Source organism: Dicentrarchus labrax, unplaced genomic scaffold, assembly GCF_905237075.1.
Source record: "Dicentrarchus labrax unplaced genomic scaffold, dlabrax2021, whole genome shotgun sequence".
Classification (NCBI taxonomy): domain Eukaryota; kingdom Metazoa; phylum Chordata; class Actinopteri; family Moronidae; genus Dicentrarchus; species Dicentrarchus labrax.
The window spans coordinates 23,777,967-23,922,145 of record NW_026136720.1 but is presented as its reverse complement, the minus strand read 5'-3'; the positions used below and the strand labels follow the sequence as shown (position 1 = coordinate 23,922,145).

The 144,179-nt window shown below is 40.6% G+C and overlaps 1 protein-coding gene and 1 long non-coding RNA gene across 3 annotated transcripts; both read right to left on the bottom strand.

Annotated features, from left to right (window-relative positions):
• Positions 1-23,838: 23,838 nt before the first annotated feature.
• On the bottom strand, positions 23,839-41,049 carry LOC127353899 (uncharacterized). Of its 2 annotated transcripts, XR_007881386.1 has the most exons (6): positions 40,990-41,049; positions 39,388-39,764; positions 30,314-31,334; positions 30,114-30,278; positions 25,734-26,937; positions 23,839-24,061 (listed from the first exon to the last, which is right to left on the bottom strand). It is a non-coding gene; the product is annotated as an uncharacterized LOC127353899 (long non-coding RNA). The 2 variants fall into 2 exon arrangements; XR_007881385.1 differs by lacking the exon at positions 40,990-41,049 and having other exon boundaries at positions 23,840-24,061; positions 30,350-31,334; positions 39,388-39,436.
• A 13,606-nt stretch (positions 41,050-54,655) lies between these two features.
• Positions 54,656-101,310, bottom strand: LOC127353361 (chemokine-like protein TAFA-5). The gene is made up of 4 exons (XM_051382534.1): positions 101,072-101,310; positions 81,026-81,175; positions 70,581-70,708; positions 54,656-56,850 (listed from the first exon to the last, which is right to left on the bottom strand). The coding sequence occupies exons 1-4, from the start codon at positions 101,160-101,162 to the stop codon at positions 56,842-56,844; spliced, it is 378 nt and encodes a 125-aa protein (XP_051238494.1). The 5' UTR covers positions 101,163-101,310; the 3' UTR covers positions 54,656-56,841.
• Between the last annotated feature and the right edge of the window lie 42,869 nt (positions 101,311-144,179).

Below are 144,179 nucleotides of genomic sequence, written 5' to 3'. Positions count from 1 at the left end.
AGATCTGTCCAATCAGGTAAGTTTGAAGCATTTTTCTTATTTTATAAGAAAAAGCTCCATTGCATTCATTGCAAGGCTTTAAAACAACCAATCAGAGTTGAGAAAGATAGTTGATTGTTGACTCTCATTCCCAGGTCGCCGTAGTTTGTGAACATAGTAGAGCATATAGCAGCTAAAAAGCCAGATATACTGTATATAGTTGGTAGCAAACAAAAACAGAGCTGAAAGAGAGTGAATGGTACATTTTAAAGTACCAGTGTGTAGGATTTAGTGGCATCTAGTGGTGATTTGACGACCTAGGAATAACAACTGGCTGTGTGTGTGTGTGTGTGTGTGTGTGTGTGTGTGTGTGTGTGTGTGTGTGTGTGTGTTTGTGTAGGAGAAACTACAGTGGCTGCAAAACGCATGAAAAAAGACATAGCCGTTTAACATGGTGGAAACCATGAAAAAAAGAAAAAAAGCATCAAAATTCTTTCAGATTTCCGCCGAATAAATGAGGATGGCAGAAAATCGATAATTTTTTTGTGGCACGCATTTCGATATTGTGGTCTCCTAACAACAACAAAAAAGCACACCATAGATTTAGCATTGTACTCCTATAACTTTCCCGGACTCGTGAAACATCTTGTCAAAACCAGACGACTATGTTTGCCACAATGATAGTATCGTATATGAAGATTTGGTTGGTACAAGGGTATATAAATAAGTAAAGTGCTCTCAGTCCTTAAATACAATTCAAATATCACATAAAATTGCAGCAGGAACAAATGAATGTCTGTTGGTCCTACATCTTGGCAGAGTGAATCCAACTTAAAGCAACTTAAACTCTTTAAACAGTGGGTGGCTGGGATCTGCCAACTGTTTTGCGCATGTCTCTCACAACCTCCACCTACCATCACGGCTAGGACTTTTCCTTTCCTTTATATCCCCAAAAAGTTTCAGTACCTCACTCGTATCAGCTCATGACTAAAATCATGGATATTACAACTATTATAAAAAAAAATCTGTTCATTAGCAAGATCAAGGTCAGGCTTGCCACTAAGGGATATAGGGCACTTCTTGGGCTTCATCCCCATCATAGACCTCACACCTGACATGCTAACACAACTAACTCTCTCAGTTCATCCAGATTATCAAGTTCCGCAAGACACTGAAAGAACTCCTCCGATCAGACCAATTATTAATCTTTCCAGCTTGTACTTCTTGAGGACCGATTTTTAGGACAGAACTAAATACACAACATTATGGTCAGATGCACCGATTGGAGCTCTATGGAGGGATTTATAAGCTCCCTTAACAGATCCATAGCAAAGGTCCAGACATTTTGTCAGTTTTGTCAGACACGTCACATACTGGTACAATTAGAAGACTTCCCTGGTTTACAATGATCACACAAATCACACACACAACAAAGTTAGGTGCATCAGGTGTTTACCATAGCCTTGGTTGCTATGTCAACATTAGCCTTTGGGTGAACTGTGGGGATTACCTTGGCGGATAAAATGATCGTAGGGATACAGATAAAAGTGCAATGTCGGAGGGTACTCTGAAACCTTCAATCCTTAGATCGGACTGTGAGTCTGGTTAAGCCAGGTCTCCATTAAGGCGAGATGACGTATTTTTATATTCCATCAGGAACTTGACCTTTGCCCGAAATTCGTCAACTTTGTTGTGGAGTGACTGAACATTTGCCAGGATTAGGAAGGGGTATACCGGCCCTGTCGCTCGAGCCCACAGAAGGCTCAGGCCTGATGATCTGTGCAGAAGACACCACTGAGAGATCCACAGTACCTCACTCGAGTTACGCAGAAGCAAGAGGAACTCAGGGCCATACTGAGGCTCCTGGTACGCCCAACAAATGGCATAAGAGGGTCAAAAGGAGGAAAAAGTCCATCACACTGCAGTAAGTCATTGTTGCTTCTACCACACGCAGATCTAGTAAAAAAAAAAAAAGTTAGTAGTGACAATAAAACCAGTCAAACAAGTTAAAAACCTACTGCAGCTGCATGTCGCCATTACCAGTGCCATCTGATCTATCTTGTGTTATGCTAGAAGCAGCAAATGTAGCCTCGGGCTGCTAGCCGCAGGGATAGACATGAAGCAGGCTATAAGATCTGGTAAGCTCATCTCTTGAATTCAACACCCCAGGTTTTTTATACCCCATGATTGAACACAATAAGATTGTACGCTAAATGTCAACCAACAAAATGACGCCATGCATTTATTCTAATTTGTCTCAGTTTATTGGTTCTATTACTTTATTTAAATTTATATTCTCATTTTTGTCTTTGTTTCACTTTTTCATTTTTTTTACTTTCTGTTAGCTTACATGCTCAGTAGGAGGTTTGACTTTTCTATTATATAACTATATTAAACTATTATGAATGTTGTGGCATATGTTAGTCGTTCGGCCATCTGTGTTAAATAACAGAACTGCATTCAGTCATTTGCTAAAATAAGAGACGCTGTGTTATCTTTAGCATGTTGTTCCAGTTTTTTGTCCCTTGCAACAATCGTCACATCCGCGTGCCACCACCGCAACAATTAAAAGTTTACTGAGATAAACTGAAAACTTTTATTCTTGATTGGAACACACAATTAGCTCTGAATTTTCATGACGAATCCAAAGCAGTGTATTTTTAGCATCTTTTGTACTCAGTGTGTAAACAGCCAGTCCATTGGCTCCTTGCTGGACCAGCGATTTGCTTCATGTCCAGCCATTGTCGGGCTAATTGGACCTCTAGAGAAATAATTAGGTGATTCGATGAAAGCAACGAGGTTTTTTGGCTTCACCAACAAACGTCACTTTTCTCCCTTTTGTAGATCATGCCGCTTTGTTGCAGCTGCAGGGCACATTGTCTGAACAGGGAAAGTCTGTCAAAACTTTATCTACTCTTTGGTAACACCAAAATGCTCAAATCTCTAACTTTTGTTGATATAGAGAAAGGTTGAACAGGCTGTTATGCTGTTGCATTCACTACAAACAGTTTTAGGAGTGTGTTTCTGACCTCAACTTCATCCTTAAAAACAAGATGAGGTCCAGTTGCCTCACTAAGCTTTGGCTCATAAACCAAAAGTTTCATTTCAAGTCTTACATGCTTTTATGCTTAATTTTAGAGAAACTAGAACTGCAGTCATTCCTCTAGCTTTTATGACAATATGTGCTTCATACTTTCCAACAGCAAACTAGACAAAAAAGAAAACAGTTTTTAAACCTAGTGCCCAATATGACAGGTTTGAGTCCTTGATCCGGGTCTGATGTGTGGCCCTTTGCTGCGTGTCATCCCCTCTCCCTTCCCCCCATTTCCTGTCAATCTTCGGCTGTCCTATCTAATAAAAGCCCCAAAAATATATTAAAAAAATAAAATAAAATCTTTTCTGCAAAGACCTGACCCTACTCTGCCTTTGATTGGCTAACACTACCCCTATCCTAACCAACCAAACCAACGAAGGCATCCACCACTTGCCAATGAGAGGCAAAGTAGGACAGGTCTTCATGAAATTGCTTGGGACTTCGAGAAGAGGTTTTTTTTGTTGCGGCTCAGGGTATAAGATGTATTTGGGGGTTCTCCGTTCTTTCTTTTGTCAATGTTGTTTTGTCTTTTTGTGTGGTTGGCAGTTTCTCTCACTTGTGGGAGGGGGCAGATTTGACTTCCAGTTCGAAAAGTTTACTTCCAATCCAAGTGAAGTCAGACTAGATAGCCGTAAAAGGCCTGATCTAATCTTTTTTTGCCATGCAGACAGTCTACACGGTCACAACAAATTGAAGGTAGGTGGATGTATACACCCTCTGATGACGAAATCTCTGTCACATGGACCTTAGCAGACCCTTGCGTACTCAGAAACTTGTACAATATAATAACTGTTTTAGAGGAGGTTTGCTAAGACAGCTTTGATGTGAATAGACACATTGCACTAGTCCCACCTTTCAGGGAGTCTAAGGTAGATTCATATATTTCAATCCATTGGCAGAGATTCTACAAACTACAATACACCCAGTTGCAACAGAAACAAGTGTGGCTAGTTGGGGGAGTTGAATTCTGGTTCATCAAGATGGTACTGCCACCGTCTTGGCTCCTCATATGGTCAAGTGGTTTTAGGAAGGAGCCAATAACCTGAAAGGACAGGTAGCCAGTGGACCAATCACCTCCGTGGGCATATGTTCCCACTTACACACCTGTTACACATCATGCCATAACGTTTTCACTTGACTATTGCAATACCATCTTTTGTACATCTTCTAAAGTTCTAAACTTCGATACATACTGGGCGGCAGCAGCTCAGTGTGTAGGGACCTGCCTTGGGAACCGGAGGGTTGCCGGTTCAAGTCCTGCAGACCACAAAATATGGAGTGGACTGGTAGCTGGAGAGGTGCCAGTTTGACCTCCTGTGCACTGCCGAGGTGCCCTTGAGCAAGGCAACCTAACCCCAAGCCTGCTCATGGGGTACTGTTAACGTTGCAGCCCCATCACTCCACCATCTCTCTCTCCCTGTTTGCATGTCCACAAGTGCATGAAGTGTGTGTGTATAAAAAAAACAAATTAAAAAAAAAAGAGTGAAAAGAACAATTTCCCCGATGGGATTAATAAAGTATATCTTCTTCTTCTACATCCAGAACTCTGCTGCTCTCCTGCTCACCCATACTTGCTCTCGTGACCACATCACCACTGTCCTACAAAACCTCCGCTGGCTCCCTGTTCACAATAACAGATCCAATTTAATTCCATTTCCACAACCAGGCCCCCCTCCTACCATTGCAGCTCCATCGCCAACCTCCCGTCTCCACCATTGAGGACCAAGCATCGTACCTAGGGCGACAGAGCCTTCTCCATCGCTGCCCCCTCCCTCTGGAACTCTCCCCAAACAAATCCAAGACTGTACTGATCCATCCAACTTCAAATCACTGATCAAAGCCCACCTTTTCAGAACTGCTTTTAATGATTTTAACAATTATTGTTGACTATTGTAGATATAGGTAAAATTTCTCGGTGTGTTGTTTTTAGCTTTTTCTTTTCCTTTTTAACTCATGTGAAGTGTCTTTGAGTTTCTTGAAAAGCATAACATCCTTTCCAAAACCAAACACGTATTTTTGTCTGGATCCCAAATGGAGTTATCCAGGTAATGATTAGATTGGTTTTATGTCACATAAAATGTGTTCATATGTTAATAATACACATTAAAATAACAAATCCTTAAATCTTTCCGGTGAATGATAAAAGTTTGTTATGGTTCTTTATTAATCAGACCTACAGATCCTCTATTTTAACAAGATGGTGAATCTGTAAAGAAATAAAATCTGAAACTTGAGTTATTTCTTTTATTAGCCTGTCGATATGAAACTGCATTGATGTTGCCATGTGGTTTCAGATCAGGCTTATCACTAACATATTTCCAATAAAGGGGTGCGTTGGTCCAGTAAGCGATATCTGTGAATCCTTGCTCCTTGACAATTTTTGAGTCAAGTGAGAATCAAGGAGCGATCCAATACTTAAGCAAAATCATTACTGTGGCCTGTATATTGGCAAGAATCTGGCGATATGTATCATGATACAGGGATTACGATTCAGTATATTGTGATATTGAAAGTGTCAAGTGGCTCTTGTGAGGTTTGACATGCAGTTACCCCCACTTGAAAAGGCAGTGTGCGTCAGAAGATTGTTACTGGAATTTACTCAATGACTCAGGCAGAGAGGGGCGCGGCCTGCAGCTCAACTCAACAGTAAGGTAGGTGCAATATTGTGATTTAAATAAAAGAAATAAATATTTTAGGAGAACTGTCATAGTATAAAGAACACACCACCATATGCATACAATCTAAGTTAAGAAAAGTTTACTTTTTTATGCAACCAGAACAGTGTGATCTGCATTTATATTTATCACAGTTCCCTTTCACGTCCAACATCACAGCCTTCAGTTTGTGTTTACAACACTGCTATCTTGCAGTTGGGGGTTTAACCACAAAAATAGATAGTGTTTTTCAGAATCAATACAATATCACAAAATATCATGGTACAATATTTTCTTACACCCCTACTGTGGGCAGCAACCTTTTAAACTCGGCATGCTAAAATTAGAGCAGACACCGTTCCTTACACTTTTGATCTTGTGTTTCTGGTTTTAGAAAGGTGATTGAAAAACCTTGGACTATTTGAATCTGTCTCAGCAGTTGTATAACTTGTTTGCAGACTTGTGTGTCTGTGAAAGCAGAGTGCTGTAGAGACATCTGCCTGTGGTGTTAATACAGTATATCTGTGTGTGTGTGTGTGTGTGTGTGTGTGTGTGTGTGTGTGTGTGTGTGTGTGTGTGTGTGTCGGCCCCTGCTGATGATCTACTAATGACAAATGGATGGAACGAGCCGGAGGAGCCCTCGATGGGGAGCCAGCCGTGTGAAGTCAAGTGCAAAATTGATATTTGAGGACAGCTGATGCATTGTGGGAGCCAGGTCTGCTCAGTGTCATTGGCTCAGTGTCACCGGGATGCTACACTGACTCTGCTTCTATCACAGCTTCATCCAAGAGGTTTCTTTCCCCTCCTAACCGTGTGAGGAAGGTTTCTTTAGAAAATACTCTCACAGCCGCAGGGAGGATGTTCGCTGCACGGCAGAGAGTTTAGACATCTGTAAAATCACTCTGAATTACTGAAGCGACTACAATTAATGTTAGCATATAGATGACCTGGAAATTACTGGTGTTGTAGAAGTTACAGCTTCTTTTTAACCTTAAGTAAAGAAAGCAGCAGGATTTCAGTTAAAATATATTTTCAGCCCCACGTGAAGAATAGAGACACATTTTAAACTGTTCTTGTTCTTATCCTGTTCTAAAGATCATTGTCAGGAAATTTGACTTTTTGAAGCTGCCTCTTTCCATCAGATGGAAATATCTGCTGCATCATCTTAGACATGCAGTGACATTAAAAAGAGATCAGTCTAACTCAAGGTTCACTTTGGGCCATTTGAGATTCCCAAATTCCTTAACAATTATTTTTAAAGTTATACTTTATGTCACTGTTACTGTTGGTATGTTAGAATAACTTGGGCGCTTGGTTAGCTCAGTTGGTAGAGCTGGTGACCCATGTGCCGAGGCTGAGTCCTTGCTGCTGCGGCCCAGGGCTCGAATCCGACCTGCGACCCTTTGCTGCGTCTCATCCCCTCTCTCTCCCTGCCCCCCCTCCTGTCTGTCTTCAGCTGTCCCATCTAATAAAGGCAATAAAACCCCCCAAAAAATACTTTAAATTACCTATGTCTTAATGTTGACTTCAGTTCAATTTAACTATATTGCTGTTATACCTGTGTACAACAAAACATATTCTTGTTATTCCAAGATGCAGTGCAACCATGCTAAAAATAATTAAGAAATAAATAACTGTATGTAAAATTCTGGACATACTTTGACTTAGACAATATAGGGGATATTTAAGTCCGCTGTAATTACTAAACTATGGACTAACTAGGAAACTACGGGAACAGGATAAATAAGTTGTGCCACTTAAAGCAATCCTATGAATCCTGTGAAACTGTACCCACAGGTAAGGATAATGGTAAACTCTATGATAACAACAGCACGAGGACAGGAGAGAGCCAGCAGACTGACTTACACAACATTTTCTACATTATCACACATTTTCTAACATTAAGCTAACATTAGTTGACCATAAACCACTGGTGCTAGACCAAGTCAGGCTGCTGTAGCACCAAAATCCGAGTGTATTGTCTGTACATGGGACAGTTTTGCTTCATGAAACCAAAAAATATCCAATATAAATGTCTCCCTTTGTGGACTCCAAATTTGGTTAACTATACAGAAACCTTATTATATACATCTCAATCACAATGACTCTCAATCTTTTGTGACTGTGTCATCCATGTATTTACGTCCACAGAGGAAATGTGCTTTCATATGTCAGTACATATGTATACAAAAAGAAAATATGAACTAAGTTAAAGTGAACTGTTCCTCCTCTGAAATGATTGATGAGACTAAATTAAACCTGGTTTTGGTGTTTTTCCAGCTAGAATGGGTTCCGCGTCTGGATCCTTCGTGTTACTGCGACACTGAACGATGAAACTCTCCGCTGATTTATTTCACACAAAACGCTTATTTATCGCAGGAACTCACATCCTCCTGCTCCTGTGTGGATTTAAAACAGAAACCTGCAGCACCGGGCGCTTTTCCTCTCGGGACCAAACAGCCCGCTGCCTCCCTCTGCGGCCTTGATGGATGGTGTAGGAAAGGAACGAGACACGTTTCCCAGGAGGCCGAGTGTCTCACTGCAGGTTAAACAGCACTCAATACAGAGCTGCTTCACAGACGTTTTCTGACAGTTCAGAGCAAAGTCTAAACCAGAAACAGTTTGTACAATGTCAATAACACGGCAGCAAATGTAAAAATAATAACGACTAGTGAAATAAAATAAAATAATAATAATTTTAATATTATAATACAGTATTTTACTGTATAAAGTTATCACCGTGACGATCATTTTATCCTCTGTCAGGTGAACAGTAAGAATACAAAGAGGCCCAGAGAGGAGAAGACCTATTCCTAGGAACCTGCTATATAAGCTATAGTTTATAGAATATTATAGATCCAAGATGAAACTGGCAGAATCCAGGATTTAGCAATATGCAGCACCGTTAAGCTACATAGATTAGGCCATAGATTCTAAATTGCACAAACCTCAGTCAGATAAAGGATCAATGAGTCAGGCAGAATGTATATACTGAACTAAACAACGCCTCCACCACTGCACTCTCTCTCCTAATAGGGTGAGGGTATTCAGTTAAACATAATGTCTAACTGGTGTTATGATTCAGTGTCATATCAAATAAATAGAGTACAATTCAATAATATTTTAGTAATATGTATTGTAAAATAAAGTAAGTAAAATAATGGTTGCATTTAAAAATGAAATACATGACAGCTTTTAAATAATGTGCATCTTAAAAGAAAGTACTTCATTGTGAAAAAGTTGAATAAACTTTAGATTTAATCTAAAAAAGTCTGAATACAGAATCTGAGGCTATGTCACAACTAACGGAAAGTTTATACAGATTTGTAATTTATCCAAACATAATATCTATTTACTAATTATGTCAAATAATGTATACATGTCTCTAATCATTCCACATATGCTATCCATTTGCTGAGCGATTCCAGAGAGCAAAAATAGAATACTAAACTTTCCAAATGTCATATCCACTAAGGGATATAATTTGTACAGATATATGCTTATCCCTCCTAATTATTTTGAGTGTAAAATCCACATTCATTGCATACACTGTAGCCTTGCAACAGCTCAGGGTTTGCTAAATCCTAAGGGCGTATCCCAATCACACTCTGGTTTGTGGACCAGTCAGAAAAAGACTTTACCTTTCACCTTGCCTTTCCCTTCCAAGTCACAATACCAGGAAGTGCAGCTACCGATTGAGTTTAAACATTTTGACCTCAGAGACAATTAGCTATCTCTAAAAATAAGGCATTTTAATTGCTAAATGTACCAAATTCACAACCTCAACTGAAATGTCCTAATAGCGAATCTGAGGCTCTGTCATGACAACGAAAAGTCTATACACACTTCTAATCTGTCGACACACACACACAGCTTTACAATGCAAGGCAGCTGTGGCTCAAAGGTAAAGCGGGTTGTCCACTAATCGGAAGGTTGTTGGTTCGGCTCCTCCAACTGCTTGTCAAAGTATCCTTAAGCAAGATACTGAACCCCAAATTGCTCCCAATGCTGTGCATCGGTGTGTGAATGTGAATGAATCAGTTAGTTTCTGTTCGATGGACTTCAAGATCACTGAGTGAAAGGGCAAATGTAATGTAAAAGGCGCTTTGAGTGGTCGGAAGAATAGAAAGGCGCTATACAAGTACAGGTCCATTTACCATTTACAGAGCCAGCATTTAGCCAATTCATACATTGGTGTTGCTGGTGTGGCGGAGGCTTAAGGTGCCACCTGCATATTAGTAGCAATAAAAATGTTTTTCTACTTTTTGATTCCCTATGCAGTAATGACAAGCAAGACAAATGTCTGCCCATTATGCCAGGCGACCTATGTTGTGGTGCGGCAGCACTGCATCTGATGATGAACAAGCAAGAGCTAGTCATGAACTATGTCAGTGGCATGTAAGTCCTCTTCATAGAATATGACAAGACATGGTCCATAAAAGTGCATTTCCCATTCAATAGTTAGTCTTTTTAATTTTTGAGGTTTCTTTGTTTGTTTGTTTTCACTTGTCACTCTGGGCCCCTGAACTGTCCTGTGTGCAAATGTCGCAATCGTATTCGACTTGACAAGCATGTATGTCCACAAGGAAAGAAGAGTCGTTACCCTTTTTACATTTTCAAAAATGACAACAGAAGTAGATGGGTAATATGTGTGTTTAGTGCTGTGCTTTAACAGTCTTGCTCTGGTAATATTTATTTTATTTCAGAAGGAGCATCACAAGGGAATAATAAAACGTGCCAAGCAACGGGCAGTATTGAATGCCCTCAAGACCCTTAGGAGGTCCAACCCGCAGCCTCCAATGGTCAGTAGACTTGACCTTGACCAGCTCAGCTCCAGCAGTGAGGACGAGGAGGACGAGGAGGAAGAGCAGCAGCAGCATGAGCAGCAACAGCATGAGCAGCAGCGGGAGGGAGAGATTCAGAAACCAGTCTCATTCTGGGCAATGTGGGCAGTTTGGTCACCTGAAACAAAAAGTCAGCCGCCTGCAGACGCTACTTCAGGCTCCTGATATAAGCCAGATTCATCAATCACCTTCTGTGGAAGAAACCACGGTCTCTTGTAAAAAGTACGAGAAGGCAGCGCCGTCGTATAGGGGGGAAAGGTGATGACAATTTTAAGGGCCCACAGCCCATTAGGGCCCACACACAGCCCCCAGTAGCCTCTATGACTAAATTATTATGCATAGACTTAACTAATGTATATTTATACTAATGAATCCGAGCTAAAACAAAGCCACAAAGTCACGCAATATTTGAATTTTAATAATTTCAATAACCCCCTTGGCCCCTTCTTAAAAAATGGTTTGGGCCACGGTTCGTTCTACGTCATGGGAATTAAGTGAGCGCGTGTGAACTCCAGCAGGGAGTGAGGGAGATCAAATAAGTTGATGGCCCCAAAACAAATCCGGACACCAGAAAAGACTTGAGAGGGAGGCCAGGAGTAGGAGCAGCAGAGCAGGGGCCCAGGACATCAAACATTTTTTCTCTAAGAATGGTGAGAGTAAAACTACCAAGGGCGGCTTTCATTCATTTATTGTCTATAACCACTGACCTTAGACGGGGCGGAGGGGCTGGAGCCTACGTTAGCTGTCATCGGGTGAGAGGCAGGCTACACTCTGGACAAGTCGCCAGTTCATTGTAGAGCAACGATTCCTAGTGTAGCTAACTGAACGTTACTAATTTGGAGGCTATCTACAACGGACTGTGTGTTTCACACATATTATCACTGCCGGACAGTGCTCCAGTAAGCAACCACTCACTTACAAGGCTGCATTGAATTGTATTATGACGCATTCAAGTTCTACTCAGTAATAATGAGCATTAGGCGAAGGTCAATCATGATGTGTTCAAATGTGGTCTTGTAAAATGTTGTTATTGGTGGGACGTTTGAATATCCTAAATACAAAAAAAGTTAAATGTTCAAAGATTTTTTTTGTTGTTGTTTTCACAGCAATATAAAATAAAAGATACCATAATAGCTGACAATAACAAACTAAAAAGACAATTTAGAATTTTGGACAGTTTAGACTAACTTTGGGATGGTTTATTTATAATATTTTTTTTGCCTGACAAGGCTGACATTACTCAAAAGAGCTTGCCCTCTACATACAATGGCAAAGTGAAGCTGTCTGCCTAGAGCTATGGTACTGAGAAGCCAATTTAGATTTTGTGTATTCCAAGACTAGGTTAGTTCTTCATCAGTTTTTCCATGAAACATAACATTTAATGTTTACAAAAAGCAATATATAATGGAACAATAAACCTTTATGCTCTGCTGCTCCAGAATCAGCAGTGGCCACTTCGTCTGATTTGACCCAGCAGCAGACCCTCACCCCAAGCAGTCCAATGATGCCTTTGATGGTGAGTGAATGATGTAGACACTGGTTGACTGTTTTGGTTTATTAGTGAACTGCTGTACCACTGGCAATTACTAACATACTGTTTAACATTACTGACATTAATCAACCCCTTGGCTATTTCAATTATATAATCAATAGCAAAATATGGGCTCAAGTTTTTATAACTCAATTTAAGTCACTGTTGCTGTTGACAGAGCCAGGCCCACGTCCCCAAAGCAAGGCTATTTCAGATAGTAAAGGGAATTGTGAAGCAGATCGAAGCAGTCATTGTTGCAGTCATGAAACTGAACAAAGAAATGGGGTAGAGGGGCCCACGCCGATATTCTTTCAGGGGCCCAGAATTCCTAGCAACTGCCCTGCAAGAAGGCCAAGACCTCATTCAAAGGACCAACCCCACAGCTGGGTATGTATTATACCACTGACTAATTCTAAATGGTAGTATGTAATCTAGCCTATTTAGCTAACCTAGCTTCCAAAGGACTATAGCCATGTCCATATATTACATTTAAATCACTAGTGCTTCCAATTATTCCTTAAAGTGCAGATATTCCAAGGATTCTCTGTGTACCAATACTGACCATGAAGTCGTGCATCCAAATCTCTGCTCACAGTGGGAATTGTTGGGTCTTTGTGCATATTTTTTACGTGTGTATGCTTTGCCTCTGCTGTCCGGTGCCTTGTTCCAGGTACCATCCTCCCCTCTGACTGGTCAGGCACATCTGCAGTGGTTTACTAACTTTCGTTATGATTTGGTGCTATATATATACAATCGAATAAAACTGCATTGAGTTGAAAATGTGTGTTCTTCCTTAGTACTGACTTCTTACCTCTGCCAGTATGTGTACTAGTTCAGCTTCAGCAATATTCATTGTCACCAATATGTAATTTACAATGCCAGCAATTGTAACTGTTTCTATGACATCTCATTCTTTGTTTGTTTATTTTTTGTCTTTTAAAGGTGAAAGAACACAAAACCAAAGAGTGCTTTGGTCATGCCCTGATTCCATTCAAGGAGAATGAGTACAAGTGGATTCGCCGTTTCATGTTCAACCGGACCAATAACTCCAAACTGGTGTTTTCCAACAATAAAGGTGGCCCCTACAATGACATACTCCTTGCTTTCCAGGACTGATGGGAGTCATTTGGCCTTCCAGGGAGGCTGACCTTCTCCCTGATACGTAGCAGCGTAAGCATATGTGTAAGGCATTTTCATTTTCATCACATAGAAGTCAATGGAAAGTGTGCAGAAGCTTACTTGTGAAAAACAATTCATGTTTTTGTAATCTTGTCATGTTTCTATAGGTTGGGCGAAGCTTGGAGGAAAGCAGAAAAGCAAATGTTCGTAGGCTGATGTGCCACTCCACAGCCACAGTGGAGAAATTATATGAGGCTGACTTGGCCTTCCATGATGTTTTCCTGACACGGGAAGACACAGCCGCCGCACTCACAAGGACCCAAGACAACAGGTGCAACCTCGACATTGTCAAGCGGGGAAGCAAGACCGATGACATCAACAGAGACAATGTTGTTCATGAGTTCGGAGGATGATGAGGAAGCAGACAGCAGGGCCAAGATGCTGTGTAATAATACAGCTGGAACAAGCAAGGGCACAACACAGGGCAAAGGAAAGAAGACAACAAAAAGGCCCAGACAAGACAGTGAGAGCGACTACATGAACAGTAATGAAAGGAAAAGCACAAAGGAAAGGGAGGAAGGAGACAAGCAGTGTGTGCATGCCACAACAGAGGTGACAGGAAAGAGCAAGAAAAGCAAACAAGAAGAAATGAGACAGTCAGGAAGTCGAGAACACCAAATTGTGAAGAAAAGGAGGTCCAGACAAATACACAGTGACGACAAGGACTGTAATGGGAGCACAAAACTGGTGAAACAAGTCAAAGACACAGAGAGACCAGAACAGGAAGTGATAGAGCTCATGACATCCTCTGAGGAGGAAGAGGGTGCGATAGTGACAACTGTATTAGCAGTTGGACTGACGGTGAAACCCAACAAGGCCAAAAGACGTCTGTTCCTGTCCTCGACCCCAGTGGCCAAAAAACGCCCGAAGTTGTCCTCATCCCGAGTAAAGTCTCCTAAGAAGAGCAAGTTTTTGAACAAAAGTTCTAGTGCCAAAGATAATTCCCTCCAAAGGAATAGAAATTAATCTTCTCTTAAGGAGACGATCACCCCCAGAAAGCTTAGCTTACGAAAGTGCCAGGTAATGCAAGAGGTGAATACCAAGGCTTTGAATGATCTAAGGCGACAGAGACAACAAAGACTTCGTAAAGGCCAGGCTCTCTGGGAACACAAAGACAAAACCAAGACACGCATGACAGAAGAGGACATGACAGGAATATAAGAACAGGATAAACATGAGACTGCAGGAAAGGCAAGAGACCATGAGGCACATCCAACTGTCAGTGGAGCAATGGCAGGAGAAAGAGAAGGAGATCGAGAAGATGGTACAGCAGCAGCAGTGGTACAGGTGGGATATGGAGAAGGAGATCCAGAAGATGGTGAAGCGGCAAAGGTGCGATACAGAGAACAAGATCCAGAAGATGGCATGGCACAGGCAGGATACAGAGAAGGAGATCCAAAAGATGACGTGGCACAGGCGGAATACAGAGAAGGCGATCCAGAAAACGTTGTAGCAACACAGGCAAGAAACAGAAGGAGATACAGAAGACGGTGCAGCGACACAGGTGGAAGAAAGAGAAGGAGATCCAGAAGATGTCTGTGTGAATATGGATTGCTGACGTATTTGAACTGTGACCTAAGTATTACCTCACAGAAGAGGATTTCCAGTGTCAAGTTCTCAAGAGACTGTTTAAAGGACAATTGTTTGATTAATTTAATGTCAAGACGACATTTATTTTGTAGGGGAGAGTGTGACAAGTTGGGAACTGATACTCTCTAGACTGTTGTGGGGTAAAGGAAAAAGCAAGGTGTAGTAAATTCATGGTCAGTAATGGTGTTTGGAAAGTCAAATGTTGAATGTACAAATAACCTTTTAAAAGAGTGTGTGTGTACACTCGCAGGTCCCCGCTTCGTTACAAAGACCAGCTAACCGCCATTTGTGTTCCTGTATCTTTCTGTAGCGTGTAAATTGTTCTATTTTTGTTATCTCATTCGAGTAAAGCTTGCGCAAGAGACACACATCTCATGTGTTATTGTGATTATTTCTCCCCTATTTAGAGGGACAACACCACCACCGCCACCGCCGCCCTACTGTCCTGAAAGTCTACCTCCACCACACATCATGGTCGTAAGGAATGGGGTCAGTGTTACACAAAAGAGCATTCATAAAGGTTCTGATGCTGGCCCAATTGGTATCTGCTACAGCCTTGCTCTTGGTTATGTGATGGTATCCCTGACAGGCCTACTCATGTATCTTACCATCTGTGGCACAGGGTGTATGTAAAAGTTAACTTAAATAAGGTTTTGTGCCTTTCAACTTCAATCGTGTTTTTTTTTCATGTGTTGTTGGAGAAGAAGACTTTGCTGTACTGCCTCCTTTCCTCTTTCTTTCCCTTTAATATTCAATTCCCCCACTTTTTCTTGTTCAGTGAGAGACTGAGCTAAGCTTGTCCTGCCAGGATTTTATCATCAGTTTTCACATTCAACTGGAGGGGTTATGAATAATAAGTACAATTTGAAAATAAAGTTGGTTGAGACTATAAAGATGTGTGTAGTCTAGTTCCTCTGTTGTACAGGCGCTGTTGACGCTCCTGGGCCCTGAGCAAATTCTCCCATGACAACTGTCCCAATGTGTGGAGTTTTGCTCTCAGGTCCAGGACGTACTGAACCTCATTTTGTACTTGGGCTCGGACCTTCCTCCCAGCTTTCTTTAACAAGGTCCAGAACACACCCCCCGCACACTGCCCCAATCTATTAAACCCAGGCCAATCCGTGCCCAAAATCAGGGATGATCAGGCAGGAACTAACCGCAGCATTAACAGTACGCTTTTTACCCTTATATCAAATTTCTACCGGCACAACCGGGTATCTGTGAATATCCCCATGCACATACTTAATATCCACCCCCGATGCCTCTACCAAAGCCCCGGGTCGAACCAGGTTGTGATGAATTATAGACTGCATACAGCCTGAATTCACCATTACCTCATGTATACCCCCCTTGACAGCAGGGGAAGCAGGCACACGGCCCACTCCGCCGCCGGCCTGCCACACGCCTTCGCCGTTGCCTCCGTCGCAGTTACATCTCGAGGAATGTTTAGGGGTCAGCCGTCTGGTGGCTGTGCATTGCCGTAATCTCCCCCAGCATTTCCCCCAGTAATGAGACCAGCTGTGGAGGCTGCTCCATAGGCGGCTGCGGAGGCGGTTGTGGTTCTGTCATTGCCGTGTGCTGCCCCACGTTAGGCGCCAGTGTAGCAGGTCTTGCTACAACCGTGAGTCTTGGCAGCACACAAACTCTCGAACCAGGTGGTTGGTACACCTAGCTTTTATTCAAGTCTCGCTGTTACCAACACAAACGACACTCAATTGGCTCCGCTACTCTGCAGCTCTCGCTCTCAGTAGCATCTCCTCCCCAGGTTCAGCACACTAATGGAAGATAAAGGGTTAGAGGGATTAGGCAACAATGAGCAGCTAACACCTCTCTCTCCTGCAGCTGAGCGCAAACCACACCCACCTCCACAATGTGAAATGGGGATAAGGGAACAGTCAAGTTACTGTTTCATTTTATTATTATTTTTTTTTAAAAGAAGCCATGATGAACACAGGTTATGGCTAAATACTTGCAGAGCTAATGACCATTATTTCCTATCAGCCTCTGTTGTACAATGTATGTAACACTAATCAGCAAATGTTAACGTGCTAACACGCTAAACTAAGATGCCAACCACGAAAAAAACACGTTACCTGCTACACAGCAGCATGTTAGCATTCTCACTGTGAGCATGTTAGCATAATGACGTTAGCATTAAGTTCATCCTCACAGAGCCGCTGACATGACTGTAGACTCTTGGTCTTGTTTATTTTTATTCATCAGTTTTCTCATTTCCTTTGTTTATGAAAAACCCATTTCATAATTATAATAAAACAATCATACTTACTAATAGTATTCCACTATGTAGAATAACTGTAATGAACATGAATACCTCATAGGGCAGAACTTGGGTGATCGGCAGCTGAAAATGTAAAAATAAATCTACCACACTGCCGTTTGGTTTGATGTCATCATTTCTTGATTTTGATTGGACGACCAACACAGACAATTTATTTATTGATGTGACGTGGAGTGACATCAGTTCACATTACCACATGGTCCAATAAAAGAAACATATTTTCCCTTTTACAGCCGACCGCTTGCTGCTCGCCGCCCGTGGATGGCAGCAAAACAAACATCACTAAGCTCTCACTGACCTTCTGTAAAGATGAGCGTGAATCATTTATCTTTACTTCAGGTCAATCTGCACTTTTTCATCATGATGATCCTGAAGGAAAGCTGGGGGAAGAAAACATCTGTTAGAAGAAGGAGACAACAAAAGAAAGAAGAGAAGAGAGCCTTTCCAGTGCTGAAGTCTACTTCAGACTCTTGTGTGTGACAGCCATTGTCTGACATGAAAATAAAAAATGCACTCATCCATCATATATTTATAGCATTTATAAAGAATATATGTTTTCTGGAAATAGAGGAAATACAGTTACGACAATCTGAAATTGTCTTGTTTTTTCAATATTTATTTAATATTCATTTAGACTGTATCTGCAGGTACAGACAGTCCAAAGAATATTATTCCAGTGTGCATTCATGAGGATCTATTGGCAGGAATGGAATATTATATTCATTGGTATGTTTTCATTAGTGTATAACTAAAAATTAAAATTGCAGCGTGTTGGTTACATTAGTTGTTTTTTATCTACAGAGGCCCCCATGTTGAACCGCCATGTTTCTCCAGTAGCCCAGAATGGACATACAAAGGCTCGCTCTAGATTGGGCCTTTTCCATAGTTTTTTCAGTTGTCAAATCAGTTTAATCCTCTTCAGCAGAAAGGATAGAACAGGTGATTCAAATCTCACAGTTTATCAGCATGAACATAGAAACAGTAGAGTGATGTATGTGACCCATATAAGATTTTTTTATGACAGTCTGAACATCGCAAATCTGATTTTTTTCAAATCTGATCCAGGCCACTTTCACCATTTCGTGGTGCTAAATCGGATACATATCTGATGTTTTTCAAAGCGGTCATGTTGCATTTCATCTGACTTTTACGTCGCTAAAAGTGAGACAGACGTCACAAATTAGCGCAAGAGGAGGCGGGACGCGGCAATATCATAATCTTTAATAATCTATTAATCATAAATAAAACAATGTAATCTGTGTGTCAAGATTTACAGCCAGTGTTTAGTTCTCAGTGTTCCTTGCTTTGGTTTCTTGGACTGTTTTATGGATTTTCTGCATGCTCTCTTTCAGATTTGATTGCTTGTTTGCACTTCTTACCTGGTTTTGTTCAATTACTTTTTAAAAATGTATTAAATCATCTGAACTGTGCCAGCTCATTTGGGTTCAGTTCTCTGGGTTCTTACTGTAATGAGATTAAGACTTGATGACGGACAGGTGCATTGATAACTACATGGCTGGCAGGTGTGCAGCAAGAGCTGAGCACAGCCCACAAACAAGACAGAGAGAAAGAACGGGCAGACAGATAAGACCAAGAAACACCAAGCACCCCACATCCATACTAATAATGAAAATCACAAAAACACACTCCCATCATACACGTGTCACCGGCAGGAGTCATGGAGGAGTTTTAGGAAATGTGCTTACTCTCCTGTCTGTCTATTAAATATACCATAAAGCCCAGTTCAGACCAAAGAAGACAAGTTGAAACAAGCAACTGCTTTCAACACCAGTTCGCACCAATGCAACTAAAGGAGAGGGTATCATCTCTGTAACACAGACTGTATACTTCATTCTAACTGGATATTTATGTAGCTGGATATCATTTGTAGCATCCTAAAATATAAAATGAGGATAGTGACATTGAGTTACTTGCTACAGTTGTACTTTATTTTTGAAAGACTGAAAAAATTAAATCAGAAGGTTGAGAATTTTTTTTGAGCGTGTCAAACAAATTGATGAGGTGATTCCCTCCAAAAAATCTACCATTTTGACCAGCGTAACTGATTTACCAAGCTGACTGGCAACAAGCCGAGGCTGTTGAAAAAAGTGCCTTACATTTTAAAACCAGTCACTAAAGATTTAACAAGCTAAGCTGCACACAGTGCCATCAGCTGGCTTGAGTTGAGTTGAGACAACCAGTTTGTCCCTGTAATGTTCTTAAACGGTTTTGTCTTGTCTTGAATCTTTGGTCTGAACTGGGCTCAAGGTTACAGCTTGTTAGCTTAGTTTAGCACAAAGACAAAGACCAAGAATGAAACCGCTATCCTGAATCTGTGGTAATCTATCTAAGGTGACTAAATCCACCTTCCAGCTCCTTTAAAGCTCACTAATGAACATATTATTAGTAATTTGTACAAAAACCGAAGTGTAGGGGTGGGAGTGGGTCTATTATTTCTTGGCTTTGACTAGACACTTCTTGCTCAGAGCCAAGCAAAAGTCCACATAACCCCAAAATGGCAAATTCACTTTATTCTTCAGGATTAAACAAGCAAGATATAACATGTTAATCCGAGAGTTTTAGAGGTGAGACTAGGTGTAATTTGTTACTTTCTGACAACCCAGTTGTTTCTAGATATTTCCAGTCTTTATGTTGAGCTAAGCGAAGCAGCTTCTGACTGTAGCCATTTAGTTACCATATAAACATGACAGTGGTATTGATTTTCTCATCTATCTTTGGAGACTTTGAGATCATCTCTAGATTCTAAAATAAAGTTCTGAGAGTTTGAACGAGGTTTGGACAAACCAGAAGATAACAGAGTTTAAGAATGCTGAAGATTCTTTATATTAGTCTTATTTTCAACATTAGTCTCATTTTCCTGATTTATTACAGGAGCAGTAAAAGCAATTACATCCTGTTCAGCTCTCAGTGTGCAAACAGTCACATCTGGGAGGAGGAAACCATTCCAGTTGTTTAATGGTGTAGTGTGGAATTAAATGTATGTATTTGAGCGGTGTTTATCACCACAGGGCACCACACTCGTCCTGAAACTGGCCGCAGAAATAGCTTTTTAAAAATCCAGTGATGTCAAAGAGAGTTTAATTAAGAACGCGAGACATTTTTAATTTCACTGCTGACTTCTGCAGATGATAAATGTCTCTGGGATTTAATTTAGCGTGTGGAGGAAAAACTGAGGTTGGGGGAGCTCAGGGGAGACGACTGAAGCTTCATCTGCGGCCTGCTGGGAGTCCTTCGAACCTATCCCCACTCTGTCCACAGGTGTCATGGTGGAGATCCGGGACCACCGCCATAGTCCTCACCTGCCTCAGTCCTCATCTAACCTTCAACAAACCGCTCTGACCCCGACATTAATCATCTGCAGGCAGCGTTCCCCCGACATGTCTCAGAGGGACCGACCTGTCGTACCTGTCTTACCGCTCTTACCTGTCGTACCTGTCCTCCCTCCTGTCCTCCTCCCGGGATCTCGCCTCTTTTGCCCGTTAACGCTGACCCCTTTTCGTCCTTCAGGACTTCTTGATGTCTCTCTGTCCTCGTGACCTTGCTTGTCCTGTCTCTTTAAGGTTGTCACATGACCAGATTGCATCGACCTCACGCATTTTAACCTTTCCTTTAAACAGACCTGGTGTTTCTTTCTGTAGGCTGAAATGTAACGGTAGTGAACAGTTTATCATGCAGTTTGGTGTCTGTAAGCAGGTTGTCATCTAAAACCCTCAGCCTGCTTAGGGTTAATGTTGCATCAACAGTCTCTGTAAGGAATGACGAAGAAAAATGTATCTCAAATGTAAAACTGTCAGAGGACTACACTTTTAAATGACAGTAAGTCATTACTGAATGAGAATGCTTTTGATATAATAATTTGACATTATCAGCTGTTTGCACTTGTAAATATGTCATGATTATAGCAGATGAACTGGGTAAACCATAAATATCAGGGTGAAAGGAATGCAGTTAGAACAGTGCATTACGAGGCGGTATACAAACGGTGAAGAGCAGAAAGGTTGAGCACACATTTTATCATCCTAAATACTTAATACTAAGTGCCTTGAAGAGGAATATAGTTTCCTATGTTCTGCCAGAAGATTACTAGCAGTACTATGCTGAAATGTATATAGGATGTTCGATAAACTCCAATAATGCCCCATGTATGACATTTACTTTACTAGTCTGGTTTCAGCATTGCTGTTTTGGGGATTTATTCCTGGATCTCAGTTGTCGTACATAAACAGATGGAGAGCAAACTTACAGAAATCTGTGATGCTGATGGAGAGAGGGGGTTCCTCAGTGTTCTAAAACACCATCAACATCGGTAATTCCTATTTCTGTGACCAGCAGCATCAGGGACTAGTGACAGAGGTAAAGGATGATAAAGGTTTAAAAACGTGTCAAGTAAACAGAATGACATCTTATGAGATTAGAGCATTTGTTTCGCAAGTAAAAGTTTATTTTGAAAAGACTAAACATAGTGAAGTAAACCAAAGTGTATCTCTTTAAGACGACAGCCCCTTCAATCTGCTTCTCCACGCCACTCCTTTTGACCTTTAATTCATATGGAGACACCAAAAATGTAGCACTGACAGACTGTAGTATCGATCGTGAAGACAGACAGCCAGAGACCGTTATACGATGAATGGATCACTGACCCTGTTTACTAAGCTGCTGTCTGTCTGGTTTCTGATGTCCTGGATCAGGATCACAAACTGGATCAGGGGCCTGCAAGTGCTGGATCCTAAAGTCTGAGGTGCTACTGTCTGCAGGTCAAAAATCACTTTTTTCTCGGCTCACACTGACCATTTAACAGACAAAATAATAATTTAGTCCTCAAAATATACCTGAAGGCCTCAGATCGACTCCTTGGTTTGTAGAAATTTCATTCAACTACTGTGTGTACTGCAGCGGTCCAGGGTTCGAAACCGACCTGTGGCCCTTTGCTGCGTGTCATCCTCTCTCTCTCCCCCCTTTCCTGTCACTCTTCAGCTGTCACTAACCGTCAAAGGCATTAAAAGCCCCAAAAAGGCAAAAGAAATGTATGCCCAAACATTCATAAAAACTTTAAATAAAAATCTGAGCCTGTTAGTGACAACTTTGACTTTGACGGTGTGCAATTGCCCATAAGGATTACGTCATAGCCCGTTTTGCAGCTGCAGGCCGCAGCGCTCTCACTCTCTAAGTTGTCCCCATTTGTCAAAAACTTACACAAGAACTTGGAAAAATAAGGTCAAGGATTTCCTTTAAGTTAAGCTTGAACATAAACTTAAGGTTACTTCTTGGGTGTCACATATTCATCATAGTTTGTACATCATGAGAAAAACAAACAAACAAACAAGCCAAGTCAGGTGAAGATAACATGCTGGAGGTTGCACACTGAAGTGTGGCTGAGCAGTCTAAATGTGCATGAGTAATGTGCAAATGTACTGTGAAACAAATATATAGCTACTTTATAAAGGGATTGATTTGGAGCAGTAAGGCTATTGTACAGTACAGTATATACTGGTACATCATTAGTACAAAAAAATGACCCTTATATTTGGGATTACATTAAAGAACTAGAAAATTCCTAAAGCAATTTTGATTGTGCCTTGCTCTGGCCCATATGTTAATACCATGTCTAGCCATGTCTTGCTCTCTAGCACGCTAGCGCTAGCATATTAATACCATGTAATTCTCTTTAGCTAGAGCTAGCACACATAAACACATTAACCAAAGGTAGCGCTTAGCTACGTGCTAAGCGCTAGCTAAGCGCTAATCGCTAGCTACGTGCTAATCGCTAATCGCTAGCTAAGTGCTAGCTTTGGTTAATGTGTTTAATTGTATAATGCTCCTGAAGGAGTGCTAATGTAAATGAAGGAACAGCTCATAGTAGGGTAAAATATTTAAGGTGTATTAAACTTATTTTGTGTTAATATTAAAATCATTCAGCCTTAAATTGTTTGCTTGTTAGCCGCCTGCTAATTATCTTTAGCTAGCCAGCTAGCGCTAGATTATTAATGCCATGTAATCCTCCCTATAGCATATTGATAACCTGTCATCCTCCTTAGCTAGCGCTAGCATATTAATATCATGTCATTCTCTTTAGTTAGCTAGCTAGAGCTAGCACACATAAACACATAAACCAAAGCTAGCGCTTAGCTACGTGCTAATCGCTAGCTAACCGCTAATCGCTAGCTAAGCGCTAATCGCTAGCTACATGCTAATCGCTAGCTAAGCGCTAATCGCTAGCTAAGTGCTAGCTGTGGTTAATGTGTTTAATTGTATTATGCTCCTGAAGGAGTGCTAATGTAAATTAAGGACCAGCTCATAGTAGGGTAAAATATTTAAGGTGTATTGTTCTTATTTTGTGTTAATATTAAAATCATTCAGCTTTAAATTGTTTGTTTGTTAGCCACCTGCTAATTATCTTTAGCTAGACAGCTAGCGCTAGCTTATTAATGTCTTGTCATTCTCTGTAGCTAGCTGTGTGTGTGTGTGTGTGTGAGCAGGCTTTGGTTGTCATGGCAATCAGGGGAGCCCACAGCAGCTGCGCACGCTCTCTCTCTGTCTCTAACTCCTCAGAGAGACAGAAAACATTTAAAATGAATCCCCTAAAAAGCATGGCCAGGAACGACCGAAATGAAAACCGAAAACACCGTGGGCGTTGTCATCTTGTTGACTATAGCACTGCCGAGTTTCAGTGGTTAAAGTTAAAAAATGTGACCTGGGGAGATTGAGAGAGAAGAGGTTCAACGAGCGTTTTTCAAGAATCCTCCTCTCCATTTTAACATGGGAGTAGATGGGGCCATGAGAGGGAGTTGCTGGCGCATCAGTGCGTCTCCCGCCAAAACTATTTGTCTGACAGCTTCAGCAGTAGTATCACTGCGACCCCAACGAATTTACCTACGTTTCTATCTATAAATTATTTCTGTTCAGTGAAATTTGTGGCCATGACAGCAGTTTACAAATTTATATTTCAACAAATTTTTCTCTCTCCCCACACTCTAGCGATGATGTCACGCACTCTGGCAGTTTTTTTCGGTTGGAGGTTCTCGCAATACACACCCATTCATTTTTTTGACCGGTTTTTGGCGATTTATCGGCAAACCGTTTGGCGAAATTCTTAGAAAAGTCATAGCACTCGATTCCCGGCCGAGCCGCACGTTTTGATACCTTTTTTGTGTATGTGCGACAAAAGCTGCGGGAGAAGAAGCGCGCCGAAAAACGTACGGAAGAATAATAAGAAAACTAGAAAATTCCTAAAGCAATTTTGATTGTGCCTTGCTCTGGCCCATATGTTAATACCATGTCTACGTGCTAACCGCTAATCGCTAGCTGTGCGCTAATCGCTAGCTAAGTGCTAACCGCTAGTTGCTAGCCAAGTGCTAGCTGTGGTTAATGTGTTTAATTGTATTATGCTCCTGAAGGAGTGCTAATGTAAATGAAGTAACAGCTCACAGTAGAGTAAAATATTTAAGGTGTATTGAACTTATTTTGTGTTAATATTAAAATCATTCAGCTTTAAATTATTTGTTTGTTAGCCACCTGCTAATTATCTTTAGCTAGCCAGCTAGCGCTAGATTATTAATGCCATGTAATCCTCCCTATAGCATATTGATAACCTGTCATCCTCCTTAGCTAGCGCTAGCATATTAATATCATGTCATTCTCTTTAGCTAGCTAGCTAAAGCTAGCACATATAAACACATAAACCAAAGGTAGTGCTTAGCTACATGCTAATCGCTAGCTATCCGCTAATCGCTGGCTACATGCTAATCGCTAGCTAAGCGCTAATCGCTAGCTGTGCGCTAATCGCTAGCTAAGTGCTAACAGCTAATCGCTAGCTAATACCATGTCTACGTGCTAACCGCTATTTAACCGCTAATCGCTAGCTAACCGCTAATCGCTAGCTAAGTGCTAGCTTTGGTTATTGTGTTTAATTGTATTATGCTCCTGAAGGAGTGCTAATGTAAATTAAGGAACAGCTCATAGTAGGGTAAAATATTTAAGGTGTATTGTTCTTATTTTGTGTTAATATTAAAATCATTCAGCTTTAAATTGTTTGCTTGTTAGCCACCTGCTAATTATCTTTAGCTAGCCAGCTAGCCAGCTAGCTTATTAATGCCTTGTCATTGTCTGTAGCTAGCTGTGTGTGTGTGTGTGTGTGTGTGTGTGAGTGAGCAGGCTTTGGTTGTCATGGCAATCAGGGGAGCCCACAGCAGCTGCGCACGCTCTCTCTGTCTCTAACTCCTCAGAGAGACAGAAAACAATTAAAACGAATCCCCTCAAAAGCATGGTCAGGAACGACCGAAATGAAAACCGAAAAGACCGTGAGCGTCGTCATCTTGTTGACTATAGCGCTGCCGAGTTTCAGTGGTTAAAGTTAAAAAATGTGACCTGGACAGATTGAGAGAGAAGAGGTTCAACGAGCGTTTTTCAAGATTTGTCCTCTAAAATTAACATGGGAGTAGATGGGGCCGTGAGAGGGTGTTGCTGGCGCATCAGTGCGTCTCCCGCCAAAACTATTTGTCTGACAGCTTCAGCAGTAGTATCACTGCGACCCCAACGGATTTACCTACGTTTCTATCTATAAATTATTTCTGTACAGTGAAATTTGTGGCCATGACAGCAGTTTACAAATTTATTTTTCGACAACTTTTTCTCTCTCCCCACACTCTAGCGATGATGTCACGCACTCTGGCGGTTTTTTTCAGTTGGAGGTTCTCGCAATACACACCCATTCATTTTTTGGACCGGTTTTTGGCGATTTAACGGCGAACCGTTTGGCGAAACGCTTAGAAAAGTCATAGCACTCGATTCCCGGCCGAGCCGCACGTTTTGATACCTTTCTTGTGTACGTGCGACAAAAGCTCCGGGAGGAGTAGCGCGCCGAAAAACGTACGGAAGAATAAAATATAATAAGTATGAGGGATAGTAGTATTGTGCTTGCTTATGCAAGGCACAATAACTAGAAAATTCCTAAAGCAATTTTGATTGTGCCTTGCTCTGGCCCATATGTTAATACCATGTCTACGTGCTAACCGCTATTTAACCGCTAATCGCTAGCTAACCGCTAATCGCTAGCTAAGTGCTAGCTTTGGTTATTGTGTTTAATTGTATTATGCTCCTGAAGGAGTGCTAATGTAAATTAAGGAACAGCTCATAGTAGGGTAAAATATTTAAGGTGTATTGTTCTTATTTTGTGTTAATATTAAAATCATTCAGCTTTAAATTGTTTGCTTGTTAGCCACCTGCTAATTATCTTTAGCTAGCCAGCTAGCGCTAGATTATTAATGCCATGTAATCCTCCCTATAGCATATTGATAACCTGTCATCCTCCTTAGCTAGCGCTAGCATATTAATATCATGTCATTCTCTTTAGCTAGCTAGCTAAAGCTAGCACACATAAACCAAAGCTAGCGCTTAGCTACGTGCTAATCGCTAGCTAACCGCTAATCGCTAGCTACGTGCTAATCGCTAGCTAACCGCTAATCGCTATCTACATGCTAATCGCTAGCTAAGCGCTAATCGCTAGCTAAGTGCTAGCTTTGGTTAATGTGTTTAATTGTATTATGCTCCTGAAGGAGTGCTAATGTAAATTAAGGAACAGCTCATAGTAGGGTAAAATATTTAAGGTGTATTGAACTTATTTTGTGTTAATATTAAAATCATTCAGCTTTAAATTGTTTGCTTGTTAGCCACCTGCTAATTATCTTTAGCTAGCCAGCTAGCGCTAGATTATTAATGCCATGTAATCCTCCCTATAGCATATTGATAACCTGTCATCCTCCTTAGCTAGCGCTAGCATATTAATATCATGTCATTCTCTTTAGCTAGCTAGCTAAAGCTAGCACACATAAACACATAAACCAAAGCTAGCGCTTAGCTACGTGCTAATCGCTAGCTAACCGCTAATCGCTAGCTAAGCGCTAATCGCTAGCTAAGTGCTAGCTTTGGTTAATGTGTTTAATTGTATTATGCTCCTGAAGGAGTGCTAATGTAAATTAAGGAACAGCTCATAGTAGGGTAAAATATTTAAGGTGTATTGAACTTATTTTTTGTTAATATTAAAATCATTCAGCTTTAAATTGTTTGTTTGTTAGCCACCTGCTAATTATCTTTAGCTAGCCAGCTAGCGCTAGCTTATTAATGCCTTGTCATTCTCTGTAGCTAGCTGTGTGTGTGTGTGTGTGTGTGTGTGTGTGTGTGTGTGAGCAGGCTTTGGTTGTCATGGCAATCAGGGGAGCCCACAGCAGCTGCGCACGCACTCTCTCTGTCTCTAACTCTTGAGAGAGACAGAAAACAATTAAAACGAATCCCCTCAAAAGCATGGCCAGGAACGACCGAAATGAAAACCGAAAAGACCGTGGGCGTCGTCATCTTGTTGACTATAGCGTTGCCGAGTTTCAGTGGCTAAAGTTAAAAAATGTGACCTGGGGAGATTGAGAGAGAAGAGGTTCAACGAGCGTTTTTCAGGATTCCTCCTCTAAAATTAACATGGGAGTAGATGGGGCCGTGAGAGGGCGTTGCTGGCGCATCAGTGCGTTTCCCGCCAAAACTATTTGTCTGACAGCTTCAGCAGTAGTATCACTGCGACCCCAACGAATTTACCTACGTTTCTATCTATAAATTATTTCTGTAGAGTGAAATTTGTGGCCATGACAGCAGTTTACAAATTTATTTTTCGACAAATTTTTCTCTCTCCCCACACTCTAGCGATGATGTCACGCACTCTGGCGGTTTTTTTCAGTTGGAGGTTCTCGCAATACACACCCATTCATTTTTTGGACCGGTTTTTGGCGATTTACCGGCAAACCGTTTGCCGAAATTCTTAGAAAAGTCATAGCACACCATTCCCGGCCGAGCCGCACGTTTTGATACCTTTTTTGTGTATGTGCGACAAAAGCTGCGGGAGAAGAAGCGCGCCGAAAAAACGTACGGAAGAATAATAATAATAAGTATGGGGAAGAGTAGTATTGTGCTTGCTTATGCAAGGCACAATAACTAGAAAATTCCTAAAGCAATTTTGATTGTGCCTTGCTCTGGCCCATATGTTAATACCATGTCTACGTGCTAACCGCTAATCGCTAGCTAGCTGCGCTAATCGCTAGCTAAGTGCTAATTTAGCTAAGTGCTAGCTTTGGTTAATGTGTTTAATTGTATTATGCTCCTGAAGGAGTGCTAATGTAAATTAAGGAACAGCTCATAGTAGGGTAAAATATTTAAGGTGTATTGAACTTATTTTGTGTTAATATTAAAATCATTCAGCTTTAAATTGTTTGCTTGTTAGCCACCTGCTAATTATCTTTAGCTAGCCAGCTAGCGCTAGATTATTAATGCCATGTAATCCTCCCTATAGCATATTGATAACCTGTCATCCTCCTTAGCTAGCGCTAGCATATTAATATCATGTCATTCTCTTTAGCTAGCTAGCTAGAGCTAGCACACATAAACACATAAACCAAAGCTAGCGCTTAGCTACGTGCTAATCGCTATAGCTACATGCTAATCGCTAGCTACATGCTAATCGCTAGCTATAAGCGCTAATCGCTAGCTAAGTGCTAGCTTTGGTTAATGTGTTTAATTGTATTATGCTCCTGAAGGAGTGCTAATATAAATTAAGGAACAGCTCATAGTAGGGTAAAATATTTAAGGTGTATTGTTCTTATTTTGTGTTAATATTAAAATCATTCAGCTTTAAATTGTTTGTTTGTTAGCCACCTGCTAATTATCTTTAGCTAGCCAGCTAGCTAGCTTATTAATGTCTTGTCATTCTCTGTAGCTAGCTGTGTGTGTGTGTGTGTGTGTGTGTGTGTGTGTGTGTGTGAGCAGGCTTTGGTTGTCATGGCAATCAGGGGAGCCCACAGCAGCTGCGCACGCTCTCTCTCTGTCTCTAACTCCTCAGAGAGACAGAAAACAATTAAAATGAATCCCCTCGAACCCATGGCCAGGAACGACCGAAATGAAAACCGAAAACACCGTGGGCGTCGTCATCTTGTTGACTATAGCGCTGCCGAGTTTCAGTGGTTAAAGTTAAAAAATGTGACCTGGGGAGATTGAGAGAGAAGAGGTTCAACGAGCGTGTTTCAAGATTTGTCCTCTAAAATTAACATGGGAGTAGATGGGGCCGTGAGAGGGCGTTGCTGGCGCATCAGTGCGTTTCCCGCCAAAACTATTTGTCTGACAGCTTCAGCAGTAGTATCACTGCGACCCCAACGAATTTACCTACGTTTCTATCTATAAATTATTTCTGTAGAGTGAAATTTGTGGCCATGACAGCAGTTTACAAATTTATTTTTCGACAAATTTTTCTCTCTCCCCACACTCTAGCGATGATGTCACGCACTCTGGCAGTTTTTTTCAGTTGGAGGTTCTCGCAATACACACCCATTCATTTTTTGGACCGGTTTTTGGCGATTTACCGGCGAACCGTTTGGCGAAATTCTTAGAAAAGTCATAGCACTCGATTCCCGGCCGAGCCGCACGTTTTGATACCTTTCTTGTGTACGTGCGACAAAAGCTCCGGGAGGAGTAAGCGCGCCGAAAAAACGTACGGAAGAATAATATTAACTAGAAAATTCCTAAAGCAATTTTGATTGTGCCTTGCTCTGGCCCATATGTTAATACCATGTCTATGTGCTAACCGCTAGCTAACCGCTAATCGCTAGCTTGCGCTAATCGCTAGCTAAGTGCTAACCGCTAATTGCTAGCTAAGTGCTAGCTTTGGTTAATGTGTTTAATTGTATTATGCTCCTGAAGGAGTGCTAATGTAAATTAAGGAACAGCTCATAGTAGGGTAAAATATTTAAGGTGTATTGTTCTTATTTTGTGTTAATATTAAAATCATTCAGCTTTAAATTGTTTGCTTGTTAGCCACCTGCTAATTATCTTTAGCTAGCCAGCTAGCGCTAGATTATTAATGCCATGTAATCCTCCACTATAGCATATTGATAACCTGTCATCCTCCTTAGCTAGCGCTAGCATATTAATATCATGTCATTCTCTTTAGCTAGCTAGCTAGAGCTAGCACACATAAACACATAAACCAAAGCTAGCGCTTAGCTACGTGCTAATCGCTAGCTAACCGCTAATCGCTAGCTACGTGCTAATCGCTAGCTAACTGCTAATCGCTAGCTAACCGCTAATCGCTAGTACGTGCTAATCGCTAGCTAACTGCTAATCGCTAGCTACATGCTAATCGCTAGCTACATGCTAATCGCTAGCTAAGCGCTAATCGCTAGCTAAGTGCTAGCTTTGGTTAATGTGTTTAATTGTATTATGCTCCTGAAGGAGTGCTAATGTAAATTAAGGAACAGCTCATAGTAGGGTAAAATATTTAAGGTGTATTGAACTTATTTTGTGTTAATATTAAAATCATTCAGCTTTAAATTGTTTGTTTGTTAGCCACCTGCTAATTATCTTTAGCTAGCCAGCTAGCGCTAGCTTATTAATGTCTTGTCATTCTCTGTAGCTAGCTGTGTGTGTGTGTGTGTGTGTGTGTGTGTGTGTGGACAGGCTTTGGTTGTCATGGCAATCAGGGGAGCCCACAGCAGCTGCGCGCGCTCTCTCTGTCTCTAACTCCTCAGAGAGACAGAAAACATTTAAAATGAATCCCCTCAAAAGCATGGCCAGGAACGACCGAAATGAAAACCGAAAAGACCGTGAGCGTCGTCATCTTGTTGACTATAGCACTGCCGAGTTTCAGTGGTTAAAGTTAAAAAATGTGACCTGGGGAGATTGAGAGAGAAGAGGTTCAACGAGCGTGTTTCAAGATTCCTCCTCTAAAATTAACATGGGAGTAGATGGGGCCGTGAGAGGGAGTTGCTGGCGCATCAGTGCGTCTCCCGCCAAAACTATTTGTCTGACAGCTTCAGCAGTGGTATCACTGCGACCCCAACGAATTTACCTACGTTTCTATCTATAAATTATTTCGGTAGAGTGAAATTTGTGGCCATGACAGCAGTTTACAAATTTATTTTTCGACAAATTTTTCTCTCTCCCCACACTCTAGCGATGATGTCACGCACTCTGGCAGTTTTTTTCAGTTGGAGGTTCTCGCAATACACACCCATTCATTTTTTGGACCGGTTTTTGGCGATTTATCGGCAAACCGTTTGGCGAAATTCTTAGAAAAGTCATAGCACTCGATTCCCGGCCGAGCCGCACGTTTTGATACCTTTTTTGTGTATGTGCGACAAAAGCTGCGGGAGGAGTAGCGCGCCGAAAAAACGTACGGAAGAATAATAAGTTTAACTAGAAAATTCCTAAAGCAATTTTGATTGTGCCTTGCTCTGGCCCATATGTTAATACCATGTCATCTTTAGCTAGAGCTAGAAAAAACATTAACCAAAGAGCATTGATATGTGCCTTGCTCTAGGCCCATATGTTAATACCATGCTAGCGTGCGCTAATCGCTAGCTAACCGCTAATCGCTAGCTATGCGCTAATCGCTAGCTAAGTGCTAACCGCTAATCGCTAGCTAAGTGCTAGCTTTGGTTAATGTGTTTAATTGTATTATGCTCCTGAAGGAGTGCTAATGTAAATTAAGGAACAGCTCATAGTAGGGTAAAATATTTAAGGTGTATTGTTCTTATTTTGTGTTAATATTAAAATCATTCAGCTTTAAATTGTTTGCTTGTTAGCCACCTGCTAATTATCTTTAGCTAGCCAGCTAGCGCTAGATTATTAATGCCATGTAATCCTCCCTATAGCATATTGATAACCTGTCATCCTCCTTAGCTAGCGCTAGCATATTAATATCATGTCATTCTCTTTAGCTAGCTAGCTAGAGCTAGCACACATAAACACATAAACCAAAGCTAGCGCTTAGCTACGTGCTAATCGCTAGCTAACGCAATCAGCTACGTGCTAATCGCTAGCTAACGCTAATCGCTAGCTACATGCTAATCGCTAGCTACATGCTAATCGCTAGCTAAGCGCTAATCGCTAGCTAAGTGCTAGCTTTGGTTAATGTGTTTAATTGTATTATGCTCCTGAAGGAGTGCTAATGTAAATTAAGGAACAGCTCATAGTAGGGTAAAATATTTAAGGTGTATTGTTCTTATTTTGTGTTAATATTAAAATCATTCAGCTTTAAATTGTTTGCTTGTTAGCCACCTGCTAATTATCTTTAGCTAGCCAGCTAGCGCTAGCTTATTAATGTCTTGTCATTCTCTGTAGCTAGCTGTGTGTGTGTGTGTGTGTGTGTGTGTGTGAGCAGGCTTTGGTTGTCATGGCAATCAGGGGAGCCCACAGCAGCTGCGCACGCTCTCTCTCTGTCTCTAACTCCTCAGAGAGACAGAAAACATTTAAAATGAATCCCCTCAAAAGCATGGCCAGGAACGACCGAAATGAAAACCGAAAAGACCGTGAGCGTCGTCATCTTGTTGACTATAGCACTGCCGAGTTTCAGTGGCTAAAGTTAAAAAATGTGACCTGGGGAGATTGAGAGAGAAGAGGTTCAACGAGCGTGTTTCAAGATTCCTCCTCTAAAATTAACATGGGAGTAGATGGGGCCGTGAGAGGGCGTTGCTGGCGCATCAGTGCGTCTCCCGCCAAAACTATTTGTCTGACAGCTTCAGCAGTAGTATCACTGCGACCCCAACGGATTTACCTACGTTTCTATCTATAAATTATTTCTGTAGAGTGAAATTTGTGGCCATGACAGCAGTTTACAAATTTATTTTTCGACAAATTTTTCTCTCTCCCCACACTCTAGCGATGATGTCACGCACTCTGGCAGTTTTTTTCAGTTGGAGGTTCTCGCAATACACACCCATTCATTTTTTGGACCGGTTTTTGGCGATTTATCGGCAAACCGTTTGGCGAAATTCTTAGAAAAGTCATAGCACTAGATGTCCTCGGCCGAGCCGCACGTTTTGATACCTTTTTTGTGTATGTGCGACAAAAGCTCCGGGAGAAGAAGCGCGCCGAAAAACGTACGGAAGAATAATAATAATTATAACTAGAAAATTCCTAAAGCAATTTTGATTGTGCCTTGCTCTGGCCCATATGTTAATACCATGTCTACGTGCTAACCGCTAATCGCTAGCTATGCGCTAATCGCTAGCTAAGTGCTAACCGCTAATCGCTAGCTAAGTGCTAACAGCTAATCGCTAGCTAAGTGCTAGCTTTGGTTAATGTGTTTAATTGTATTATGCTCCTGAAGGAGTGCTAATGTAAATTAAGGAACAGCTCATAGTAGGGTAAAATATTTAAGGTGTATTGTTCTTATTTTGTGTTAATATTAAAATCATTCAGCTTTAAATTGTTTGCTTGTTAGCCACCTGCTAATTATCTTTAGCTAGCCAGCTAGCGCTAGCTTATTAATGTCTTGTCATTCTCTGTAGCTAGCTGTGTGTGTGTGTGTGTGTGTGTGTGTGTGTGAGCAGGCTTTGGTTGTCATGGCAATCAGGGGAGCCCACAGCAGCTGCGCACGCTCTCTCTCTGTCTCTAACTCCTCAGAGAGACAGAAAACATTTAAAATGAATCCCCTCAAAAGCATGGCCAGGAACGACCGAAATGAAAACCGAAAAGACCGTGAGCGTCGTCATCTTGTTGACTATAGCACTGCCGAGTTTCAGTGGTTAAAGTTAAAAAATGTGACCTGGGGAGATTGAGAGAGAAGAGGTTCAACGAGCGTTTTTCAAGATTCCTCCTCTCCATTTTAACATGGGAGTAGATGGGGCCGTGAGAGGGTGTTGCTGGCGCATCAGTGCGTTTCCCGCCAAAACTATTTGTCTGACAGCTTCAGCAGTGGTATCACTGCGACCCCAACGGATTTACCTACGTTTCTATCTATAAATTATTTCTGTAGAGTGAAATTTGTGGCCATGACAGCAGTTTACAAATTTATTTTTCGACAAATTTTTCTCTCTCCCCACACTCTAGCGATGATGTCACGCACTCTGGCAGTTTTTTTCAGTTGGAGGTTCTCGCAATACACACCCATTCATTTTTTGGACCGGTTTTTGGCGATTTATCGGCAAACCGTTTGGCGAAATTCTTAGAAAAGTCATAGCACTAATGTCCTCATCGAGCCGCACGTTTTGATACCTTTTTTGTGTATGTGCGACAAAAGCTCTGGGAGAAGAAGCGCGCCGAAAAACGTACGGAAGAATAATAATAAGTTTAATAATAATAAGCACGAGGAAGAGTAGTATTGTGCTTGCTTATGCAAGGCACAATAACTAGAAAATTCCTAAAGCAATTTTGATTGTGCCTTGCTCTGGCCCATATGTTAATACCATGTCTAGCCATGTCTTGCTCTCTAGCACGCTAGCGCTAGCATATTAATACCATGTAATTCTCTTTAGCTAGAGCTAGCACACATAAACACATTAACCAAAGGTAGCGCTTAGCTACGTGCTAAGCGCTATTTAACCGCTAATCGCTAGCTGTGCGCTAATCGCTAGCTCAGTGCTAACCGCTAATCGCTAGCTAAGTGCTAGCTTTGGTTAATGTGTTTAATTGTATTATGCTCCTGAAGGAGTGCTAATGTAAATTAAGGAACAGCTCATAGTAGGGTAAAATATTTAAGGTGTATTGTTCTTATTTTGTGTTAATATTAAAATCATTCAGCTTTAAATTGTTTGCTTGTTAGCCACCTTCTAATTATCTTTAGCTAGCCAGCTAGCGCTAGATTATTAATGCCATGTAATCCTCCCTATAGCATATTGATAACCTGTCATCCTCCTTAGCTAGCGCTAGCATATTAATATCATGTCATTCTCTTTAGCTAGCTAGCTAGAGCTAGCACACATAAACACATTAACCAAAGGTAGCACTTAGCTATGTGCTAATCGCTAGCTAAGCGCTAATTGCTAGCTACGTGCGAATCGCTTGCTAACCGCTAATCGCTAGCTAAGCGCTAATCGCTAGCTAAGCAATGTACTGGCTAATCGCTAGCTGGCGCTAATCGCTAGCTTAGCGCTAATCGCTAGCTAAGCGCTAATCGCTAGCTAAGTGCTAGCTCTTGGTTAATGTGTTTAATTGTATTATGCTCCTGAAGGAGTGCTAATGTAAATTAAGGAACAGCTCATAGTAGGGTAAAATATTTAAGGTGTATTGTTCTTATTTTGTGTTAATATTAAAATCATTCAGCTTTAAATTGTTTGTTTGTTAGCCACCTGCTAATTATCTTTAGCTAGCCAGCTAGCGCTAGCTTATTAATGTCTTGTCATTCTCTGTAGCTAGCTGTGTGTGTGTGTGTGTGTGTGTGTGTGTGTGTGTGAGCAGGCTTTGGTTGTCATGGCAATCAGGGGAGCCCACAGCAGCTGCGCACGCTCTCTCTCTGTCTCTAACTCCTCAGAGAGACAGAAAACATTTAAAATGAATCCCCTCAAAAGCATGGCCAGGAACGACCGAAATGAAAACCGAAAAGACCGTGAGCGTCGTCATCTTGTTGACTATAGCGCTGCCGAGTTTCAGTGGCTAAAGTTAAAAAATGTGACCTGGGGAGATTGAGAGAGAAGAGGTTCAACGAGCGTTTTTCAAGAATCCTCCTCTCCATTTTAACATGGGAGTAGATGGGGCCGTGAGAGGGCGTTGCTGGCGCATCAGTGCGTCTCCCGCCAAAACTATTTGTCTGACAGCTTCAGCAGTAGTATCACTGCGACCCCAACGAATTTACCTACGTTTCTATCTATAAATTATTTCGGTAGAGTGAAATTTGTGGCCATGACAGCAGTTTACAAATTTATTTTTCGACAAATTTTTCTCTCTCCCCACACTCTAGCGATGATGTCACGCACTCTGGCAGTTTTTTTCAGTTGGAGGTTCTCGCAATACACACCCATTCATTTTTTGGACCGGTTTTTGGCGATTTATCGGCAAACCGTTTGGCGAAATTCTTAGAAAAGTCATAGCACTAATGTCCTCAACGAGCCGCACGTTCTGATACCTTTTTTGTGTACGTGCGATCAAAGCTCTGGGAGAAGAAGCGCGCCGAAAAAGCGTACGGAAGAATAAAATATTATAATAAGCACGGGGAATAATAGTATTGTGCTTGCTTATGCAAGGCACAATAATAAAGGCAAATAATAAGCAGGGATATATTGTGCTTGCTTATGCAAGGCACAATAACTAGAAAATTCCTAAAGCAATTTTGATTGTGCCTTGCTCTGGCCCATATGTTAATACCATGTCTACGTGCTAACCGCTAGCTCTGCGCTAATCGCTAGCTAAGTGCTAAGCGCTAATCGCTAGCTAAGTGCTAGCTTTGGTTAATGTGTTTAATTGTATTATGCTCCTGAAGGAGTGCTAATGTAAATTAAGGAACAGCTCATAGTAGGGTAAAATATTTAAGGTGTATTGTTCTTATTTTGTGTTAATATTAAAATCATTCAGCTTTAAATTGTTTGTTTGTTAGCCACCTGCTAATTATCTTTAGCTAGCCAGCTAGCGCTAGATTATTAATGCCATGTAATCCTCCCTATAGCATATTGATAACCTGTCATCCTCCTTAGCTAGCGCTAGCATATTAATATCATGTCATTCTCTTTAGCTAGCTAGCTAAAGCTAGCACACATAAACACATAAACCAAAGCTAGCGCTTAGCTACGTGCTAATCGCTAGCTAACCGCTAATCGCTAGCTAACTGCGCTAATCGCTAGCTACATGCTAATCGCTAATCGCTAGCTAAGTGCTAGCTTTGGTTAATGTGTTTAATTGTATTATGCTCCTGAAGGAGTGCTAATGTAAATTAAGGAACAGCTCATAGTAGGGTAAAATATTTAAGGTGTATTGAACTTATTTTGTGTTAATATTAAAATCATTCAGCTTTAAATTGTTTGCTTGTTAGCCACCTGCTAATTATCTTTAGCTAGCCAGCTAGCGCTAGCTTATTAATGTCTTGTCATTCTCTGTAGCTAGCTGTGTGTGTGTGTGTGTGTGTGTGTGTGTGTGTGTGAGAGCAGGCTTTGGTTGTCATGGCAATCAGGGGAGCCCACAGCAGCTGCGCACGCTCTCTCTCTGTCTCTAACTCCTCAGAGAGACAGAAAACAATTAAAATGAATCCCCTCAAAAGCATGGCCAGGAACGACCGAAATGAAAACCGAAAAGACCGTGAGCGTCGTCATCTTGTTGACTATAGCACTGCCGAGTTTCAGTGGCTAAAGTTAAAAAATGTGACCTGGGGAGATTGAGAGAGAAGAGGTTCAACGAGCGTCTTTCAAGATTTGTCCTCTAAAATTAACATGGGAGTAGATGGGGCCGTGAGAGGGCGTTGCTGGCGCATCAGTGCGTCTCCCGCCAAAACTATTTGTCTGACAGCTTCAGCAGTAGTATCACTGCGACCCCAACGGATTTACCTACGTTTCTATCTATAAATTATTTCTGTAGAGTGAAATTTGTGGCCATGACAGCAGTTTACAAATTTATTTTTCGACAAATTTTTCTCTCTCCCCACACTCTAGCGATGATGTCACGCACTCTGGCAGTTTTTTTCAGTTGGAGGTTCTCGCAATACACACCCATTCATTTTTTGGACCGGTTTTTGGCGATTTACCGGCAAACCGTTTGGCGAAATTCTTAGAAAAGTCATAGCACTAATGTCCTCATCGAGCCGCACGTTTTGATACCTTTTTTGTGTATGTGCGACAAAAGCTGCGGGAGAAGAAGCGCGCCGAAAAAGCGTACGGAAGAATAATAATAAGTTTAACTAGAAAATTCCTAAAGCAATTTTGATTGTGCCTTGCTCTGGCCCATATGTTAATACCATGTCTACGTGCTAACCGCTAATCGCTAGCTGTGCGCTAATCTCTAGCTAACCGCTCATCGCTAGCTCTGCGCTAATCGCTAGCTAAGTGCTAACCGCTAATCGCTAGCTAAGTGCTAGCTTTGGTTAATGTGTTTAATTGTATTATGCTCCTGAAGGAGTGCTAATGTAAATTAAGGAACAGCTCATAGTAGGGTAAAATATTTAAGGTGTATTGAACTTATTTTGTGTTAATATTAAAATCATTCAGCTTTAAATTGTTTGCTTGTTAGCCACCTTCTAATTATCTTTAGCTAGCCAGCTAGCGCTAGATTATTAATGCCATGTAATCCTCCCTATAGCATATTGATAACCTGTCATCCTCCTTAGCTAGCGCTAGCATATTAATATCATGTCATTCTCTTTAGCTAGCTAGCTAGAGCTAGCACACATAAACACATAAACCAAAGGTAGCGCTTAGCTACGTGCTAATCGCTAGCTAACGCTAATCGCTAGCTACATGCTAATCGCTAGCTACATGCTAATCGCTAGCTACATGCTAATCGCTAGCTAAGCGCTAATCGCTAGCTAAGTGCTAGCTTTGGTTAATGTGTTTAATTGTATTATGCTCCTGAAGGAGTGCTAATGTAAATTAAGGAACAGCTCATAGTAGGGTAAAATATTTAAGGTGTATTGAACTTATTTTGTGTTAATATTAAAATCATTCAGCTTTAAATTGTTTGCTTGTTAGCCACCTGCTAATTATCTTTAGCTAGCCAGCTAGCGCTAGCTTATTAATGTCTTGTCATTCTCTGTAGCTAGCTGTGTGTGTGTGTGTGTGTGTGTGTGTGTGTGTGTGTGAGAGCAGGCTTTGGTTGTCATGGCAATCAGGGGAGCCCACAGCAGCTGCGCACGCTCTCTCTCTGTCTCTAACTCCTCAGAGAGACAGAAAACATTTAAAATGAATCCCCTCAAAAGCATGGCCAGGAACGACCGAAATGAAAACCGAAAAGACCGTGAGCGTCGTCATCTTGTTGACTATAGCACTGCCGAGTTTCAGTGGTTAAAGTTAAAAAATGTGACCTGGGGAGATTGAGAGAGAAGAGGTTCAACGAGCGTTTTTCAAGATTCCTCCTCTAAAATTTAACATGGGAGTAGATGGGGCCGTGAGAGGGGTTGCTGGCGCATCAGTGCGTCTCCCGCCAAAACTATTTGTCTGACAGCTTCAGCAGTAGTATCACTGCGACCCCAACGAATTTACCTACGTTTCTATCTATAAATTATTTCGGTAGAGTGAAATTTGTGGCCATGACAGCAGTTTACAAATTTATTTTTCGACAAATTTTTCTCTCTCCCCACACTCTAGCGATGATGTCACGCACTCTGGCAGTTTTTTTCAGTTGGAGGTTCTCGCAATACACACCCATTCATTTTTTGGACCGGTTTTTGGCGATTTATCGGCAAACCGTTTGGCGAAATTCTTAGAAAAGTCATAGCACTAGATGTCCTCCCGGCGAGCCGCACGTTTTGATACCTTTTTTGTGTATGTGCGACAAAAGCTGCGGGAGAAGAAGCGCGCCGAAAAAGAGTACGGAAGAATAATAATAAGTTTAACTAGAAAATTCCTAAAGCAATTTTGATTGTGCCTTGCTCTGGCCCATATGTTAATACCATGTCTACGTGCTAACCGCTAATCGCTAGCTGTGCGCTAATCGCTAGCTAAGTGCTAATCGCTAATTGCTAGCTAAGTGCTAGCTTTGGTTAATGTGTTTAATTGTATTTTGCTCCTGAAGGAGTGCTAATGTAAATTAAGGAACAGCTCATAGTAGGGTAAAATATTTAAGGTGTATTGAACTTATTTTGTGTTAATATTAAAATCATTCAGCTTTAAATTGTTTGCTTGTTAGCCACCTGCTAATTATCTTTAGCTAGCCAGCTAGCGCTAGCTTATTAATGTCTTGTCATTCTCTGTAGCTAGCTGTGTGTGTGTGTGTGTGTGTGTGTGTGTGAGCAGGCTTTGGTTGTCATGGCAATCAGGGGAGCCCACAGCAGCTGCGCACGCTCTCTCTCTGTCTCTAACTCCTCAGAGAGACAGAAAACAATTAAAACGAATCCCCTCAAAAGCATGGCCAGGAACGACCGAAATGAAAACCGAAAAGACCGTGAGCGTCGTCATCTTGTTGACTATAGCACTGCCGAGTTTCAGTGGTTAAAGTTAAAAAATGTGACCTGGGGAGATTGAGAGAGAAGAGGTTCAACGAGCGTGTTTCAAGAATCCTCCTCTCCATTTTAACATGGGAGTAGATGGGGCCGTGAGAGGGCGTTGCTGGCGCATCAGTGCGTCTCCCGCCAAAACTATTTGTCTGACAGCTTCAGCAGTAGTATCACTGCGACCCCAACAGATTTACCTACGTTTCTATCTATAAATTATTTCTGTAGAGTGAAATTTGTGGCCGTGACAGCAGTTTACAAATTTATTTTTCGACAAATTTTTCTCTCTCCCCACACTCTAGCGATGATGTCACGCACTCTGGCAGTTTTTTTCAGTTGGAGGTTCTCGCAATACACACCCATTCATTTTTTGGACCGGTTTTTGGCGATTTATCGGCAAACCGTTTGGCGAAATTCTTAGAAAAGTCATAGCACTAGATGTCCTCATCGAGCCGCACGTTTTGATACCTTTTTTGTGTATGTGCGACAAAAGCTCCGGGAGAAGAAGCGCGCCGAAAAAGCGTACGGAAGAATAAAATATTATAATAAGCACGGGGAATAATAGTATTGTGCTTGCTTATGCAAGGCACAATAACTAGAAAATTCCTAAAGCAATTTTGATTGTGCCTTGCTCTGGCCCATATGTTAATACCATGTCTACGTGCTAACCGCTAATCGCTAGCTGTCGCTAATCCTACTAACCGCTCATCGCTAGCTCTGCGCTAATCGCTAGCTAAGTGCTAACCGCTAATCGCTAGCTAAGTGCTAGCTTTGGTTAATGTGTTTAATTGTATTATGCTCCTGAAGAAGTGCTAATGTAAATTAAGGAACAGCTCATAGTAGGGTAAAATATTTAAGGTGTATTGTTCTTATTTTGTGTTAATATTAAAATCATTCAGCTTTAAATTGTTTGTTTGTTAGCCACCTTCTAATTATCTTTAGCTAGCCAGCTAGCGCTAGATTATTAATGCCATGTAATCCTCCCTATTGCATATTGATAACCTGTCATCCTCCTTAGGTAGCGCTAGCATATTAATATCATGTCATTCTCTTTAGCTAGCTAGCTAGAGGTAGCACACATAAACACATAAACCAAAGGTAGCGCTTAGCTACGTGCTAATCGCTAGCTAACCGCTAATCGCTAGCTACATGCTAATCGCTAGCTACATGCTAATCGCTAGCTAAGCGCTAATCGCTAGCTAAGTGCTAGCTTTGGTTAATGTGTTTAATTGTATTATGCTCCTGAAGGAGTGCTAATGTAAATAAAGGAACAGCTCATAGTAGGGTAAAATATTTAAGGTGTATTGAACTTATTTTGTGTTAATATTAAAATCATTCAGCTTTAAATTGTTTGCTTGTTAGCCACCTGCTAATTATCTTTAGCTAGCCAGCTAGCGCTAGCTTATTATTGTCTTGTCATTCTCTGTAGCTAACTGTGTGTGTGTGTGTGTGTGTGTGTGTGAGCAGGCTTTGGTTGTCATGGCAATCAGGGGAGCCCACAGCAGCTGCGCACGCTCTCTCTCTGTCTCTAACTCCTCAGAGAGACAGAAAACATTTAAAATGAATCCCCTAAAAAGCATGGCCAGGAACGACCGAAATGAAAACCGAAAAGACCGTGAGCGTCGTCATCTTGTTGACTATAGCGCTGCCAAGTTTCAGTGGTTAAAGTTAAAAAATGTGACCTGGGGAGATTGAGAGAGAAGAGGTTCAACGAACGTGTTTCATGATTGCTCCTCTAAAATTAACATGGGAGTAGATGGGGCCATGAGAGGGCGTTGCTGGCGCATCAGTGCGTTTCCCGCCAAAACTATTTGTCTGACAGCTTCAGCAGTGGTATCACTGCGACCCCAACGGATTTACCTACGTTTCTATCTATAAATTATTTCTGTAGAGTGAAATTTGTGGCCATGACAGCAGTTTACAAATTTATTTTTCGACAAATTTTTCTCTCTCCCCACACTCTAGCGATGATGTCACGCACTCTAGCGGTTGAACATTCTCGCAATACACACCCATTCATTTTTTGGACCGGTTTTTGGCGATTTACCGGCAAACCGTTTGGCGAAATTCTTAGAAAAGTCATAGCACTAATGTCCTCATCGAGCCGCACGTTTTGATACCTTTTTTGTGTATGTGCGACAAAAGCTCCGGGAGAAGAAGCGCGCCGAAAAACGTACGGAAGAATAATAATAAGTTTAATAATTATAATAAGCCCGAGGAAGAGTAGTATTGTGCTTGCTTATGCAAGGCACAATAATAAGCACGAGGAAGAGTAGTATTGTGCTTGCTTATGCAAGGCACAATAATAAGCCCGAGGAAGAGTAGTATTGTGCTTGCTTATGCAAGGCACAATAATTACAGTGTACACTGTGGGCCGCAGTCTAAAGCAGCGTGTGTTTTTACACATATTCTGAATAACACACACTGACGACTCACTTCCCGTCTGATAATACAAACCAAGCATTTGTGACCTTCCATGCTGCATGTCGGATGATGGAGGGACGGTGTAGCAGAGGCGTAGTAACAAGATTACAGGAGGCAAGAAGCACAGGTATTTTGTTGTGAACCGGCTGGTTGTTCCAGAGACCAAAACTGATTGATTCAAAACCGAGTGGAGACTTCTGAATGTCACATTCGTCTCTGCTTCACTGGACCTCAGAGAGACTGAGAGGGAGAAGACATTTATATTTACAATGTTACAATGTACGATTCATATAAACACAACTTTTAGTCAGCTTCATACAGAACCTCTTCAAATGATGACGTAAAAACTGTTGGTCCTTTGTTTTATTTAAGGATGCACATTAATCAGCACTGGAGACCATTATGTAAATGTGACAGATTTAGTCATTTCTGTCTGTAGTCCCTGGCAGGTTGATGGCATATAAGAAAGCATTAAAAGAAAACGTATAAAATCTCATAAGCACAGACAAATAGTAACTCAATGTTTTATAGAGTTTGAGGAGTCACTATGAGACACCTTTAACCAGCAGGAAAATCTAATTTGATTCCTTTAGTTGCTGTACATTACTGCTGCAAATTTGGCTAATGAAAATATTATCAATATCCAAATCACTTTTTAATTTTGAAGATAAACTATGTGACAAAATGGCATTATGATGAAGTGCAGAGCCCCACCAAAAAAATGTGTTTAACCATATCATGCAGCCCTAGTGTGTATTGTATTATTTCTCTGGTTGTTTATATTTTACTCTGTTGTGCGTACAAATAGCTGCAACAAACAAACTGCCCCTAGTGAGATTAATAAAGTTATTAATAGAACATTATTTCATTTGTTAACTGCATTTATTGATGAACACCGGATGACCTAAAATACACCCAACATAAAACAATAAATAAATATAAAGTTGCATTTAGGCTCTGCTATAAAAAGAAAGAAAGGACTTAACAGAACATAAAGTAAGGCCCAACTCTTCCTCAAAAAGGTCCAAAAATCTCTCTGTTTGTGATTGATAGTCCTGAAACAGCTCATCCTCTTCGTCCAACAGCTGCGTCAGTCTGCTTCTCCTCTTTTTCGGGGTGGGGGGTTGCATCCTACAGATATCGAGGGGGTTGGGTCACTGTTTTTAGAGGCCACAGCATCCACTGGTCCCCCCCCCCACTGTTGTCCAGTAAGACTGGAGGCAAAAATAGAAGGCCTCCCCCTAATGGCCTCATGCATCGGAGTAAACCTGGGCCAGGTGGCTGTTGTGGCCTCCCCTCCTGAGAACAGAAAGGTGAAAGGTGTATATGCATCACTGGAAAGACAATTTATCAAAAGAGAGATTAAACCAAATCTATAACAAAAACAGAAACAACCTACATACCTTTATATTTCCTCTTCTGATTGTCCCACTTCTTTCCCGCCTGTGTGGCACTGATGTCCTGCAGCCTCACCTCAGTCAGTATTACTCTCAGGGATGTAAAAGTATGTTGTTGTTATGGGCTGTTTGCTCTTAATTACATCTTTATTATATACCTATGTTTTTCAACTGCTATCAAAGCTACTTGTAATTATTATTAAGTTTTTAGATAATAACTTTTCATTCAAATATTAGGCCAAATAATAGCTATGCATTGATGCATTAATCACACTCCCACTTCTGTTCAGCAGTGTGTCGTCACCCTGTAAACAGCTGGTCATATTCTGCCCTCAGAATAGGTCCCAGTAAGACATGAAATTCCTGACAGTTCTGACAGTTCCAATTGACATAAATATAAGATGTTAATCATTTCCATAAAACGAGGCACAATGGAGGACATGTGTGCTGTAAAAAAACACTTCACCATTAAGCCTTATAGACGTAAGCATTTATTTGCAGTGTTCCCCCTCTGGCATTCATTTTGCTCTTCTTTAGTAGAACAGACAGTTCTAAAAGAACATAACGATCATGGACCTCTTACATTTATGAAGGGCTGCTTCAAACTGAAGCCACATGCAGAGGGGTGGTATTTACACTGTGTTCCAAATTATTATGCAAATATGATTTCAATGAAAAAAATTTATATATTTTTCAATGAAAGTTTTCAATTGTACTGCTTCCCATGTATGTTTAGATCACTGACATCAATCTCAGACAGGTTTGTCTTTATTAGTTTGCCAGGTGAGCCTAATTAATGGGAAACTACTTAAGGATGTTGTTCCACATTATTAAGCAAGTCACAGGTTTCATGCAATATGGGGAAAAAATATCTTTCTGCAGATGAAAAAAGATCAATAGGTATGAAAGCACCATCATCTCCTGACCTCAACCCTATTGAGAAACTGAGGAGCATCCTCAAAAGGAAGCTCTATGAGGGTGGGTGGCAGTTTACCTCAAAACAGCAGCTCCGTGAGGCAATTCTGGCATTCTCAAAGGAAATACAGGACATGGACTTAAGAGTTCAATGGATGAGAGAGTTGTTAATGTGATATCAAAGAAGGGCTCCTATGTTAATATGTAACTCGATCTTTAAAGATGTTTTTGATTTAAATAGCTTTGATTTGAGAAACAAAATCCCCTCTAATGCAAAAAATACAACAGATTTCGGTTTTCAATCCTTTAGAAACTATTGAGTGTTTTGAAACAGTGTTTTGCATAATAATTTGGAACACTGCATTTTGAGTTATTTTGCAAAAAATACCATTGTCATCATTGGTAATTGTGTTTAATAAAATCCAGATTACGATATAATTGTTGAGGAATAAAAAATCCTAATGACTGCCTATTATATTGACTATTTAGGAACGAAAAAGAACAAAAACAGTATAATGCATAATAATTTGGAACACAGTGTATATGCCACGCCACTTAAAAGACTTCCAGGTATGATACATCTGTGCTTCCTCGCTCTGAGCTCCTCCATAAGCCTCCTCACTTCTCGTCTCCTTGAGGTGCATTTGAGTAATTGAAAGATCCTCCATGATGACGAATGGGGAACGATTTAATTTCATAAGTTAGCATAATGAAAAGCACACAGTATTTGCGACTACTGCCCACCTCTCTGATGTTATTTCTGTTAAGACTGCAAGAGTGTGGAGGGTTATCAGATTACACTGGGAAAATGAGGACAAGATCTAAAGTCATCATTCTTAAAGAATCCTGATAGTTTACAGTAAAGTGAGAAGCAGTAAAGATAATAAAGCAGTATGATTCTACACCTCCTGATTTATGTCCACTGCGACTGCCAATACAACAAGCTGTGTGTCCTTTTGTGTAGACAGGTGGAAAGTAATGATATGGAGGATGGAGTTCACATCCTGTCAGACCTGCAATGAATTTTGTTTTATTAACCCTGACCACGATCTTCCCCCTAACCTTAACCATACTGTACTTACCTCAGTTCTCCTCCTGGGATTAATGCTCTTACCTATCTTACAGATATATATCAATTTCAGCTTAAAATCAGGTCAGGGTTGAGAATCAAAACTACTGTCATGAATATGTTTGATGACAGTGATGACAATAACTAATAATAAATATGAGAATATACTTTCAGTATCCAGTCCAATACAGTATGAAGCTACTGTGTGTGTGTGTGTGTGTGTGTGTGTGTATGTGTGTGTGAGAGAGAGAGAGAGAGAGAGAGAGAGAGAGAGAGAGAGAGAGAAAGAAAGAAAGTGAGTGAGTGAGTGAGTGTGTATGTGTGTTGGGGGTTTTCAGTTTGAATAATTGAAGCTCAGGAGCTTCATGTTTGCAGGATGTGTGATGCATGTAATTTCTCATATTTTTATACTGTGTGTACATACACAAACACACACACAAAGTACTGGGTCCTGTATGTAGTATGTAACATAATTCAGGTTGATGGAAAAAGGCTTTACTGTGCTGTGAGAAGCTTGCATGTATTTGATAAAGTGTGTTTGTGTGTGTGTGTCCCATCATGCTAATGTTACATGTAGGATGAGAGTTTTTGGGGAAACTGATGCATTTTTCATGTCTCCAGCATCCATTACAGCTCTCAGCTCTGAGGCCGATACAGTGGCCCATTACTATCATGACTGTGACTGTGAGTGCACGGTGATATGATGAAAACAACACACTTATCTGTTATATCATCCAGCTAAGACTTCCTGTCAACGAAAACTATATCTGACAGCATTTTAATTCATATTCTGACATTATAATGAAGAAGCTGTGTGTGTTCAGTGTGTGTTTTTCTGGTTGCAGTGTGTTTTACCTCCCAGTTGAGCTGTAGAGATTTGCATAAAAATATCACTAGGTCGATTTGGTCCCATACCAAAGTGGAATAATTTTCCACAAGTGCACTGAACAAATCAACAGTTGTATGCACCATTATTTGTTCAGTTAAAAAAAAAAAAGAAAATAGAAATAATAATTTTTGTAGCCACAGAAGAACAATTAAAGGTCCAGTGTGTGGTATTTAGTGGCAATTAGTGAACACTGTTAGCGTCTCAATTTGACAACCTGGGAATGAAAATGGGAAACTAGAGTGTTGAAAAACACAACAATTCCTATATTCAGGTGATTATACACTAATGAAAACATGCCTATGAATATTATATTCCATTTCTGACAACAGATCATAAATATTACACAATGGACCTTTAAAAATCTGTGCTCAGCTTTATTCACTAACATTAAAAACAACAAACCAGGCCAGAAATCTTGGTGCAATCAAACTTTTTACGTGGCATTCGGTGTATTTTGGTAGGTCACGTGATTATTCATCCCGTAGAACTGACACTTAGGTACCCACCATTTGCAATCTGGCCACGTCGTACGGAGGAGCACTATTTTACGAGTCGTTCTCTGCCAAAGCTGCCATGTACATCCAGAGGTTCAATCAGAGACTCGACTGCTCAGTAGTTGACCTGGCTCTCATCAGTAAGTATTTCACGGGCCACCAAATTCTTTTCTGCTCAATTTGTGGCTCCTTATTTCACTCTCCTAATCTGTGCCCGAAATATGTGGCTATAGGCTAAATACCCAAGCTTTTTCCAAGCCCCCGACCTAGAGAGACTAAGGTGACACCACTTATGACTCATTTGTGTTTTTAATGAAAACATGCGCAAGAGTGTAAATGCATTCATGCTTGCAGCTAATGTGGCAGGCATCCAAAATCATTGTGTCCGAGACGAATCCGCCTCAAGATACAGGAAAAGAAAAAATAAAGCAGTCAACGTCCCTGAGCTGGGAAAGGCCCTGAGAAAGCATCCTAATCACTGTATAGTCAATTATTTAATTACAGGACTGGTTTGACTTGGTTGCCAAAAGTGTAATTTGTTTGCCATAATTTACAATCTGCTGTGAAGGAGCCTGACGTTGTGGAATAGGAGAAATTTGAGAGATGTTTGTGGATTGTCCAACTGGTTTTCTATACTAAGTTAAAATGTTTTTGAGTTCTGTGACCGTGTGAAGGACCGTCAAATTTTCCCAGGTCCATACGAAGTTTTTTCTTTTGAGTTATTGTCCGTGTGTTAAATGTCTACAATAAACTATCAGTGGACCAGATTGAAGGACGGGCATCGGATGTGCCGGGGCGGCATGGAGACAGGTGAGCCGACATACCTTACTTTTTGCCCAAACACTCTTCTGTATTTCCAACCAAGCCTTGGAAGCCCTAGAGATGATTAAAAACTGCTGAATCCAAAAGGTTGTGTTTGCTGTGACAACAGCTACCCATAAATATTATGTGAAAAAGCATCTAATCAGTAATTTATCTGTTCCTCACAATGACGAAGCCCAAAGCATTAATCGTCTTATCCCTTTGACAATGCCATTAAGTTCATTAAGAATTCAAGTGTGGGGGGCTGCCTAACCAAGACAGATATCACATTTAAAGTTATGCCTTTACACGCTTCACAATGGCATTTATTTGGTGTTGAATGGAGAGGAAAACTGTATTTCTTACTTAGGCTCACCTTTCAATCTTTTAAACCTTCACATGACCTCACTATAGCCAAGGTAACAATTAACTCTCAACTTTTCTCTATATCATTTCAATCAAAGACTGATAGGGACTGGAAAGAAATGTCAATCGTAATTTCTGAGTAATTCTGCTTTTTGCCCTCTGTCTTCCATGACTCACTATCTGAGAAGCCAATAACAAGCCAGAAAACTATCCACTCTTTGCCACAGAGGAGGGAAAACCCATGCCTTGAGCTTTGCATGCCTCTCACCTTCCCCTCCTCTGCGAGTCCTGTAGGCTACCTCCAGAGCCTTACACGGCTCATCCTCTCTGCATAGGAGCAGCATTACTGCAAGCTATTGGACAAGCCATCATTGATATGCAAAAAAACAAGGAGTGCCCTGTAATTTGCTGCCTCAAGTACAATAAATGTTATAGCATAACTGCTTGGAGTTCTCTTTGTTAATCTATTTGGCTTTCCTATGTTTTGGGTATCTTTGCTGCAGCTCTCTTTGACTTTCCACATAGGCACGTGGAAGGGCAGGGAGGTCCCAGAACAGAGCCACATCACCAAATATAACATACTGCATTTGGAAATATTTGACAACAGTTGTCTTGACTGAAATTATTCATAGCGTTAGTTCAGACAGGCCACCAAGTCAAGCTCAGGTCATAATCCAAGCTACATCAGCTGATCGTAAACAACCCAGATCAGCTGATGGCTCAACTGATTCCCCTCTAAGCGCCAATTGGCAAATCATACAGGGCACCATATTTGCTCCTTCCTCTGCAAGTTGCTTTGCTTTTTGCTGTATTGGATTTGATCAATGTCATTTATTTTGTCATTGATGCCTGTGCTGTTCTGGGGGGGGGTCTTTGCTACTGGTCTCCTTGCCTTAGGCTTTCTACATAAATTATAAAACCAGCCCATCACTGTAAGAATATACTGTATCTAGATTCAAAGGACTCTGATGAAGTTTTTCTAAATCCTGCTGAGACGTAACTATACAGATGTTACAGGTCAAACAGCTGATCAGACAGCTGCAGCTGATGGAAAAAGTGTGACAATTTAAAGTTTGACCTGATGATGGCACTAGATGAAAAGTCAAATTGCATTCATAAATGTTTACCAAACTTTTTGACAGTACATCCAATAGCTGTTAAGGTATTTTGCTTAAAAATCTCAAATATGAACGACATGGTGGAGCTATACAAAAAGTCAGGGGATCACCAAAATCGCTGGGCTTAATCCTCTGGGAAATATTAGTGTCTATATAAGATTTAACAGCAATCAATCCAATATTGAGATCTTCAGTTTAGATCAAAGTGGTGGAAGAACATTGTTGCTAGCATGACTAAAATGTCAGACATCAGATTTTCAGAATAAGAGTCTTCATTTTGTTTTTCTCTCACTAAAGCTGAGTGGCTCAGTGGCTGTTCCAGATTCCCACACTGGTCTTTACTCCAGAAAACACTTCTGGAATATCAAATGTGAGGACACACACGGAAAACCAAGCCTCTCTCAACACAGGTCACATTTTAATGGCATCATGTCAGTGAGGCTGGCAGGTCTTAATAGAGCTCTGCTAAGGTTTGCCAAGTCTGGTTTTAAAATTCACAGACTGGTACACAGGCTTAGATAGTTTACACTGCGAGGCTCCAATGTGTTTGTGGTGAGAAAAAGCAGCTGTGTCAATGATCTTGTACTTTAAATCAAAGTGTAAACTGACATAGGCCGATATTTACTACAGCAAATACTTTTTTGTTATTACAACTTGGATTTTATTGTTGTAGTTTTGTCCATTATTTCTATCAAAGAGACACTGGGGGAACAGACACAGATGATTTGATAACTGCAAGGGACAAACACAAGGGTGAGGGTAAGACAACGAGAGACAGATTAACCTAATCAGGGCGGGGCAGACAATTAAAACTGGCGGGAAACACACAACATGAAAAATAAAGTAACTAAAACAGTTTTGGTAGAAATAGAAATTAGTTTAATTTTGACATGCCAATTTGTACTGTTCAATTCATAATGGTATGGCTGATCGGTGTATATGCTTACTGTACTAGCTGCTACCCCTAGCTACTTAGTGGTCCTGTTAGGTGTATATACCCGAACTGGGAGCTTAAAGGACAGCGTAGGAGCGGGGGACCCAGCGGCTCACAGCCTCAATGTAGGACAGCTGATTTACAGCGGCTCCAACTGGAACAATAACTCTGGGGATAAAGACAGCGAGTTCAGGGATCGGAGAGGAATGAAAGGTAGAAAGAGGAGCGAGTTTGTGGCGAGTTAATATTTAAGTGACTGTTAACACTATACATTACACGTTGTGTGAACATTTTTTCCATTGGTGAACAAAATTATAATTGATCAGTGCTAGCATTTTCCTAGTTGGCAAGTGTGGTAGTGGTGAGCTTGTGGTGTGACAATGCTTTAATAGAAACAGGAACATGACGAAGTCACTGAAAAGTCTTACAGGTAAAGAAACATAAGCAGTCAGACAAAGTGCAACTCAGTCATTTTTCATTATTAATTCATCTGCAGCATTTTCTCTGTTAAACACACACAAACACACACACACACACACACACTGGGGGTCCCAGTAGCACAGGTGTAATAAAAGGTGTTTCTGTATTCAGGTTGTTAGTGATGTTAAATGGAGCCTGACGGCTGGCTGACATCAGCTCAACTCCCTGCAGCCATGAGGACAAAGGTGGGCGGGGGGGTATTCCTGTTCAAATTCTGCATTACATCAATGGAGACACTGTGATTAACACAGTATATTGACTCATGTATCTGAGAATAAATTATATATAATCTAATATTTTTCTGGCAACTAATTTCATTATTGATTAATCTGTTAATTAAATTGAAACTCAAATGAGGTCTACAAAATATCTCAGTTCCCCAGACTCCATGGTGATTTCTTACAAGTGTTTTGGACAACCAAAATACCCCAAGTTTACAACGTTATGGAACAGAGAAAGCAGCAGATCTTCACATTGGAGACTCGCTCAACCAGAGAACCGTCTGAAGTTTTGCTTGACTAAACATTAATTAATTATCAAATTTGTGGCTGATAATTAATTTTCTGTGGCTTGACTAACTGATTAACCAACTAATTGTTCTTAATTGTCTCTCGCTGGTTTCTGACAGAAAAAGTATGACTCAATCAAAATGTCGACCCTCCTTATGACCTTTATCCGTACGAACTGCAATGTGCTCATCGTTATCATCATCGAGTCTGTGAGGGCGCTGAGTTGTGTAAAATGCTGTGTGAGAATTAAAACTTCACTATTTTCCATCTTCTTGACCATTGTCATGGCCCAGGTTCTGCTGGTAATGGTTTGTTGCTGGGTGTAACTGGGGGCACGCAACAAGATCATAAAATGTCAATGGAGAGACGCGTTCAGACACACATTTTCCGGGCCTAGAGAAAAACATTTGCGCCTATCTCAGGCGAATGAATCAGCTTCATAAATGCTCAGAGATGAAGGGTAAAATGAGCTGGAGGGAAGAAACAGAAAGAACCCGAGTTTTGAGTTCAGTCAGAGGTTGAGCTGAACACAAACACACATAGACATCCGATGGGACTGTTGCAGGGTTTTCATTCTCACAGTCCCAACAAAATGAGTATGTACCTGCCTTCTGACAACTTGTGACTGTTTCACCACATAACCATTCTTAACATATACCTTATAGACGGATTATGATCCTGATTATTATTACTTTCTTTTGTAATTTCACATCCATACTGCTATAAACTGTGGGTTGTCTTCCGAATGAAGTCTGGTGAAGTCTGCAGAAAGGCTGATGAAGGAGCGTGCCTGTTCAGTTCACAGGTCTGCAGGTGCAGGGTAGTCTGGACATTTGGGTTCACGGGATTCCTACGAAAGACGTGACAAAATGAATTTATAAAGTGTCATTCAGCTGCTGCTCTAAATGAACTTTAAAGGCACAGTGATGACTTCCTGGCGGCTCTCACTGATCCTGATTTTGATAAACCGTTAAAGTAGAGGATGAACAGATTTCTGGTGATTTCCTGTGCTGTGAGTAAAAGTGGGCTAATAGTGCTGAGAGGAAGAAGTAGGCCAGAATATAAAGTTAATAAATAAAAGAGGATAATGTAAGAGCAGTGAAGCCTCAGAGAGCTCAGCCTACATTCTGCTCAGTATTTTTAGTTCATCTGATGCCTGAAAACTGACACATTCACTCGGCGAATTCAGCAGGAAAATGTCTGAAGGCCTCTGTATGACAGGGAGACGACTGAGTCTGTAACAGCTGTCTGAGGTCCTAAGGAATCAGCTGTGGATAGATATCACCTGTTTACAGACAGGGACACAATTGTGTTTATCTGTACATCCACAGAACCACCTCTACACTGCAACCCCCCCGGAATTGCTATCTGCTTGTCGGATTTATCTGGAGGTCAGGGCTTAATTACATTGTTTAGATATCAAATAATGATCTCATTATCTGAGGATATCGAGGCACTTCACAGGTTTAGGTTACTTTATTTGCACCCGTAGGTAGATTTGGTTCTTATGACATTATCTCAGAACGTTATCTCAAGGTTAAATCTTAATTATTTTTTTTGCAACCACATTAGTTTAGCTTTTAATAGCTTTATTGTTTTTCATTAGTCACAGTTTATTTTGAGCTTTTTTCAGAGTTCTTCTTACTAAAGAAGTTTAGATATTCCAAACACATTTGTTCATGTTGTTAAAAAAAATCTCCTCTCAAAAAATTTAACAATTTAAGCTAACTTAAAAAAGGACTTTTCATTTTAAAGACTAAAGACAGTTTGGTCAGTTTCATTTTGTTTCTGTTTGAGTGAAGTGTTTTTAGATTGCTAAACAAGGTCTTAGTTTGATATAACAGAGAAACTTTAATTTAGAAGTTGTATTTTCTGTTTAATGCAGAAAATAGGTGTTTTTCCTTTTGTTTCTTTACATTTGGTGAGTTTATTTTCTTTATTAAAGTAAGTGAGCTTGCCACACTCAGTAAACTAAACTTCACTCATCACTTACATTTAAACTGACAACTCCTGCACCGTTTATATCTTTGCACTTAAATCACACATCAACTTCATTCGGCATCAGTGGAATTTAAACTGACACTTTTGGCTCCTTGTTTTACTCAAACTTTAATTGACATTTCAACTATTTGCAGCACTTCAACTTCAACTGACATCTCAAATTCCAACCCGGTCTTACACTCAAGTCGTCACATACTGCCGCTGCCGTCAGTGGCGCTGTAGGTATTTCTGTAGCGTGTAGGGAACCTGAAATAATACCTTGATTAATGCTGCCTTCAATGGACTTGAGTATTTTTGCACTTCCGGTTTCCTTGCCTCAAAGTCAATGGGTGTCTTGAATGGGTTTTTGCTAAGATGGCTGAAATAAGATACGTGGTTCACACAAACTTAAAGAGAAATACCTGCAGTAAATACCTCACCCATGAATTTTAAAGCTTTTAAGTGTTTTGAAAAAGGCGGTTGCCAACAAATGGCTAAATGAGACTACAGAGGTTGCCGTTGACATTAAACATCAGCACGAACATGGAGACTTAGCTCCTCACTAGTCCGCCTTGACAGCCTTGTTGTTTTTGTACTCACACTCTTGCAAACTATTCTAGCTCAAACTTTCCACCTTGTAGATTTTAATTACAACTTTAGGGGTTTATTTATAGCCTAACACTAGCTTTTAACTTCTGGCAATCACATTTACGTTTCAGAGTTCATAAAAGTGTCGTTTTTTAAGATTATCTTGCTGAACAAAACGTGTATCATGAACCTTGTTTCGCCACAGAGCTTATTTTCTGCAATAATCAAAAACAATGGAAAAATCCCATCGACTTTCTGACAAAGGAACCAGGGCGATGCTAACTTCTGGGTTGGCCTATAAAAATAAGTCATACCTGCAGCAGTCAACAATGTGGGATGGTAAACTGGTTGAGGCTGTGGGAACACTGTTTCTAGGTGAATGACAAAAAATGTATGTTGCCTTGTTCCTTTTTCATAAATAGTAAATGACACTGTGAAATTGTGAACTCAGAGCAATCAAATATTCAGTTTAACAAAGTCTTGATTACCACATTATTGTGTTCCTCTCATGAATACAGTTAACACAACCCCCACTGAAGACAGCTTTAGGCTTCTTACCCCCTCTTGTGTTCCACACAATACTCTTTAATGTTTCATTAGAAGAAAACTTTGGAGATGAAAGACAGATGAACTTGTGTTTTCTGTTTAATGAAAAATATGGTTAATAATGGTAGAGCATCAAAACAGAGGCGGTGAGTTAATCTCCTCCGCTTGATGGAGACCGAGATGAATAAGGCAATGACCTACAGACAGATTTTGGGATTTGTTGCACCCACAATAACTGAAGGAAAACTCAATTCCACTTTCTCATAAAACAGGTATAAGTTGTATCTAATCTTAACTGATGTTAATTAATTATTTACTAATACTTTACAGTTTTAAAAAAATCCTTATTCTTGTCTGGTGTATCCTCCTTTCACCTGACATCCATAAAGCATTAATAGTTTATTTGTTAACAATTGATAAAGCATTAGTTACAACTTATAAATGCTTTGAGGGACATTTATCAGAAAGTGGCATTAAAGCTCTTCCTCCATTTCTGCTGAGGAACAGACCTCTGTCAAAAACTGTAAGCGTGGCTTTGAACAGCAACGAAGTTCTGTAGCTGGCTGTCAATCCAGTTTATGAGAAGCAAAATGAGTGTTAAATAAAGTTTTCTACAAAGATACAACATATAAAATTGTTAAATATAGAACTTTAGGCTTTTGAAAATACATTTAATGCTTCTTTCCCCCCAAACAGACATGACAGCTCGGCCTCTAGTGTGAAACGGTTCACTTGTTGTTTCATTAAAACCTACCACGCCATGACCGCTTGTTGTCCAAACATGGCACTGAATAATGTAAAATCTGATTTAATGTCTGGTGGAGAAGATCCAGAAATCATTTAGCATTCTGCAGTTTTTATGATAGAAAGTGGAAACTTTGCACACTGATTCCAAACATCATGGAGAGTATTTTAAAGTTGCATGTAGTGTGAATGTGGTCTGTTCACTGGGAGGCGCCGTATTGCAACAGCATGCTGATAATTATATCAACTCATCAGAGGTGGCATAAATCATTGAATTACCAACGACACAAAGAGTATAAATCCATACAGCAAGTACATAGTTTACCTTGTATTGGACCTGATAATGATGATAATGAAAAGTTAAGTGATCACCAAAGTTATCGCAGATCATCCCGATGAGAACATTAATGTCAACCTCATGGTAGCACTAGATGGAAAGTGAGTCCATCAGATTCATTCTCAGGGCACCATGAATATCTGTACCAAACTTCATCCGTACCAAAGTGGTGGACCGACTGACAGGCCAGCATTACTGAAGCCATGCTGCTAGCACAAATAAACATATCTGTTATTTATATTTATAAATTCAGTCATCAGGATGATGTCTCATATTGTGGCTGTTTAATTCAGTGGTTCACTCATCTGTTGTTCTGCTTTCAGCTAACCAGTATAACAGTATAATTAAAACTGACTGTTAGTATGAAAGCATCCTTAGTGAACTATGCAAAACCAAACAATTTTCGTGTTTAAAATAACATCAAAATGGAGCCAAAGAGGTTTAAAATAAAATAGTGTTATAATAAATTTTATTCTCTGATGCCAATTTGGTGTCTGTGTTGAATGTGTAACTGTGTGAACATTTGATTTATGTAGGTTTTCTATAAAAGTACAATCTGGTTACTATGTTGGATGTTCTTCCTGCCCTGGTTGACTGACAGTCTCCTCTAATCTTCAGGTGTCTGCTAAAAGTGCACAAAGTTTTTTGTAATCATAGAAATGTTTTCTCACTTTCTCCACCTAACTGGTGTTCAGCACATCTCTCCTCATATAGATACATGTTTTATCAATAACTCATTTACAATTTTACTTTGCTCCATTAAGTCACTTACTTTATAATAATATGAAAATGAACACATCATTTCTTTACATGGATATGGTGGTATGTGTGTGGGGAGGGGGGCTTCTGAAAGTCTCCGTCCCTCTAAAAACGTGTCATTGTTGGCTCTGTTCATCTTTGGTCTGTAAAAACGAAACAGAGTTTTGTGCCAAAAGAAATCGATCCAGCAGCTTGTCATAATCCGCTTTTTCAAATCTCCGGGAAAATAAACAGAGTCACTTTCTTCCCAGAAAACAACTGCACTGGTCACCCAAGCATGAAACAGGAAGTGCCAACGCCTCGCGGCTGTGATGGCGGCTTATGGTTGGTCATCTGTAGCTGCGGCGAATGCTCCGCGTGGCGATGATGGGCGATGGAAAATGGAAACCAGTCTTTCTCTAGGGAGCATCAGTCATTGCCGCCGCTGTCAGGAGACCTGGAGGACAGAAAGAAGCAGCATTAGGAGAATATGTCACAACCAATCACAGCATCAGCTCATCTGAGCAGAGTGGAAATGAGCAAACATTCAGCTGCATGAGCCCACTGTGCTTCATGTGAAAGTAAATAAGATATATATATATATTTGTATGTATACCTACATCTATTGTACTAAAAATACAAAAGCATCAGCATCACAATAGACTTGAGGTCCCAAAAGCAGAAGTACTCAAATGTATATTATAATTACTGATGCATTCCTGTGTAAGCATCATTTTATTGTTGCAGACTGTAAAGGCTGGGCTGATTGAAATGACTTTTTTTATACTGCTGGGTAACGTGTTTATTCCCCTCAGGGATCTTTTCTTATTTGTTGATGTGAATTGACTTGTTGATTATATTTTATAGTAGTAATTTCAATCTAACTATTAAATAAAGTTACATATCAAATAAATGCAGTGTAGAGAAGAAAATGGAAATACAATGCATGAGAAATAAATTCATTGTTATTCTCGCCACACACAGTTATCAGTATATACAGGAAGAAAATATGTACAATGACAACAACTGCAGGTTAGTGCACATCAGTCTCTCAGAGTCTCTGCTTACTATACAGGTTAAAATATAAACATCAGACATACAGCTATGCTGCAAACAACAGCAAGACTATCGAATGGAAGGAATACATAAAAAGTGGCTACTATAAATGAAATATATAAAAAATTATAATTATAAAAAGTAAAGTTATTGATTAGTTCAGGCTGGTTGATTTAAAACCCTCTCCAGCTGTTGAGTTTGAGTCTCCTCAGCGTTATGTTTTCCTTCCAGCTGCTGCCCGCGAGCATCTCGACTGGAGGGACTCTGCTGGGCTTCATTAGAGAAAACGAGCCTCACACAGACCACAGAATTAAAAACTACCCAGTCCTTTATCCAATTAAAGCTCCTGAGCTGGAACTGAAATTGAACACAGTCTCTGACAGAATGGGAATTTGAAGAACAACGCATGCATGTTAGGGTCACAGAGGGAGGAAATATCCACTCTACCGACACCATTAAGGTATAACTGACTGGAAAGCTTTCCTCACTCACTTTTACCTTTCCTGGATAAAAAAATAAAGCTCAAGACAAACAATTTAAGATATCGAACCTGCAGTCAGAAGTATTGACAGTCAAAGATTACATATGTACATTTCATATCAGACCTTCCCCTGTAAACATAATTATCCTCTTTTACTTTTATGTTGTTGTTCCAATTCCATAATCAATATTTATATGACAATGTGAACACAATGTGACAATGTTAAAGGTGACGCTCATAGTGATGAACTTACAGAGACTCATCACCTAATTTCTGCAACCCCCCTCAGCTTTACGAAGCTTCAGCTCAGTGTTTAGCTGTCCTGCCCACAATCAATTTCTGTTTTGGTTCACTCTCACCATTCTCAAAGCGTTGGTTTCGGCCGCAGCAGGCAGCTGTTTTCAGAGGTAAAGATATAAACACCCACTGTACACGACTTGCTCCGCAGCAAACAGCAGACAGAAGGTGGGAGCAGTGAAGATTTATTCAATTAATGGAGCTGTAACTGATTAAGCAAGGTTAACTTTACATTTTAGCTGCACTGTCACCAGCAAGTATATAAAGATTGTTTTTTGGGGGGGCTTTTATTGCCTTTAGTTGATAGTGACAGCTGAAGAAAATGAGAGAGTTAGAGAGGGGATGACATGCAGCAAGGACTTGTATGGTGGACACCAGCTCTACCAGGTGAGCTATCTGGAGACCCCTACAAGTTTCTTAATTCTGAATTGATGTGATGTTTTAAGGTGTTTTTGTTTTTTGTTTGTTTTTTTAAAGGCAGAACTACTCTACACTTTCATTTGACAGTAGCTCCACCTAACATAGAGAATCAGCATCTCATAGAGTGCGGACATGTTCTCCTGAAGGCCCCGAGACTCTGATTAAAAACATGAAGCTCCGGGGACGAGCAGGGACACTTCATTTCTGTCCCCTCTGTGGATGCAGTGCTCTCAATTGCTTCCAGGTGAAAACTCGCCATAAGAAGAAGCAGCAGCAGTTGCAGCACCTCTGAGCTGCTCACCCCTGAATTATTCATGTCCATCCTGTTTGACTGCAGCTGGAATCCTAAAAGAGCCGGAGGAGTCAGACAAGGACAAGTTGGATTACACTGAGAACCATACATCACTCTGAAACAGCATCAACATTCAGACCATCCCTAAACGCTCTGCTCGCAGCTGATTAAACATGGAGGTGAAGGTGTGTTTGGAACATTTAAAATGTGTTGCTTTAACTCCTGCAGTCTCAGCACACGTGAAGCGCCTTTGTAGGAAAAGGAGGCAACACTCCAAGCTTCAACAGCTGCTGTGATACTGAGCTCAGGTCATCCTCAGACCAAAGTGAACACTAATATAATCACACAACATAAAAACTGCAGCCCAGTTTCAGTTTCGATCTTGTTTTGGAGGATGCAACAGGTAGACCAGAGCCTTTTTGCCTCTCTTTTCCCTAATGCATTCAGGTGAGACAGGCTGCAATTAATTTTTTTACATGCAGAAAATATAATAAATCAGCACAACTTAATCTGTGCTGCTGCCTCTAATGTAACAGCCATGAATCAGCTTAGAAATCATAAAATAGGCAGTCCCTATAACTTCAAATGTTGCCTCATTATCATCATGTTGAGACGCTTCCCTCAGCATCAAAAGTAATCCAGTGATTGTTTCCATGGTTACAGAGCAGACAGGGACTGCTAGCAGCTAATGCAGCATGACTCTTCATGGTGCACATCCAACAAAAAGAAATATAAGCTCAAATGAAAACAAGACAAACATAAAACCTCTTGTTAACATCAGCAAATGCAGGATGATAGGCCTAATGCTAAAAAACTGAATTATATCCATCCCATAAGGAAAAGTAAAACAACAGGAGTGACAAAATACATCAACAGTGGCTGATTTCTGCCAAACACTACCAATAGATTTTTCTGACAAAGGTGAGACTAAAAATGTTGCACTAAATTCCCTAGAACACTAATGTTCTCCTCTACGCATTCATTTACAGATATTTACCACATAGTGAAACATAGATGTATCCTTTTGTCATGAGTAGCCTAGTTTAAGAAAGAACAATATAAGACGTGTAGCGATGCTGCTAAAAAACTTTTAGATTTTTGATTTTTCCTCTGTGCCATAGAGCTCTGTTGATGTTGTTGGACTACAACAAAACATTAGTATAGTGGTGTACAGAAGCCCTGAAAGGCAAGTGAAATTTTTCCATTGTGTTTCTCTTTTCTAAGTTTTTAATATTTTATTTATCTGTGAAAACAGATGATCTGTTGTTGGGACATTTGTGATTTTAACCAAAAAGAGACAATGTCAGTGCCAACACGAATGAGGAGCTTCAACCTGAATTATTTCTACAGCTTAGTGAATTTTGATTTTTGCCATCTGGGAACCTGACTTTCAGGAACCATACTGCTGAAAGACTCAGAACATCCTTGGTTTGAAGTGAATGTTTACAGGGAGTTTGCAGTCAAACTGACCCCTGTGAGTTGCCATCTTTCTTGTTCTAAAAAAACCCAACAATTTACAGGATATTCAGTCTCTGAATTTGCATCATGCCATGTTCACATTCACCTTCTCTCCAAGGAGAATTGGATTTCTGTCTGATTGAGCACACTGTGATTTGTTCCTCTGTCTTTTCCTCCCGGTGTGAATGAAAATAAATTCAAAGTACCTCTGCAGGTTTCAACCAGACGGGAGGCTTCAACACACAAACACACACAAACATACAGAAACATATAGACAGGTAAAGTCACACACTTTTTTCAAGGACGGTCATGTTGTGAAAAGAAAAAAAGAAACTGCAGTTGAGCCGAGGCAGCGAGACACAATTGAGTTCCGCTTTCTGCTGCGACTCCTGATTACACCTTTGCAATAGTAAATTACACCCTCGCTCCACAGACTGTAATGATCATGTACCAATGTTAGAAATAAAACGCATTCAGCTGCTCTAAGCCGAATAGCTAAAAGAACCCCCCCACCTGTGGCTCCATCATTATCAACTCAAACTCTCAAAACTTTATTTTAAATTCTTGTGAAGACACAAAATGTCCACTGATACCAAATCTGTCAGACTGAGAGATCCAGTAGTTACAGAGCAAGTAAGTCCACTATTTTTGGTCTCTACCAACTCCTGAGGGAAATAACTGGCTCTTTAGCTGCTAAATGCTGCACTTTCTTCAAAAGCTAGTCTCAGGTGTACAGTGGGTTTTTAGAGTTTTCTGAAAAACAGATGTCTTCTGGTGCTGACTATTATGCTATAAGAGCAGTGAGAGTGAACCAAAACAGTATAGTCGTAGATGGACAGATAAACAATGAGCTGAATCTCACTATAAAGCTCAATAAAGCTGAGCGGGGCTGCAGATTCAGGCAGATTGTGTTGCCTTTGGACAGAGCTAGCTGTTTGACAATGTAAACGCCAATAATCTGCAGCCAGAGGCAGAAGGTGAAATGTATTGTGATGCATTTAGGATAAAACAGAGCTGGAAAAGTTAGAAAGGAGGCCAGGTTACACAGGATTAATGGGTCCCACCATCTCCCCCATCTTCGCACCAAACAACAAAACACCAAGCACATTTCAAGGTAAGGGGAAATACTAGCAGTATAAAGATGAACCAATCTGAAAAACAATGCAAGGGTCCAAGATACACAGCCACAAAAACCTGTAAAAAATACACCAGTCACAATTACTAAACTCTGAATATAAAAGTAAGGCATTAAAAAGGATCGTTTTGGTTTTGGTGCCTAAACAGAGATCAGAACTAGTAAAAAAAACTAAAGCGGGATGGTGCAACATACACAACATGAAAACTTCCTTCATTCCTCCATATTGTTGTTTTCATAAAAAATATGAAAAGTCTCCTAACAAGAACAAAAGAAATACAATTACAATCAGAAGGTGCCTGATTTCACTCATTTACAGTCAACCACTGAAACATTAACAAAAATAGTGCCATAAAAGCAACAGAAACAAAATAACCATAATATTAACAAGAACAACTGTTATAGTAAATAAAAAGAAAAAGGTAAACATCTATAATCGTTACAAAGGATGATACTGACTATACTGTGAAACATCTGACGATACATAAACATATAATTCACATCAGGTCAGGTGAGCAGCATTAGCTTCAGCAGCATAGATGCGACTGATCAGAGCTTTAAAGACAATCAAACACTTTAAGATAAGATAAGATGTTCCTTTATTGATCCCCTGTAGGAGAAATTCAGTCACCCGCTGTCAACTTCACAAAAGCATCTGTGAACACGGAGTTTAGACCTACACTCTGATTGGCTCCCGCTAAAGCCTGACGGCCCAATGGGATCAATTACAGGAAGAAGATCAGAACTCAGCACCTGTCACACATCGCTCTCACCTTTCCCCCAATGGGAGAGAGCTTCTAATCCACAGCCAGGTGTTTAGACCAATAACCAGATTCACTGTAAACACAGCTGAGATGGAGCAAGCAAACAACCCAGTCCTTTGGTTCTGGGTCTGTTCTTCTGCACTGGCTCCCCACCTGGGACCCCCGGTAGAGGCCAAAGCTCCATGGAGGGTCACAAGGTCTTCTTGATTTTAAGGGGTCTAAGAAAATTTAAATAAACAAAGTAAGCCTATATGTCAGCATTTTATTAATTTCTGACGAAGCATCAATAATCTGAAAGTTTGGTGACCACTACAGCGCAGGTTAACAGGGTGTTTTGTCGTGTTTTGCAGGTGAACAATCAGTAGATGTAGATGTTACAAAAAGAATATTACTGTCATCAGATGGTTAACACAAACTCAATTAATAGCAAACAAACAAATTAAAAGCACGAGGATGACACAAAGACCAGTATCTCTGAGGAGAGAAGAACACGTTCTGGAGTGAGAATCCTCTAAAGAAGAAAATATTATTACAAAGGAACAGAGACAACCGAAATTAACTTCATTGTGTTGTTAGTTACACATTAGTTTAAATCACATTACTGCTCTACAACAGCAAATACAGCCTTTAGTTATCAGAGGTTTGTGTGTGTGGGTGTGTGTTCTGCTGTTTCTGTGATAAACACTGCAGCTGGGAGTAAACTGGAAAGCAGGCGGCCTTGTTTCCAACGTAATTGCTTTATGATGAATTGCGGCTGGTGATGAGAAACAATGAGCACCGTTACTATTTATTTCACTTCCAAGGAAAAAACAAGCCAGAAGTCGTCTCATTAATATTACAAAGCTGCGACTTCTTAAAAATTAAAGAGAGCTATAAACCCATTTTTAATATTGTATTCTTTAGAGCCTATAGATGTTTAAAACACCAGCTGATATTACAGTCCAGCTCTGAAACACACAGGTGAGCTTTCAGGTGAAAAGGCTTCTCTTAAACTACACCAATATGAAACTGTTTTATTTGTGTCTGCCTCTAATGTGAGAGCTGCTCCACCTGGAATCGATACACCTAGGTTACAGAACTAGACCTGTGAGGTACACCTGACAAAACTCAGGTGTTCGTATGGGCCTTTTCTTACATTCATCTTCTAAATTCTCCATTTGACTTAATTATTCATTTACATTTGCTGCTTTGTGTGAAGCATTTTCTTGCCTGGGTTTTGAAAACTACATAAATAACAATAAAATAATGATTATTGTAATTGAACCACTGGTCTCATACTGCGATATACTAAAAACTAGAATGCAGAAATGTTCCAGCAACTGCTGGTTTGTTTGAAATAACCCCTGACAGGTTACACTGAATTAGATGTAAAAAACTTCTGGCTCTACACGCTGCTTTTTCCAGCAGCCTTTCTGATACTCAACCTCCCTCTTGCTTTCTCCGACTTCATGCTTCTCCTGTCTCCGCCCGTAACCACTGACGGATTGAGAGTGGCTGAATTAGAGTTAAGTTTCTTCCCATTAAGAGCACGAGGCACAGCAGCTTCATTGACTGATTAAATCTCTGACAGAGTCCAGGTTCATACAGGGAAATTGTTCAGAGTAAAGCAGCAGTCCTCCTCCTGATAAATCCTCTGTTACAAAGTTTACAGCACATAGAAACTCTCCAGAGGTAACAGTTTTTAAGTCTTGCTGCTTAATGATATTTGCTGCAGTGACATTACTGTGCCTGTGGAGAGGTTTAAAATGACTGAAAGCATCCTCATTAAAGTAAATTAAGAAAACACTCCATCAATACAACACAGAATAAATAAATAAAGGCTTGCACTGCTCGACGGAAGAAGGCACAGGAATAATTTCTACTGGCAGATTATTATTGTTCATTATTATTTGTTCATTACGTGCATCTGTATTTATTGATATTGTGATTGTACATTCATTATTGAATAACCCAAAATATGACTGTGGTGTCTTTTTAGCATTGACATTTATTAGGTTCTGTTGGTCTCGGAGGCTATGTCCCATTCTGATTCTGCCCTCCACCAGTATTCTGTGTCGCGTCCCTTCAGCTGGGTTCCTCCCGCCTGAAAACCTCCTCCTCCTGGAAGTCCAGTACTCCTGTGCTAGTGGTGTAAACACAAACACTCCCATGGTGCTCTGAGGTCCCAGTCCAGGCAGAGCCAGCGCACATACATGCAGCTAATAGGAGTGTTAGCTGCATGGCTAATGGCAGCTACAGTTAGCGGTTACTCTGGTGATACACTGCCTCCTATTTGTTTGGAATATGAATTGGACAGGTATCCAATTTCGACATATTGCACCTTTGAAAAACCTCTCAGTACATCCGACTGTGTGAAGGAGCATTGTGAGTCTTTGTTACTCATCCAGACTCATTATGTATCACCAATTAAATCCTCTACACTTTCTGTACGTCCCCGTAAGCCTGTAGACCTCCTCAGGGCTAATTGAACGTCATTTGTTCCTCTGATCCTGCTTTCTGAGTTTTAATGAACGCTGATTTCTCTCCTCATGTAAACACAGTAGAGTTTTGTGTCGGTCCACCCACTCAGCGCTGTCTCTCTAATTTAATTTGCCTCACAGCGAGGCAATCAGATCTGCTGTCCTTCATTAGCAGAGGAGCTTGTTTGTGTGAAGCTCCTTTCAAAAACGGGATTTTCTCGTCTATGTATTCAGCGCTAAGCAGACGCAACAATGCACCAACATCTTTCAACAAAATGAAGACAAGCGATAAGGGAGTGTTGCTTTGTGAGATACCAGGGATCATTAGCTGGAGGATGTGCTCAGAGGATCAAACATCTTCTCCCACCATCCTTCCAGTTAGAGTCTGGATAATGGTCCAGACTATAAACCTCCTCCTCCTAAAAGCATCACCCATTCATAATATCATGCTGTCAGACTCAGTTTTAGGATTATTTAGACCTTAACGATTCATAGTATGCTCATTAAAATAAAGATGATTTATTTTTTAAATGATTTATTTATGGATGCCTGCATAGAGGGATTTTTCTTTTGTGTCTTATCTACAGAATTATTAAAATGTGAAACATTAGATTGATCCAAAGTCCAAGAAGTCATATAACCTGAACTGACAACCTTTAATTGCTCCCCTTACCGTTACTTAACATCTGGATATTACTATGTAAAAAGCCACATTAAATCAACTATGATTCAATAAAACATGAAAACTTGCAAGGTGGTGAATCCTTTTTAGACTGCAATGAAGAAATGCTCATAACACCATGGATAAAAACCTAAAAATATATTTAACAAGTTTTAAAAAAGGAGGTAGAATAACCGGTAAAAACAAAAGCAAAATTAAATTATCTTATATTTTTTAAGTCAAAGATGTATCTGATTTCAGATGTCCTACAGTGTTACAGGAGTGTCCTCAGGAGAGGTGATGCTCCAATGATCTGACTCTGAATTTCATGACGGCCGGCAGCTGCTTGCTCTGCTGTCCATCTTTAAAACAAGTTCCCAACAGAGGAGAAACCCTCAGACAGGGCAGAGAGGAGGGAGGTTTGTAAATGTGAAAGTCAGCGGCTGTTTGACTGACCTCATTATTCAGAGAGCGGACAACTGGTCTCAAACCAACCAACCAACCAGTACACAGGGAAGACAAAGAGAGTGGGGGTTTGGTGTGTTGATGCAGGATGCTGCCTCTCAGCTCTGACATGCAGACAGAACGTTAAGTCGCCTTTCTTCAGCAATCTGATTTCTTAAACATCATTTAAACTGAGATGAATTAATAGAGATCTTTTGGGGTATAAGTTAATTTGGTCTGGTATTGATGGCCAATTTTATAATGCCATCAAAGCCCCAGTTTCCTACATGCAGTGAGATATATTTTGTTTTATGCTGATGATGTTGTGTTCGTTGCAGAGAAAGAGATTACTTTACACAAGATGTTGAATATTGAGTTTGAGTTGAGTTTATGGTGCAATAAATGGAGACTTCACAATGATCTCTATCAACTATCTAATCAGCTATGGGTTGTTACTCTTTTAGTTAATCCAATCAGATTTAGCCACAATCTCCTCCAGCCAATCATTTTGCTGCCATCAAACTTTAAATCTGTTCTCCTCTCTTTCAGTTGTCATTTCAGTGCAAAATTGTTGCAGCCCTCCTCCACCCAATTAATCTCCAGTTCATCATATGTGTAGCCCAGGTTGAGTTTATCAGCAATCCACTCATATCCAGATCTTAGCATTCTCTTCATTCCTTCATCATCACCACCACCAGTGTCTAGACTCCATCACGGGGGTTTCCTATACTAATCACGGCTTCACCAACCCTTTCAAATACAATGGCATCACAATGGGGTCTAATCACCAAAGACTTTTCACATTTTTCATCTTCATTGTGCACATATCAATTAAATATATTTGTTCTTTCAAAAATGAAGTCTCTCCTGATTGTAATTTCAGTCTGATCAATGCCCTTAAACTACACCACTTCTCACAAACATCTTGGTTTTGTCTTTAATGAAAACATGAGCTTTTCAGAAGGATGAAAAGCACTGTCAGAGTCAGCTGGGAGAGTGTTGAGTTACATAAAACTGACTTTTTTTTAACATTTTCAAAACTTTATGATTCAGTGGTGTGCTCAATTTTATTTTATAATCATATTTAATATAAAGAGAAGGCAGAGGTCCTTGTGTGCTCAGTTAAGAACTGGTGTTATTGAGAATTTATTTTGTTTTCTGTTTTACTGCCCCGTATACAATGACTTATCAATCCAGTTGAAGAACCCTGATTTGGTTATAAAAAATGCATGGCAATGAAGACAGAGAACACTGTCCAACAAAATAAGATGTTTTTGAAGTTGTCACACAGTCATGTCATGTGGCCATCCTGGCTTTTGCTGCTTTCTAACATTAGAACCGTCAACCAGTGGTGTAGTGGTGCCTGGATAAGTGGGTAAACTTTTAATTTATGTCCCAATTTTTTTAAGCAGGCTGTCCAGCAACGGATAAACACTGTTTTAAACAGTGGCATGTAAGACTATTCTTGCATATGTAGTTCACCCAAAATAGGCCAGTAGTATTTGTACATTGTCACTTAACTTCTGTGGCTTTCCTTCAGGCAGTAAAGATCATTATGAAATTATAAAAACATTAGCCACAGAAGAGGTGCAGATTGTGCAATTAATATGGGCCCATAGACGAGTGAGACAAATACATAATGATGTATTTTGAGTGATGTATTCTTTATTCCTTATTACTCCATCCACTCCAAATTTGATAACTTGCCACAGAAAACAAATTCAGCTTGCAGAACACTACTGAATAATGTGCATCGAATGGGATTTAGAAGTGGGTAAACACCGACTGAAAAATAAGAAGGTATACTCTGTATACCTAGGTATACCCTGTACTACACCTCTGCTGCCCTCGGGTAAAATATACCTGTGTTTTGATTGTATGTAACTTTGTTTTATTAAAACATTGTGTAATTTATCGCCCCTGTTGTTAAAAAATGTCAACATAAAGCCAGATTTAAAGGACCAGTGTGTAAGTATTAGAGGTATAAGTTTCAGATTGGAACTAACTGAACACTGCTCGCGTCTCTATTTGACGACCTGGGAATGAGAACGGGCTGTGAAGTGTGTAGGAATTGGCCACAAATCTCCCAGTCTATCTATATCTATAGATAGTGTTTGGTTTGTCCATTCTGAGCTACTGTAGAAACATGGTGGTTCAACATGGCGGACTTCATGGAAGGTGACACGTGACATATGAAGTGAAGCCTGCGAGCTAGTTCAGGCAGGTCAACTTGAGCTGAGTTAAAAACGTCTAATTCTAAGGTAATACACAAACACATTCCTATATTCTGGTGATTACACATTAATGAAAACATACCTATGAATATTATATTCCATTTCTGCCAATAGATCCTCCTAAATGTTACACACTGGACCTTTAAACCCACATGTATTAAACAAATACTCAGAAAAACAGAGTTTTAACATCTACAGCTCCTTTACAACTAAGGAAGCTAAATCTGCTGATGAACACTCTAAAGCCCCAGAAAAAGCTAGTGGGTGAAAACTGTTTTGTCAACCACTGTTTTTTGAGGTCATCGATGAACTTCCAAGCTTAGTTAAAAATGTAAAATAAAAAAGCTTCAGAGAAACTGACAAAGATGAACTACCACAGTACCGTTTAGGTTTGTTTTCATGCAGATGAACAGAAGCTTCTGCAGAAACACAAACTGAACCAGAAACTACAAACTTTCACAAACTGAAAGTTTTAAATAGACATTAATGAATCATGGAAATCAGCTAATCAGCCTCATCAGCTGAACAGTCTTCAGCTACACAGAGAATGACAGAGAACTGGAAGAAGATGAATAGCTCTGTTTTAAAAATCAACAAACCTTGAATGAGATTTGGTTGATGGCATGATATTGCTGCATGAAGAGGCTCTTGAAACAACTCCTGTTAATCAGCCGCTGTGTGGCAGATGGAGAAGAGAATGCTCATGGGTAGCAATTATTCAGTCAACACACACAGGCTGTGATTTTAATAAGGGCCACCAGCATCCTCGTTAGAAGATGTTATTATGTTATTAGAAGCTGATGTTAAAATTATATCTCTGATTGAAATGCAACACACAAAGGGAGGAAAGGAATAATGAAAGGCACTAACTCTGAAGAACATTTCCACTGAGTTTGCTCCTAATTTTATGACACTACCCTTTAATATTTCTGACTGTGTGTGAACTATAGGAACAAACTGGTAGCGGGAGTGTATGCCCTATACGCCTATTGGTGTAATGTAAATTTCAGAGTAAATTAATACATTTATGTCTGTGGGTGGTACAAAAATAATCTTCCAAAATCCAACATGTGTATCTGCACACCTGCTTTTATCACAACAAACAGCAAAATAATAGTTTCCACATTAAAACCCTTAAAAAGTAATCTACTCCTTCTTCCTCATTAAAACTTCCAGAATCTCTGAATATGCAAATGTTCATTTCTAAAGTTGTCCTGCTGGACACAAGATGTCTCCTACTTCACTATAAAGCCCATTCTCAGTGGATGTGCACTGATGGCTTCAAGTTTCTACATCACACTTGTACAAGTTGCATACTGAAACAGAGAACAGACTGATGCACAATGAAGCTCAAACATCCAACTGTAGGAACAAGGAGGAAAACTAATTTTTGAGTGGAGGGGACTTTAATAAGGAAAAAATAAACGGGACAATAAGTATAATAAAAAATCTTCTCAGTTTAAACATTCTTACTTATTAAGAACATTTCAGGCAACCAAGAAGCTTAATGACAATATAAAATAAATCTACATTTTTGTAGAAAGTCACAAATGCTGAAATTGTAAATAATTTACATTGATGTTTTATTCACAGACTGAAGCAAGCATTTCCCAATGGAAGTTGTGGAAATTCAGAAGGTTACTGTTTTGGTGTAGAGTAGATTCCAACAAGTAACCAGGATCACTTCCTCACGTTTGTAACAAACCAAATTTAATAAAAATCTGTTCAGAATTAAGGGACTTACAGGTGATTTTGTAGTGAAATCTACATATATCTCTCAATATAATTCTTTGTTTTACCGCACCAATACGATGGCCGCACAGATTCATAGCAGCAACATACAGCAGCGTCAAGATGGGATTTTAACTCGTATCAGGTCTAACTTTAGTGGATTATAACATATCACGTATGGAATTAATCTCCAGATGCTCCGGTTCAAGATGACACTGTTCACGATGTTGTTGATCACTTTCAGCCCTATTGGCTAGTTAAAAGGAGTCAGCAGCCGATATAAAACAGACGAGTCAATAAAATAGCTTTCAATGTTTTTCAAGCATTGTGAATCACAGCAACCACAAGAGGTCCTTAAGCATACAGTCATAAACGTGAAAAAAAAGAAAAATTAGGTGAATTGGTACAGTATTAACTGCGGACAGATATACATACGGACACACACACACAGTTCCAATCTCATAATCTCCACCAGGCATATTAAGATAATAAGACATCTTTCCATAGACCCATATGACCATCAAGTGTCCTTTCGGGTTACAATATTTAGTTTTACATCAAACTTTGATATCAAAGTCCCAGAATATTGTACCATTACTTCCTTAATGTGATATATTTCCTGTTGAAAACGGATGTTTGGTGAGACAGATCACGGTGAGACATTCACTAATAGGATATCCATCACATGATAGTCACATGTAAATAAGGCTGACCAGGTTCAGGTTCAGTCTGGCCCAGTTCAGTTCTCTTCTTACCGTGGTGGTCTTGACTCGGCCTCCTGGTTGCGTGCAGGTCCAGCCCGACTGATAGACCAGGAGATCACAGCCTTCGTCGTCCAAACACGGAGTCATCTCACACCACTGTCGACTCCAGACGATACGAACTGATGAGGAGGAAGAGGAGGAGAGACAGCAGAATTTATTTGTAAAGATCGCTCATCCTTCATGACTCACTGTCATGTGACCCAGTTCCTCTCAAGTGTTGTTACATTTGTGTTACCTTTATCATAAATAAATAAAAGTAGAAAAACAATATATAAAAAAAACAACAAGAAAAATAGTCTCTACACACCTGAATGTGTGACAGGTGCATCAGAGGAAGGCTGAACACAGTGAGGGACCCTGCGCACTGCCTCACTTACTGCTGACAAAATATTTTATTGAAACTACTTCAACTGCTCCTTTTATTTATTTATTTTATTCTATTATTACATTTACGTTTCAGTCTGTACAAGCTTAATCAGATAATAAGTTATAACATTACATGTCACCCTGTCAAACTAATCACTGTAGTCCTCTGATTCAACGATTAAACGATTGAGGCAGCTCCGATGTGTGTGTGTGTGTGTGTGTATACACAGGAGCTGCCTGAAGGTCGTACAGACCGAAATGTCATTAATATAATAAAGTAATCATTATTCAGCACTAAGCGAGAGAGTGAGTCCCTCAGTGTGTTCACTTAATCATAAATTAATTGGAAAAATATGATTTTTATTCTCTTTAATGTTACTATTTATAGATCGTAAACAAATTCATAAACAACCACTTCTGAGATGAATGACTAATTAAACCTGCTCTGTACAGCCTGAGATGGTACTCGTGTGTTTGCATTGAGCACCTCGTTTGCATACTCAACTCCAATTAGGCAATTCTCATGTTGCTATTACACGCTGCATGTCAGAGTAGTTCATTTCTTGAGTGTCTTGAGTGTTTTTCTTGTTCAGTGTACACCATGTGAGTTTTGTTTTATGACAGAATGTTTTAAACTCCAAAACTCTCCATCAACAGAAGAACAGCTGATTTGTTTCCTCCCTCTCTCTTATAATTCCCTTTTTGATTAATGTTGATGCAACTGTTTGTGCATTATTAGTGCATCTTCATAATAATGTTCTTGTATGATGTAAAGTGATTAATACATGTACATACAGATTGTCATGATATTCAACTTGAGTGAACTGAGATGAAAGAACATGAGATAAAGTGGAAGAAAGAATCGCAGGGTCACTGTTTGGAAAAAGACATAAACTCATAAAGGTCGTAAGAATTTCTTCTTGTAAACATCCTTGTATTTTCTTTTAAATTACAACTTCATTCACATAACATTAAGACTTAGGTATATTGTGTGACTTTTGCTAAAAATATACACAAAGATATATAGAGTAATAGCAGAATTTTTTACAGGATGAGGAACATTTCTTTTTTGTCTTTATCACCTAAAATTACAACCATTTTTCTTAAAATTGTAACTTTGTTTAATGTATAACTGTTCTTTTTGTAAAATTCTAGCTTTATTCTCGTTCTACATTCTGACTTTTTCCATGAAATAATGGCTGTATTCTCACACATTGTGATGTTTTTCCTCTGTTACAGATTTTTGTGAGTAAAATTGTTACTCTTTTCTCAAAGATATGCCTTTCTGGCAAAATATTGCATCTTTATTCTTTACATCTCCAAAGGAATGGAGGAGTGAACTCACAATAAAAAGTATTCAAAGCACTGATTCTGTTTCCTGTACATACCTCCTCCTTATCCAAATCAGCTATTTATAAAGAAATAGGACATTCTCACAACCACATTTGCATATTGTGGCTCCCTGATTGGTCCACAGAGAGACAGATAGAGAGAGAGAGGGAGGAGGGGGTGATGAAGAGGAGGAGGAAGAGGAGTGTGTTGAGTTGTGGACGCAGGAGTTTAATTGAGCAGGAAACAGATAACAAGAAATAAACAGAATCTATGGATGTTCAATGGAGTCAGAGGCTGAGACTTATATTTCCTTGGAAACACAAACAAAACTGGAGCTGGAGATAAGGACACACTCTAACTTTTTTTTAAAGTTGGCCAGTCATGCTCTCCGCACACTCCGCTGACATACTCTGGTTTCCAACATGTATAACTGATGTTCATTTGTAAAAATGTTGGATCTTCCTGTTAGTAAAGAATTCTGGGATAGATATCAAGTCTCTAGATAATCAACATTACCAACAGTCAGTACTGAGGAGGTCAGAGCCGGGTCGGTGATGGAGCAGATGTCTCTGTGACTAGATATGACTCTGGCAGAATATGGAACAAACATCTGTCAGCAATTAACAGTGTGTGCATCTCATGAAAGATGGTCGCTTGTCCCAGCAGGAAAAAAACACACAAGGGAGAACAGAAAGTGATGTTCCTCATTATAGAGAGGAAAGATATGAGGAGGAAGAATCAAACATAACAACATAAATCAGAGAAGCATTTTCTGAAACAAATGCATGTGATTAAAGTAGGTAGCCTAAGGTCAGTCTTCTCACATATAACATCAGTATGAATACAGTGAATGTTCATACAATGTCAAACCTAATCACCTAAAAGGTTATCAGTAGGCATGAATACCCTTATCTGTATCTATTGTATGTCTGTTATGAGTTCAACCAACTCAGTTATCTGTATCTGTACTTAGAAAGGGTTTGTCTGTAGTTGTTCATTTAAGCCTGAAATTGACATATAAATTGATATATTTATTTAAAAAACTATTCCCAGAACAGCTAATTGCTTCCAATTACAATAGTAAGAAAACTATTTACAGAAAAAGTAACTATATTGTTACAGATCAGTACGGATAATGACACTTTTTACACTGATTATACCAGTACTTGTAAAATGTTAATACCAGATACTTGATTCAGCTCAGTACTCCAAAATGTCCACACATTTGACATGAATCATTATTGTCGCATAAAATAATTGGGTTTTTAATGATTTTTTGCATTTACTAAACAAGTGATATTTGAACCTAACCTAACCTAACGTAGCATATTGTTGCATGACATGATGTACCATAATATAGTGTGGCATGATGCAATGGAAGGTAATGAATGTTATACAATGTATCATGACGTAACACAACCGTAACGTATAAATGAATGCAACATAGTATCACATACGAGACAGACTGCAAGGTTAACATAATTTAACGTATAGCAACACATCTCAACGCAGTGACATAACCCAACAAAGCGTGACGTAGCACAATAACGTAGTGTAATGTAGCACAACATAACATGACCCTACACTGGAAGGTAACATAATTCAACAACAACACAACACATCTCAACGCAAGTTGTTGTAAAACAGTGCAACACAAGGTAATGTGACGCAACGTAACATAACCCAACATATCAAAGTGCAACGTAGCATGACATAACGTACTGCTGACTGCACTGCAGAGGAAGTACCCGTAGCAGGTGTCCTCTGTAGAAAGCCACACGGACACACACACGTTGCCTTTCCAGTCAGTCAGTCTGTCGGCCTCAGCTGATCCCATGTCGAGCCTCTCCCTTTCTGTCATCTCATTTCAAAATGAATTCTTCCTTCAGAGGAATGTCCTGCTATTTGGACGATACCTTACTGACCCGATCATTCCTGTCGTTCCAGTCTTGCTCTCATTCCCGGCACTAAATTACACTCTGTGAGCCGAGGCCGGGGAAAAAATGAAGAAAATGAAAGTCTCTACAGGCCTGTACATAACCAGGTAATCAGTTCTCCCTTTGGAGCAGAAGAGCAGCGGTGTGATTGTGATAGCCTGTTAGCCCCCAATTATCAAACCAATTTCCTATTGAACAGCAGCTCCTCTCAGCCATGATACTTAATTAAATTCTCACATTGCTCACACCTCAACATGGAGAGAGAGAGAGAGAGAGAGAGAGGGATTCTCTAGCATGAGAAATTACTTCAACTGTTTTTTAGAATTTAGCTTAAAATTGGAAGGTTGTGTTATTCTAACATTTAGGTAAATCCTCTTGTTCTCTGTCTTCTTCAGCTCCAGATGAGACAATAGATATTGGTTTCATCCGTGTGCATTCAGTGATGCTTAGCACCGGAGGCAGCGGGGTCTGCTAGCCCACCTCCGTCATTGCCCATGCAGACATAAAGTGTCCACATTGATTTCTGATTGAGATGCTCTATAACTATAGACTGTATAATATCTTCCTGAACCATCTAATTTTTCTCTTCCTCCTCCTACCTTTATTAACTTCTCCCCACATTATAGATACTCAGTACATAACTGCATAGCAAGCCATAAACTGCGATCAGTCGTTGCCAATTTGTAAAAGTGTAAAAGTAATTTAATATGTATATACTGTATATCTGTAAAATGTAAAGCATTGCATTGCAAAGCTTTTTTGGGGTACTAGATAGAGTATACATTTCACACTCACTTTGGACACAAAATAAAATGGTAGAATGGCAACAGCAAATACAGATAGATTTTATAGTCACAACCCTTTTTTTCCCTCTATTTTCAGAAGTGGCAGATAATCAAATAGATATCTGCATATGAATGCAGAAAGGACTTTGGCATTTTGGCATCAGAAGCATTCTGACTGCATGCAGGTGAACAGTCTGTGTGGAGAACAAAAGAGAACTCGGAAACCGACTGGCTATCGTCAAATAAAATCTGCATTCATATGCAGATTATCTGTTTATAGACATTAGCCGTAATGTGTCTTGCTCATCATTCTCGCGTATCAAGTTGCTGATCGGACTGCAGAGGAAGTCGTGGCCTGGATATCTGTTAATCAGTTTGGTAGATATGTGCAGGCTACACCGAAAGCCAGGAAACATTGGCTGTTGCCCCTAGACGCTAAATCCTGGTCAGACAATAGCTGATGTGTGTCCAGCAGACAGTTTGTGCGTGAACAGAGAAAATTCTGACTTATTGAGCAGCTGATTGGACATCTGCTGATGATGTCAGCTAGAACATTTACGTAACAGTTGTTATTAATCCCGTTAATGTCCCCCCTCCTCAGTGTGTCCGCTCTCTCGTTCTGCTCAGATTTGGCTTGTATGGAAACATTTCACCACGTCTCTCCCTGTGACCCAGCGGTGCAGCAGTGAGCGCGCTCAGATTCCCCCTGAGGCACAATGAAAGGTGTCGGAGAGCAGAGTGGCAGGAAACAGCAGTGCCATGTTTGTTTCTGAGAGGGCGACGTATAATCACAGCTTTTAAGTTTCCTGCAGAGGATGAGAATGGAAGCCGACAGCGCCCGCCACGTCTGTTGATTCGTCTCTTTCCTCCATCGTCCCAGGATGCCTCCGCTGAGCGAGCACGCCACACGCTTCCCTCCATTACAGCAGTGTGTGAGCGTTTTATCATACGCCTCACAGTGACACTGTAAATGCTGATGTTTCCTGAAAATGTTCCGACTGAACACATCAGCTCAGAGGGAAGGAGACAAAATGTAATGGCTCATACAGTTACATTACTGTAACTGATCAGCCCTAAATCCAAGGTCACAGTCACAACATAAGTGCTGTATTGATATAAACTTCAGTTATATTTATACAAATGTACAATGTTTTTAAGCACATCCTAACTGAAAAAACTGAACTGAACCAGCAACCTCATCCGTAAGTGGACACCCAACTGCACCATCTTATCTACAGTCTGAGTTTAGTTCAGTTTCGAGGGAAATCAGTGTGTTTTCAGGTGTTAAATATGGAAAACAGTCAGAAACAGAAAGCAGACTTCCACATTAACAAACAGTGTTGTGGATTAATCTCAGGTATCAGTGAACACCTGAACACCTGCGAGTGCTGCATCACCGTGCTGATTAATGAAGGAGCGCAACGCAGATCCATCCGCCGCCGCCGCTCAGCGCAGTTCATTTATCCGAAAAGAGAGGAGGCCATCTTGTAATCGCTTCATTCATCAAAGACGCCATCCAGAAGGAGAGACGCTGCTTCGTCCCCCAAGGACGAGAGGAACGGAGACGAAAGAACGAGGAACAAAGGAACAGGAAACAAGGCAAAGAACAAACAGATGGAAGAAAATAAAAAATAAAAACTACAACAGGAAGTGGACACATAAACCTAAATTATTCCTCTTTTTGAGAAGGGACATATAGATTTCGATGAGCCACAGAGGGAAAGATAATCCTCCTTTTTGTGCCTTTCCTTTTGTTTTTTTTCTCCATTTCTCTTACTCTCCTGTGCTGTTTGCGTCCCTTTTTGTAATCAACTTTTTCTTTACTATAATTGTCGTCCTTTCCTGGGTCTGTTTCACTTTATTTTCTGCAGGAACACACTGCATTCAACAAAGATGTTTTCTCTTAATTATGACACAGATAGAAAAATAATAAAAGTAATTACCATATAGCTTTCAGGGTCGCAATTACAGGATACAGAAACAATAGCATAATTACAAGACAAACATCTCCTGATTAAAATTATTTATTTTATATATAATTTCTTGGAAGTGTGAGATCTTTTCATTTCTCATAGGAAATAAATAATTCCAAAATAGTTCTCTCTGTAATTACAAAACACAGATTTCATTACCCCCAAATAAATGTTTATGTAGGCTAATTATGTGACATATATAACATAATAATGAGATAGTTTTTCATACAGATCTCAGATCTCAGATAAATATAGAGATAAATATAATTATGAGATACAAAACTCTCCTTTCATTCCCTTCCATATTTTCTTTTCCTCTCTTCTGGCTCTTCAGGTCTGAGGTCAGAGCAGGTTTTAACCTCTCTCGGACTCTAGGAATCGCTCTGAACCCCCTCACAGTCCCTGAACACACCACCTCTCTGCCCTTTTCAGTTCCTCTCCAGCTGATGAGAAACAAAAGGGTGTCGTATCTCGTTTGTTTGTTTTACTACAGCCACAGAGCCTTGTGGCCTTTTTTATTCATCGCTTGTCAATCTCATACCATCAATGTCTGATACAAAGCAGCAGCGGGTAATATTCTGAAACAGTAACAGTAATTTTACTGCTCAGATGAGGTGTGAAAAGTAGAGGAGTTGGATCAGAAGCATATTCTGTGGCCATTTTTCAGGATTCAGATTTTTTTTTATGAATTATATGAACAGCAGCAGCTTCAGAGTCTGACAAATTCTTTATAAATTGAAACTTGGAGACTTTTTAACCTTTATCTGTAAATATGTTGGCCCTCTCTGATGATAATTACTCTCCGTGTGACTTTCTGTGATGCATACCGGGATTATCCCACTCAGAGTGGGAAAGACTCATGGTTAAAGTCAGCCGAGGTGTTTGAGCCAGAGCTTTGAGATGTGAGACGACAGATAAAAAGTCTGATCCTTCCTCTGAGCTTGGTGGTCGGAGGTCTGCGGGAGGATTTAAACAACAGAACAACAAAAAGCAAAGCGAGTGGCTGCTTCAGATACAAACTGACATAAATACCAACATGCAGTTCTCACCGGCAGCGGAAAGGTCACAGAAATGCAAACAGAGGCTTTTATTTAAGACTTTTTGAATGCTGACTGCTCTAGCCACCCACTTTAAAAACATCTGAAAAGCTAGTTTGTCTAAAGTTTTTAAGATTAATTCAAGTAAGTCAGAACTTTATTGAATCAACACAAAATGAAAGTTCCTTGTAGCTGCTTTAGGGGTCCAGTGTGTAACATTTAGAAGGATCTATTGGCAGAGTATGTTTTCATTAGGGTATAATCACCTGAATATAATAATCGTTGTGTTTTAGTTAACTTGAACCGTTTTTTTAATAATGGTAGTAAAGTATCCCAGAACGGACAAACCAGATGCTGGTTCTAGATAGACCCTTTCACGTTTTTGCGCCTTTCACAGCCACTGTAGTTTCTCCTTCACACTTATGAAGCTGAGCTGAATTTGAATGGTTATAGTTTAGAACTTCATTGTTAGATGCGACTAAATCCTACACACTGGTCCTTTAAGTAAATTATCTGAATACTTCTTCCACCACTGCGTGCAGGTCTCATGATGTGAGTGTGGGTCTTTTTGTTCTTCCCGTTATGGAGACACCTTTGTTTTGTAGCTTGTATTTGTTTACTTGGTAGAATAAAGTTGTATTTTATTTGAGCTACGCCAGTTTTTTTCCCTGAAACAGTGAAGAAACTTTAGAGCTTATGCTACCTGAGACTGCAACATAAAACACAAACTGACATAAATACCAACATGCAGCTCTGTAAAGGTCACAGAGAGACTCATATGAAGGATAAAGTTTGCACTACATACTTTTTGTTTGACAGTTACAATGACTTGTCATTCACATTGAACACCGTTGAAGATTGATCAATGAAGAATGATCAATACATCAAATGAGTCTGCTCACCCTGAGGGGCTTTGACTGTCTTTGCCATCACTAACATTTGTATTAGTGTTCTCTAATTTACATCACAATATCTGTCCAAACATATGTCCTATGGCTGGAATGTTTCCGTGTCTACATAGCTCTACTTTTATCCGTATAGTACTTCGTATTACGTTTATCAGTTTGTTGTTGGGTTTTTTTTTTTTTTTTCTGGCCGTTGACTGCAATGAAGAGTTCACTAAGAGTTTAAACAAGTTTGGTTTTAGTTTTTCAGAGACATTCGGGGAGGACAAAAAAACAGGAAGCTGCTGATGAGTCTCGGAGCTCAGAAAACAGGTCGCAGCGATCAGCAGCTATTCTCACATCGAGTCTCCTGCTGAAAATATCCTCCCAAAGCAGCAGAGCACGTTCAAACAGCCCTGATCACTGACAGCACAAACATTAACCTGTTCAGCTCCAACACAAACCCGGTTTCTGTACTCATTCCTAAATAAAACCAGTTTTCTTATTCAGATAGTCTTTTGTAATGTGTTTACCACGCATGTTCACATCACCATGACAACGTTTTTTCGAGTTGAAGGCTGTTTTAAAGAGGAACTACACATTAAATATATACTCTATAAGTAAAAACAGCTCTTGCTCCCCCCAATCGTGACAGATAGGCAATACATGGCCCCCGCCAATAATTCTGTTCAGAGCATAACAAGATATTTAGGGCTGACGAACAGTAACGTAAACAGCAGGACTATAATTATGTACTGACGCTCCCTCACAGACACACAAGCCTTTCACAGTAGAGCTGCTAGCCAAGCTACAACACAGGTACCCATAGTGCCTCTCTCAAAGCGCCGTGTGCTTCTAGTGAGTGAAAAAGCCACACCAGACTCCCCGTCTCTCCACAAGAAAAAATGGAGAGTCTGACAGTAGCTGAGCTCTGACTGCCAGCTCTATACATCTCTGTCCATGCTGCACTGAGCGGTGGGCAGTCACTCACCCCCACATCACATATGTCTAGACCGTTGCTACCTCACTCCTCTTTTGCAATTTTTTAAACACATTGGGAGAGGGAGCTCTAGCAGAATGTGAGATTGTAGTTACCCTTTAAACCACAGACTTTTACTGCTAATTAACTAACTGTTATCTAGAGAGGCACCAATCTACCCAGTAGTAGATAGTAGAGTTAGGGCAGACCTCAAACCTGTTCAGTTAAGTTTTTTGGCTGATTAGGTGAAAATACAATCTTAAATATTGATTTTGAATAGTTTGTCCTAGCTCGAATCATCCTGACTGCAGGAAATCAATGCTAATGTGAGGAAAAATATCTTCTTCTTCAACTTTATTGAAGCGAAAGCAGAGAGACTGCAGAGGTTCTTTAACTCTGCTAAACAACTGTTCACAGTCTCTGACAATCGCCAGGAGAGCCTGTAAATCCCTGCAGAGCAGACTAAGTCCCCCCAGCTGTTGCCATCGTCTCCAGATGGCAGAAAGAGAAAGAGAAAGGAGGAGACAGCCGGTGATGAAATGCAATGCAACTCTGGGCTGTTCCCATCTGGGCCTTGACTTTCTGAACCTCGTGGTCCGGATGAAGAGATGTGGAGGATTTAGAGAGAAGCTGTATGTATCTGTGTGTTTGTTTCCTTCATAAATTACAAGTTCAAGCCTCAAGCTGTGAACTGACATTCAGTCTCAGAGACATGTTAATTAAAATGCTTGAGAAATGTGGAAGTATGAAAGCATACTGGAATCAAAAGCACACTAGTGGAAGAAGTAATGCAATACTATGGATCTACTCACCTGCCTTAATGAAAGCTGGATGTCCCAAATTGCCTAAAACTGAAAGGAGGTGAATCTGACATCATATTCTGTTGTCCCTGGATGTCTCCACCAATTAGAAGCAGAGAAACTGTACCCCCAGGAAGGACAACAGCACCGGTTGTCAAAGCAACTGTCCAAATACAACATCCAGACCTGATCACATCAGATGATGAATGTCATCTTGATAATGGGAGCATCAGATCAGAAAACACTTTGTGTCGCTCTCGTTGGGCGTGGACATATAAAGTATTTTGTCGTTAAATGTTGAGGATTTATTGGCAGAAGCTGCCAGAGGACGGCGATGCCTTACCGTCAACACAGGCCGGTCTGGCTCGTGTCGTCCCAGCGATCTGTCCCTTCCTGCAGGCGCAGCGGGCCGTCTGTCGGGCGATGGTCCTTCTCGGCTGGCTGCTATCCCGGTCCAGAGTAACAATCTCACAGGTCCCCGCTGCCAGGTGTCCTGAGGGATGCATGGAAGTAAATCATGTAACTGCATGTTTTAGCTGTTTTCATTTTGGTATCAAACATTTTATATTCATTTACAAACATTTTTCTTTTAATTACCCTTCTTTTCTGTCAGTGTCTAACTTACTTTGCAGGGCCTCAGTTGGAGAGTCAACAAAAAGCTACAGTGATATTCTTTGTGCATTGTGTAAGTAAAGTCAAATGGGCTTGTTGACAGATGAGCTTTAAACCCCCAAACAACAGCCATTTCCTGCTAATGAGCTAACAACTATTAGCTGGACAGTAAATATCATCTACCTGCTAATTATAAGCCACTGAGCGGTGTATAGTATAAAGGAACACTTTTTGTAAAATAGGTGGTGGATGTGTTTAGCTTAGCTTAGCAAAAAGACTGGAAATAGCAGAAACTGCTAGTATCAAAAAAGAAAAAAGTCCACCTTCCATCAACTCAAAAGTTGTCTGATTTACACGTTGTAGCCTGTAGTAGAGTTAGACAGAGTTCAAGATTTTCAAGATATTTTATATTGAAAATACAATCTTTTTATTGTTACATCTTGTTGGATATGATCATTTGTCCTAACAGTAATTGTGCTGACTGTAGGAATGCTGATATAACGAAAAACTAACATCTGAAGACAAATCTGTGGGAGATAATACTTAAAGTTCTATTCAACTGAAGTTTTATTGAAGAGAAAGCAGCAGGAGAGACTGCAGACGTTAGCTAAACAACTGTCCACAGTCTCTGGATACCTCTCAAACATTGCCTTTTTTCTGTTTCTGTCTCTGTTCACATTGTAATGCAGCTTGAGAGTCAACAGCGGGTTAGATTGTGCACTAGTTAAAAAGGAGGTCAAAGGTGGCTGGTTCACAAGGCGATGCAAAACAAGGTGCTTTGTATGAATGTATGAAACCACTGAATGGTTCAAACCTACAGGGCATGTTTGAACGCCGCCAAGGAAAGTTGAATAAAAGGATGGAGGTTCAGCTCACTATTGAAATTCTTTGAATGCTTTGACACCGTGTCCATTTCTCTATTAGTCCTCAGTGGTTACTGTTCCCCCTCACAGTATGATTACCGAAGCTTCATGTATCAGTGCATAACCTGCCGGTGGAGGAAGATATGTATTTTATATATATATATGTATATAGCTTTGACTTAAGCCTGCTCCCGGCTAATGTCCGCTCTGGAAGAAATTAAACTGGCCAAACAATGCGAAATCAGAGACTGTTGTGTTCACATCTTTACAGAGACCTACTCCATGAATATCCCAGATCAAGCACTCGACCATGTACCGACCCAACAGAGTGCAAGCGAAGAAGAGGAGGCAGAGTCTGTGTTTACATCAAGGATGCTTGGTGCTTAAATGCAGTCAAAGTGGATGGACACTGTTTCTCAAATGTTGGAACTTTTTATGTGAATATGTAACCATATTATCATCACTATCTTGTTGCTGTTCTTAACATTCAACCAGAATTTTAAAAGTTTACTGCAGAATTCTCTCCTAAATGTATATAAATAATTGTATATGTTGGTTTATTTTATTTTATTTCTATGTTATTCTATAAATGCATTTATCTTTTTCTGTGTGCGTAGCATGAAGGGACTGCAAACTTTTATTTTGTCGTACAACCTGTATTGTTTGATGACAAATACATTTCCTTGATGCTTGAACTAAATGTCTGTACCAAATTTCCTGACAATCCGTCCAACAGTTGTCGATAAATTTCACTAAAAACCACAAATGTGAACGTTATGGTAGTGCTAGAGCACAAGCGTCAGGAAGTTAATCAAGTCAGATTGATCATCTGTGAACCATCAATATCTGTACCAGATTTTTTTGCTAATCCAAAGTAGGAGTCAACCCCTGGGCACCATGAACGTTTGTACAAAATGTCAAAGCAGTCTATTCAATAGTCCAACAGTCATTTAAGTGTGGACCGACTAACAGACCAAGATTGCCATCCCTAAAGCAATGTAGAGTAGATAAAAAACAGGTTGCTGAACTGGGAACTGAAAACAAACATCTGGTTCTATGTATCATTATAGAGAAATCTTCATTGAGTTCAGTTGAAGCAGAGGCTGAATGATGGAGGAATGAATGTCAAGAGAATCAGAAGGGACAGAAGTCCTGGGAGTTGGGGGGGTGGCTGTATTCGGTCGCCGTGGTGACAGCAGAAGCCCCCCCTGCATGCTGATGAACTGTCATCAATAGAGCCCCCTCTTCAGAAAGGACCGGACCTACAACAACCAGGACCTCAGAGTAAGGAGAACAGAGGGAACAGTTCTTCAGAAGGACGGAGGTCAGTGGGGTCAGAGGAGGAAAAACAACAACAGTGTCAGCAACAACAACAGCAGCAGCCCATTTAACTACTTCAGTAGTGTCTCTGATTGAGCAGCTGGTCATTTCCTTTTTCCTTCTGTCAGTCTGGGAAATGGCTGAAGCATGAATGAGGGAACCTTTTTCCAGCAGGACAAAAGAGACAAGCAGGCTTCTATGTAGTGATGTGGATAGAGACTATTGAGGGACCACTACGGCCTGCAAGGTGAGGGTCAAAGGATCACTGGAGGCAGCCGATAGCATTACTGGGCTACTTTTACTTTAAATATGTAATCATCGGAGAAGCAGACGAAACTGCAACAAAGAAAATGTTTCTAGTTCCTTTGCTCTTTTTTTTCTTAATTTCAGTTTTATGTACAGAGAAAAACTTTTTTTTTTATAATTCAAGTATCATCAAGTATATTCAGGCGATTATTCACTGATGAAAACATACCTATGAATATTATGTTCAATTACTGCCAATAGATCCTCCTAAATGTTTCAATTGCATTCAACTATTTTGGCCCCAGGGGCCCCTAACTGCTGTGATGCACTTTTGACTGGATGTCTCAAAAAATGTCAGAAGAGAACTTCTCTTGTCAAAAGCAGTCAGGAGCTGAGAGGTTTTGATGCAACAAGCAGCATTTGCTGTCAGAAGCACCTTTGTGAAACAAGAACGAAGACAGTATTGTTTCTATCAGCTCCGTCATCGCTGCTGTCCATCAGGTGAGTTATCGTTCCAGTGGATTAATGTCTGTGTCACTCTCAAAAACAGACAAGCTCCTGACAAAATCAAATGTCCTATAAAACTTGTCGATGTGGAAACAAATTACATCCCTAAAAAAGATATAGGACAGGGTTGGTGTAGAACTCAGCCCAGGATGAGAAAATAACCCTTATGATGTATCGTTAATGATGGACAGACTCAACGCAATATATTTTTTAAATGAAAAAAAAAAAAAAGTAGTCCGAGAGAGACGCTGGAGGGGAACCAATCACAGTCCTACCAAAAAAACCAACATTGAAATAGAAACAGAAGAAAATAAAAACAGTTACTCTGTCTATACATCCACAAGTGAAGATCATTTTTAAAAAGTGACTAAGGCTACAGAAAGTTTGAAAGTTTGAACCTCCCTTCACAGCAGTGAGTGCCAGTTTAAAAGATTCACTTACTTAATAGTAAGTAGCTTAATAAAATTCATATTTAACAGGTTGACATTTCTTCTTAAAAAACACTAACACTGTTGAGATCTCTGCACTTTTAATGAATCTCATAACTACATCTGACAGCCTGCATTAACATGACTGCTGTTTTATATGTGATGTGTTCTCCCCCTCCGGTTAACCTCACGGCTACATGGAAGCTAATAAACTGTCTCATCTCTGTCTGAGAGCTGCTGTGATGAGGTTTATCACCCGCTCCTCCTCTTCCTCCTGTATGTGTGACTACATTAAGACCTCTGTGAGCTCTGTGCATCAGCAGTTTATATACATGTTTAAAGGGTCAAAGGTCACTTTCTCATAGCCAGCAACACGACATCCAGAGGAGAGGACACTTTAACCTTCGTTCCTCTGAGTGTAATCATATCTGGCACAAAGGTTAAAGGTCAGAGGATGGAAGCTAACACACACACAAAACCACAAAGGAGTGAGAGACTGGGGTGTCCAGCGAGGAAATGGTGTTTGATGAAAAACTAAATTGTTTGCTGTTTTACAGGGATTATGCAGCTTTTTCTTGGCTCTGTGCAGCCAGTGGAGACTCCAGGAAGTTACTGGTCCCAGCCAGGAATTAGTCCAGCACATAACCCTCCATGAAACAGCAAACTGTTTTGTTGTTAGTGGTTAGCTCGGCAGATAGGCCTATTGATTCACCAAGTCCCCCTGTGAGCAGTCGTAATATTTCACAAAGCCGACTGCAGTTTAAAGGACCAGGACTAACAAGTTTCAGAGTTTCAGTGACACAGCTGCAGTCCGTTTTTTAAACATCCACTTCCATTTCAGTGATCCTGAACCGTCTGAGCACCTGAGATCAAGAAGCCCCAGAGCTTTAATTGGATACAGTTTGCATGTAGGTGACATAAGAGACACTGCTCGCTTACAGGTATCCCATGGTAACTATGTACAGCAGCAGAGCGGCGGTGGGTCTGTTTCCTCGTTAGCTGCAGCTCATCACCGGCCTTCTTTAATTCTCCATCTGCTGCAGCACACCAGGATGAAAAACGCCAAACTAAACGAAACCAAAGTTCGACGGAATTTTTTTGCAGCTCACACCGAAGCTCTCCAGCTGCTTCAGCCTCAGATTTTCCACCTCTCTGTTCAGAGCTTTTATAATGCTTTTAAGATTAACGTCATCAGATGCTCCTGTGATAATACAAAAAAACCCCACCATACTCAGCCCCTCCTCTATCAGTGGATGTTCTGACCCTGTAACTCACCAAACAGAACTGCTGTAACTCCAGAATAGCAGCTCATTAGTCGGTGGAGCCAATCATGTCAACTAAAAAACACAACTAAACAGCTGATCAGCAAGTTGTCCCAGCTTCACTGAATGGTAAAGTTCACCTCATCTGACTTTCTGCATCAGTTTTTATCACATTTTATTTGTCTGCTTCACAATTTTTAGTATTTTAAAACAAGTCCTGAGAAGACTAAACAGATGGGGGTTGTCAGTTATGGGTAATTATTTAGTTAATCTGATTTGCACTGCAGCTCACATTGTTCTGCACTTACTGTGTAGGTTTGTACATTCTGTGTTTAGTCCATCATGTCTTCATGTCCAATTTAAAAAAAAGGCACCAAAGTTGGCTTTAAGCTTATTGGCAGCCAAAGTCTGTGAACAGGACGCACAGCACATTCAAATTGGTGTACAGTAACAGTAATGTGATGTATTGAGCAGCGGTAAAATGTTAATGATGTTTTTAATGTTGTGAGGACATGAATGTGCAACATAAACTGTAACTTCAAACCTTTCTTAAAAATAAATAATTCCACAAGAAATACACTGAAACAGTCACTGTACCTGCCATTATCATTAAAAAGAAGCAAGATTTTGCACACATGCATATATTTATTTCTACTTTCCTGTACATCCATAATTATCGTGTTTTATTCACTGTGTGTTTCTACTTGCAGAATTGCTTGTCTTTTACTTGTTGTTGTTGACATTAGACACATTTTCATTGTTTTTTGACTCGGGCTGCCTCCTAGTCGATTAGTAGACATTACTGCTAACTAGTTAGTGGCAGCAGCTAGTACAGTTAGCATACACAACAGTGCACCAGTAAGTGACTGCCTGTGTTTCAAGAGAAAAGGTCCTTGTTGCAACGATTCCCTGATTTTTCCAAACAGAGTTTGACGTTTTTGTTTTCTGCAACCATCCGACTAATGAAAAGTTTGTCGACTAAGACGCTTCTCATCGGCAGTTAAGTTGGCTATTAGGGGGCGGCCCTATTTCTGAGCTTAAATGTTAACTTCAGGTCCACACAGTTTTCGCAATAAGGTCACCTGACTACAACTGAGATTGCAGATGAATACTGTGAGATGCAGCTGAAAGCTCAGAGAAAAAGCTAGTAAGAGGACTTGAGTTCAGATTATTTTGTCAAACTTCCCAAGGTCAAGAATATTTTCAACCTCTGAAGTTTGAGCTTTTCCATTTAGCCTTGTGATGGAAAATTAAGTCTTGTCAGCTGAAACACATCAAAAACTAAACATCCTTATGTTTCAGTTTCCTGGTTTAATGTTAAAAATTGAAAATATTTCTTGTTGTTGAACTAAAAGTCATTAGATCTGCTTTGTCTTGAAAATGCAGTTTTTCCACCTGCAGGAAAATCTTTATTGCCTTCATGAAGAAAATCTTCCACACAGATAATGTCTTATTTCATTTTTGCAGCAGGGAACTTGCTGTGATGACTTCCAGCCTGCAGGGATTGATTTCCTCCCTCTGATCTCTGCAGTTTGTCTCTGCAGTAAAACTCTTGTACATTTATTTGACTTTGTGCTTCGGTTGAATGAATCACTGATAAAACTCTGTGGCAGTATAAAAACTCGCTCATATTACAGCAAATTAATGAAATCATAATGCGTTGTTTTCTCTGCTCGAACTAACGTTTCCTCAATCACAGCTGACATGTAATCTATTCATGAATGACAGGAAGGAAGATAAACTGACATCTGGTTGATATGAGCTTTTATTATCTGTCATCTCTTTTAAATTCCCTGCAAATTGAAAATATAAAGAATCACAGAGTAGAAAAACTCGATTTAGTGCCTTTGTCAGGGAAGTTTGGAAAGACTCCCGATCAGTGAAAAATGTCAGTTCAAGATGCAACTAAATGCGCCAAATTCACAGGTTATTTTCATGATGGAAGGGTCAAGGTTGCTGTGGTCACTGCCAGTGATTTTAGACAACGATGGAGTCATAGACAGAGTCGCAGAGACCAGTGGACTGCTCTGACTGTTGCTGGTGATGTGAAGTAGGACAGGTTTTCTTAGAGAAGGTAGGCAGGGAGGAGCGTTTCTCCTGTTGCTTAGCTTAAGCAGGAATTAAGATATAAATTAAATGTAATGCAGCTTTTTTTCATTTCAGAGCGATTTTGGTGGAGCAGGGTGAAATCTGAGTTGAGCGAGGAGCAATTTTAAGAGGAGCGGCCTCGAGAGGCTTTGAACGGGTGGAGCGGAGCGAACAAACAGCCTTGTGAGCGAGGAGCAGAAAGTCTCACATGCTCCGGTTGGCAGTATATTGATACTTATTGTTCCAGCTCACCTAGGCTTGCCTGTCCTGCTCTTGTTTTGATACAGTGCATTGGTGACGTGCTTATGAGACCCTCAAGACATCCTTAAGCGTCTTTAGTGTCTTCAGCATCATCAGATTCTCTTCATACCAAAACAAAATAAACAAAAACTGTATTAGTGTTGAAATCACTGCCAAAACCGTTTAGACTCAGACTTAGACAGACTTACGTTGCAATGGCACATAAAGGAATAAAGGGGAGGAAGTATGTACAGTCTAAAAATAGATGTGCAAATATAAAAGAGAAAGAAAAAACTTTTGTATAAAAAACCTGTAAGGTAATATATATATATATTGCAATATATATTGCACAGTGTAGTTGCCTAACTAACTTTTGTATATAATACAAATAAGATAAATACGATAAATATATTTCACAGTGTAGTTGCATAATGTGGAAACCTTTTGTATAAAAGACAGATAAGATAACTAAGATAAATATAAGATAGCTAAGATAAATATAATTTCACAGTGTAGTTGCATATTTCCCAGCAGTATGATGGAGAGATCCTAGTGGTGCAGTCCTGTGTAGGTGTGTGGGTGAGGAGGGGGAGGGAAGGGGGAATGGTTATACAGTGTTCAACAGTCTTATGGCATGTGGAAAGAAGCTATTGTTGAGTCTGGCTGTTCTGCTCTGCAGGCTGCGGAATCTCCTTCCAGAGGCCAGCAGTGAGAACAGTCCATGGTGGGGGTGGGAGGGGTCACTGATGATGTTTTGAGCCCTGGTCAAACAGCGTTTCTTTGCAGTGTCCTGGAAGGGAGGAAGTGAAGTCCCAATGATTTTCTCTGCTGTCCTCACCACCCTCTGTAGGGTTTTCCAGTCAGAGGCACTACAGGCCGCCGACCAGACTGAGATGCAGTTGGTCAGGATGCTCTCTATAGTTCCTCTGTAGAAGGTGGTGAGAATGGGAGTGGGTAGGTGCACTCTCCTTATCCGGCGCAGAAAGTGCATACGCTGCTAGGCCCTCTTTACAAGGGTGCCAGTGTGGTTTGACCAGGTAGGAGAGTCCGTTATCTGCACCCCCAGGAAGCTGGTGCTGCTGACGATTTCCACTGCTGAGTTGATGATGAGAGTGTGGCTGCGCTGGTTCTTCCTGAAGTCCACAATGATCTCTTTTGTTTTTGAGACGTTCAGGATCAGGTTGTTGGTTTCACACCAGTCTGCCAGATGTTTCGCCTCCTTTCTGTAGGCCTGTTCATCATTGTTCTTGATGAGGCCCACTACTGTCATGTCATCTGCGAACTTCATGATGTGGTTAGTAGTGAACTTGGCGCAGCAGTCGTGGGTCATCAACGTGAACAGCAGCGGACTCAGGACGCAGCCCTGGGGGGAACCGGTGCTCAGGGAGATGACACTGGAGACATTTTTTGCCACCCGCACGCACTGAGGTCTTCTGGTGAGGAAGTCAAGCAGCCAGTTGCACAGGTGGGTGCTGAATCCAAGGGCTAGTTTACTTATCAGATGTTGTGGTATGATGGTGTTGAATGCGGAGCTGAAGTCCAGGAACAGCATCCACACATGTGTGTTTTTCCCTTCCAGATGCTCTAGATGGAGTGTAGAGGAGATGGCGTCCTCTGGGGAGCGGTTGGGGCGATAAGCAAACTGGTACGGGTCGAATGTTGGGGGGAGTCTGGAAACCATGTAGTCCTTTACCAGCCTCTCAAAGCACTTCATCATGATAGGTCTGAGTGCTACCAGGCGGTAGTCATTGAGGGAGGAGGTTGTTTTCTTTTTGGGTACCGGTACAATCGTAGCAGTCTTTAAGCAGGATGGTACCACAGCCTGGTGCAGTGAGATATTAAAAATGCCCCAGCCAGCTGGTCAGCACATTCCTTGAGCACCTTTCCTCTGCTGTTTCTGCTCGCTGTCTGAATTTCAGTCCCAGAACATCCCTGGTGTTTGTCCTGAGAGTGAAGACATGGATAAGGATGAGGCTGAAAATATTTTCAGCATCAAAAGCAGCATCTGATGTCAGTTAATGAGTATTTGCAGCAGGAAACAAATCCGGAATCTAACATGAGGCTGGACACCAAGTCTCTGAAGCCGTTTGGAAACAAAAACCACCAAGATTTAAATACGAGTCAAGGTTGTTTCTGTTGATGGGGATGTTTAACATGATGACTGAGAGCATCAGAGAGAAACAGAAAGACTAAAGGCTGTTCTGCTAATTCTGCTTCCTGCCGTCCTCTGTGTCCCGGGAATCAATCAAAGTCCGTCATTATAGAGGATGTTCCAATCCCTTAAAAGCCAGATGCATAAAACTGCGTAGATTCACAACTAAAATTGGTGTACACACAAAGACAGAAATGTACAGAACCATTTTCATCAGCTTTATAAAGCTGTTTGCCTGTTCTATACATCTCAGTCATTGTGGGACTGGGCAAATGTGCATAAACCTCATTTCCACAGTGTGCCACAAATTGAAAGAAATGAATTAATGAATAGAAATGAGAATTAATTTCACCGACTGTATCGGTGTACCGTACCACTAATTCATCACACGTACCTGTCCATCATCATTGTGGTCTCAATCATTGTTAATAAATGTCAGAAGGATGATCAATGATTAATAGAGATCATACTGTCATTACAAAGGGATTTACAAAATAAAATACATACAGGGAAACTGTAAATAAAAAGAGTGATAAAATGTAACACTGATAAATAATTTAAATTAAAACAATCAGAATCAGAATCAGAAATACTTTAATAATCCCAGGGGGAAAATTACTTAACAATATGTGTGTCGCCATTACTGCAGTTGCAGGTTGCAGTGACTCTGTAACTGCTGCTGGCTGCAGTGACAGCAGCATGGGTAGGTGGACTGATGTTGGGCAGTGCCCCCCAGTTACTGATGAAGGTACCTTATATGGATGGTGATCTTAGCGTTATTCAAATTTGACATATTAGTTAGACATTTGACAACGGCCAGAAATAGAGAACGAATGGAGCGACTGGAGTGATGTAGTGTGTAATACTACCATACTAGCTAGCTAGCTTAATCAATCAAGAGTTGCATTTAATCTTCACAGACCAGTTATATTAGTAAAAACTAGCACACGAACATCATGGTCCTCTGCACGCCTACAGAATCTATTTAAAGTGTGTGGTCTCAGACAGGGTCACACTTCATTGAGTAAAGGCTTGTGTGTTTCACGTTCAGTTTTTTCCAAAGTTTCCACAGCAGATAAAAACTGGACAGGTTCTTCCAGATTTCCTAGAAAGTAACACTATATAGAGAGTAAAAGGAAAAGTAGAATGCTGCATGCTTCTTAGGACAGCTTGCATTCAAACCACCACCGCAGCAATGGCGACTTGTTTACTTACGGTTCTTGCCCAGATTTGCATGTATTTAATCTCCTCCTTAGAAAACTGTGATCTGATATGTGTGAGGTGACACTGTCTCATCTTCCTTTATTGACAGCAGTGTATGCATGGGTTTTTGTGTGTGTATTGTTTATAGATCTGGCCCCAGGAGTGAGCAGGTGTATCCAGTTAGGAAGTTTTTAATGAGGACGGTAACACAGCTACATCTGTTTATTGATTGGTCCACTGATCTGATGGGCTGCTCTGGAAATATTTAATATTTATTTAAGATGGAAATTTGTTAAATATAATCAAATATGAAACAGTAAAAATCCTTAGATGTGTGCAACCTGAATCATGTGTCAAAGAAAGACTGAATTATTATTATTATTTGAGGTCTCTCCAAATATTTTTTCTCCAGAGCTGTACAATTGCAGTTATTAGATCTATAATATCTAAACATATCAGACTTAGGATTTTGTTGTTTTATTGCTTCACTCTGTTCTTTTATATAATAAAATTATGACAAACTATAAGTATAATCAGTATCTTGGAGCAGCAGTCATCAGGCATTTAAACTGTTGCTTAATTATTGCAACACATGATATGACAGTTGGGATGCTGTGTGTAATGACTAACTGCTGTCCCCTTAAAGTCTCCGATGTCCTCCGGCTGCTCTGCCTCAACTCCACTAACTGCTAATGAAGCTGCCAGTTTGACAACAGCAGTACCGAGGTGATTTACAGAGTTTCCAGATGGACTGAAAAGTAGCTTACTGTCGCCAACAGTAAGGTTAGCCTGTAAGGACAATGTTTGTGTGAGTGAGTGCAGCTGACTGGTGAATAATAACATTTCTCTCTCTCGTCTCTGTGGGGAGGAATGAAGTGACTGAGGGGAGCAAGGAACCTGCTTTAAAAGAAATGGATCCAAAATGCACAAACACGCCTTTCACTTCAGCATCCTAATAGAAATTCCCCTGAAATGTCCACCTGTAATTCACAATGAAATAACAAAGGCATGGATATCTCCTGTTTCATTTCATCTTTCAAATAAGAGAAATGTATTATAAGATTCTGCATAATATTTACTCCTGTGATAAGACACTTTCAAGATTTACTGAGGTCAGTGATGAAAGTACTATGGAGCCCCTAAAGGGACACGGAAAAAAAATAAAAATGAAACGTTTCTAGTGCGCACTAGATACTATCTTGTGAGCACTAGGATCATGTGTTGTGGCAAATCGACACATGGCTCATTTGAATATTAAAATTACCCATGTGTTGATAGGTCACTACACGAAAATGTAACCAATGAAATTACTTATTTCAACACACATTTTAAGCCAATAAGTATTAAACTAACAAGGTAATGTGTCAAAAGACGGACCGTTTTTGTTTTTGTTTTGTTTTGTTGTTTTTCTCAAAAGGAGGACAAATGAGTGTCCAGCTGCAGGACAGGGCATTTAAATGTGGACTGTAACAAAAAAGGTTACAGATTAATTTACATTTATTTTTTAGTTACAGACAAATTAGTTTAATAGTCATTTGAATATTAACGGTTACCTTTTATTGGTAACCGTTACTGTTCATTCTTTCTGAAATAAGAGGCTGGGTTGAGCCTCTGGTGAATAAAGATAGAATCTAGTGCTCACTAGAAACGTTTCATTTTTATTTTTTTTTTCCATGTCCCTTTAGGTGCTCCGTAAAGTATACTTCGTAATACTGAGGCAAAAAGTCTCATGACTTAACTTTTCAACAGACTTTATTTTAAAGAAAACTGGGGAAAGGGGCTGAAACTACATTTTAATTTAGCACCAAGTCTTTGTGATTTATAAAAAAATGACTTGTTCAACTGATACTGTAAAGATAAAATTTCTCAAAACTATAAGTTTATCAATTATATTAAACTTTGTTTAATATTTTTATATATTTTAATATTAAAACTAGTGCTGTCAAACGATTAAAGTATTTAATTGCAATTAATCGCACATTTTTATCTATTCTAAATGTCCCTTGATTTCTTTTTGTCCCATTATTTTTTCTCATTTTAATGCTCTTATCAACATGGAAAAGTGGATCAGCTTGCTTTGTGCATATACTGTAGTGTTCAATTTCACACTAACATTCTCACTTGGAGCAAATAATCTCTCACACAATGTAACACTGTCCATCAATAAAAGGGTGAAAAAAATACTTTGTCACACAAACAGCCCCTTCAACAGCCCTTTCTAAGGGATGAAAACAGGGTGATACAAAATAAAATTAGAAAGTGCACATGTAAGGTAAACTAGGACTCAGCCTTTAGTGCAGTTAAACCATGGCTTAATACTTTTCTCAAGTTTGCTTTGAACATAGCAGTCAGGCTACTGCTCTTTATTCACCAGAGGCTCAACCCAGCCTCTTATTTCAGAAAGAATGAACAGTAACGGTTACCAATAAAAGGTAAGCTACTACTTCTTTGCTTTGAGCCAGTTAAACAAACAGAGAAGCCTGTTGACATTTTCAGACAACAAGGAATCCATCAAAATGGCGTGGGTTGCCCCATGATGCCCACATTCTCAAAGTGCACTTTATTGGGAGTTTGAGGCAGGGAGAGGGAATGGAGTGGACACCCACTGAAGCGGTGGCTCATGACACCTGTTATCACAGTGAGAACTGTACAACAAAAAGCAACAAGGAACAACAAGTTGAGTGCTGCATTGGAGAACTAAAATGCAGGTTAGTAACTACTTTATGGGCATAAACACAAAATAAAAAGACCATTACAGTGTGTGCAATGTGTAATCTATGTAGTGATGTAGAATATTTGCCCTTATATATAGCTATTGTAAAGTTCTTTGAGACTTGTGATAAAGGACAATATAACTGGACTTAACTAAAATGAAACTATATTTTGAGATCATATTTTTGTAACTTGTCAGGTTTCATTGCCTCCATAGTGAAATGCAAACGCATCCTGGAAGAATGTATGCCACTGCGGTGCAGCACAACATTTGTGTTCTAAGGAGAACCCCAGCTCCTGAAGCAAGTAGAGGTGGTGCTGGAGGATGATGAGAACCCCCTGGGTCCTCATCCGCCATCCCTGAAGACATCAGTGGATGACTTGTCCGCAACAAAATTATAAACAACTTATAAATGGAAAATGTTATATGTTGTCAGAGAATGTTATAAATCAATGACTGACCACTGTCAGTAAAATATTTGGATCACAAATAATGCATAGGACCTAAAACACGTTGTATATTGTAAATGAATGATCACTGTCAGTAAAGTGTACAATAAATGCTTATAATCTAACATTGCTGTTTTAAATGGTATATTGGTGCCTAGCTGTATTGGTACATAAATAAGTAAATAAAGAATATATAAATAAATGTAGGCCATACAATTAATGCATGTGCAAACATAATCAACAAAAATGTAAAAGCAATCTCATACATCAATAATTTACCATTTTTGGCTCTGAATATATAAATATAAATTATAGGCTACTGAATTAAATTGAATATCAGATTTAGAGATCAGTTTGCCCTAGAAATGTCACACATATTTCATTACATTGCAGACAACCATTTGGACTATTAACACGAAATTAAGAAAGCAAACAGAAAAATAAAAATAATAATCAGTTGTTTTCACTAAAGAATACTGAACTAGAAATCAAACTTCTTGAGAGACAGCAGAACAGACACTACTTGTCTGAGAAGTTGTATCTGTCGTACTGTCTCTGCCTTGAGTTTGGCAATCCCGTTCTCCACACGAAGGATTGGTTTTTCAATAAGGAAGAGCTGTAGCTCGGAAAAATCCTTCTTTTTTTTGTAGAGTACGTTTTTTGGAGCACAAGTTGAGTTTGGCGTTTTGCCTGTCGCCATGACAGTTAGACGGAGCCAGTGGAGGTGACGTACTGCGAGTTGAGCTGCCCTCATTGGCATCACACATGATCTCGTATTACAGCTAAGCAGTACACTAAAATAGGTTTCTGAAACGATTTTAAGTAAGAAATGGGCAACGCAGTAACAGAATCTTGCTTCTTGATCAGCACTGCCTAGTTTGACAGTTTGAGCTGAGTTTTGTGCTGATAATGTTGTATATGGAAGTTTTTGGTTAAGGACCTCCAGATATTTCTGTTGATTCCTGACCTCTTCAACTGTCTGCAATCTGCCATCGGCTTCATTATTGATTGCACTGGTGATTAATTTTCATGCGAATAGTTTTTGTTGTTTGTGTTGTTTAATTTAGCTGTGAGAACATTTCAAAGTTCTGCATACAACTCTAAAAGAAATATTATTTCTCTATCAGTAAAATTAACTTCCCTTTTCTTTTAAATTGTGTATCCATATCGTCCATCGCTTGTTTGAAGGGAGAAGTGCACTTTGGATAGAAGTGTGTTGCTTGGCGCCAATTGTCGATTTGCGTGTCATCACATGGCTACACAACATAATACCAGTGCTCTGATTGAACTCTCATCCTCTTATGCAGATGTTTCAGATAATCAGAGCTGCTGCTGAAGAAGAAAACAATGAAATCCAACAGCTGCCCATTGAAATACAACAATCAGAGCTCTAACAGACTCAACTGAGCAGGTTCAGGTTTCCTGTCATGCTGTAGAGACTCTTATTTTGAAGAGGTCAGTGTCTGCGCTGATTGGATCCGTCCATCCTCAGGCATTGGGACATTGTGAAGTGTTGAGATAGAGGTGAGAATAAAACAAACAAACAAAAGTAGTTGTCAGTCTTTGTCTCCGCAAGCTGGGGGGTTAGGACAGTGGTTCCCAACCTTTTTCCTTTTCTATAATTTTTTGAACTGATCACTCCTTAGGTTACATACTTGATGGACATTTCATATTATATTAAAAACTGTACAATGGACACAAACAATGATTTCAGTAACTGCAAGAAGTTTGTTTAAAACGAGTGATTTGGATGAATTTGGAGCAGATTTAGGGAACTTTTTATGCAAGTCGGTATTATGTTTTTTTATAATCACAAATAATATAACATAATAATAATATACTTGTGAGCCAAATATTGTTATAGAGGTCTACTGTGTATATCTTAAGTTAAGTATATTTTAAGTTTTCTTACACCCCTAAAATAAAGAAGGCCTTGCGATGCCCCCATGAAGCTTTGGCTCCGAGGTTGGGATCTACTGGGTTAGGGCATCGACTGTTGTGCAGTTTAAGTATGTTTTATGTTTTAAACACAATTTCAGTCATGCTCAGTGTTGATTCACTTGCTGACGTTCCTCCTCCAGATGAATTTATTTAAATCCAATTACACCCTCTGCAGACTTTTTGCTCCGTTAATTTTTGTTTGTTTAGTTTTTTTTTCTTCTCAGCTGCCGATTTCCTCTTTCTTTCAGTCGCAGTGTGTTCATAATTTCCATGAATATATGCTCGACTTAATGGAGCATTGAGAATTCATTTGGACTCTGAAGGCTCCTTAGGTAAGCTTTCTACACCTCAGGCACGGCAGTGTCTCTGCTGCATAATAGGCTTGTTTCCAGGATCTAAATGAGGTTCATAGCAGGCAGAGAAAAGAAAAAAGAAACTCAGTAAACAGAGAGCGTGAGGGAAATTCAGTCTGCAGTGTGTGCTCATTAAAGCTTTTCACACTGAGATGATCAATGAAGAAGAGACGACAACAGACACCACCTCCTAAAACTGGTTCTTTATATTCTTTTAATGTGTTCCCTTGATTTCCCATTTGGGGTTTTAACTACTGTATATCCCAGTACATTTGCGTGATATACAGTAGTAGTAGGGGCAGCCAGTCAGAAGGTTGGCGGTTCGATCCCCGGCTCCTCCTTCTGCATGTCGAAGTGTTTTTGGGCAAGATACTGAATCCCGATTGTTCCCAATGCACAGTATGAATGTGAATGAATGGATTAGGTTCTGTTTGTGATAAACGTTTGGCGTCACTGTGTTAATGTGTGAGAATGGGGGAATGTGGCATGTAGTGTAAAAGTGCTTTGAGTGGTCGGAAGACTAGAAAGACGCTATACAAGTACAGTCTATTTGCCATATGTTAACATGCCAGTATGTGTAATATTACAGATGTTTGATGAACCATTAATCTGGTTTAATAAAGACAGAAAAGGTTGATATTTCACCTGTTTAACCTGGTAATGTAATGTGAATTGACTGGCCTTCACATTAAGAGTCTCTGCAGCATGAGAGGAAACCTGAACCTGCTCAGCTCATGCCGATGATTTTCTTCCTTTTGCAGCAGTTCTGATTATCTGAAACATCTGTGTGCGAGGAGGAGAGTCAGAAGCAGCTGCCAAACAAAAACTGCTGAGTTTTAAGCTTAAGGGAACTTAAGAAAGCAAAATTCCTGTGCCAAGTTCTTGTAATCTTTTGTAGAGGAGCGATAGAAAACATCCTGGAATGTGCACGGCCCAGGAAAGGAGAACTCTGCAGTGAACTGAAGATCACAAGCACCACAACAGAAGATTGTGGTGCTTTGAAGTCGTCGTATTGTACCACAACATCAATTCTAATGTGTATTCAATATATTTGATCATTTATTAATGTTTGTTTATTAACTGGCCCCTGGCCTCGTGTAATTCTTTAAAGTGGCCCCTGGCCAAAATAAGCGGCCTTACACACTCAACTGTGGCATCTAATTCCATATGTTACATTTATATATCATATTGAGTGAGAAGAAAGAAAAAAAAACATTGGTGAAGTGGCCCTTTAATTTTGATAATTTCTTATTATTGGGAAAAGAACTAAAGGTTCAAACTGGAATGTATAGAGAAAAAAATTATTTGGTTGATGTTTTCTTACATCAAAAGTCGGTCTGACTCATCATGTGTGTTTCATTTAGTGTTCATACTCCAAACTGTCCCTTTACTTTTATACATTTTCAGAAACCTCTGATAACAAGCTGCACACAAACCAGCCCAGACACCCAAAAGCCATCACACAGGATCATTACAGCTGCTGAGGAGGGCAGCAGAGACTGTTTGAGTTTATTTCTGTCCTCTTTAAGCTAAAAGCCTGATGGATCTTCCACATGGATCGACGAGTCGTTTTTCTGTTAATGCAGGTCGAAGCGCAAATAAGGCTCCAATACTAAACTGGACTCTTCTGTGCTTCAGGACAAACACAAAGTTTTATGTTGTACAGATGCACCTGTGCTGTAGATTACTGCGGAGGATTATAAACACACCTCTCAGCACTGAAGGCTTTGTTAAAAGGCTGCAAGTAAATATAGATCTGTTTTATCCATCGCTGTGGCCTCTGTAGAAGCATCCAAAATGAGAAAGATTAAATCAACATTCATCCCAAACTGCAATACAGGTAACCAGGTTTGCTTTGAGAAGTGGGGAAACAAAACAAATGTTATAATGAATTGTTTATCGGGCTTTCCAAATGAATATTGGCAGAAAAAAAAAAAATCTAAATAGAAACAAACGTGAAATGTAATTTGCAGTATTATTAGCATACTGATGCCACTTTGCTGTTTTCCTTAATAGAAACTTGATCATTTGTGATAAATGCTGAATTTGCTTCTAAGAGCACTGTCCTTTACAAGCTCATCTTTGACTCATGTTCAATATCGTCTTTTTAGGAGAATACTGACTATAAATAATAACATTATTTATTTTTTCATATAGAAACTGTAAAAAGGGAAGAGTGATTCAATGAAAGAGCAATGAACTGATTGTTTACTTTTCCCAATCCAATAACAAGATTCTTTGAATATGAAAAGGTTTGTCTGTGACTGTACCATCCAACCACACCAGAGACTAGGCGGGCAGAAAAGTCTTTTTAGGTCCTTTGTGTCGGGTTCAGGCTCCTCAATATGTTTGTCTGTTATGATGGTCACTGTGCCACATTCAGCAGACATGACAGACTACGAGTTGGTCCCCGACAAGACCCCAACAAATGTCGCATCATCGTGATTTTTTTATTACCATATTGGGCAGCCATTGGCTGCACTTCACTCAGAAGTTATCAAAGAATCCAAACTTGTGGATCTGATGCCACCAAACAAAAATTATGGAGTTTAAATTAAACTTCAACATACTATGTGTAATTTCTGCCACTAGGGGGTCCCTCACATTAAAACAACAACAAAAGACAATGTTTGAGTAGCGTAGGATCATGGGAGTCTTTACCAGTATTGCAGTCAGCTTCTCCCATTTGGCATTCCTTCAGTGTTCATTGTTCAGGAGGTTTTTACCCGGAGCCAAAGTAGGTCTCCTCCTCTCCAAAACAAACGGTTTAAAACCGGTAAAACACCCAATGAAGCAGTTTTATCATAAAATTGAGCGATTCTGCGTGTCAGGAGTAAAGGGCGATTACCATTTGACAACAGTCCTGCTGGCTTGAGGTTTTTAGTTTACCTTCCTACAGTGAGCTAACACTGCAACACCACAGTTAGCTAGCTAACTCTGGTGGATCTGAAGCTTTGCACAATACACACTCACAAATGTTCAAGTTGATTTATAAAAAACCGAAGTAAATAATATATTTATTTTAATTAAAAAAAGATGCATTTGGAGGAGATGTAGCTTTGTGTGAGATTATTTTCCTCTTGTGAGTCTCTGTTGTTGCTTCAGTGTTGTGACACTGATCATATATAAGTATTACAATATACCATCATAAGCATCATGTCCTGTTGTCTCTGATTTTTTATTACTTAACTAATTGTGAATTCCTCAGTGAAAACAAGTATGTATGAGTCTACTAGTCTAGTATGATGATGCTTTACTTTAGGGGGGCAGAAAAAGAGCAAGTATATTAATAGTAGGTCTACTCAGTAGAAGAAAAAAAAATCTATATTGATAGTGATCATTCTTTGCAGTTTATTTCTAGTGCATATGTCTTATTCTCTGCAGTTCATTTGTCAATCAGATATAATGAATGTGGGTTTTAATAGGCGCAGACTCCCCGTGTGTGTGTGTGTGTGTGTGTGTGTGTGTGTGTGTGTGTGTGTGTGTGTGTGTGCAGCACGGGAGAGTCAGGTAGAGAGAGGTAAAGTCACAGTGTGTCCTCTCTCCATCATCTGTCTCTAATCTTTCTGGATTCTTCCAGAGTGAGCCAGCGGACCTGCGCTGGAGCTCAGCCCGCCTCTTGAGCGCCTCAGCCCGGCGAGAGAGACCGTTCCGGTCCGGCCCGACCCGCATTGGTGTGACTGCTCTTTATGCTGCTTTATCTGTTTTACCATCTCCCGCCTTTTATCACCATATCATCCGCTGCTGCACACACACACACACACACACACACACACACACACACACACACACACACACACACACACACACTGGAGTACAGGTGCTCAAAACACGCAAACATTTGAACCCTGTCAGACCCGAGAATAAACAATCAGAATTAGAGTAACTAATTTTAAAACTCTTTTCTGTGACCTGTTGAGGCATTTTGGACACTCGGTTTTGACCCCAGCCCCCCACTCCCACCACAACCCACACACCATCCCAAAGTCTGTGACAGGCTATAGAGTCGTACCTTCTCTCAGGATCTGGTTGTGGATGAGCAGGAGGAGCAGGAAGCAGACCGCAGCAGCAGTCAGAGCCCAGACCAGCCGGAGGAGCTGCATGAGGGAGAACCGGGAGCCGCACGGGGAGCCAAAAAGTCCAAACTGTGATTATCCGCAGGCTGGTGCCTCCTCACTGCGCATCTGCATCTCTGGGATATGAAACCACGCGTGAGCCTGAAGTGACAAATCCAGAGTGGAGGAGATTTCAATCAGCAGAGATGTTTTTGTTTTTCCTCCCCGGACTCCCCGGGTGAACCTGCCGGGGTCCTCGCCGCGCTCCCCGGCGCGTCACGGTGCGCAGCAGCGGCCGGCGGCAGCAGCAGATGCCCAGGGTGACCCACTCCACCACAGCATGTTCATCAAAACACAAAATCTGCTGCGAATATTAAGTTTTCCAGTTTTCTGCCTCCAACTTACAGCTCTCTGCGCTTGGGATCCATCAGGACTCTCCGGTCGTTCGTCCGCGTAAATCCCTCCAGAAGTGGAAATATCGACACCGGGCCCGGCTGGAGCTGCTCAGCGGGCATGATGCACGTTTCCCCGCCGCGTCTGTCGTCCCGCGGACCGGCTGGTTGGTGCTCGGCTGTTAGGAGTGGAGGAGGAGATGCAGCTGCTGCCTCCGGGTCTGAAGATCCACCACGACCTGCAGCCTCCACACCGACTCTCTCTCTCTCTCTCTCTCTCTCTCTCTCTTGCTCTCTCTCTCTCCCTCTCTCCCTAATCACGGACTGACGTCACAGTGGTTACAATAACGTATGTCAAATTCATCCACAGGCGACACCGGGGCTGATGTGGTACAGCAGGGGCGGAAAACGGAATCTGAGGGGCACTGAAAGGGGCAACCTGTGTGTGTGTGTGTGTGTGTGTGTGTGTGTGTGTGTGTGTGTGTGTGTGTGTGGCAGTATTTTGTTGAAAAATAGGTTCACTGGACTTCAGCATCACACCTAACTTGCTATTCAACAACAATAACTAATTAGTTATGATGTATTATTAAGTTTCCCAGTAGTATTTTAAAATCAGCTCCAGCTCCTAGCTACAACTTCAGTGACACTTGCATATTAATTTAATTTATTTAATATATTATAATTTTAAATATATTTTGATGCTTATACTCTACTTTACTCACAGTGAGTTATATGGCACTACTGATTTTTGTGTAAACATGTAGCTAGCCTTTACTTTAAGGTATAATATGTAATTTCTGTAACATCAAAACAATAAAAAAAAGATGTTGTGTGTGTGATCATGGGAGTTGGGAGTCTTCACCAGCATTGCCACCATTGCAGTCAGTTTCTCAGTTAGTTAGAATTCCTGCAGTGTTCATTGTTCAGGAGTTGTACTGGGAGCCCAATTATCCACAGAGGTCTCCTTCTCTCTGAAAACAAACAGACCGAGTGATTAAAACCGGTAAAAACACTGAATAAAGCAGTTTCACCTTTAAAATCAGCCAACGCTGTCTGGCAGATAAAGGATGTCCCGGTGGACCTGCCGCCTGCTGCAAATGTTAGCTCAGCTTGTTTCTCTCATAATTTAATTCCAGACGTCTGATGACTACAATCCTTCAGCCGGTTAAAATATATAGTACAACCAAGATCTAAACAGTGTATTGTAAAAATGTGGCTTAAAACTGGAAAAAATGTTAATTTATGACAGATATCCACCACGCTGACACATGTAAAAAGTGCATATGACGACGACGCTGTGAGGCAAAGAGGCTAATAGGAAGTTGACATTGGAAGCTAACAAGAACAGGAGAGAGTGACCAAGCAGGACTTCGCTTATCAAGAGTAAATCTGGGACTGGCTTTTAGTTTTTGGCGAGAGCTTCGTGAGATAAAAGGCTGCAGACAGACGACGAGCTGGCCTGCTTTGTCTGCATGATATTTGTCAATGGTTGCAAAGTTGTCAACTTGCTAGTTTTTGGACATAAGTAATGTAATCATAACAAATGTGTGTCTGCAGCTGTCGATATTCACAAGAGTATTGCACTCTGGGGCCGCCAAATCGCAACAAATACCAAAGAGACAGTGTTGCTTTAAGTAAAACCTCTGGGTACCCATTCAACCTCTGTGAGCACAGGTTTAAAAAAGATTCCCTTTAGTGACTTGAGGAGTTTTCAGAACATGCAACCTAGCTTTATGTCACTTTTATTGACTTCTACTAATCACTGCTGCTTCTTCCATCTGAACATGCCTAAAGCAGAAGTCAGATACAGATACGATCCGTTCTGTTTCTGGACGGAAACTGCTTCTCTTTACATTCTGCTCTAATTACTGTCTTGTACCATAAAGGAATAAATGATTCAGAGCTTCTATAGAAACTGAAGCTGGAGTCAGCACACAGTAATGATACAAAAATGTATTTTCCATTTTGTGAAAGGATTTTATAATTTATAATGTTTCTCAGAACGTTGAATTATATATTTTCCCTTGCAAGATTTTCTTTTTTATAAAAGTATCTTTATATTTCTATTTATTTGCTTTATATTTCTGGTTATAAGAAGCCTGGAGAATAATGACTTGATTAGTCTTTGCTATTTGAAATGTATTAATTAAATTTGCCTTTAATTATGTATTAAATGTGCCAAATGTAAGACTCTGAAGCATTTTACATATTTTTATATATTAATCACTTTGTATTGCCAGTTTGTGAACAGATTGTAAAGTAACTTAAAAAAATAGACCTTCCGGGGTTTCATCCTGAGGAGTGATTTCTGTGTCACAGAAAAAGTGATGTTATTTTATTACTTTTTATACTTTTTCTTTTCATGTATTTTTACAATGCATCCTTTAATTCACTGCACTTTATTTTTATTTAAATCTATCAATGTATTATTTTATTATAACTGAACACTGTGAAAGTGTCACTCAAAGCATATGCAATTTATATCTTGAGTATTGGATGTATTTATACATATCATTGTTTATTATTTGCCTCATAACTTGGAGGGTTGAAGTTTCAGTCTGATTTCGCAGCTCAGTCACACGATTCAACCAGTCGCTGCTTTTTATTACTGTTTCCTGCTGAACCGTGATGTGTTCAAGGTCAGACTCTATCTCCTCTCTCCATTACGGTTTGTTTACTTGCACTCTGACTTCTAAGCACTCTTCTGTCTCCTACACAAACAAAGGTCAGGCTTGAAAGTAACACCTCGCCTGTCAATCAACCTGAACGCGGAGGGGATGATAATAGGCTCGTTTGAGATAAGCCACGCCTGTGCAGAATATATAATCAGCGATCGCCACACAATGCATGCCGGTTAGATCTGTGTCCAACTTGATCTGACGTCGTGCACACGTGGGCAACCATAACCCCACGCGATCAAGGCGACCGCAGTTTTTAGAGCCAGTTGCTGCAAGTTGGAGTTCATCTGGAACGAGCCTACTGTCTCTGTCTGTGTTCTTGTGTACTTCTGTCTTCATGAGGACCTGTTTGACTTCTTCTAATCAGGACTTTTAGCAAAGTCAGGATTGTTACAAAATTAGGACATTTTGAGTAAAAATCCTAAATACAGGTGTGTTTAATCAAATAACCACAAATAAGGAGCCAGGCGGTATTTTCCCAGTGTCGGAGTGATGGTTAGTTTCTTTGTGCCATGCATATTTTGCTGTTTGCTGTGTGAAATGTACTTGATGGGAACTTGGAGGTGACATGTGCAATGTACACAATGTACAGATTTATTGTGGAAAATTAAAAATTCAAACAGCACTTCAGTTGAAAGACAAACAGGTTCACATAGTAGCTTAATGATACATTCCAATACATAATGATATAATGATATAAATATAAAATGTAGTTACAGTGTATACGCAAATGTAATATACATCAAATATATTTAAAAAGTATATAGTGTATTATGTATATGATAAATTGTAGAAGTAGTAGTAGAAGGATGTTCTGTAAGTGCAAAACACTTTATTTTCAAAGATCACCTGAAAATGTTCTGGCAGCAACACATTGTCCTCCATGTTCAGTGTTTGGAGATGAATGATGGCAGATAAAACTGTTGGTTGTTGATGGAGACATTTGATGATGACAGCAGCAGTGTGTCTCTCTTCTCTGAATGAATCCATCCAATTGATTGATCATTCGGCTTTTAGAGGCCTCAAGTTACGTTCAGACTCTTATCAAAGCTCTCAGCAGCTCTCGTCTGTCAGAAGAGACTCCCAACTCCATCACCGCTGCCCTCCTGCTCTGACAGGGATCTGTCTCAGACAGGTCGTGCTCTCTGGGCCTCTGGCGGCGGTGATTATTGCTGATGTTTTCCTGCCATCGATTAGCTTTCCCCAGAAATGTCAGTCAATGTCCGGAGGCATGGAATGAGAAGAGTCTGGAGAGAGAGATCAACACAAATGCTGTCAGGATCATCTGGTGTCTGTAACAGCACAGGAAATGAAAACTGTCTGTTTGACAGGATGGAGAGTCGGCAGGAGATGAAGATGGTTCAGTCAAAATGGAGTCTGAAATAAACTGACACATAACTGTGGCCGCAAACTCTGTCAACTTACATAAACATGGCTGAAGTTGAATCTAAATATCACTGCATCTCTGCACAGATAAGAAAATAGAAAATAGAAATACACATTAAAACACACACACACACACACACACACACACACAACACACACACACACACACACACAATGTAGGAACACTGGCAGGGAAAAATAAAGTAATCTATATTAATAAACTAATAATAATCTTGTGCAAACAATGAAACTCAGGGACACACAAAAAGAAATAATTCCAAATAAACAACCAACACACTGAGAAGAAACTTAAGGCAACTAAACAGTAAATAGAACCATATAAACTGATGGGGCAACGACTGGAGTAGAGAAATGTAGAGCTACGTAGAGACAAGACGGAGGCACCACTACCTCTGGACAGCGGGAGGATGAGAGCTGCAAAGCTGCAGCTCGATCACTATCAACAGCAGACCAGAGACCCAGAGAAACAAAGATTTACGATTAGCTGGAAGCCAAAAGGAACACAATAGTTTACAGAATAAAAGGAAGCTAGCCTAACTCAACAAGAGCGAAGCAGAGTGGTGCCACCCGGTTATTAGGATGCAGATGAATCACTGATTCCCTTTTTCCTGTCCACTGTGACAGCTGAGTGGACAGGAAAAAGAGAGAAACAACTAATCTGCTAGACACAGATGGATTTACGGCTTCAGTTAAAGATCCGTCCGACACCAAGATAAAGTATTGAAAATGTTCACCGCTTTGTGATAGACAACGCCGTGGCGGAGTGTTTCTGGGGACCAGGCCTCACTTATTAACTTACAAAAGGCACACAACTTTATAACTTTATTCACTGAAACTGAAACTGTACTGTAGTGTCTTCCCTCTAATGTCCTCTGGTTCTGTTTCAACTTTGAACAGTGATTCGGTTTCCTAGTGGAAATGTAGCCATAGCTACTTCATCCACTAACTAGTTGCTGCTGTTAGCTGGTTAGCAGTGCAGTCCTGCAACCAGTTTTTTCTGGCATTCTTCTGTCAATTTAATGCATTTTCCCCTTTTATGAACAACACATTTGGGGACTCAATAACAGCTCCTTGTGTTTTTTCTTTTTTTTGTGGTTGCAATTTTCAAAGTTTGTGATAGTGCTTACAATGTAGAAACTCATGTCCTACCCTCCATCTACAGTTTGTGCCACAGGGATGCAGTGATGTGACTGGCTGCTTGAACCAGTTAATGTGGGTGCCAAAATAAAACCACACACTGCAGCTGCAGGCAGTGTGAACTAGGGCTGTCACTTTTTATTAGAAAATTCAGTGTAATGACCTGTTTAGAATTCAAAATGTACTGTCTATAAGCACCACAGAGCATTTGAACTAGTTTGTCTTGTGATCCAGCAGAGGGTGCTCCACTATCAGCTTGACCTCTGACCTGTCAGTAAACTAAGCTTTGTAGTAATGTTATGTTGTTAACTACTTAAATGGAGGACATTAGCGAGCAAAGCAGAGTGGATAATTCTGCTTCTGTCGACTTTGTGACAAAGCAACTCTACAATGTTAAAAAATCTGCAGAGTCACCTGCTAACATTAGCTTGCCACCCAAGCGAGGCAGCGGAGCAGAGGCAGCACAGACGAGCCAAGCTTCTGGCGAGGGACCAGAAGCTCCATCACCGACTAGAAATGCCATCACCGAAGAGAGAGCAAGATTTATATGCAAGCATATGCAGCCCATTGGTGGGGTAAGAGCAAATGTCGTACATTTGTACTATGTGTTTATAGATTTGTTTTTTGTTTTTTTATTCATTTCAACGAATTGGTTGTCATTTGAAATTTGTTTCAAATACAACATGATTATTGGAAAAAAGGGAGTGGACCAGGCTTCACATAAGAATTGTGTAACTGTATTTGTGTGTGTTTGAAATACGAGTCTCTGACAGCAGCAGCCTGATTACACACAGCAGCAATAAAAACTTAAGTATCAGTGATTAAACACGACACATTTTAACACAGTGTGAGTCAGTGAATCAAAGCAGACTGAAACCTGCAGACTGATCATCTGAAATGATCTGCAGATCAAATATTTTAACTTCTGAAAACTGCAGCTCAACCACATATGGCGGGATGTTCATTACCAGAGAAAAAAATATTTTTATATATAAAAATCGGCCTCTTGTTTTACTGTCCACACAAAGCTGAAGCTGTAGATTTTGTATAGAAAAACCCGCTACCACATTTGTTTTTTTTTAGGTCATTTATTTAAAATCTTAACACCTGTTAACCAGATGAACAGTTAATCATAAATCATCAACTTGAATACGGGTTAGAGACAACAGCTTTTTACTGACATTTGAATCGAATGATCACAGAGAAAGTTAGAGGAGATGAAAAATCTTCTTAACTTTGACACAAGGCTGAGGACATAACTTATTACTCAACTTAGCCATGTGCCTGGTCCCCTGCCTTGAAGGTGTCGCTGTTCAGGCAGTTTAAGTGGAGATAAGGAGTTTTGTTTTGAGGACTGACTTAAAATTCTTGTGTGTTTTGTGTTTTTGTAAGTGGAGGGGACGAGATTTGCACTGCAGGTTTAAGCACAATTTCCTCATTATACTTAGGATCTGAATACTTTCTCTACAACTGATGTTAGCTCACGGAAACATTCAGTAGATTCAAATTATTTAGTTTAGTCTCTTTTTACTTGTTGTTCTGTAATCTGTCATTCTGTGTATTTAGTTAAGATGTAACAATGAACACAGCTAAAAACAGCCCAAGCGTAACAATTCATTACAACGTTTAAGCAATTCGTTTCCGGTTCAGCTTGCAGTAAAGAAGAGCGATGGATTTTTTAACAAACCATCTTAAAAACAAGCCATAAGAGAGAATTTAAAGAGCCATCTCTCCTGTAGGCATTGCAGCTGTAAAACAACACTGGGACTTATAATCATCTGAATGGAGAGAGAGCAAAGACTGGTTGAGTTCTTCTGCCAGCGGAGAGAGAGCTGAAACTGAAGTTTAATGTTCTCATAAAAAAGAGGATGCAGTGAATGAAACTGTCCTCAGGTCAGCAGAGCACATTTCATCCTAATTCAATCTGAAATTAGCATTCTCTTTCCTGTCATTGTGATGCAGAGCACAGAGTGTCTTAGGGCAACGCATGAAATATCTTAGAGAAACAAAAACTCGACTGCATCTTTCTTTCTTCATCTCTCACTCAGACACTGATTCTCTGCAGAAATTCTCCAGCAGTTCTGTTGAATATCAGAAGTGACAGGCTGAAAACTAAACCACAACAATTATGATCCATCCCCTAACTGCAGTAATACACGACAAATTTATACCACTAAATAATAACAGAAAAATCAAGATGAGGAAATGTCACAAAATGCCTACACTGGACGTATCAGCAGTGAACATATTCCAAAAACCATGGCGCTTCTTTGGGTTCAAGAAAGATGGTGGTCTTGGTTAAATATTGGTAAAGTCAACAATAACTTGAAGCACGAAACGTAAGTTCACTTAACTAACATTTATAGTCTACATGAAACAAAAATCAAAGTGCTTTTTGCTTCCACATATTTTTGTATTTCCTATAAAAACTGGCAGCTAGGGAGGGCCTTACGCTGTGTGTTACATCACCCCAGTAAAGCGACACCACACGGCGGTGCAACGGCATTTAACATCACTGCTGAGAGTTAGCTTCTGGAAACTCCTCAAATCACTGCGGTACTGCTGGTGTCAAACGGGCCTCTGTCTGGTCTGTCTTGGAGGTTGTTGACTGGGAGGTACAATATGAGGGAAATTTACTTAACCCAAAGAGTCCAGTGTCATATGCAGGTTCCTTTCAAATCACTTAGTTCTCAGTGTAAATTGATGGGAGATGCTTTCCCTGGAAAAGCAGCTCGGTCTTGTTAAGATTAAGCTTCAGGTGGTGTGCTAATATTCACTGAGAGATTTGTGCATCCACCAGGGTCTCAGACCAGGCAAGCAAAATTAGTTGAGTTAACGTTTAAAAAAAAAAAGGTGAGCGAACTTCCCTTGGAGGTTGATGACTATAATTCAGGTGAGTTTCCCTCCCATGTTAACCTCAGAGCTGAGGGCAAGTCCCTCCTCCTGTCCTGACCCCGCCCCTGCTGCGTCCCTCCTTATCATCTAATAGGCACATTATTCAGCCGGCGTCTCTGAAGGTTCTACTGCAGCTGGATTTATGGTTCGGCTTTAAGTCAGAGGTAGAGCTGCACATTAGGCAGATCAGAGTGGCCTGTGTGGAATTATTACACTCACTTTACTGCACAGGAGGAGGATTAATTAAAGAAAACACAGAGGTGATACATCACCGGGCCGTCACTTCATTTCCCACCGCAGACACGCAGATTGTGATTATACTGTATGCAAAACACAGAGTGAGGGTGCTGCACTGAGAGAATATCAGTAGTACGTAAAGTACCACAAAGACTACACTTTGTGGGCACCTGGGCCCGGGTTCAATTCCAACCTGCAGCCCTTTGCTGCAAGTCATCTCCCCTCTCTATCTCCCCCTTTCCTGTCTGTTTTCATCTATCCTATCAAATAAAGACATACAAATTTCCAAAAATAAATAAATATAATAGGAAGAAATTTGGTAACATTACACCGCGGCAACTCTTCACTTGATCACTCTGTCACTGTTAAATGTTGGTACCTTGGCTTAAAAAATAAAATGTGTTACAGCTGGGGTTTGATCCCACATCTGACCGGTATATTGCCCCACTGGACAAACTCCAGTCCTGATGAAGGCAAACTGGCTGAAGGGGTAATCTGCATAAAATTCACTTCCATGAATTTGCAGAGAAAAATAATATTAATTAAAGGCAATAAAAGCCCCCAAGTTACATAAATAAAATGATGGTTAAATTCCTGTCTAGAATAAAAAATATGATATAAATTTTTGTCACTTGTCTTTTCTAGATATATTAGGGTCCAACCAAGAAAGAAGAAACATTTATATCAAGAGTAACTTATATTGTTTCTTACAGATTTCCACTCTACTGTATAATCAGAGTTACTGCTAACATGTTCCTTTCTCAGCACACTGTTCTGTTAACAAATAACTTCACTCTGTTGCTTTTTCTTTCCTGCCTGTGGTGGTCTTTAAACCCAGAGGAAGAACCTCTGCAGGGTGTTTGATGATGCACCCTGGCAGCTCATCCGTCTGAGGATGAGCAGTAAACAAAAGAGCAATAAGAGCTCTTCACTGATAAGAATTTGATTCATCCTGTTGTCTTATCACCTGCAGGCCTTATTTCCACCAATACACAAAACCTTCACACCGCCATTTATGTGAGGAGTTTACATACAAGGCAGACAGGAAGACAGCGCCCTGTGTGTCACAGCTGATGATATCTTGGGGAATTTAACTGACAAACCGTCATATGTGGATAAAAATGTTGAGATGCTGCATAGAGGATTTAAACATTACAAAACAATTGGAAATTGGGGGAGGGTATGGTTTCTTTGAGTCATTCCCAGTTAGAGACTCAACAATCATCTACCTTCAGGCCTCCGACCCAATGCGTCTTTTTATCGTTCTTGACTCTGATTGGTTGTTTTCGTCCAGGCCCGGTGGAGACTTGTAAATGTCATTAGTAGCGCTAGAACGAGCCAGAGGAACCATATTTTTTCAGATTGTCTCTCTCCTGTACTGCCAGAACACAGTGAAAAAATCAGCACATATGACCAAGTTTTTTTTTATAAAAGTTACCTACTGCAGCTTTAACACAGCTAGCTACTGCAGAACTGTTTTTTTTTTTGCTACCAATTGGCTCTACCCACAAAATACATCTGTTGTGCTTAGAAACACAGTAAAGGTCTATATATCTGTAGCTACGTAGTATGTGTTCTTATTATCCTCATTAAGATTGGATCTGTCCTACAGAGCAAAACCTGCGCATGAGTAATTTAATGTGGTTGCAAATCAGCCCCAGACTACCGTAAGTTGTTGAATTATTTGTCTTCTCTTGTAAATTCGACAGATGTAATACATCAAGTCATTCCTTTCTTTGTATTAAAAATATTGTGCCAGTTTGTGCCGGGGTGTTGCACTACCAGTGTGTAGGCTTCTGTGTGTCTAGATAATTATGTGCCTTGTTAACAGCAGATCAGCAGCACAGATGAGTGCAAGGCACACTGTAGCACACAGTTATTTCTTATATTCCCTCCTGTATTGCTTTCATTTTACACATATTTCTGTGGAATAACACATCTTTTGGGGAATAGAAGATGGCACACGCTCTGCTGCGACAGCACACACTGTACTCTGCTTGACTTCATGTGTTACGTATAATTTGTGTCTTTGTGTATTGTTAAGAGTTCTGTGTTAAGTGCTACACTCGGCTGACCTACCACAATCAGAAATCACAAAGCAATCGTCATTCTATTCACCATTTAATGGTTGATTTGCGACGGCCTTGCACTGCTGCCAGACACCGACAACAGGCCACTTACCTATGGCCGCGATGAACTCCACCGGACCTCGCTGCTGTGTAACATCGAGCCTGAAGTGGATCTACCACCAGAGCTTCGGCCGAGGCAGAGAGGTAGACGAGGAGGCATCCGAAGCAGAGTAAGGAAGCGTCCATTTAAACCACCTCTTCCCTCCATCATTCTGTCTAATGTCCGCTCACTCTGGATTAAAATGGACTTACTTCATGCCCGATGCCGACTAGAAAGGGCATTTAGGGACATCTGCATCATCGCCCTGTCCGAAACCTGGCTCGATGAGTCGGTCCCTGACGCAAAGGTCAGCCTGGACAACTTAACCATCATCAGGGCTGACAGAACAAGTAAGTCCAGGAAGACGCGGGGCGGCGGGGTCTGCCTCTATATCAACAACAGGTGGGGTAACAACATCAAGGTGCACCGTAAAGTGTGCACACCCAACATGGAGATGCTGACTGTGTCCATGCGTCCCTACTATCTCCCCCGGGAATTCCCAACTGTTGTGATCAGCTGTGTTTACATCGCCCCCAGCGCAAATGACAAGGCAGCAGCAGAGCTAGTTGCCGAGGAGGCCAACACAATGCTAGCCAAATATCCCAGAGCTCCAGTGTTTATCCTGGGGGACTTCAACAACTGCAGTTCCAGCAGTATGTGGATATTCCCACCAGGAGAGGAAATATCCTTGACTTGTGTTATGGCAATATCACCAACGCTTTCCGTTTCATATCCCCCGCTCAGAAACGCAGACCACAACATCATCTGCTTACTTCCTCTGTACAAACAAGTACTGAAAAGCCACAAGCCACAATGCTACAGTGCTCCACAGTTGTCGGAGGATGCCATTACACAACTCCAAGGCTCCCTGGCATGCACCACCTGGTGTATCTTTGATGGAAATCTGAATGACAAGGCTAATGTCATTACAGATTACATCACATTCTGCATACACACTGTCGTTCCAGTTAAAGTAATTAAAAGATATCCTAACTCTAAACCCTGGATCACTCCCCAAATAAAACAGTGCCTGAAGGAAAAACATAAAGCCTTCACCCTCAAAGACTGGACTGGCCTCAAATTGGCTAATCGGTAAAATAAAAAATGAGGTGTTCAAAGCAAAACTGGAATTCAAAAACAAATTAGAACATGAATTTGGCAGCATGAACACTAAACAGAAAGTTACAATTCTAACTGGATGTGAAACCAAACCCAACCACAGTGCAATAAACACCTCAGAATCCCTTGCAGTTGAACTGAACACCTTCTTCGCCGACTTTGACAAACAGGACTTCTCTGCAGTGGGTGAGGAATGGCTGAGAAATCTCCCTCCACCTTCCAGACCCTGCAGAGCCAGACTCCTTTTCAGAGGAGGACGTAAGGAATCAATTAAGACGATGCAAGCTAGGCATTGCCCCAAGGCCTCCCGGCATCCCAGCTAGGGTGCTGAAGTCCTGTGCTCTTGAACTCGCCCCAATTTTCCACTCACTCTTCTGTGAATCTTAGTGCACAGCCACAATACCCACCCTCTTGAAAACTGCCACCATCATCCCAGTACCCAAAAAACCCCGGCTCAAAGAACCCAAGCACTACCGTCCCATTGCTTTCACCTCCATAATCATGAAGTGCCTGGAGAATATACTGCTCAACATCCTTCTTCCGGTTGTCACCCCTTAACTGGACCCCCATCAGTTTTCTTACAAAGCTAGGAGGGACACAGAGGACGCTGTGGCCTGCCTGCTGCACCTCCTCCTCCAGCACCTGGACTCCCCAGGCACCTTCACCAGGATCCTCTTTGTGGACTTCAGCTCTGCTTTTAATACCATCCAAAAGCATCTGATGATCCAGAAGCTTCACCATTTCAACGTCTCCACCCGTCTGATCATCTCCTGCACAACTTCCTCAGCGACAGACGGCAAGCGGGAGGGCAATACCACATCACCTGCACTCACCATCAACACCGGAGAGCCGCAGGGCTGTGTGCTGAACCCATTCTTGTACACACTCTACACCAACGACTGCACCAGTCCGTCACCCATCACCACCTACCTCAAGTATTCAGACGACACAGCCATTCTTGCCCTGTTCACAGACAAGCACTCTGTCCTCAACTACCACAGTGTGATAAGATCTATATAACAATTTATTCATACATACAATTTATTTGCTGCACAACAACAGCACCATCACACACTTCAGCAAATGTGTGAGGACAACAATCTCTACCTCAATGTCAGTAAGACCAAAGAAATCATCATTGCTTCCCCGACACAGCAGCACCCCATTATTATCAATAACCAAACAGTTGAAAGGGTTGACAGTTTTAAATACCTTGGAGTACCACTGGACAATGGTGTGTTTCTTTGTTGACTGTATGGGGTTGTCTGCAGGTACAGTGATGTGGAGATGAATTTCCCCCTTGGAGGACAATAAATTGAATCTTGATCTTGAATCTTTAATGGCACAGAATAGATGTATGATCAGTAATTCAACCTTCTTGCATGTTTACGAGAAGTGGTCATGTTCACAACCTAGATTTTATGTCAGCTAAAAATATCTGTATTAATGTTATGTTGTGTATAGATGCCAGCATGTTATACATATTATGTTCTAATATTAGCGCACAATTCCAGCTGTGGTCAGGCAGATCTGATCACATTCCCATCATAACATATTTACACCTTGTATTAACGTGTTTTCTCTATCGGGATAACATGTCAAGATGCAGATCACATTTTAATACAAGACGTAAAAGGGGTGTCACTATGTGTCTTGCCACTATGTGGAGTATAACCTGTTCACTGTTTCCGTTTTCAGCAGAGACTCATCACTTTAATTTAATTAGCTGCAGGTTCATATTTCTTCAGTGGAGAAACAGTAGCAGCAGCTCATTACACAAATTAATTCACAGGAAGGTTACAAATGAGCTTTATTTCTTATTTCTAAATGGACATATCTACTACTGGATCCAACAGTACTCCTGTAAATTAAAACTTGATGGAGACATTGAATTAAAACTAATTCTGCTTCTAAAGGTGAGTTTGTTCACTATTGGACATAAAGCATTTTTACAGCCCTCTGAATTTAAAGATATTATAGTAACCTTCAGGTGAAATACAGTATATTCTTTGTTCATTTGTCCCCCCCCCCCCATTTTATTTTCCTGCCATTAGAGCATTTTTACATTATTTCTTGGAATGTGTCCCCTTGTGTGAATAATGGTCATTATTAGCAATTTTTGGGTAATTTGACATAATCATAAAGGGGTGGGATTACAAGTTCATAGGTCACAAGTGAAGTATATGAATATAATCACAACCACTCCCATTGGCCTCCAAGACACACAAGAAGAAGGATTTAACCATTTGGTGACAGGGCCAATACAAATGACTAGTGACACCACACTAGGTTTTTTATACCCCCATATAGCCCTAGATGTTAAATAATGGGTTTTTTAGATGATGGTAAAGGTATCACCGAGCTAAGAGAGTTGATTTTTGGGAGGATGTTCATTTTAATAATGGCGATGTAAGAGTGAAACAATAATGGTGAAGTTTTCATCTTTGTTAATCTGCTTCCACCTTTGTCAAGTGCATATAGTTGTTTTTTACGAAGAGATATAATGGCTGCGTTACTGTTTTTAGACAATGAACCCTTTGATATTGCAGAGAGAATCATATCCAGCAAAAGAGGTCCTACATGGGGCCAAAAGACTGAACAAAAATATGGTGTTTTGCCGTCTAAGCCTGATAACTTGCCTTTATTCATAGACAGGAGAGCTTTGTGATTTTTTGGGTAAAAAGGAGCATCACAACCAACCTAATCCTCCTGGTAAAGCAGTGGAACATGCAATGAGTTTAAAGAACGAGCTCAGGATTGAGTGTCTTCACTTATCTCTGACGTATATATAGAGGAATAGAATGCACCAGAGCTATCATTCATTTCTGATGGGTCTGTATCACCCGCGGCGTTACTATTGGGCCCACCCATTTGAGTGAAAGCTTCTCAGCCAATCAGCGGCTTCTACCCCACGTGTGGACTATTAAGCCTGCCCACAGGCTGCATCGTCACCAGCAAGTGATCCAATGAAATGAATGACGTTGGCGCGCAAGCTTTTCAAGAAAGCTCAGTGAGACAGACGCAGACGGTAGCTATTAGCTAATATGAAACGTCAACATGGCAAAGCAAAGCAGCCTGTTTTCATTTAAATTCACAAAGAAACACTCCGAGGAGCAGGAGGGGGAAACTTTTTAAGTAACGTTACGAGTGACAAGTTACCATCCACCTCGGCCGCCCTATCCCCATCAAGTCCTCCCGTAGCCACCCCCTCACACCAGCAAGGCAGGTAACAGTTAGGCTAACGTTAACGTTAGTGTCTGGCTGTCTGTATGCACATTTTCTGGGGAAAAATAATATTGGCAGTAGGCAGAGGTAACTTATGATAGCGTTTTATAGGAGACAGGGTTCAGCAGCCTAGCACAAACGCCGTTCCCCAAGAAGACCTGTCACAACCTCCGCTAGACTTGTCATCAATAGATGAGCCTCCAAGCCAGCCCAAACTCCGTACATTCCCAGCCACACACATATCGGGGAAAGATAGGAGTTTTTCTGAAGTGGAATACAGCAAGAGATGCTGTTTTTTGTAAATCTTGTTGTCATTTCCCTGAAGCAGCTTATGAGGATAGATTCATTATACTGGCTTCAAAGACTGGAAACCTTTATCTGAGGGTTGTGGCAAACATGAAACCAGCAGGGCACATGCTGCAGCGCTGGGGAAAATGGATGGTTTCAAGCAAAGTCACCAGCCAGGACAGGGAAATATTATTAACCAGCTGAACAACCATGCCAGCGACAAGTCCTTCACTGAAAGACATAGACAGCACATCATGATGGTAATAGATCTCATCCTGTTCTGTGCAAAACAAGAAATCCCATTGCGTGGGCATCGGGAAAACTCAGATGCGTTAAACAAGGGAACCTTTTTGGAACTACTTGACCTGGTTTCCAAATATGACCCAGAAAAAAAAGGTGACTGGATGAATTACCTAAGAATGGTAAACTACTGCACCACGCTATACAAAATGAGATACTGGAAATCGCAGCATCACTCCTTATAAAAAAAATAAAGGCAGATTTGCATGATGAGCCGGACACATATTATGCGATTTTAGCAGATGAGTGCAAAGAGAGAAAAGAAAAGAGAGCTAGTGGCAATGTGCGTCAGATACCTGCACAACGGCACATTGAAACAACGGGCCGTGGGATTTGTTGAAACGGACAACATGACTGCAGAGGCAATATCGGCTAAGATTTTGGAAGTGCTGGAGCCATTGCAGCTGGACCCAGGGCTGTGTGTCGGATTTGGGTTTGGCAGCGCATCAGTCATGTCGGGGAACAGAGGAGGGGTACATGTCATACTGAAGTAGATGTTTCCCCGCGCTTTATATGTGCATTGTAACTCACATAGACCTAACCTTGTCCTGTGCACAGCAGCTGTGCCTCCTAAGTGTCTCCTAAAGTGGCATTTCAGCGTTTTTCGATATCATAAACAGATTGCATAACTTTATGACTGGGGCGCACAGACATGCCAAATTTCTGGAAATTCAAAAGCAGATGCGACCAGGGCAAAAAACACTGGAGCTGGAGAGATCCTATGATGTGAGGTGGAGCTCATGGTCAAATGCAGTCAGTAAGGGGTTGATGCTCCTGGGACCTATTTTGGAGACCCTCGCCACATTCTCCGAAAGTTCTGGCCAAACAAAACTTGAAGCTGACTCCCTACTGCACCAAATGCAAACGAAAAAGTTTTTGTTTCTGCTTGTCACATTCAACCAGTTATTTGAAGTCAGCGACTACGCCACTAAGGGCTTGCAATCTTCCACGCTATTAGTTACAGATTGTATTGATCGGATTGAAGGGCTCAAGGACAGCTACACACAATTCAGGAATGAAAATGATGCATTTGATAAAGTAATGGCACTGACAGATGAGCTAATGAATAAACATGAGATTGTGCCCTGGGATATCAGTGGATCACGCAAGAGGAAGTTGCCTGCCAGGTTAGACAATACGTACGTTGATTCTACTCTGGGCAAATCATCGCCTGTACAGCAAAACTCGGACCTACAGAAATTATGGAATGATATCCTGGACAAGCAGATGATGGAGCTGAACACTCATTTCAAGCCCGACACATACGGCTTTATGAGAGCCGCTGCTGTCTGCTTGCCACGGTCAGACACCTTTGGTGACAAGGCTCTCATCCGGCCCGGCTGCGCGCACTTTTCCATTCCCGTGGAAGACGCAGAGCACACTGTGTTTGTGCAGCAGCTTAAAAGAAAGGCAAAGGCCAACAAGACCACAAACGAGAAAAAAGAAACACTCGTAGGAGTGCTTGACGCATGCCCCCGTGATATTTTCCCCAACATGAACAGTCTCCTGCGGGCCCTCCTCACATTGCCCATGACGACATCTACTGTGGAGAGACTCTTTTCAGCTGTCAGTCGGATAAAAACAGGCACCAGGGCAACAATGTTGACAGATAGACTGAACTCTTTGTCCCTGCTTTCATTTGAAAGGGAATTGACTGATTCACTGGAATATCAAGAAATTCTTGCTGTGTTCAGCACGAAACCCCGCCATCTCCTGCTGTAACAAGCCCCAAGTCCCACAAGCAAGTTTAAATTGAATTGTGTGCATGTGTGGTCATTTATCAGCTATCTCTGATTGTTATGCTGTTGTTTATATGGTTAGATATGTTATTCATTTAATTTTTCTGAAGAAATAAGCTATAGGAGAAATAATTTTGGATCGTTTTCCTGCTGTTTGTGTTTAGCAGCTGTGTCGGATTCAATGCTGCTGTTATTTCATGTCGATACAGTTCTTCTGTCATTCTGAATGTATAAGAAACAGTTAAATAATTTTGGACAGTTCCCTGCCCGCCGTGCTGGGTAAATAAATGGAGAGAGAAACAGAACCTCCAAAGAAATATTTCCGTTTCAGTCTGTTTGTGTATTGAACGTTCAAAAGAGATAAATGAAGTTAGGCTTACTGCCAAGGTGTATGTCTTTGTCCGCTTCAGCACTGAGCTGAGGACAGCAACACAAAAGCCACACAGGTAGGCTACTGAGTCCTCAGTGCTGCAGAAAAGCGCTGAAACGGAGATGAAGGGGAACCCGTTTTTTTTTTTGGCTTATTTTAACTGGCCCATCCAGTTTTCTGGAGGCCCACCCACAATCAAAATCCTGGCGCCGCTAGTGGTCTGTATACCGCAGTTTAATTTAATAGAGGTTATATTTGCTTGTCTTTTGCTGGTTTTCAGAAAGCAGAGATACCAAGAGCTGATTATTTGACATCAATTTATGTTACGCCCCTGTCTAGGTGAAAGGAGCACAACATAAATGTAAGAAGAAATTCGACAAAAAATCCATCCAGAGAAATTTCCAAGTTGACACTGCTCCCAATCTCTGGTTCTGCCCTCCAGGCAAAGTTCTGTGGTCCGTATGTTGTGGAAAAGAAATTCAGTGTAACTGACTACATTGTCGGTACCCCTAATCGGAGTAGAAAGTCCCGTGTGTGTCACATTAATATGCTGAAGCCATATTTCGGTCGCGATGCTCCTTCACCCTCCGCTGTGCTTTCTATTACACCATCCGCTGTGTCCACCATTACGCCGGTACCTCCCTCTCAGTATTGTCCTGAGAGCAATGGTTTGCATTTTAATCCTGTTGAGCTCTGTTCTCGCCTCCAAAACTCTGCGTCTCTGAGAGATTTAAAGTCAGACTTGAATCACCTGGATTATTCTGCTCAGAAAGATGTCCGTCAGCTGATTGACAATAATCTCCCTCTGTTCTCAGACACTCCGTCCCGAACCACTGTCCTCTCCCATGATATTGATGTAAGCGACCATTCTCCAATTAAGCAGCACGCCTACCACGTTAACCCAACCAAACATGCACTTTTTCAGCAGGAGGTCAACTACCTGCTGGAAAACGGCTAAGCTGTCCCGAGCACCAGTGCGTTGAGTTCGCTGTGTCTTCTCGTGCCGAAGGCTGATAAAGACGGCACGCTTCTGCACAGACTTTCACAAAGTAAATGGTGTCACAAAAGCTGATTCGTATCCTTTACCTCGAATGGAGGATTGTGTTGACAGGTTAGGTTCAGCACAATTTGTCACCAAACTGGACCTATTAAAGGGCTATTTGCAAGTCCTTTTAACTCCGCGTGCATCTGAAATCTCCGCTTTCGTCACGCCCGACAATTTCCTGCAGTATACCGTTATGCCATTTGGTCTCCAAAACGCACCTGCCACATTCCAACGTCTCATGCACATAGTCCTAGCTGGCGTGAAAAACTGTGTCACTTTCGAGAGGTTAAAGAGAGCCTCCCTCACTTTGAACCTGGCCAAATGTGACTTCGGTAAAGCCACTGTAACCTATTTAGGAAAACAGGTGGGCCAAGGTCAGGTGCGCCCACTCACTGCAAAAATCCAGACCATCCTAGATTTCCCTGCACCCCAAACCAGACGTGAGCTTCGCCGTTTCTTAGGAATGGCTGGCTATTATCGTGGATTCTACAGAAATTTTGCAGATGTTGTTGCTCCACGAGTGTCACTAAACCATTTGTCTGGCACTAGAATGCCAAAATGACTTTGAGTCTGCCAAAGTTCTTCTCTGCAGCACACCTGTCCTTGCAGCTCCTGACTTCGTGCATCCCTTCAAACTGGAGGTGGATGCCAGTGACCACAGAGCTGGTGTGGTGTTGTTGCAGGAGGATGAGCAAGGTATTGATCACCGGACTTGCTACTTCCCAAAAAATTCAGTAAGCACCAAACTATATACAGCACCATTGAGAAGGAAGCGCTTTCCCTGCTGCTCGCACTGCAGCATTTTGAAGTATATATCAGGTCAAGTTCGCTTCCCGTTGTATATACTGAATCCCCACAATCCCCTTGTGTTTCTGTCCCAAATGCAAAACTCCAACCAGAGACTTATGAGGTGGTCACTGCTCGTGCAGGACTTTAATTTGGAGATTCGCCACAAGAAGGGACAGAAAATGTGTTGGCAGATGCACTCTCCTGTGTCTCTTCCTATCCTTAGGGGTCAAACATTTTAGGGGGAAATGTTTTATTTTTAGGAAGGGGGGTGTTACGGCCCTGGCTGTATGGTTGTTTAGTATTGTTTTCGTCTGTGGTGTGTTTTGTATTTTGTCCCTGTTTTTCTATAGGAGTGTGCCGCCTGTCTTGTTGGAGATCTTTGATGGCAGTAGGTCTCCCCACTGACTGGTTAATGATGTGGGCTTGGCTGGTGGAGTGTCGACTGCTTGTTGGTCCTCCATGCCCAGCCTCACAGAAGTCTTTGACAGAAAAACCTAGCAGCAGCATCGTTCTGTCCTCGGTCCGTAAAAAGAGTGTGTTTTTGTATGAGCGATGTGGTTGGCGAGTTTGTGAATATTATTATTTTATTTTTCTTTCTTATGGTTGTACATAGTGGGCGTTGTAGGGGTGAACTGCCATTTTCTTTTGTACTGCTTTTCATTAGGTCAGGGAGTTAGGATTACTAAATGTCTCGTTTTACTCGTACGTTAAGTAGGGATTAGTCAGCCTTTTTGTTTGAGAGAGATAGAGCATTTTGTTTGTTGTTTTGGCCTTGGTTCACCCTGAAGTTTGTTGCTGGTTTTTGTTGCACCTTTCCACGTTTGTAAATAAATCACTTCACCTGATTGTTAAACCCGTGTTAGTTGTTGGTTTGGGATAGTATTATTGGTTATTATTTTCTTCTTACATTTATGTTGCGCTCCTTCCCCCTAGACAGGGGCATAACTCCCTTTTAATCACTAGCTAAGGTGTAATGTTCAAGGCCATAATGTTTTCTACTTCACAGATGTCTTTTTCCAATTTTTGATTATGCCGCAGTCAACATTCATTTAGACTGGAAGGAAACCCAATTTTCTTATCTCTGATCCATCACTTCAGTGCCTCCCACAGAATACTGGGATCATTCACTGATGGTTTATTCATTGAAATACCAGCATGCTTCACAGCTCCGTGATCTGAGAGACATGGAGAGTAATTCCCTCTGAGATCTGAAATCTTAACATATAACTGTGTAGAGTCAAAAATGTAGCCAATGCGAGAAAAATACTAATGTTGTGTCATTTCTTTGGTTTGATGTATGCTCTCTCATTTCCATTAGAGAAAAACAAACCTGTTGACCTTTTGTCATTGATTCATTCCTGCATTACAATACACACTTCACTACAGAAAGTCAACTTTAAGAGCTGAACCTCTGCCTCTTCACTGTATTATCTATATATCCATATATAGCTACACTAACACATTCATCAAGAGTCACACTAATTTTCATTTACAGTATGATGGAAGTATCACCTGTATGTCAGCTGCATAAAGCAGTCATTATTTTTAAAGTCTGACCAGAGTTTTGGCCGGTAGCACGTATAAAATAAAATGTCTGGTGGGAAATATGCCAAATAAATAAATACATATATTTAATAATAGCATATTATTTAGGCTCATATTGTGTGACCTATAAGATATGTTGCATATATCTTAAATGGAAACTTGTATTATACAAAGGTTTGGTTTTGTTTCCACTGTCACTGAGTGGTCTGTCTGTCAGTAGATTATTTCTTCGCTTTTCTCGACAGCTGTTCGTTTGATCAACTTCACACTTGGTGTATTTCTGGTGTATTTCTGAGGAAGTGTACTGTCAAATTTGGTGTCAGTTTGGACATGTGATATGTTCAGTGCAAAGAGCACTCTGTGCAGCAGCAGGGCCTGGATTTAGTGCAACATGGTCCAGAGCCAGCTGTTGACAGCACTGTCAGCTGAGGAGGAGACGCTGTTACACGTCTCAACTCGCTTATTTACTGTAAAACACAGAAACACAGTCGCTCTGCATCGCGCTGTCCTCCATTTCCATCATTCCTCTTTTATTCTTACTTCTGTTTCAATTATATATTAAAGTTGTATCACTCTTGTGTATTTAGTATTTGTGTTTTATTGGTGTTTAAATTTATACTATTATATGTTTTATGTTATTGTTACTTTAACCCTCGAGGGACCTTGGGGGACCAAACGTGTACATTTTTGACTTGTTTGATTCTCAATATATCGGTCAGTTTAAAGGCTAATTGTATGAAACTTGGCCAGGATTTGTTTTTTATTATTATTTTTTTAAATTCCATAATCCCCTCTATTGTAAGGTGTATAGAATAGGAGATTCACATCTGTACCTACACCCTTTCACCTCGGCCCCACTTGGACACATTGACTCCCATTATAACCACATATTTTTCATATACTGTAATCTTGACATATTATAATGCTTTTCCATGAATACCTAATAAATCTAAGCCGCTGCCTTCAAAATACAGAGAAAACTGATTTTAGGTCTGATGGAGGCCTGGTTCTCTTACCTTGCAAAATGCATGGCAATAAAAAAGCTGAACACCATAAAAGTGGTCTTGGTTCGTGGGAATGATATAATAGAGAGAGAGAGAGAGAGTGTGTGTGTGTGTGTGTGTGTGTGTGTGTGTGTGTGTGTGTGTGAAATTCAAATAATTTCCTTCAGGGGTCCTTCAGCTTGGAGGAGGAAGAGGATGAAGAGGAGGAGGAGGAGGAGGAGGCAATGGAGGATGACACTTCTCCATGGAGATCCAAAAATGGGAAAATCCTGTGGTCTCCCACACATCAAGAGTCCCTGCCGTTCTTTCCCCCTCCTATCTTGACCCCAGGGTCGACTTACTACACACTTGCCAGGATCAGCAGCCCTGAGACTGCATTTGACCTTTTTTTCCCTGAGGACATCCTGCAGCTAATTCTGCATTTCACAGGGGAGGAGATCAGTAAATGAATGGATGGATTTGAGTTAGGAGGAGCTGCGGGCCTACCTGGGGCTGCTGATATTGCCAGGCATGTTCAGGTCACAGCACGAGTCAACCAGGGCCTGTGGGACAGTGAGACTGGACGTGACGTGCAGACCACGTATGCCTGGAGGCTCCAAGTGTATACAGGGAAGTCTGCCTCAACACCTAGAGAGCTGATAACCAAGGGATGCGGGTGGTACCTCAACTCACTGATGAGCTTGAGGGCCACACAGTCACCACTGACAATTTTTACATCTTTACCTCTCGCTGATGAGTTACAGAAGAGGAGGATGGTCCTGGTGGGGACACTTAGGTCAAATAAACCTGAGCTCCCCCCGCAGCTGCTCAACATAGAGACACAGAGAGGTGCTTTCCTCTGTGTTTGCATTCACCCGCAACAGGACTGCTGTTTCTTATGTCCCGAAGAAAGGCAAGAATGTTCTTGTCTTTAGCTCAAGACATCAGGAGCCAGAGGTCCAGGAATCTGGAAAACGAAAACCTCAAATCATCCTGGATTACAACAGTTGCAAAGGGGCTGTGGACCACCTAGACCAGGTAAACACAATTATACATCAATTATTTGACAATTTATTACTCACTATGTATGATTGTCTGATATAGCTTATTATGACTATTTACTTGTATTTAACTGTATTGTATTTATCATAATAATAAAAAGGATGTCTATAAATGTATTCATGTCATCTGATAATTTCTTTTTCTTTTGCAGGTTTGTGGCACCTACTCCTGCCGTCAGCAGACACGCAGGTGGCTCATGTGCCTGCTCTACCACATGATAGACATATCATGCTATAATGCTTATGTCCTGTTCACCTGTGTGGACCCCAGCTGGAACAGCGGCAAATGCTTCAGGCGGCGTCTCTTCTTGGAGCAGGTTGGCAGAGCTCTCATCGCCCCGATCATGGCAAAAAGGAGCCATTTGACTGGAGGGCCATCTGCAGCCAGCCTGGTCCTACAAGCCCGGGGCCAGGTCCATGGTCAGGAGGAGGAGGAGCCACAGGCAGGGCCCTCCAGAAAGCGGAGGCAGTGTGTCTTGTGCCCACAGCACAGAAGGGTGCGGAACCAGTGCACCAAATGTGGAGCACATGCGTGTAAAATGCACGTCACAGTGATCTGTGGTTTATGCCTTGAATTGTAAACACACACTTACACGACAAAACACATCCTATGACAAAAATAAAAAAAAAACATAAAAAATATTTTAAATAATAATAAATAACTATCTATGGTTTGGTCTGATTTTTTTTAATAAACTCTTGTTGCTTGCATCAAAATCAGTGTTGTTATCAATTATTGACCTAGTAAAGGCTATAATAACCTCATCCTAAATATTCCACTTTGCACCTTATTTTTGGAAAATATTCATATTTTGTGATTTTCTCATTGAGAAAATCAGGTGTTTTCATGACAAAAAGGGCATAAAAACATAAAAAATATTTTACAAAAAATTAAAACTTTATATCTATGGTTAGGTCTGAAGTTGTTGAAAAGATTTGATGCGGTGAAAGTGAAAAAAATATATTAATATATGACATTTTTATTACACTTTAATGAGGGACCATTTTGGGTCCTGAGGTTAAAACTTGTAAGTTCATTTTAAAGGTGCCTCAAGGGTTAAATGTTGTGTCCAACATTTAGATAAATCCTCCTATTTTCTGTCTTGTAAAAGGAGACCCCCCACATCTTGACCATCTTTCCAGCACTGATAGGGTGTGAAAAGAGCTATTTAGCCCGCTAGGTGTGCCACAGAGTCATCCCGGCCAGTATTTACTGTTAATGAACCGAAAGAGTCAATTTTTTTACATAGCCCAATATTTTATTTGCCTCAATGTAATCTAAACAGCGTATGACACCCTCTATCCTTACACTCGATTCAGATAAGAAAAGTCTCACCTATAAAAAAAACAGTCTTTCTGTGAGCCAAACAAAACCATACAATGGCTGTGTTATTTCATGCTATTTCATGACAGTAAATTGCTGGGTGTCTGCTCTGTGTGAATCTGATTCTGATAGCTGTGTGGGCTTCAATGTGCTCTATTTGAAGAGAATTGTATTAACTAAATATAAAAAAGTTTCCAAACTATCACCCTGAACTCAAACAGTCAAGATTTCTGCTGGAATAAGATATCAGGATAAATGTCAGTATAGATCATCTCAGTTTGAAACAGAAGGCAAAGTTTACAGATTGGCTTGTTCTCTGCTCTATCGAGGTGCTTCATCTCAGACACTACACAAGTAAAAGTTTGACTATCAAATGAATAAACACAAAACCTCAAAGTCTTTTTTTATTTCACACCAATTTTCCCAGTGACCATGTTATTCACAATCTTTTTCATCACAAAGTCTATGTCTGTCACAAAGGACAAATCCAGTAAAGATTCATCTTTTCTCAAGTAAAATCAAACAAAGTTATGTCTAACCGCACAATGTGTAGACATGCTGTAAAGGAAGTTGGAGGAGAAAAGATGGAGGGAAAATACAATGGAGGGGGATAAAGAACAGAAACACTCTCTGACTGAATCAGATTACAGAGGAAATATTAAAAGAGTGAAAAATGTTTTGTTTCAAAAATAGAGTGAAGTGACTGTAATGAGTAGATATTAGGATCAGTGCACATCTGCTGCACAAGACTTAAATAGCTCCAGTCTTTAATAACTCCACCACCAACCACCAATACATAAAACTGCTGTACATGAAGGAGTCTCTAAATGTAGAAGCACCAAGGTCTAGTTTACATAAAAGAGACATAACATTATATATTTTTAACGAAGGAATGTGTTTCTGAAAATCTTTGACAAAAATATAATAATGTTTAATATTTATGTTGACAGGTCTCATCAAGAAAAATAGGATATTAATAAATGATAACTATAAAACATCTTGTGACAGGATCACACCAGCCTTAACGCCCACACTACTACATGTCACATTCACCAATTCACACACATTCATACACTGATGGCAAAGCACTGGGAGCAAAATAAAGTTCCGTATCTTGCTCAAGGACACTTTGACGTGCAGTGGGCGAGCTGGGAATCAAACCTTCTGATTAGTGGACAACCCAATCTACCTGCTGAGCCACAGCTGCCTATAGTTATTGCTCGCTTAGTGCTCAGACCCATAGACCCATAGGCTGTGAGTAAGATCCAGAAGTAAGAAAACCTCCTTTAAAATCATATGGAAATACTCTTACTTGTATAAAGATACAACGGGGTGATTTTTTCCTGCAATCAATTTGCACACCAATATTGTGTAAACTGTTGTTTTTGTCATGTGTGGATGTGGATGTCGTTCATCACTCGTTCATCAATTTGTGGGCTAAATGCTTCAACAAAAGACTTGAGTCTCCAGATTGCTTAATGCAGAAAAATTGTTTGGGCAGTTTAATGAAAATGGATGAAAATAAATTAGTATGATATTTATCCACGCTGGTGAAGAGAGAGAGAAGAGAGAGACTCTTCTTGTAAGTCAGTTGTTTCTCAGAGAGAATGTGAGTGGTGTGTTGCAGCAGCGTCTGTACAGCAACTACACAGATGCTGGTTTGAACATTTCTCTGTCGCCTACTCTGCAGAAACTATAAAGATCTTTCTTCCACATCTAACTGCTCCGCTTTCTCAAACTAAATACCTGAGTTCATTTAAACATGAAACATGATTAAGACAATTGACTCCAGGCCATCAGTGTTTTTATAGGCCAGACGAGTTTCAGCCGATTACATCACGGTCTGAGAGCGGGTCAATGACATGAAGCAGATAACTGTAGATGATCTGTATTAAGGGGAAACAACTGTTAAAACAGCCATACAGAAAATGTTCACAGTCTGTTCACTTCACTTCCCTTAGGTTGCAAACAGAGGAGAGGAGTCTGCACTTTCAGGACCGTATTTCTTGCACATTTAGAGGCTTATTTCACCCAGATACTTCTTTCCGTCTTGCAATTCAACTTGCTAAGAGTTGCATGTTGGGCAATTTGTATAATGAGCCTATTACGTATATATCATTATTCAATATTCAAACCCCAGATTACAAAGGTGGTCTCACTTCTTTTCGCAATTGCTTGTCTATCCCTCTACTAAATTCAAAGGAAGACCTGCTCACTCTCCTGTAAGGGCAAATTCTACAGCACAGCCAGATAATATGTGATGGCCAACCAAAAGTAAGAACAACTAGCCATTAAACACAGGTCCATACACAATACAGGAACATGCACAAATACATTACATGGTTAGGCCTACCTTTGGAAATAGAGCTCCACAGATGAACTGCACTCCATCTGTGAAGCTTAGTTGTGTTGGTGTTCCATGCAGTACTTGTTGTTCCTCACTGTCGAGGTAGATAGGCACCTGGGAAGAGGGCTTCATATGAAACCATTGAACTATAGCCTGACATTAAATGTCAGTTACATTCAGTACACACAGTATATTAAAGATAAAGATACAACAAATGAGCAAAATGGTGAAATTATAAGTCTGTGATGATATTCCTGCCCTGGGTTCATCTTTTCTATGTTGTTATACACCAAATGCTGCTCAGCTCCCTGTGACTGTACAATAAAGTCCACCAGTCTCTTTTACTCTGCTGTGTGGTCAATGACAGCCTGCATGTGGACGTCCCTCAGTGAGGGAACTCTGTATTGGTACTCTGTACACTGGCTGAAGGGTTCACTGGACCAAGCTTGTGAGCTCATCAGTCCAGAACGCAAATCTCTGACCATGCCTTTCAAACAATAACAAGATTCATCTTAAATATTGCATAGCAGAAAGCTAGGACACTACTGCATAATTGAAATGCATAAATACTCTCAACAGATACCATTCTGACCTGTCGTTACTGATGGTCTGATCGTCTGTAGGTGGATAACCTAATGTAGTCAACAAATGTTTTATTGACATGCTACTGACTTTGAGAATCTGTAGATCATGTGACCCTCAAAATCAAGTATAACTGAAATTGATATACACATATTGTTTAGGGCTGTCATACCCTTCTATTTTGAAATGTTCCATGAGGCGAAGACACAACCATTCCCGAAACAAAGGCCAATGTCCATCCGAAGGAAATGTGATGCTGACGAAAAAAATATTTAGTGCATAATATATCCCTTTTTTTCAATATGAATAGTATGTTGCAACATAAGAAACATTTTAACTAGGTAGTTTCTTCTTTGTTTAATCTTTCTTACATAAAAATCCGACAGTAGGTTTGTGTTTTCCGCCATGTAGTGGCGCTGCCATTACTGCGGTGGCAGGTCGTAGTGACTCTGTGATTGCTGCTGTGGGTAGTTGGATTGATGACGTTAGGCAGTGGCTGGCCCAGTTACTGGTGAAGGTGCCTTATAATGGATGGCGATCTTAGTGTTATCCAAATGTACACATTATTTAGACATTTGTTACAACAATTTACAGAACAAACGGAACAACTGTCTGCCACATTTGTAGTGATGTACTGTGTAATACTACTGTACTAGCTAGCTAGCTTAATCAATTAAGAGTTACATTTAATCACCACAGACCAGTTATATTAGTAAAAAACAAGTTTCTTCATCACTGGGAACGCAAACATCATGGTCCTCTGCAGGCCAACAGAATCTATGCAAAGTGTGTGGTCTCAGACTGGGGCACTCTTCATGAAGTAAAGCTGGGAAAGAAGTACACAGGTGGAGTTAATTATAGCTGACGGCAAACATCAGCATAATTAACACCAAGGGCCCTATCTTGCCGATCTGAAGCGCAAGTGTCAAATGCAAAGCGCAAGTAGCTTTGTGGGCGGATCTCGGGCGCTGTTGCTGTTATGCTGGCGGGATAAATGACTCTTGCGCCCGGCGTAAATCTAAAATGGGTTGGTCTGAAGTAGCTACATTAGTCATAGGTGTGGTTTGGGCGTAACGAGCATAAACCAATCAGAGCGTCATCTCACATTCCCTTTAAAAGCAGGCGCGCTTGTTCCATGGGGGATTGCTATTATAACGGCGGATTGGCCAGGCGCACAGCCGAGGAGACCGACGTAGGGCCGTAAAATACCGAGAAGTGACATTATTGACATGAAATAAATGTAACACAGCCATACAATAAATCAAAACAATGTAACGCAGCTTTGCAGGAAGAAGACCCTGGCCTCGGGAGCAGTGCGCAAGGGCCAGCTGAGGAGGGAGCAGCGCAAACACCAACTTGCAGAGGATCCAGACCCGCTACACGCCGGAGGACCCCCCTGTTCCTGCAGCAAACCGGGTTTGACATGCTGGAGCGGGAGCTGTCCGGGATGCGTCAAAGTATTAATGCCCGTCTTGACCGGGTGGCGATGTTGCTGCTGCCACTCAGGCGCATCCCCTCAAGTCTGCGCCCTTAAAATAGCATCTGAATAAGCGCCACTGACTTTAGACTAGGTTTTTCCAGGTCTGGCGGAATTGTTTTCTGAAAATTCATTCCCTAATTTAAGGACGTGCGTCGGTGGAGGGACAATTCCAATGTGCGTCGAGTGCAAAATAGGAATTATACAAGCGCCAGTGTACAAAGTCAATTGCGCTGAGTGCAAGATAGAGCCCCAAATGTATTGATTATGAACCTGCCAGAATACACATTGAGGAAGTAAAAAAAAAAAAAAGTGAATTGAATGTGGTTTTAGGATTGTGACGGTGAATACGCAGCCTCCTCTACTGCAAGTAAGTTGTGCAAGCTCCCTCCTTCCTAGCAAATTGGAAAATAGGGGCTATGGCCTTGTGGCTATGTAGTGTGAGACGCAGGAGGTAACACTGTCCAGAGTGACCAGACTGACTACCTATAATTTATTATGACGGCACAAGTGGAAAAGTCAGGAGATCATCAAAGTCATTAGGATTCATCATCTGAAAGCCTTTAGTATTATTTATTACTGTCAGAGTTTTATGAGGCAGAGAACCCTAACTAGACAACAAGTTCACAGTTTATTCAAAAGACATGTTTTTACCCAGTGTGAAAACAATGTTGGAGCTATGGAGCAGTTTATTCTCTGAGAGAGGAAGTAAATAAAACTGGATGGAGCCCAAACCAGAGCTTAAAGGAGTGACTACCGTATTTACATTATCAGCTAGACACACACCTGACACCAATAGGATGATCATGTTTTTCTGAGTGTGCTAAATGTAGAAGTAGGCAGCCATATGCTAATATTTTAGCCACAACTAGAGTATTGGCTGATATGTCAGATGTTGTGTTTACTGACAATTCTGCTGCCTCCAAGTGGTGGAAAAATCCTTTTATGCAAATTTAAGGATAAAGCATTCTTCAATAATGTCCTGGTGTGTGTGTGTGTGTCATCCATTTTTTATCCTTTGCGATTTTGGATTAAAGCGTCCTGCTTGCATGCTGAGCAGCTATATGAGCCTCTAGATTCAGCAACCAAAAAGCTCTGAGAAAGACTCTCAGCTGTACAGAGAGAGCAAACACACTAAGCATGGCAAAAAATAAATAAAACTTCAAAATACATAGGAAATAAAGACAACTTCTGAAATTCTAATGAATCCCAGCAGGAGATATTAATTCTCCAAATACTGATTATCCACTCTGGATGTCAGTACATGAGACATTTTCATATTTAAATATGATAGTTATTTCACGTTAGTATAAAAGACAACTGTATCTCTTATTTCCTCTACTTTCACACTAACAAATTTGATTTAAAAGTGACAGATATTCCTGTGTATCAACAGTCTGATGGTCTTACTGCACCTGCACCGACACTAATGTGAACCAGCAGGAGCTCCATGAATTCATCACTGATACTGACTGATCGGCCTGCCATGTCGCCTCCTGGAGCTCTAAACAGCAGCTTCCAGCAGTCAGATAACAACCGTCATCGTCTCAGCAGCAGCAGAAATAGCAGCGCCATTATCCTGCTGTGTGTTATCAGGATGAGGAGGCAGGATATCAGCTCCTAATCTCCCCCAGCCGATGTCGCTCGCACCGCTGCAGCAGCAGCAGCAGCAGGCAGGGCAAAATGGATTCTTCACAGTCACTGCCAAAACATTCCTCCTCCTCCTCTTCCCTCCTCCTGGCCAACAGTTTGGTGAAAAATTAAACCTTGGCAGGAGAGAAAGAAGGAGTGGAGCTCTCTGATCACAAACAAACAATCATTCTGACTTCTAATTAAAGTAAAGAGAGACAAACTCTGTTTCAAGAAGGCGAAGGAGCTGAAATGATGTACAGAGCTGTAAAACAATCACTTACATACTTACACACACACACACACACACTTCATTGTATAAAGGTGAATTTAGTATAACTGCTATGTCATCTGCTGTACAAAAAGGAAAAATATATCAGAAGTTTGACAAAGATAAAAAATACCCATGCAAAGTCAAAATGATAGACTATTTAAATAATAAATAATAATCTATCTATCTGTCTATCTATCTATCTATAAAGCAAGAAATCTCTGTCTCTCTGTGTGTGTGTGTGTGTGTGTGTGTGTGTTTGTGTGGCTCAAATATCTCTGCAGATCAGGATCAGACTGACCTGAGAGTTTCAACATGGCTGCTGTGTGGTTTAAGGGTGTGCAACGTCAGCTTTGTTTGGACTATAAAGATACCGTTAATAAATTATTTCATAAATCATTTTCCGAATTCCGCTAGCACTGTCAACGACAGCCACCGTAGCCACGTGCGCACCAGAGCCAATCACTGCAGAGCCCAAACATCCTGGAAAGTGAAAGTAAACTGATGTCTCGGTCCGGAGGGCTGGCGATCGCGGTGATTTTTGATCACAAACACTCCGTGAGTTTTTCGCCGGTGACAGACGCTGTTTTTCGGGCAGAAATGTGACGAAGAGTCGGTAGGACAGGCGGGAGGACAGACAGGAGTGGAATTAGTGGAATGGGGTTCATCTCCCTACAGTGTCCTTGCTAAAAGACAAATTATATGAAAACACAATAGTTATCAATCTGCACATTTCACAACAAACCTAAATGTCCCTGACGTCCCACCTTCAAACACAACCTCATTTGGCCATCCATGAAAAAGCTACTTTCCCACTTTTCTATAGCAATACATACTTCCTACGGGCACTGCACTAGTATCATATAATATTAATATCAGGAAGCATTCAAATGGTCTAAATTTACTAAACCAAGATTTTGACTTCTTCAGGATTATGATCTATTAAGTCATCATTACATCATATAATGATTTAATTAAGAATTTGTACTATGAAGATTTGCACATTCCACCCTGCGTTTTAAACACAGTAGAACTAATGTTTTAAATACAGCAAAGACAATCATATAGGGGGCGTGGCCATGTGGCTATGGAGTGTGTGACGTGGTAGTTACACATACAATTATAACATATAACCATAATACTAGTAAGAATTTATATGATTTCAAACTTTTCATCTTGTATTTTTCCCTGGCAAAAGTGGCCTTTCATAGATGCCAAGTCTGAAATGAATGAAAGAATCATCGGTCTGTGAAATGTTTTGTCAACCTGCAGGTTCAGTTCAGCTTCATAAATGCAGAAAAGAGGAAAAAAGAGAACAAAGACAAAGCACACAGACTGCACAGCTGAGGTGAAAAATCCTCCTGAGTGGTTTATAAAAATGTCAAAGAGGAGGAGACGCAGGAGGTGAAGATAACCAACAATGACACAGATGGCGGCAGGTTTCTGACCTTTGAACGCCTCAGAGAACTTTAGAGTGAAGATGTGTAACTGAAGGACGATGTCCCCTGATACTCCAAAAAAATGTGAAAAACTGTAGGATTTTAAAAGACAGTGAGCCAGAGAAGAGCCGGGGTGGTTTCTATCACTGGAGGAGCCAGTGGCGGTTAAAACACCAGCTGGAACCAACAAATTACAACTCAAAAATGCATTTTACCTGCCCTTCAAAACATTTCCTATCAAGAGCAAAACAAGCGGACCTTCAGGGAAACTGCTGTGAACTCTGTGGTTAAAGATAATATGTTTGCTAATATGAAAAATTACGGTAACCCTTTAATCTACAGGCTGTTAATAACGTAGGAATTGCATAGTAATGTGAAGAAATAACAGTAAGTATAATAGGTAAACTCAATATAACGACCAGGTGTAGTGGTAGAATTTTCGATACTTACAGTAGAAAGTATTGAGTAACTACACAGTAAAATGAAAGCAGAATAAAGAAGTTTGGTTAGTAATTATATGGGAATAATTGTTAAAGTGAGTGGTATAGCCCACATACAGGGTAAGAGAAAGGTGGGTTGTTTTTGTATAGAAACGATACTGTGGTACACTGTTCAGAGAGCCCAGTATTATAGTGGGGTAATAGGGTACTATGAGCTCTTCAAGATATGAAGGGGCCTGACCATGAAGAGCTTTGTAGGGATTTTAAATTCTATTCTGAATTTTTAAGGGAGCCAGTGCAGAGAAGCTAGTACAGGAGAGATATGATCTCTTTTCCTAGTTCCTGTCAGTAGTCGTTCTGAATCAATGGTAGTGTCTTAATGGACTTACTGGGGCACAGTGATAATAAGGAGTTGCGGTAATCCAGCCTAGAAGTAACAAATGCATGGATTAGTTTTTCTGCATCCATCTGTGACAGGATGTGTCTGATTTTTAATGTTACGTAAGTGAAAGAAGTTTGCTTTATGTGGGAGTTAAATGAGGAAGAAGAGTGGGCACAGATTCGAACACACAAGCTACTGTAACGGATTTCATTAGGCATATTTGTTATGCGTAATAGGAAGCTAGCTATAATATACAATGCCAGACTCTCTCTTTGGAGTACCTTGATTCACCCTTGTACAAGCAGACAGGGATGGAGACTTAGTGGAAACTAGGGGAGGAGGTATTTGCGTGTACATACGTGATCGAGACAGACTCTACTCTACTCTATGTTTGAAAGGAATTTTTTTAAGGTACAGAATTGCCTCTGTTGGGAAATGAGTGTGTACAAACTACTGATATAGTACATTAAACATTTAAAATATTATATATAACCATGACAGCACTGTAGTAGGGACCTCCATACCCAAATCTACACATGCACTTATAATTATGAGACTGTTTTTCTCATTAGGAGATCTTTTCTCATAATTCATAGGCCGTGAGTCATAATAATGAGAGATGGAAGTCAATAGTATGAGCTCTCCAATTTACTATTTTATTTTTTGGTGCATGTAATGTGAAAGTATACTGTTTTTGCAGTTGGCGTAAATTTAGTCAAATTTTGTCATAATTCTGCTCTTCTACATCAGTACAGTGTTAATTTAGCAGCTTTAGTTAAAATATTTTTTTAACATTAAAATACTCAGGGTTAGCTTGATACTGTATGAGCAGCGAAAACAAATATTAACGCAGTAATATTCCTTCCTATAGCAACACAAACATAGCCGACTGAGTAACATTAATGTTGAATGCACATCCACAGCCCTTGATAATCCGTTAGTTTACCTTTTTTTCTGCCAGCGTGTTTTCGTAGTTGCCAGCTGTTTGCTTGTTGCTTCTTGTCTCATTTTTCAGGGACTGTTGATAAATTTAGTGTCAACTTTTTTCCTTCCAAGGACAGTTACGTTAGCTAAAATTACCAGCTGGTATGTCATGTTACCACATGCAAATTGCTGCTTCTCAGTGCAGCAGAAAATCAGCTTCTGGAGAAGAGGTATTTCTGGGTGACGGGATAATGTTTTACTAATCAGGAGGACACAATGTGTGGACCTACATATCCATGCAGATTGTTAAATAAGACTTTACAAACAGTAATGCATTGAATAATCCGTCCATTAGTCTATCTTTTTCATTATCACTTCGTTATCTTTGATAGCATTCGTTTCGTGTCTCACTATGGGGAACACCTCCTGCCTGACCTCGGCAGAGGCTCAAATAACATTACGCCTGCCGTAATTGGCTGGCACTAGTGACGTCTATGTCAGGAGGGGATGGGACCCTCCTCCTATATGATAGGCTGACAGTGTCATTTTTCATTCAAAAACCTATTCTTGCTTCTCACAGAAGCCTGTCGACAGCTGTGCTTTTGGGTGCTAAGCTGAACTGTCCACAGACACGGGTACACAACTCGGTCACCGGGCGCTTAATTCCCAGCTGTACGGTTGCTTGATGGTTCATGAACAGTAGCAATACTCTTCAGCGACTGGCCCGAGAGAACTTGAGGTGATGAATATAACACTGATTCTTTGATTAGCATGAGTGAGTGTCTCACCAGGCCACCCTCCTTGCTATAGAAGCGAGGAAGAGGTGACCTTTTTTCGAATGACAAATTACACTATGTCAGCCTATTATATAGGAGGAGGGTCCCATCCCCTCCTGACATAGACATCATTAGTGCCAGCCAATTAGGGCCAACGTAATGTTTTTTTTAATTTTGACGAGGTCACGCATGTGAATCCAAGAACCGGAAGTTTTATTAACTGAAAATGAACACAGTCATGATTCAGCTGAAGAAGCTGCAAACTTGCAGGTTTGAGCTGAAGGACTTGTTGCTCTGATATGAGCTCCAGAAAAATCGAGACAAGATAAATCCAGACTGTAATAATCAATCAACATGTTCTTATTATATTATCTATAGTCAAAATTATTCAGAATTTTACCTTTTCTTAAACAAAAAAATGCGATATAATTTTGTATAAATGAGGTTTACTGACCCTAAATTATAGAAATATGGGTCAAGCTTGGTGTTAATGAGTTGGTACTGAGTTGATTAAAAAGGGGAAACACAGTATTGGATCATAATTCAAACCCTATGTTTTTTAAAAGTCAAACCAGACTGGGGTCAAAGTTCACAATGGAGGAACACTACTGCATAGTCGACGGGAAGGTATTGAGGGACAATAAAACTATTGCTGTCAGAAAATGATCTTGTTATCTGTGAGACAAAAGTCTCCTGTTGAAATAACTGAGGAATTTAGACCTGTGAATCCTTTGCACTGCCCTGTATATTTACATATTTGCACACGAGCATGTACAAAATGAAATTTTATTTCCTTATATGTGAATTTTTATCTTGCAGGATTTATCCTTTACTAATATATTATCTAATTCCCATTTTTCAACTATTATTACTACACTAACTAGCCTTTAAAGCAGTCTCAGTCTGCCACTCTGCATTTCACTGCACATACTGTATGAGCATGTGACAAATAAAGCTTTGGAACATGAATTTTGCATTTGTATTACTCTGTTCTTCATCTTGTAAATTTATGGTAGACCTATTAAACAGCGTCAATTTCAATTGACTAACCTTACAATGACCTTTAGATGATACATTCTTATCATTTTAGTTTCATGTCTAAAGGTTTTGATGTGTCCCAACAACACAAAGTATTTGCAAATAGTCTTTCTGGGTCCCATGTATCACATGAACTGTAGTTCCTCTTGTGGCCACTAGGTTAATGCACAGCCCAGCACTAAATATATGGGGAGTTAAGGAGTGTCCTGCTGCTACTTAAAGATACACTATCAAGAACACAATCTCATTCAATCCAATACAGCAGTCTCTCTTTAAAACAATAATATGTGCAAATAAACTATTGTATCAAGTTTTTATTAATTAGATTAGATTAGATTATTATAAATATATAGCTATAGATACATTGATTTTCTGATTAGTCACATTTTTACAATATTAGTATTTACAATAGTAGGCCCCTATTAGTATGATCCAAACCCAGCCCAAGCTCTCTAAGAAGACGAGGAAAAACTCCAGGGACAAGGAGAAACCTCGGAAGAGGCAATTCAAAGAGAGTTCCCCTCTCCACGGACGGCTGGGTGTTTGAAGCAGTAGAACACTGACACAGCGACAGTGGCTGAGTTGAAGCCGGCAGCCCATATAACTTTATCAGCTGCCGGCTTCGACGTGGAGACTGTGGCCATTCAGCCTCAGTTCTACTGCTTCAAACTAGGATGCAGTTGGAGCCAGACATTGGAACCACAGCAGCATTAATCATGGACGAAGGGGAGCTGGAGGTCTATCTGCGGTCCTAAGAGGTCCAGTCTGGATCACATCATCCAGGAGTGGTGTTTAAGTGTCTCCAGGGTGGGCCGGTCCTCTGGGCGCTTCTCCAGACAGCTCAAAAGAAAATCCTGGCAGTCTGGATATTAAAAGAAAAACAGGAATCACATTTTAATACAAACACTGTGGTCTATGTGTGCTTGATTCCACTGTATATAGGTGTTTATGACTTACCATAGGAAAGACCATGTCTGTTTTCTGGGTCCTCGTTGATAATGTCGAAGCTGTTTGAGAAGGGGAGACTTCCATGCAGCATCCCAAACAGCACTACACCGAGCTCCCACACAGTAGTTGGTTCGGCCGTGTAGCTCTGGCAGAGGAACCACTCGGGGCTGGTGTAGTCGTAGGTTCCTACAATACACAAATTACACAGATACAAAGTTTAATGGTGAGGGACGAAGGTAGAGGCCTGAGACAGTAAAGGTTGGTTTGGATTCTAGAGCAGGACTTTGAGAAAGACAGCCTACCTTGTTTTGTAGTGTACACTTCCTCGGTTAGAAATGTGCCACAGCCAAAGTCAATGATCCTGACTCGAGGGACATCAGAGCCAGTTTCAACTAGAATGTTTTCCAGCTTGATGTCCCTGTGGAACACACCACTGGACTGGATTTCAGTGAGTGCATCCACCATCTGTTTTGTCATGGTCTGAGGGAGAGAGAAATAGATATGTAGACTGTGTGAGATGGTGGGCGTGGACACACAAACAGGAAAAACTCAAAAATACATATGCCATCAGCTACTCACTTTAGCCTCATTCTCCTGCAGGTGGGACCCTCTAGTTTCCATGTAGTCTATGAGGTCCATGCAGGGGACTGGCCTCTCCAGGACGAGGATCAGTTCCTGGTCCAGATCGTACCAGTCGAGTAGGGCCACGGCTGCACTGGTCCCCGCTGCTGCTGATTGGACTTTCAGCAGCAGTGCCACCTCCAGAGGGACCTTGCACATTCTGCCATCCAGAAGCTTTATACAAAGAGTGAAAAAGCAAAAAAAAACCAAATAATGAAACCTTCACGTATACATACATCCAAAAGTAAACAATGTTTTGACTGTTAGATTGTATGAGGTACAATAGGGACATGTGCACATTCCCTTTGTAGTCAGTATAAAGAGAGAAATGTCAAGAAATGTTACTCAAATTATTTGAATAACGTAGATACTTGTCGGCATTCGGACGAAGAGCAAATCACTAACCATTGGTGTGCGCTTAATGCCAAACTGGGCAATACGTTTTAAGGCAACCTACAGGACAGAAACACAGACATTTGATTAGCTTACAATATGAACAGATACATGAATCATAGATTGTTCATGTGTGTGCTGTATGGCAAGTGTTTGAGTCTTACTGGCAGCATGTCGACTCTGCGGTAGCCAGCAAAGACCGATCCGAAGCCTCCTTCACCCAGCAGTTCTCCCTCCTCGTACTTGTCTTTAAAGGCAGCTGCAAAAACAAAATACAAACACAAACTGTTTGATTATACTTGGTCACAACTTTCACTAACTGCACTTATAAACTCCTAATAATACCTTTTATTTATTTAAAATTGAATCCAACTCCAATATAAATCCAAAATTCAAGTCTGAACCTCAAAAGAAAATGATCCTACACTACCCATAGTGCAACTCACTACCATCGTTCATTAGACTTCCCACCTCATAAATGCCCATTTCTTTTAAATCCTATTGATCAGGGTTATTTGCTCAGACTTTGGTCAGTATATATTATACAATAGTCTTCACAGGCTGAATAGGACTCCTCGTGAAGAGTAAACTCAATTATTTCTATCCCATCTTACCACTGCTATCATGATGGTCAGTGCTTGCTGACGAGGAGGTGCCAGGTTTGTCATTGAAGGAAGCCTCAGTGGTAGCATGGTAGCTCGGGCCGTCAGAGGGACTGGGGCTCTTTCTTCTCTTCTTCCTGGGTCCCTCTGTCTCCTCGGACTTCCTCTTCCTGTTCATCATCCATTGAAGTTCAGCACTGAAGCTGATGATGCTGGATTCGGATGTCCTAGCATCCTCAGTGGACGCTCCAGCTGGATTCAGAATGTGAGAAGTTAATAGCTTATCAGACTGTGCACACCGGTATTTCAACTAATAAGACACATTTATCTGTGGACAACTCAGATGTGTTCAAATATTTTGATGATTTCTATGGTCTGTTGACTTAACTGAGAAGTTTGAGGAGTTAACTTACTACATACTAACATACTCAATATAGGCTTTGGTGAACGGGTTGAACTTAAAATACCCAGAGGTTTTACTTCTACTACCTAATAAAATATACACAGATATAATCAATCTTTTATTTCTGTCTCATCTAACCTGTGCTATCAGTGTACACTGAGGTGGCGTCACTGGATGAAGGTCCACTAAATGCCTGGTTGCAACTCTCGGAGGGATTTTGACTTGTCCTGCTCCTCTTGCTAGGGCTCTCAAGACTCTCGTCAGAGTTTCTCTTGGAGGTCGTCTTTCTTCCATTTGATCTGCAGCCTCCCACTGCATAGATGATGGGGTCAGTGCGGTGTCCTGGAAGTACACAAAAATATCATGTTGTTGGCTGCATGTGCTGAATGTAATCTACAACAATATCTACTGTCTGACTTAAATATACCAGCAGCAAGTCATATGGATTTACTAGAGAGACTACAGTTTTTGCCAGGAGTTTGTTCTCACTGTTACTCACCCAGCAGTTGACTGGAGACCTGACACTGAACAGTGTGTCTTGTTGTCCACGATTTGGAATCCATGACTCTCAAAAAGTATTCAATCAATGTTGAAATAACACAAAGCAGGATTTCTCTAAGTCTTCTCAAGATCTAGTACCTGGAATGTTGTGACCCTCAACATAACAGCAATATTCTACAGCGTCAAGTTCTACTCATTAGAATGCGGAATGTCAAGTCACATCAAAGCCACTAAATTGAATTTTCAAAAATAAATAAACGATATGGTTGCATGGCACCTGAAACAAAAACAACAATGACAAATCATTCATATCAAAACATGGTTGGGGGCCAACTTCCATCTGTCTACAAACATACATTGTGCCTACACAATACTATTTACAATTCCAAACCCCGTAATCAGAGCCATCACACATATACACACATATACATATACAAATTTGTAATTATAAACAAATTTCCCCCCAGGGATCAATAAAGTATTTCTGATTCTGATTCTGATTCTGATATACAGTAGCACTCATTAATAGCTTATGACGCTGATAACCCCATCAGTCCTTTCATCTTCTTTAGTTTACAATGATGTGCATTATATTGGACCTTCAAATGAAAGAGCAAATGGCACAGGCTTTAGGCTTTAGGCTTTCCTGCTGTCTCTCTGCAGCACAGAACAGTCCACGGATAGAAAGGTCATATACACCGGGGTTTATATCAGCTCCCCGTCCCAGGGGCTCCAGTTCCTTCTGTTAAGATATATTAATACGTCAAAACAGTGGTTCCCAACCTTTTTCCTTAAGGGTCTCCTTATTTATGATTGAATAAACTGAAAACCTCTGCCTAAGTGACATATTTTATGGAATTTCATGTTATATTTAAAACTGTACAATATACTGAAATAGTGAACACAACAAGTGCAAGACGTTTGTGTAAAATGAGTGATTTGTCTAATCTAAAAAAGGCCAAAGACAAGAAAACCTGAATTTGTCAAAAAAGAAGCCTATTGTATGTGTATGTATGATTTTTAAAAATGATAATAAAATACATCATACAAACAGAGAATTGTATAAAATGTTCCCTAAATAGGAAATAATCTACTCAGAATTCGTACAATTTCCTTAACAATTTACATTTACTTTTCTTCACAGAAGTAAACGAAATGCTGAGATAAAGGCCTACTGTGTATATTTTTTAAGTTTTCTTGCCTAAAAAGAAGGCCTCATGATCCCCCATGCAGCTTTGGCGACCCACAGGTTGGGAACGAAGGGCCAAATTACCTATCAAAAGTGGTCCAAGGAAGGAAAACTGGAAACAGTGTCATTGATGCACATGGGGAGCGAAGGCTGGCCCATGTGGTCCAATCCACCAGACAAGCTACTGTAGCTTAAATTGCTGAACAACTTAATGCTGGTTCTGATAGAAAGGTGTCAAAACACGGTGCATCAGAGTTTGCTGTGTATGGGGCTGCATAGCCAAAGACCAGACAGGGTACCCATGCTGATCCCTGTCCACTGCCTACAATGGGCATGTGAGCATCAGAACTGGACCATGGAGCAATGGAAGAAGGTGGGCTGGTCTGATGAATCATGTTTTCTTTTACATCTTGTGGATGGCCAGGTGTGTGTGCGTCTCTTACCTGGGGAACACATGGTACCAGGATGCACTATGGGAAGAAGGCAAGCCACAGAGGCAGTGTGATGCTTTGGGCAATGTTCTGCTGGGAAATCTTGGGGCCATTCATGTGGATGTTACTTTGACACGTACCACCTACCTCAGCATTGTTGCAAACCATGTACACTTTTTCATGGAAACGGTATTTCCTGATGGCAGTGGCCTTCAGTGGGCTAAGCAAAGCTAAAATCATTCGATTTCAAGGTGTTGACTCCTCTAAATTCCAGAGATCTCAACTTGTACCGACTGAGAACGATCTGATAAATAGGACTTAAACCAGCTTAGTGCGGTTCCTTTAATGCCAATTAGATGCTTAAGTCTCTGTGATAAGATATGATGGTCAATGGTGTCAAATGCAGCACCTATCATGACAAGTACAGACAAGTCCATTGTCTGATGCAATTCAAAGGTTGTTAGTAGCTTTCCCCGGTGTTGTCTCTGTGCTATGATTAACTCTAAATCTAAACTCCTGACTGAAAATCCTAACAAATAAGCTGTTGTTATGTAGAAAGTGACACAATTAATTATAATTTAGTTAAGGTTTAGGGTTAATTTATAGGCTTGAATTGAATATGGCTCCAACTCCTCAGCCGGTGCCTCGAGGAATGTGAGTATTCATATGAGTGGGGGGAGTGGATTCATTTAGGCTAACATATTCTTCATGGCACAGCCAGTAAGACAGTAAGTAAACCACTATTATAATCTGATTTAAAAAAACAGCTTTAGAAGTAAGTAAAGTAAGTGAATAACTATTTTGCTATATTTACACTTATCCTAAGCCATCAGTTTCAAATATGATTCAGCTTTGGCCCCAGGGATGCATTTAACTGTGGTCTCTAGCGTGGCTAACTTCATGTTTCTGACTATTGAACTGCCAATAACCAGAGGTAGTTTCTCAATCACTGAGTGGGGAAAATCTGTTGGAAACATGAACTGGTTGGTGGTGAACCGTGAGCTTCTGCTGCCTCGGGCTATGCTTCCTTCGGACAGTCACCCAGCCTCCCTGGCTTCCTGGCTGCTAGGGAACCCACGGGGACACTAGTCAGTGTCCATTTTTACTGTCCTTTTTTTCAGTTCAGCGACACACTAGCTTTAGTCTGTTTTACCTGCGCTGTCAGCAGCCCTGGAGAAAAGACGTTGCTGCGCTGTGGGATTTTATAACTGAACTTTATGAGCAGGACACACTTTTTTGCTTTTTTGGCTGTGTGTACTTGGCTGTGGCATGGTTGCTGCATTTATTTTAGCAAGAGAGAGAACATTGTTCATGTACAAATGTTTGTCACATCAAAACAATAACAAAAGACTTTTGTGACATCATGGCATCATGGGAGTTGTTATTGTGTTTGTATGACTAAGTATGTAACTCATGATGGTGGTTGACTAGTTATTATTTAGAACAGCTTTTGCAGTGCCCGGTTAACTCAATACCCATGTATGGAGTTGCTGCTGCGGTGCAGGGTTTGAATCCGACTTGCGGCCCTTTGCTGTGTGTTATACCCTCTCTCTCTACCCACCTTTCCTGTCTGTCTTCAGCTGTCACTATGGAATAAAGGCACTAAAAGGCCAAAAAAAATAACTTAAAAAAAAATGTATGGTGAACAGATGTTCAACAAAACCAGTGAGCATTTTCCTGTTGAGAAGATAACAATGGTTATGGTCAAAAGACAATTTAGATTGGTTCAAAAGTGAACTATTTAAAGGCGTTAATTATACATTCAAATGTATACTATACTGTCTGCATTTGGGTGCTCAATCCTAGGGCGAGTAGCTAGACTAGGTGCTTGTGTTATTGCTGTTATTGTGTGGCCTGTAGCATAGTCATCACTCCACTGATTCTTTTTGCTGACATACATACATCATGGTTTTGTCAAGATGTGTTTTAGATGTTGCACAAATCTGATATTATAGTAACAGTAACAGTA

Bases quoted from the DNA above. Each gene is read 5' to 3' on its own strand.
- LOC127353361 (XM_051382534.1), bottom strand. From the start codon at position 101,162: ATGCAGCTCCTCCGGCTGGTCTGGGCTCTGACTGCTGCTGCGGTCTGC. The intron at 81,176-101,071 runs GTACGACTCTAT...TGCATCCCTCAG, and splicing joins CAACCAGATCCTGAGAGAAG to GACACCTGGCAGCGGGGACC. The intron at 70,709-81,025 runs GTAAGGCATCGC...CCTCCTCATCAG, and splicing joins CAGACCGGCCTGTGTTGACG to TTCGTATCGTCTGGAGTCGA.